Source organism: Oreochromis niloticus, linkage group LG16 (assembly GCF_001858045.2).
Source record: "Oreochromis niloticus isolate F11D_XX linkage group LG16, O_niloticus_UMD_NMBU, whole genome shotgun sequence".
NCBI classification, from domain to species: domain Eukaryota; kingdom Metazoa; phylum Chordata; class Actinopteri; order Cichliformes; family Cichlidae; genus Oreochromis; species Oreochromis niloticus.
Window position 1 is genome coordinate 27,776,915 of NC_031987.2, and position 144,179 is coordinate 27,921,093.

The 144,179-nt window shown below is 40.0% G+C and overlaps 3 protein-coding genes across 3 annotated transcripts; 2 read left to right on the forward strand and 1 right to left on the reverse strand.

Annotated features, from left to right (window-relative positions):
* Positions 1-776: 776 nt before the first annotated feature.
* wars2 (tryptophanyl tRNA synthetase 2, mitochondrial) lies at positions 777-28,489 on the forward strand. Its single transcript, XM_005475337.3, has 6 exons — positions 777-913; positions 16,485-16,745; positions 19,272-19,352; positions 21,932-22,014; positions 24,413-24,531; positions 27,683-28,489. The coding sequence occupies exons 1-6, from the start codon at positions 809-811 to the stop codon at positions 28,129-28,131; spliced, it is 1,098 nt and encodes a 365-aa protein (XP_005475394.1). The 5' UTR covers positions 777-808; the 3' UTR covers positions 28,132-28,489.
* Positions 28,490-34,814: 6,325 nt separating this feature from the next.
* On the forward strand, positions 34,815-67,435 carry tbx15 (T-box transcription factor 15). Its single transcript, XM_003456577.4, has 8 exons — positions 34,815-35,316; positions 41,363-41,570; positions 44,342-44,443; positions 52,200-52,371; positions 57,890-58,057; positions 58,290-58,354; positions 63,070-63,167; positions 65,546-67,435. Exons 1-8 carry the CDS (start codon positions 35,130-35,132, stop codon positions 66,376-66,378), a joined length of 1,833 nt encoding a protein of 610 aa, XP_003456625.1. The 5' UTR covers positions 34,815-35,129; the 3' UTR covers positions 66,379-67,435.
* A 67,010-nt stretch (positions 67,436-134,445) lies between these two features.
* Positions 134,446-135,330, reverse strand: LOC102078606 (zona pellucida-like domain-containing protein 1). Its single transcript, XM_005475355.2, has one exon. The coding sequence runs from the start codon at positions 135,328-135,330 to the stop codon at positions 134,446-134,448; it is 885 nt and encodes a 294-aa protein (XP_005475412.2).
* Positions 135,331-144,179: the final 8,849 nt, after the last annotated feature.

Here is a 144,179-nt window from a genome sequence, read left to right on the forward strand (position 1 = left end):
TAAGAGTCTTATTTACCTTAAAATGCCCAATGTCACAGGATCAGACTATGGATGCTGCAGTGACTAAACTCAGTTGGGTACATTTGCTCAAGTAATTGGTAAAGTGTAGTTTTAATTTAGTATACTTTATTTAAGCATTTCTATGTTATGCTGGTTTCTTCTGCTATGCCCCTATGTATTCTTTTTGTTGTTGTTTTTTACTTAATAAGGTATTATAAATATATTTTGATGATAAAACCTCTGCAAGCTTACTATTACTGAAGTAGTATGATTATGGCTTTTACCACAAATGCTTGCAGCCGATGGCTGCCCTCACTGAACCTGGTTCTGTAAAAGCTCCCTTTTTGTTAAAAGGGAGCTTTTCCTTCCCACTGTTGACAATTGCTTGCTCACAGGGGGTTGTGGGATTGTTGGGGTTTCTTTCTAATATTGTAGGGTCCTTACCTTACCAATAGAAAGTGTCTTAAGGCAACTGTTGTGATTTGGCAACGTATAAATTAAAGCAACACATCTTAAAGCGTTGCTCAGTGGAAAATGAAGTTTAAACTCTTGCTGGTGCCACTTTTCGTATAATACAGTGAGGACACAGGGCTGCATATGAGCCTTAGGTTGTGCTGAGTGTTTTCCAAACCAGTTCTGATCTCTGTTTACTTCTGATCAAATATTAGGCTCTCATATGGGCTCCACCTTCCTCCCTGGGCCGCCCGTCCTGCCACCCAATTTCAAAACTCTTATAAACGCCCTGACTGAATCGCCACTGTCCCTTTTGTCCTTTCACAGCCGCCGTAGTTGGAAGCTGCACTCAAAGATGGCGCTCCCCATGCGGAATAACTTGAAACATTTCCCCAGATTCATTCAGAAGTTAAACTCGCCGAAAAGGTTGCTTTGCGTAGGACTTCGTCCGGAAAACAAGGTATGCTTTGCAAGAAAGCTGTTGTAGTTATTCACGAGCTTCGTGGGTGAAAAATTCATATGCAATAAACGCTGTTCTGAGAAGAGTTTCGTTGAAAGCGATGCTTTCGGTATTTATTTCGTGTTGAGAACTCAAAGAAGGTCAGCTAATAAATGAGTAATGCACATTAACAGGTGCATTACGCTTTGAAGCAGTTTAGATGTGCCCTAGGTGTTATGTCTGTTTCTAATAAACTCATGCACACAGTAAACATGCTCTGGTTGCTGCAGCAACACACTTGACGTGTAGTTCTTTACAAGGAAGGTGGAAAAATTCAATAGAGGTGTATTATGGCAGAGACTAGAATTTGCAGATTAGTCAGCCTTGCATATGTCCTATTTCGATCCAGTCCGTCTCATGCATGTGCACCATGAAGTGCTGTTTTGCAGACTAAAGGATGTATTCACAAATCTAACTGACATAATGCATCGAACTATGTTGGGTCACATTATCACCATTGTTTCCGTCATCAGAGATATGTCTGTGACGTTAGTCAGGTGCTTCTTATTTCTTCTTTTATTCCCGTTAAAAACACTTTCTTATTAGGTAAACTACCATAAGCTCATTAGAACCTAAACATCACTCTGATACATTGTTTTTATTATTTTTTCCTGTAGCCATGTCACTGATTTCTAAAAACTAAAAGAGAAGTATCAAAATCTGGCAATAAAACGCCAGATTCTTTATTGTGTTTACTTTATGATTAGGTGTTTGCCTATATTAAGAATTTTCTTTAGACAGGGTTCTTTTCAGGGCCTGGCAAATTTATCTTTCTAAGAGTGGAGTTCTCAGAGACTGCTGATTATCCTGTGGTCAAAGCTTATTTCATAAGGAGCTCATGCCTTTGCTGTTGTTGCACCAAAACTCTGTAATAACCTCATAAGGGACCTGAGATAAGCTTCAACTGTGGCTGTTTTTAAATTTGAAATTAATTTGGGTTATTTCATGTAAACACTGTGAGTGAATGTAGTGTCAGATTTTTGGAACCTGTTTATTCTGTTTTATATTAATGTAAAGCTCTTTGGCTTTAAATCTGGTTTAGGAATAACATTTTCTTACTTATTTAAACAATTGAAAACAACGTGTTCAGCTACTGACAGAAGGTACAAATAATGACCTGTAAATGAGTGGCTGGACACCCACCTTTACCTGATGTATTACCGAACAAAAGCAGGTGCAGCAGACTTGTGTAACAAAGCTAATGTCAGTAACTACATCATCTTCTAGCATGTTTATAACCCATTTCTCTTTTTCACTCGTCTCCATAATCTTCCTGTAGCCACTTTGATCTTTTGCTTATACCGAGACTGCTGGCTTGCAGCTGGCCCTGAGCTCTGGTTAGCTTTAGCCACCTTTCCTTTGTTAGCTTCTTTAAAATACCCACGTTCAGCTGGGTCGGGCTGATTTTAGTATATGATTAGGTTTGTTGTTAGCAATATTTTTGTGGTGGATTACTTTGCCAAGCTGTGTGTCTTTACTTACAGCGGAGAGCTTTCATGCTAATGACATACTACTGTGTCACTGTACACAGTATGAAGTATGAAAAGTACTGACACTCGTTTTGGCACAATGATTATATGACACTCTTTAGTCGGCGCTATCAGATTTCTTCTTGTTCAAAAGAAGAAAAATACTCGTACTTTTTGTTGCACTCAGGATGAAAATAAAGACAGATGATATTAAATTCAGGTTCCACACCCTGGAAATGCATATTCTCACTGAAGCCTCATGAATACATGTAAAAAAACCCAACTATTCTTTAAACTGCTGAAATGTAAAGTTTGTAGCAATTTTCCATGGCACTGACCAATAGATTCAACTTAATAAGTTTATCATTATTATTATTGTTGTTGTGTTTTGTTTTTTAAGTTGATTAATTCAACTAGTTTTAGAATTTCCAAATTCAGAATTAGACCCATTCTGGAAAAATTACGGGAATTCTGGAAATCAATCTAAAGTGATTAAAATGATGTGCAGTGTGACTATAACTGGCTGGGATGAAGCTAATGTGTATCTGGAAAACTGCTGACGATGTGGGAAAATGTTCTGATCTCTTCTGAACCTGGAACGCCTCATTACACCTTATGTTTATTTTTATTCTGTGCAAGAATTCAATCATCCAATATTCTTCCTTTGGCTGGAGGAATATTGGAGGCTGGGGCCGTAGTTTGGAACTTATGGGTGTAGCCAGCTGACATTTGATCCTAGACTTTCTTTTTCTTTGAGTCAGTTTACAGTCAGGCTGTTAATGCATGCAAATGAAGATAATTTAAATGATCATGTGACAATTGCTGATGGTTTTTACACTGCATTTTAATTTTTTTGCTGTCCACATGCACTGTTTATCTGAATTGGTGGTATATAAATAGAATAAAAGTGAATTGTATTGAATGTAACTATGATTGATTCAGTCCAAGACTTCAGCCATAAATCAGACAGTTTATGTAAAGATTTAAAATATAGATCAAACTAGAACAAAACATAGTTTCACCCAGTCCCTGTTGGAAAGGCATTCTGGGAAATGGAGGAAGTAAACTGAGATCGAATTAAGCAAGCAAAACATGGTGTCACAGTTTTTTTTTCTTTTTTCTTATGAAGAGTCATTTAGTGTGATTTTGGTTTCTGCATGAGTTTGAAGATTTATTCTGTGATGTAACACGTCGTATTTGTTCACTATTTTAGTAGTTTTCATTTGCTCGTCTGGCTTGAGTTTGTTTTGCGGAGTTTATTTTCCTAGTCTGGCATGTGACATCACATCCTCAGTAGCACTCCTTAAGTGTACCTTTTTGACTTCAGTGGATTCGAGAAACACGCCTAATATAAGTCAGCTTAGGGTTTCTATCATTGTGCAGCTGCCCTTGCGAAGCAAATGATGTGTTAAGGCAAACGATGAGTCCCTTGGCACACGTAAAAACAACCAGTTTGTTTCAGAGTAACAACAATGCTAAATATTGAGTTGTTCTGGCATGTCTGTGCACCTCCAAACTTCACCCATCTGCTCAAAACTCCACTGCTGGTTGATGTACGAGCTGTAACACAGAATCTGCGTTCACTGCCATCTCGTCTGTATTTTGTTAAGCCAAAGTCTCTGGAGGGGCCGGAGAAGGTGTGCGACGAGAGGGGAGGAAGGGGTGGAAAGCTGGGGGGGAACTCTGAAAGCATCACAGCAGTGCTTCATTACCAGCAATAACATCAGAAATGAAGTGTTGGTTTTCATTTGTTTTAATTTTCTCCAAATGTGGACGGCCGAGTGCAAACACGAGCGTGCTCACAATGCTCCGAGGTGTGATGTGCGTCAAACAAGATGCTCTTTTAGAGGTTTTTCTGCACTGTAAAAAGTCAGTGAGCCTCAACGGACTGACACAAAGATGAAGTGTGACCGTTTGTCAGATGCTTTTGATTTGGAGAGAAATGTTTGTCGGCTGTGGTTTGCTTTTAAATATTGGTCTCCTAGTTAGAATTCACTCTTGATGCCTGTTTGGGAAAGCAAATATCAGCGAGGAAACATCAACTTGCCAAACACCAAATGTTTAAATGTTCATCTAGGGTTTGAGAGTAACGAAATTTCTATTCACTGTATGTCCTGTACATATGGCAGAATTGACAAATAAAGTTGACTTTGACTTTGACTTTGACCAAGGCCTAAAGTTAAAATGTGTTTTTGTTTTGCTTTGTTTTTTGCAGTCCTGGCTGGCTGGATGAACGAGTTAGAAATGCATGTTTTTCCCAGCTTTTTTTGGTGGTGAGAGACATTGCAGCTGAAAGGTATAAAATGTCTTAGAATGCAGTTGTGATGTCTGATTAGTGCATCAATTCCAAAATAATTTCACGAATTTTGCAGATGAACTTCTTTTTTTGTTTTAAGTCTTGAGATCAAAACTCTAGTTGTTGTCACTGCGTTGGACTGGAGCCTAACACCAGTCTTCAGAGGGAAGAGGAAACTACACAGCCTGTGTCTGGGACAGCGTGGTGATGAATTGGATGCCCATCACAGAGGCTGCGTACAAAAGGGGAAGAGCAGGGCTGTAGTTTCTAAAGAAGCTGAGATCCTTCAGTGTGTGCAACAGTCAGTACTAGGCTGTGCTGGCAGAGCAGCATTGGAGCTGTGCGATGACTGAACTGAATAAACTCATCGGGATGACTGGCTCTGCGATTGGCTGCAAACTGGACACTTTAGCAAGGTCACTTAACAAACTGTAATCCATCATGGATAATCCCGACCAACCTCTCACCGCTTGCTGGACATGCAGCAGAGAAGCTTTCTAAAGGGCTCAAGCTACATCTGTACAGTGTAACACATCTAACAGGGAATCATCTGTTTTCTCATTATAATCACTTATTTCAACTTTGCACTGTTACAACTCTTAAAACATTGTTACACTAAACCACTTTAATGCCATCGTTGTTTTTTTTTCCATTACTACTTCTTCTTCTTCTTCTTCTTCTTCTTCTTTTTCTTCTTCTTCTTTTTTTTCTTTTTTTTTTACAAGAACTTTTGCAGTAAGTAAGGTATATCTAAATTTTTTTTTGTTTTTTAAATTTCATCTTGTGAGTTCCTTAACCAGGAGTCTTTCTCATTACAAGCACATGAGACGAGGTATTAGTCTTAAAAGATTTTTAAGACCGATACAGGTATTTGATGATTTAAAAATCCAAGATATTGGCCGATATTTTTTTCTTTTCTTTTCAGACATAGGAAACAAACAAATTTCCCAAATATTTGTAATGCATAATTATTTATGAGACCTTAATAAAAAAATATTTTAAAATGCAGTTTAAAAATAACTAACTCGTTTACGCTTCAGGCTCTTGGATTAGCTCGTTGTCGTGTTTGTGGCGTTCGGAACACAGGGAAGCTTCAGAGCGCCCTCTGTTGGAGTAACTATGCAACATCAACAGTCATAACATGAATAAATAGTTTTCGTCCTGCATCTTTACTTTTTAATTACATTTTTTCTGTTATATCGTTAATATCGGATAGCTGGTACATCAGTGGAGCTCTGTCAAACTCGATATATTTACTGTTTAGTTTTTATGTGTCTAAATTAAATAAAAAAGAAGCATTAGGTCATTTTTAATATAGTATTTATTGTCTTACACTAGCTTTTAGAGGTACTGTGATAGCTTTTTTTGTCCTCAAGAAAATAAAAACAAAAATAAAAAACAGTTCTCAGTTAAAAATAAGCAAATCTTTATATAGAAATCTTTGTATCTTTGCACTTGAGAAACTGCAGATTTGTTTGGATAGCACTGAAATATTTCTACTCTAACTCTACAGCATTATAATTACCTCACATCCTCACATCACTTGTAAATATATTTCTCCCCCATCCAGGCATCCCCAGCCTGTGCTCCCGTTATTGGTTGATATCAGTCATGTCAGCCTCCAGCTCCAGGAAAGAGGAAGTGACTTCTAATTTTTCTCTCCGTTCTCCTCGACTCCACGTTCACTTACTCGAGTGTCAGCTAAAACCATTAGAGCTGTTCCCACACCACACGGGAGGGGCCTGCGAGAGCGCGGAAACACAGTCTCTCCTTTGAGGATGTTCATTAACTGCCCTATTTATTTTCAACTGTCAGAAAAGCCCGCTAATTCTCAGCAGTCCCTCCTGTGTAATTAGGTCTGTCGTAATCATTCTGCAGCCGGGGCCCTCACTCAGATGCCGCGCACATTACCCGTTTCTTAAAGCAATCCCATATGTCAGCGTATTCGTTTGGATAATTTCATATAGCCAAGTCGAATTACAGAGTCGCTCCACAGGCGTGCCCACAGTGGTACCTGACAAATCTTACTAGTTCTTCCATGCTTCAGCTTGTGCTGAATGCAGCACTTTTTCCCAAGCTTCTGACATTTTTAATTAAAACCAAACGAGTATCTGATATTGTGCCTTCTGAGTTGCACTCAAATCGAGAGACACTGCCTTTGGAGACGGAAATGACTGCACTCTTCAGAGGTGGAGGTTCACCCTGAGTGTTACTTTAATTACATATTGTCAAATTTATGACGTGTGCGCTGGCTAGGTTTTTGCTGTCTTGTGACGCTTGCGTGTTTTTCTTTTTGAGTTCCTGTCAGTCATTTGTTTCCAGCAAGTGAAATGAAATGAAATTAAACATATCCATTGTCAACATTGAAAGGGAAGGAAATGGTTTAATGAAGCTATTTCAAATGGCTTGAACAGAGCCAAAGCATGGCAGTAAGTAGCTCTGGTATAAATGTGTTTATCTAAGAGTGAAAAAATTGCATTATAAACGAAGTTTTCCAGCTGTGCACAGCTGCTGTTCTTTGGATCGTTTTTGTAGGCAAACTGGTTTGGCTCTAGCAGAGCTGAACTTGAGCTGGGTTGTAGTCAGTGATCCTGCTTTTGGATTGATTCAACTTTTGTGAGAAGGATAAACCTTTATGATATTAAAATTAGGATGCTAAATGGTTTGCTGTGAATGGTTAGTTGGTTAAAGTGAAAGGTGAGCTGAACTTCCCCCTCCAAAAAACTGCATTGGTGTGTTTGTCTGATGCTGCCTAATTATTTGATAAATACTAATACAGCTGCTTTGCATTTCTAGTATTTGATTGGTCCATGAAGTTCATGGGCCCACTGTTTAGTCTGAAAGATTTGTGAACACTGTTGCATGAAAAACAGTGCTTTATGATGTCTTTACAACAGCTTCAATGTCATCTTACTCTGATTGTAGATTATTTAGTATATACGTCTGTATGTGTGTATGTGTGCTCTCTTTAATTATGGGGTGACCAGTCTGAATGAAACTTTTTCAAACACCATCACACATAAAATGATTATTAACATCTATATATTTTTAGAAAAGATGTATTATAAAAGATCATTTTTTTATTTTTGTAAATATTATGCTAATTTCCTCATCCACAGGATGGCTAGTTGAAATTACTATCTGCAGTGGAGATTTGGTTTCTACCTCTTGGTCATATAGCTGTAGATGTTACATACATCCAAGAGATGGAAGGGTTGGCGATGCAGTGGTTAGCACCATCATGTCAGAGAAAAAAGTTCTTGGGTTCAAATTTACTAGCGAGCCAGTAAATTTGGAGTTTGCGTATTCTCCCAGCTTTTTCCCACGGTCCAAAGACATACACTTAAGGTTAATTGGTGTTAGTAAATTGGCTGTAGGTGTGAAGGTGAACGTGAATTGCCTCTGTGTGTGAGGCTTGTGATAGACTAATGCCCTGTCAAGGGTGTACCCTGCCTCTCATCTCATAATAGCTAGAATGGGCTCCAACACCCCCTCCGCTATCCTGAATTGTATAAACAGAAGGAATAGATGCCTGATGACTAATTTTCATCACAAATTATCATCCCTTCAATCTTAATTTCAATTACTGCTAATCAGCTATCCCCAACCCTTCCCATTCTTTTGAGTTTCAGTGAAGTAGACGTTGTTCTGCTCTGCAGATGTGCTGTGAACTGGAGGGGAATCTAAACAGAACCTGCAGCAGCTGCAGAACTGGTTTATGTGCCATTGGCCCAAGTTCAACAAGGCTACAGAGCTATTCAGATGTCCTAGCTAACTGCTATCCAAAGCTGTGAATTGGGCATCTCATTAGAGAGGCAGCTGATCATTTCTGTGTTGTTTATTTGTCACAAAATATCTGTACTTACATTTGCGAAAGAAAACTGTTTAATTTTTTATTCATTATTTTAAGGAAGTGTGATTGTGCCCAAAAGATGCGTCCACCTGTGCATGCATCCTTCCCTCCCCTGCTGCCAACAAATCAAATGGAAGTCTGTGGGAAACACTGAGATGTGGTTAAAAATACTAAAGTATTCAAAAGTAGTCTTTTAAATTTTCGTTAGGAAGATGTTTTATTATGAGCCTTAATGTTAAATGGTGTGAAGTTTCTGCTTCTTTGGATTAACCATCTTTCACACGTGTTATGTATAATAACATCAGCACCTAATAGGACACTGTCATTGATACACTATCGGTTGTCAGTGTTTGTCACATCCCATAAACTAGAAAAGTCATTAAATGTTTAGTTTCTAATGAGCCAGATCCAAGTTTCCTGTCTTAAGTAGGCACCGGTCCTCTTGATGATCTCCCCCCAGGCTGTACAGAAGTCTGGTTTCTTCAGAAGCTGCAGACATTTAGGACTGGAGGCCGGAGCTGCCTCTGCTGCCTGGTTATTTTTGGAGCACTGTTGAGCCCTGTCTGCGGGGAGTGCTGTTTTTGAAGGGCCTCCAGTCCCATTAATCAGCCAAGGGACCCCACGGCGCGAGCGGGCCCCGAGCCCTGGCCTGCCACACTGCAGCGTTCTGTTCCTGTACCCCCGCTCTCTGCACAGTGTGAAGCTCAGAGGAACCTCATCAATCTCACCTGTCCCACACGTCAACCGCAGATTTAATCAATTGCTCCTTTTGGGCCTTCTCTTCTGCTGCCCCTCCAATCCACTCTATGGGGGGAAAAAAGGAAAAAAATGCCTTTGACTGGACTATAGTCACAGCCTGATTTTTTTTTTTTTTTTTTTTTTTTTTTATCATATTCCTTCCTCTAATATTTTATCCTGTTCTTCTGTCCCCTGCTTTATCCAGCGCTCCATTTACTTTTCTTCAGTTAATTTCATCAATACACGTTCATGGTGTGTGCACATTTTCTCTGTGGTCATATGGACTTTGTTTCACGTTTGAGTGTATCCTCACATTGGCTAAACACACACATGCTTTTAAGAATAAAGGGGTGAGGATGGTGGGGAGTACAGTAAGCCCTATTTCCTGTTTGATACCTGACTGAAGTGCAGCTCTGTCGGTTGCCTGCTTTAACAGGTCCCTAAGTGAGCGAAAGACAGAGATGAAGAAAGATATGTGGGTAAAGAGGGGGGCTCTGTGTCAAAGTGTATTTCAGCATGTTGGCGTTAATGGGGTGCCTGCAGTGCCCAGGACAGAATAAGAACACTGGATCCAATGTGCAAGACACTCAGCGGGAGCGCAGCGAAAATCCTCCATCCGTGGGCCCATCTCTGTGCTCCGCAGACAGGGTTAGATCTGGGGTGCTTTGCTTGCCCACAAAGAGCTGATGGTAATTCACAGCAGGGAAAGCAGCGATGCTCCCAGAGGTGTTTTTTCTTTTTTTCAGACGTGCTGAAATTGGCGTAGTAAAAAGGTGGTGACTGTCGTACCTCCTCCTGAGCTCCACGGTGAGAGAGATATCAGTGGACCACGCCAGGACACTGAGGCTCTGATATGATGTATGAGCTCTGAAAAGCGGTCTAGAGGAGATCTGAGAAGAGAAATGAGGTGTTATGCAAGTTTTAGCTCAACCAAAACCATGGCTGTGATTAATAACATAACTAGTTCGAGACTGTCGGGTCACACTAGCTGGAAGCTACAACTGCTTGATAGCAGCAGTACTAGTAATAATAATAATAATAATAATAATAATGATGATGATGAAGCTGTGGTCTGTTTTGGCTTTTTTTTTCAGATTGCATAGCAGCTTTAGTGAACAAAAGTAACAAAAGCATAAATTCTGCACAGTTGGCCATTCTCACATGTAGCACAAAAGGAAATGGTCTGCGTGAAGTTCTCGCAACTGGAAATTGGTTTAGAAATTGAAGTTTGCACTCTTATGTGCGTCTGCAATGATTAATGTCTAGATAAAATAAAGGAGTGCTGGGGATGTGTAAAACCACGACTAACGTAAGACCTCAGAGAATTAGGAAATCCCAGCTTGACATGATGTGTAAAAGAGTGGGTGCTTTTCTCAGAGACTTCAGATGAGGTGTACATTTATTCTACGTTTCGAAGGTAAACAAAGTGTGATAGTATCAGCTGGAAATGTAAAAAAACAAAACAAAAAACAACATTGCTCTCTAAGTAGGCAACCATGAAGGAGGTTTTCCACAGAGAAAACTTTTCGATCGCACTTTGTCCAGTTCAGCCTAAATGTGAGTTGGAAGCATCCAAATGTTTGGCCTTTAATCTAGCAGAGGGAAATCATATATATGATTTTTTTATTTAGTGTAGATTCAAGCCCAGAGTCTGTGTATCCACTTTTATGCATCTGCTCCCACTGCTATCTGTCATTTTACACATTCCTCGTTAAGGACGTAATTTCATTGTAGCTTGCACTCAGTCAAATGATGAATCCAATATTTGTCATTTCCCAATATGCAGTTGTTCCAGTGCTGCGGAATACTTTGGAGAGAAGACGGAAATTTTCCTGGAATGAGACTTTCTATTAAACTGTGGGAAAGCAATCACTGATTTCTCCTCGTCTTCAAATGATTGGAATGAAGTGGCGCCAGTGACAGTTGTTTTCCATTTAATAATGCAGCTTGCGCGTGGGATCTAAGTCATGTTACTGTTTTTGATAGGCTGGCTGATAGTGTTCTTTCCACTTGATGCGAGCTGTCAAATTCACATGGACAGACACCTTCACAGCTTCACTGATGTTGATGTAGGCATAGACTACACGTGCGGACATATGTCTGTTTGCACATGATCGCTATCCCTACGGATAATACCACACACGCGGACAAATGAACACATATTCCCGGAAAGGTAGTGCAAGTGTGAAAGCATGGCCTTTTTAGTGTATGTAACCTTCTAGCTGTTGGCGTTAATGTCACACACACATGGTGCGTAATGCATTTAGCATATGGCAGACGTGGATGAAGAAAGCTTTCGTCGCCTTTGCGACGGTGCGGTCTGAAAGCACCACGCTCCTGTCGGTGTAAAAATATGAGGCGAGAATGGCCAGCCTTTTCCGTGTCTGCTCCGTGTCTGCTCTGTGTCATCAGCAGGTATTCAGCAACTATGAGAATGAGGCAGAAAGAGACAGAAGTGGAAAGACAATAGAAGAAGACAGATAACACTGCTCAACAGAGGTTTGCTTGTATAAAACGGAAACTGGACAAGAAGGAAGTGTTTTATTTGTTAACTAAGAATTAACGTCTGCTGTTACTCAGACTTTTGTCTCAGTTATTTTTCTTTTTGTTTTTTGTTTTTTTCTTGAATTGAGAATATGTGAGCCAGACACCATCTGTCATACTCCAGGGAGGGCGGTGTTGTAAGGCCAGCTGGCCAGAGTTCCTTCACTTTGGTGGCTGAAAGTGTTTTTTTGTTTTGTTTTTGGAATATTTCAACCCACAGAGAGTGTCTGTTCTGTTCTCAAATAAAGGAATAAACACAACACATTTGGTCCAAAATATTATTTACCTCAGAAAAAAATGATCAAAGAACACAACAAGAAGCACCCCAAGAGTGCAAAACCTCTGCCAAGGCAGCTCACTCTCTGGGCAGTATTTAGTTTGAAGGGAATGGTATTGTACATACCATAGCATACCATACCATACCATACCATACCACCTTTATTTATAAAGCAATTGAAGTGGACCCTTCATTTTATTTTCTTTGGTCTTCTTAAATGTACTTTGAAAAGTTTGTAGTGCAGTAAAAACAATTGCAAATTGCAGCTTTTATTATTTCCCCTGTTGAAACATATTTTAACATACAAAATGTTGAATATAAATATTTTTTAACATTTTTTCTTTGTAGATGTAATACATGTATCTATTTTCAGTGTTTAGTGCAATTGCTTTAATTATTTAATAATAAATATGTGAATAAGTAAAAAAAGGTTTTGATCCCAAGTTTAATTTAATTAAAAAATTATTCAGCGAAGGCACATTGCACATGTATTTAAATGATTAAAACCTGTTACTGTAATGTACATAACAAAATTTATATTATTATTACAATCATAAGAATCATATTCTTATAAGCTGGGTCTGGATCATTGTAGGGTCTACCTTACACTATAAAGCACCTTGAGGTGACTGTTGTTGTGATTTGGTGCTGTATAAATAGAACTGAATTGCTTCAGTTCTATCTATTGACTTTGTTGGAGGGGTAAAATGTGACATCATATTGTAAGAATCATAGTTTCTGAGTTTTAAGGCTTTTTCCAGTTTAGACCAATAAAATATTAAACTGACCTTGAAGGCCATTGGTGGATGTAAGATTGTAAACACGATCCCACTCTACACCCCTACAAAGTTTTATCATAATTCATTCAAAACTTTTCGAGCTACTGTGATTACAGACAGAAATACACGCTGGTGAACTCTATGAAACACATAAGCTCCGTGGCAGAGGTGATATTGTAAAATAGAATAACTTGTGATTTCTAGCATTTTGTAAATGGCCAAACTTTAGCACTATTTTATGATGGTTTCAGGTCTTTATTAATATGTTTAAATCTGGTTTAGAGTAAGAAATATATTTGATTTATCTTACTGGAAATTGTCTAACATACCACTGGGAGTCATTTAAAGATGTAAGGTCAAGCACTATACAAGTATTTCACAAGTTATTGAATTAGCTCAGGTTTAATATAGTGCGTGGCAAAAGTGTGCTTGTTGATAATATTTTATTACTGTTGGCTTTGCAGCGCCGTATTCATTACAAACATTAATTGCTTTACAGCATTTGCTGTCGCCTCTGTCATCGTGCTCCAGTTGATTTACTTACTTGCGTAGGTTACTTTCTCCTCCAAGAGCTATAGTGGCATGTGTTTAAAGACACTTTCCTCAGACCAAAAGTAACACAGAGGTGTCTGGCGAAGTGGCTTAAAGCGCGATAGCCCATGATTGCCCAGTGGCTAGTTAGCTGTGGCGTTGACTCTCTTTTGACACTCGATTGGCTCAAATGACACCATTACCATGTCTGCATGGCTAATGGCCTCCCCTGGGGGCCGGAGCAGAAGGGGGGGAACATGCGTTTGGCATGTCAGCTCGAGGTGAGAACACACATGAGCCAGACTCCGGGTCCCGTCCGCACCCAAATCAATCCTGACACCTCTTAAGAGGCTCTCAGCATCAATGGCACTCCAGCGCAATTACCCTGTCGGTAATGACATAAGCACCCAGTTCCTTCCTGCCTCTCTCTCGCTGGGTGGAAAGCTGCTCCCTCAGGCCAGTAGATGGAGACTTTGTGGACCAACGCTGGCCTCCCAGCAGTTGTTATTCGATCCCTCAGGGTTTAAAGATGTAGAACCTCTGGGCTACGCCGGTGAGAGAGCAACTGTTATCTGATCTCAGATGCTGTGGTGAGCCTGTCCCTCAGTCAGATTGAATGTGATTTAGTTCAGCAAGCTGTCAAGATAACTGATTTCTGAGCGGTGACTGAAGAGGATATCCTCTGAAAACTTCAGGTTTTAATGATTAGTTATAATAACCTTGAAAAGTGCAGCTGGGGAACATATGATCGCCAGTCAGATTTTGAGGCGATAACACAGAGATCCTGTGGGCTTTGTGGGGTTGGGGGGAGTTTTTAAAATGGGCTCTTCAGTCAAAACGTCCAGGTGTTGCTGTTTACAACCCATCAGTGCTATCTCATATAAAGCTTAACATATTTTCTTTGAAAATGACTGTGAGGTTATTACATAAAATCTGACAGTTTAGCACAAGTTTCGTTTTCAGAGGTTTTGGATAGACATAACTTGGAGCATACAGAGGTAGTAATAAGTGGGGAAAATCCAGTCCGTGGTACAGAACTGAAAACTATTGAGCACCTTCTAAATGGATGTTGTGGTAAGATTGATTTGTCAGCTGCTGACTCTCTTCCTTTGCTTCTTGCCAGCATATTCAAAGCATATTCGTAGGATAATTTTTTATCTTGAACGCTGCATTAAAAGTACAGCCTCCACTTTCCATCCAATAAGACCCCTACATGTTGGTATAGTGGTGGGATCCTACAACTAAAACAATGCAGGTTCTTAAACTGTTCTGAAACTTACACAATTTGAGATCATCTAGCAACTTTAATGCACAGACTGTTCATTAAACACACATTCTTAATATATTGCAGTGATACTGGTACTGGCTCACAGTTATCTACTATTTGTGGATTGAGGTGCTTGAGCCATACACAACACCTTGTGTAAAGTCCTGTAAATTGCCATACTATCTTTAAATTCATGGATCCATGTAGTTATTTAAAACTACACTTCCAGATTTGTATTCCATTGTATTTTGGTACACCGGTAATAACACACCTGTAACAATGCAGCCCATGAACCTTCCTTTTTTTTTCTAAAGCAGGCAATTGGCAGGTATTTCTGGCCACGCAGTCATCCTGCAGACCTCAAAGGTCTAGTCCTCAGGCATGCGGTGGTTCTTTTTATCTACCTTGAGCATTCATCCAAGCCACTTCTGCCGGGAACTGAATCCTTGTCTCCACTGTGGGCTGTTATGTGTATTACCCAAGCGCCAAAGATTTTGTCTTTCTGCCAGACCAACAAAAACAGTTCCAGTCTGCGTTCATGTGTCTTTCTGCTCTGTTGAAGCCCTAATCTACTGTGTAACGGCTTTGGTTGAAAAGCCCTAGTTTGGGATGCCAGCGTGGTTTCATGTGTCATAACAGGTGCCGCTCTGCTTGCCCTCTAATTGTATCGTGTGGTGCCACAAGCAGAGGTTAAGACTCTTGCCTAGCAAGGCTAATTGAAAGCCAAGGTTCAGTGAAGCCGACTGATGCCAGGAGAAATGGGGTGTTTGGCCCCAGTCAGACTCTGCAGGAAGAGAAATATAGTTTTAGTCCAGTGGTACAACCACCAATACTGATCTCCCTTTTTCAATTGGTGAATGTTGAGAGCCTGCTGCTGTCTCTAAAATAAGGTCCTTGTTTTAATTATAGAAAAAACCCCTAACTCTATGGTGGGCTGCTGTTGTTATATGTGATGTATTTATGCTGTTTTTTTATCCCCGTTTTTTGTGCTGCTTTCTGTTGCGGTAATGAAAGGCTCTGAAGCTGGTTGGATGGTTGTAAGTGATATTGTTGGCCAATGAGGTGATGCATTCTTTGTGCTGGATGTGTTTGGGAGAGAACAGAGGTGCTAGCCATGGAGTTAGCATCTTAGTAATACAAGCATGACTGCTAATGGCCCCCAACCTGCCAATAGTTTAACACTGACACTTCGGCCTCTACAGGCTTCTTTCTAGTTGTAACTTTCTCCCTTTTGAAGGATCTTTTGTCTTGGCCTTAGCTTTGACTTTTAGAGTCAACCAAGCATTGCTGCGCTAATTTGGAGACATTGATGTTATAGGCACTGTTTTAAGAACATAAGTTAATGTGCTTAAAAAGGGATGATATTAAACTTTGGCTCTATTTCTTTCCCCTCACTGGTCTCAGCCTCCCCCTGAGCCTGGTTCTGCCAGAGATTACTTCCTGCGATTAGGGAGTTTTTCCTTCCCATTGTCACCAAGTGCTTGCTCTAGGGGGTCGTCTGATTGTTGAGTTTTTTTGCACCTTGCGGCCACTGTTGTTGTGATTTCGTGAAACTAAAATAAAATTGAATTGAATAAGATGTGCTTCATAGGTATATGTTCTTTATTTTAAGAGAGACTAGTGTTCAGAGGTGTGATGAAGACAGTGGAACATCTTTGATTGCTCGTGGTGATTATACATGACACTATTTGTAATTACATTTCCATGATGTTATTTCATTATCAAATCCAAAGTGCTATAGAGCCAACTCGAGCATATTCCTTCTTCTTTTTCCCCAGGAGGCTCCAAGAAGTGGCCGTGTATTCTCAGGGATTCAGCCTACTGGAGTGCCCCACCTGGGAAATTACCTGGGTGCTCTGGAGAACTGGGTGTCCCTGCAGCACCAGTACCCCTCAGTCCTCTACAGCATTGTGGATCTGCACTCCATCACCCAGCCCCAGGATCCGACGCAGCTAAAGAGTAACATACTGGACATGGCTGCCAGCTTGTTGGCCTGCGGTATCAACCCAGAGAAAGCGATACTCTTCCAGCAGTCTCAGGTGAGTTGGGCATGTTTGATTGATGCCATTTATAAATATATATGATGTGTTATCCTTGCTGTGTAGTTCCCTGCATAGTGTGTTGGATGCATATACACTTCTATCTATAAATGAATACTCACAGGTGCAGAAAGTACTATTTATATGTGATAAACACTGCAAGCTTACATGTGCTTTGCATGTATATATAATTCAGATTTCACACTCATGTCTGCAGAATATTTTTCACATTTCATGTGGTTATCACATAGAGAGCACATCAGTGTTTGTTTATGAATAGAAGTGCCCTTTTTTGTCTTTTTGTTTTGTTTTTTTAAAGCCGGGCAGCTTCTGCTCTCATTTCTGGTTTTTCAAAGAAGAAAATCGGTTTATTTTCGTGATGTCGACTCTCATATTTACCTTCCTACATGCTGACAGACCCCAAAATGTTTATTTCCTTGCTCCTGATTCTTATCTCCAGTGTGTGCTCAGCCAATTCACAGAGCCTGTAAAAACACAAACTGACACAAACCACCGTTAAGTCCTTCTTTAGGCCACGTGAAGAAACTGAGAAGGATAACGACAAGTCTTAACATTTGCAGCACTTCAGCACATCAACTCCGAATTTAGGCTTGAGCTCACACTGACGATGGAGAGAGAAATCAGAACAGCTGTTTGCTTCTCCCCTGACACCACATGTGTATTTTTCTTTTCTTACTTACAAGTTAAGTTGGGTGGGTGCGTGTGTATGTGTGGATAGTTCAGTCCATCTGTGTTTCTTTGCCACCCACTCCTCACACACACACACAAACACAGAGTCCTATTTTTATTCTTGTTTAGCTTCATGCCACATAACTTGGCAGCAAGGCGACCCCTGTGTTGAACACGCCCGCTCCACATGTAAAAATACGATGGCCGCCCAAAGAAAATACTGGACTTAATTGAAAAAATGCAAAGAGTTGGTGACGAGCTGAACTCGGAGGATTTGCGGATCTGCTGATTCATTGACTTCATTTTTTAATACCACTGAGTTTTATAGAAGTATTGAGCAGAAAAGTGGATTTACTGTGTTGGGACAACTGTTAGCTGTTCTCTAAAATCCCTTCTTTGCAGTCCTAAGGAGCTGCTGCCATGGCTGTTACTGTCAGTCTAATGCCGATATGATCCGCAACATTAGCATATCTCTCGTTGCGGGGCTTTCTTACGATACAGCATGAATGGAGGCTGTGTTTTTACTAAGCCTTTTAAATATCAGCGTTTTATTGCACTGTTCAAACCATATCCTTGCCCTCTCTTTGTTGTCATCGACATCTGTCCCATCTCTTGTCTGTCTGCAGTGTGTAATGCATACCGGCCCCCTACATGCTAGCCTGAAATCCTGCTTTATGTTCCTGCTGTCTGCTGTTGACATCATGCTCCCCAGAATGCTTTTCAAGCTGCAAGAGACGGAGAGGATGGCAATATAGTCAGCGTCCATAAACTTTAATTTGCTGAAGCACAAGGATATTTCCTGCATCCACACACACTGGCTGTTAGACACAGAAGCATTTTTTTTCACATCGGGTTAATTTACTGCTACCAGATGCATCAGCTACACTGCATTAACATTCACCTCTTTGTGTTGTGGGTTATTTGTCCACATGTAAAAACTATTTCCTTAATCCTCTAATTGAATAACCAACCTACCTCCGCTGAGAGTGAATGGTTATCTGTGTGTATGTGTTAGCCTGGCGAGCTGTGCAGGGTGTACGCTGCCTCTGGCCCTACGGCAGCTTTGATAGATTTTGAATTAAAAGATTTCAGTTATGAGCTTCTGAGAAAGCGCTGCTGTCCATATATACAAAGTTCTTTTCACAGTAGCTGTAATTTGCTCCCAGGATTATTAAAAAAAAACATGGATAAAGGTATAGAAATCCAGTGTATGAAGTTTAGGCTGGGTCAGTTTTTAGTCTGCCAGTATTTATTTGTTAATATCCCGCTTATTAAAGACATTAAAAAAGACTGATAAAATGAGTATAAGCCTACAGGTGAGAGTGGGTGCACCTGTGTGACAGATGGAGGTGTAGAAAGGCAGTATTCTTCTCTTCCACTTAGAGGCGCCAGGGAGTTACCCTCCTTTTCCTCCACCCCAGCTGTCCCGTGGATGACTTTTAATCCATCCGTCTGTGTTTGTTTAATCTGCCTGCGTAATTTATTTCTTCTGTTTATCTCTTTGGTGCCTCCCTGAGGTTATAGGCTCTCTTCTTTAATTAACTGGACTAAGCGGTGCAGTGAGTTCAACGTGCTTGGGAGTTTGCATGTATACAGCAGCAGGAGGCTGGCTCTTGTACACATGTAACAAACAGTGTTGGTTTCTGTTAGATTTCATGTAAAGAAATCTCGTCATGACTTCAGCTTATAAGGTACCGACTGGTGAGCCAACAAGTTCGTAGATATTTGTGATTCAGCCATATTAATATGTAGTGGTAATATTATTAATATTGCAGCCTGATGAGCGATTGAAAGGTGTATGCTGACGTTTGGATGTGTCCCCACTCGTCACTGCAGGTGTCCGAGCACGCTGAGCTCTCCTGGATCCTCGGCTGCCTCACCAGTATGCCTCGGCTCCGCCACCTACCACAATGGAAGGTGAGACTCTCAGATCTTCTCCAGCAGACACTCGTGCATAAAATGATCACGCACAAGTCTTCATTTGTGTTGTTTGTATCGGTGCTCATTTTAAAATAACAATTATAATTAAAAAAAATTACTGTGTACTGTGGTACAGATTTCACTCATACAGCACCAGCATGTGGACATGAGTAAAGAAAACTATGTCCTTCTGTACCCATCTGTACTCCTCTGAGCCTGGACCTTCTTGAGAGGTCTTCCTGTTAAAAGGGAGTTCTTCCTCCCCATTGTTGTTGCTTAGTATGTATATGTCTATAAGTGTTATCTTTATCATGTTAAAGATGTCTTGCATGTATCCACAATCAACAAAATGTCATAAAACATTCAGAATTATTAAAAAATAATAAAATACAATGCAAATGCAAACAACCAGTTAGCCTATTGGAACCTTTAGAGATGTAGAAAAGTTGTTACTATGAGACATTCATGTCATTGTTGTTTAAGGACTGAGTAATATTTGTGATGCATTATATTTTTATATGTTTTCATAATCTTGTCTCTTTTGTCTTTTACTGTGCAAACTGAATTGATTTACTGACACATAAATGTGATGATAAATAAGAAAATGCTATATTGTCTTTGCTAAACGAGCTTGATTTATTTAAATGTGGCCTGTTAAAAATGCAGTAATGCTTTACTACGAGCATCTGTCAAAATTTAAAGCAATTCATTCAAACATTTAAACGTTGAACGGCTGAGAAGGAGCAAGTGCCGCGGTGGTCGGGCGAGCTAGTGAATAATGACAGAAGGGCGTCGGTGAGAAGAAAATCGTTAATCAGAGCAATAAAATTATTTTTATTTTCTGATCGTTTCACGCTACGCTTCTGAACTCTATTAAACGCAACCACACCCCCGCACAATGCAGGAAAAGGGCTTCTCGGTTGGATTTCGCATGGTCTCTCTGCTCTCCGTGTGTGGGTGTGTATGCTAGCACTGCTATCGGTCAAACAGACACACATCTGCAGCTCTTTACACATCAGTGACAGACGGAGAGCCAGAGTTGTAACCTGGTCAGTGTGATTTTAGAGACTTGGGATCTATGCACAGCCTGCATGTAGAGGCTTCAGCCCAGAAACTTTCCAAACAAATGGAAAAATGAGGACATACACTAATATAAGCTGGATGTTTCTGGCAAAGCGATGACTCGGAGGTATAACTTCTGTATATATTTATACAATATCTACAATATCTTTTAAAGCAAAAATGGTGTACCTGCAAAGGAGTATTTATTTTTGATATCAGTTAATTAATAATGATACATAAAAACACAAAAACACAGTCATATTTAGCTTTTAAGCTGCAAAGGGAGTTTGTAATGTTATATCTATTTGCCCTCATGGCTACATTTGTTAGTGTTATAACTATGTTATTACACATAACATTATGCAGGGATGCTTAAATTATTACCATGTAAAAATTGATCCAGTATGTTTTCTTCAGTTCATGTGAAACTGGAATAAAAAAATGTTTATTCACCAATAAAAATAACATTTTATGTTTTAAATGAACCTTTTCTTGGTGTTGTAATTTCCTTTGCTGCTCGGTGCAAGCAGTTCAATGCAAAAGTTAAAAAGCTTTATGTAGCACACCTTGAAAGTTTTTCATTATGTCCCCAGTTTGCCCTTACTGTTTCTGGATGATATAGATTGTGAGCGTTTTATAAATGAATAACGGTTCACTTTTATATATATCTTCGTGCAATTTGTATGCATATTTCTGTACATTGTTACCTGTATATACGAAATTCAGTTGCTTATGTATATATAGGACCACTTTGTGTCTTCCTTCTATATTTTATATTCCCTTTGCGATAAGAGCTGTGCACTACCCAAAAACATAATAAAGGTTAAATCACTTCCTGGCATTTGGAGGAAATACTGGTAAACATTTAGTGGCTAAATCCTTCAAATTGTTGTACTCTTATAGACTGCAAGTAGATGCAGTGGAAAAACTATAATTTCATTGTGCAATAAATTTAAAATTGTGACACAACTTCAGCACAAAAAAATAAATCTGGATTTTTGTAACTGAAGTGATATTTCGAACCATAAATCCCACCGTATCAGTTCTTACCTTCAGTGGATCACTTACAAATTATATTAATTCCTCTGTTTTCTCTTAAGTTTCATCATGCCTGTGCATTTTTATTTTGTTTTTCTGCAGCATTTCCCACATTTTTAATTCATATAATTTTTCCCCCCACCTGCATGCAGTTTTAATACAGGACGAGCGAGGATCAACAGAGCTCACGTCTCTCTGCTCTTGTTCTCTGTTGCTCTTTAGAAAACACCTTCGTTTACCCAACAGATGAGTTGATTTCAAAAATGGTGGAAAACGCCGTGCAAATTCATCCGTACCCCGTTTGTCTCAGTCGATGAGTCGTGAAAGTGAAAATGGCTCTTTATGGGGAAAAGGAAAAAAGTCAGCTTGAGTCCATCTTTCTCCTGTCTGCTTCTATGTCTGGTTGCTTTTAGTGTTTCTGTCTCATCGTTGTTCTTTTTCTGCTTCAACTTGCTTCCCTCCGTCTTTTCCTCCAGATGAAGAGCAAAGTGAAGAACGAAGGCAGCGTTGGTCTCTACACATATCCCGTCCTCCAGGCTGCCGATATTCTTCTCTACAAGTGAGATTTTCATTCAAGTAGCGTACAGTTATATTATGTGTGTGTGTGTGTGTGTGTGTGTGTGTGACAGTCAGATAAATGTTGCTATGCTTGCATAAGCACCAAACTTTCAACTCGTATTTCTTAGGCTGTGTACCCTACGCATTCACGGCTTTTCAAAAGACACTCATTAGCCATTCCTTCTGTGAATAACTGATTTTTATATTCCAAACTCTGTTAAAGAATTTTAAAAACTAATTTTTCCTCTATCATTTACAACTTCTTCATGTAAAGATTGACTGTTACAGTGTTTTCTGTCAGGCTTCCTTATTTTACTTGATGGAGATGAAGGTACGAAACCATGAAGGGGGATACATCCCTGCTGAAAGCATGGCTTGCAGCCTTTTGCAGACATGTGCGACCATCCTGTGCTCATAAGCGCATTAATCTTAGCAGCTGGAGCACAAAACAAACAAACAAAGGAACTGCAAAAGAGGTCTTGCTTAAGTATCGGCCCATAAATGACAGTATACAGTATCTCTCACTGAGGTATTACTTTAACAGCAGTTTCCTCTTAATGTTGTAGTTTCTTGTGACTGTTAAGTTTTATATTTTTACTTATGGTGCTGATAATTTATTGGGGTGGAGGTGGATCAGCAGGTAGAGCAGGTCATCTACAGATCGGAACGTTGGTGGTTTGATGCCTGGCTGCTCCAATCTGCTCCAGACTGTAAGATACTGAACGCTGAGTTGCTCCCGTTGCATTCATCTGAGTGTGAATGTGTGTGAATGTTTGCTAGAAAGCACTTGTATGTAGTAAAACGTTCTTGCATAAATGCAATGTGTGAGTGAGACATGGAGAAAGTAGAATTGAAAAGCGCTATTTAAGAACCACTGCAGTTTACAAACCCCAAACAAAGTCCCAACTTTTAAACGGACCCTTTGTGTTTTGCCTCAGAGAGATTTGTGTTTTTAGCATCAAACCCTGATGTAGTTTGTGTAAATGTCTGGGTCATAATGTATCTTCATCACTGGTTGTCCAGCAGCGTGGAGCAAAGTAGCAAAAAGCTAAGCTAATCTTTTTTCACTGTGTTTTTAGTGCATCTTTAAAGTAACCAGTTAAACTTCTGCTTCATCTTTGCATTCTTCTGCAGTGTTGGGGCAACGCTGATGTTTTTACATTTATTCAAAGATAGTGCCTTTTCCTTGTTTTGCGTTCCAGTCCATAATGTGTGCTAAATATGAACCTGGAAGCTAAAATCACCTCCACTAACATAAGAAAGAATGAAGTGCGTGAATTAAAACAGTAACTGCAATGAAAAAGGAGCAGAGCCAGTAATCCACATAACAAATACCAAACACTGAGCCTACTAACTTATACTGATCGTGAGCAGTGCGCTAATCTAAATATTTTTATCATTTGATTTATTTTTGCAAGCTCAAATTTGACGTCTTCTGACAAATATTCACTGCACAGAGCCTACAAAATACTGTTTAGCAGAGAAGTTTGCCCATAATACAAAAGAACAGCAACATTTTTGGATACTTTTGGTTTTATTTTTGAGATCTCCGCCTCTAAGTTTAGTACTTTTTTTCTCCTTATTATTCACAACACAGAAAATCAATTCCACAGCATCTTTTTTTTCATTTTTATTTCTTTTTTTTATTACAGAGGCAATGTTCCTTTTAATCCACAGCACATGCCAGCTGCTCTCAGAGGCCATTTCTCCAGCAGAAAATAATTCCAGTGCAAAGTGTTCACAGTGCGATCTGTAATTTATCACGAGTAACAGGGACGGCGTGTCTGGCAACGAAGACTGCTGGTGAAAATTTGTTGTTTTTAATATCTCACCTCTGCTGCGTGGGGGTGGAAAGAGAAATATAACGTGCAGATATCTCCAGATAAAACCTCAAAGTAGAGATTATAAAGAGGAAAAAAATGCATTCTGTAATTTCTTTGCCTCTGACGTGTTCGTATAAATATCAGTGTCACGATTTCTGGTGGAAATTTGTCTGAGACAAAGAGTTTTGTGTGATCTGTGAGGTGCAGCCTGCTGATGAGGCGTCAGTGGGCTTTCACGTGAGATGAGTTGGTTGGGTTATTGTCTCGTAGCGTTTCCAAATTCGCATTTAGAAGGCATCTCTTCAGCTGTTTCTGGTTCAGCAGCCATATATCCAAAAGCTCATTTCCTGTGGAGAAACTGTGATGTAGCAAAGTCTCATCTCTAAAGAGAAAATTAATGAACTGCTTCCTCCTCCAGTTACAGAGTTGCCAAACACATGCTGAAAAAGTCTCCTGCAGTGACTCCAAGTGTCTCCAATTTGTCCTTGCGTCTCGCTGTGTATTTTAAACTCTGTGCTGTCACAGTGCTGCACGGATCGCGTCTCTAATGTGCTGCTGTGGAATCGTCTCTCTCAGGTCCACTCACGTCCCCGTCGGAGAAGATCAGGTCCAACATTTGGAGCTGGTTCAGGATCTTGCTCGCATCTTCAACAACCGCTACGGAGAGCTGTTCCCTGAACCCTGCGCCCTGCTCAGTAAGAATACATGGCATGATGGCGTGTGTACACACTCATGATTTTAGCTTTTTAAGGTCAGCTTCTTAAAATCACGTAGCTCTCTGGTAGCAGCAGCTTTACGTTCTTATGTAGAGAATGTCATCATGTGACATTAAAGTCGCCTGTTTTAGTCTCTTTAGTCTTTAGCTCTGTACGTGAGGCCTCACTTGTTCGATGGCCTTACACTGCATATACCAAGTGTTTATATTTTCAAATGTGCTTGTTGCATTTTTTGAAAGCGTTTTTTTATTTGCTAAGGGTTGCACATAACTGCCTTTAACTGAAACAAGCTGAGTGCTATAACTGAAGTGAGTGTTTTTGGAAACTAGAAAGTTTTTCTGTATTAGAAGTGAAGCTTTCTTTCTGCCTTTCCGTCCTTTTTTTTTCTTGAATTATTGTCTCCTCTGTCGGGAAAGTTTGTGATTGATTGGTTCAGTTTCTCTTTATTTATTTATTTATTTTTTATTGTTGTTCCTGATCTAGAGCCAGGAATCTTTGAAAGTGTATTTTGCATCACATAAAGAGCAAAACTGGCAAATGAAACTTAACTTAAATAGCTGAAGAAAAGGCGCTAGTAAGATGCTTGTGGGCCTAAAGCCTTCCCTAAAAGACAGTCATGGCTGGTTTAATCTTCCTGGAGGATTAACATGAACAGACAGGGTTTCCTCATTGCGACCTTATTTCTTTTTTTGTTTATCTGCATAAATAGATATCACATTCAAATGAGAAAACTGGGTGAAACTGTCTCGGTTTTATAAAAAAAAATATATCAGGAACTAATCCAGATCCACGTGTCCGTCTGTATCCAGGGAATTTTCAGCCTCGGAGGATATGTGCCGTCTCTGGCCGCTCGTGTTAAACAAAGTCCCAACGTTTGAATGGACCCTTTGTGTTTTGCTCAAAGAGATTTCTATCACTGAAGTCATTTTTAGCATCAAACCCTGATGTAGTTTGTGTAAATATCTGGGTCATAATGTATCTTCATCACTGGCTGTCCAGCAGCGCCGAGCAAAGTAGCAAAAAGCTAACTAAGCTAAACTTTTTTCCAGTGTTTTTAGTGCATTTTTAAGTAACCGGTTAAACTTCTGCTTCATCAGCAACGCTGATGTTTTTAAATCCATTCAAAGATATATTGCCTTTTCCATGTTTTGTAAACTAAGTCGGAGTGGGACATGCTGTTTAGCTAAAGCTAAAAACCACCAACTGCAGAGCAGCCAATCAGAAATTAGAGCGAGGTTCAGGGGAATAAAACTGACAAGATTTGAAATACAATGTGACGCCGTTATTATTAATATTTTCTTTTGAAACGTTTCCCAAAATGTACCAACCAAATGTTTTTATACATGAGGCCAACGTTTTGAAAGATCCCACCCTCCTCCTACTTTCATTCCTCATGATTAGCCGTATGGTGGAAGCACGGATGGAGTCAGTCATGTGTGCATTAGAGCTTTGATTAAAGAAATATTGTCTTCCTCTTGTATAATAATTAGGGAGGTAGATTTGGGGTGGATGTCATCAGGATGAGTTTAGAGATGTGTGTATACGTATATGTGTGTGTCCGAGTGTGTATGCACTCTTGCGTGTAATCAGTCGGCAGTATATAGCCGGTGGACCCCACCCTCGTTTCTTGTCTTCGCCATAGCAGAGTTGGCAGTCAGTGTCTTCCCTTTGAAACGAACCAGAGTCTTTTAATTTGCTTGAAATAAAGACATCTTGGCGTTGATGAACAGCGCACATGTGGCCTGCTTGTACAGGACCAAACAAAGAACTGGAGCTTGGAAGATGGTGGAAGTATGGGGATGATTTTAAGAGTGAAAGAAAGAATGAAAGGAAATACCGGCTCCCGTCGTCTGCTGATCACTTCACACTCGCATACGTCTGTTTCACACCGGGATATTTTTACAAGCACACACAAACGTGCCAGGCAATCATAATTCAGCCATCTGAACTTAGAGGAATAAATGAAAAATTACACCTAGCACCTGAAATCTCCCCAAAATGCAGATATTTTAATAATTAGACGTTTAAGTCATATTTAAAGGGGCCTGATTGAAACCTACGCCTTTTGACCATTTAACAAAATAAAGAAGAAACAAAGTCAGATTCTCTCAAAAAGCTGGGGCTCGCTTACATTGCTTTTAGCTGTCAGCTTGGACTTGAAGACAGGAGCAGAAATCTGCACTCTGGACTTTTTTTGACTTTGTTTTTCATCGTTTGGCTGACCTACAGTTTGATTAGCAGAGGCTGTTAAAGTTAAACAGCCTGAGACGAGAATGTGTCGACACTGCTCAGGCTTCTGCGTCCACCTTCTGTCTCGATGTAGATTTGGTGCAGGGTGTATTAAAACAAATCTCAAAAGGCGTTATTTTTAAAGCAATAGATTTCTCACGTGTTTGGATCTTTACTGGTGAACAGCTGTGGAATTAAAGCACTTTGAAGTCAAAATATTCTTTTTGGTACTCCCCTGTATTTCCAAACAAAGATGCTGGAATTGAGGAAAAAAATGAAAGTCAGGCTTTAGTAAATATGTATTTGTGTTTTTTTTTGTTGTTTTGACGGCAGACCTTTACCCGTGTTGCTTGGAGGTTATGGTTTTTGGTAGTGTTTGCATGCATATTATTGTGTCTGTAAACATGATTGGTTGAAAAGTTTTGAATGAATTCTTGTGAAACTTTGTAGGAGTGTAGAGAGGGGTCATACCAACGATCCGTTTAAATTTGGCTCTCGTCCACCAAGGTCCACTTAATGAGAAAAATCCTCATAACTTTGAAATTCTGATTCTTACAAATGTGATGTGTATTGTCAGCATATAGAAAATGCATTAAAAGTGTGTTTAAAAGATGAAAAAAAGATTCTATATACGAGTACATAGATAATAAATTCCCTTAAAAGTAAATACTGCCCAACGATTGAGCTGCTTTGGTAGACGTTTGCACTCTCGTGCTTCTTGTCTTCCTCTGGGACCAGTGATGCTCAGCCTCGCCTCAAACATCATAGAAAGCAAATGCTTTCTGATTTAATCAGAACCTAACCTTTTGAATTTTTCCACTCTTACGCGTCTCCTTTAGAAATGAATGTGTTGTTTATTACACTGACAGGTTTTCCTGATCCTTCTCCTTTCTATCTGCAGGCTCAACACAAAAAGTCAAATCCCTCCGCGACCCCTCGGCCAAAATGTCCAAGTCAGACCCCCAAACGATGGCAACCGTTTCCGTCACAGACACTCCTGACGACATCACCCTCAAGATCCGACGAGCCGTCACCGACTTCACCTCTGAAGTTACCTTTGACCCAGAGACGCGTCCTGGTGTTTCCAACCTGGTAAACATTCACGCTGCCGTGGCAATGATAAGCGTGCAGGAGGCTGTGTCTCAGGCAAGAGGATTGGACACTGGAGCCTACAAGAAGCTTGTAAGCGATGCTGTGATCCAAAGGTTGACCCCCATCAGAGAGGAAATCGAGAGGCTGAGGTCGGACCGGGCTCACTTGGAGCGAGTGCTGGCTCAGGGGACGTGCAGGGCGCGGGAACTTGCAGCACCTGTGCTCGCAGAGGTCCGACAGAGAGTGGGCTTCTGCTGAGAGACAAGAAAATGACTCTACACTGTGAGCCTCTCAGTAAATTACTGCAGCTGGTGGAAAAAGACTCAACTACAGAGTGATACTGGTCAGACTTTACAAGGGTGACTTCTTATTTTGCTCCGTGTATGTCCGCAGTGAAATCAAATTGGAAGCTCGTCTTTCGATGCAGTTGTTACATCCTATTTGCTTTTGCTCATGTTTTACATAATCATTCGCAGCCTGTTTATTTGCCTTCTGATTCTGGCTGTATGCATTTCCTCACAAACCATCGTTTTGATTTTATTATTATTATTTTTACAACATTTTATCTTCTTGTTGCTAACGTGTCCAAATAAAGATTTAAAAGTTGTGAAAAATGCTTCTCATTTAAAGCGTCTTCACTTACAAAAGTGAGCCAAGTGTGCTTTCACAACTAAAGCTGCAGGATTAAATACTTAAAAAATAAACAATGACATAATAAAAGGATCCATTCTAGATTAAACATGTGGAAGAGTAGCTGCAGACAAACAAATGCAACTCTTTAAAAGTTCCAGTGGAATCTGCGAGTGCAGCTTAGTGTTTTGTAGATCGTTTATGGGCAGTGAACTATTTAAATCCAGCTTTTTCCAAGTTCAGCGGGAACAAGAGGAAGAGGTCCTGCTGCCTGACATTGAAAAGTTCTGTGTTTAGTTGGGAGAAAAAAGCTGAGTGAGAAAGATTTTGAAATGTAAATATATTCGTCAGTATCATTTAAACATTTGCAGCTCAGCCGCTGTTTGTTCTTTTACCCTGGGTGTCTTATTGACACACACACGCACAATGTGATTGCACAAATTGAATGAATCTATTGTAACATTCCTTTTTGATTAGCAGCCACATGTAACGTGCACGTAATTACACATTCCCCACGCACACACACTTGTTTGAAGTCCCTTTATTTATTTATTTGTTTCATTTCTGCACTTTGCCATAAAGTGTCTGCTTACACAAACAAACACTGAGTTAGTCACTCAGGTTTTACACGCGGTCCATTAAACGCATTTATCTAGTTTACTGTTAACGAGGCTGTCCGATAGGAGGAACCGTTATAGTCCTGTAATACTTCAGCAGAGATGTGAGATGTAACTTTAATATTTCAGCAGGAGCAGTGACTTTAAACATGCTCATTTTCGCCCCACGTCCCTCCCTTCTTTTCTTTCTTCTCTGTTTTCTTTCCCGTGTTCCCTCTGCTTTTATTTCTCCTCTTTCCTGTTTTCTATTCTTTCTACAAGTGGTTATTTCACCAATTCTGTTCTCTCCCGCTGTTATTATTCCTTCTTCATTATACCCACTATTTTATTTTATTTTCTACTCTCTGTAATCAGCTTTCTGTTCTTCTGCAGGGGCATCCTTCGGGGCCTGCACACACACGCACATTATGAAGCTGGACTGCGCTGTCGTTTTTCCATCCCGGTGTTTACCTGGGAACAGACCACATCCCTGCATGGTTCACTTCCCTTTTGCTGTTCCCCTCCTTTCCCCCCCCTCATGTTGGCATAAGGAGCTGATGGAATATAAATAAAAATATATAGGCTGCATTTATACAGAGGAGCAGGCTATAAATCCCCAGCGACCTGCAATGGGACCGCAGCACTGTGGCAAATACCTGTTTCTGTTTCAGATATAGTGATATAGTTGCGCTGTAATAAGTAGTGCGTTTTAATGTTAAGGCGACACTGCAGCTCACCCGTTTTACGCACGGGGGTAAAAACTTTAACAGAGTCGTAATAAATGCGCATTTTTTTTAAAAGAAATCCCCCGTAAATCGAAATCGTGTCGCGTGGAAACAGCCACGGACCTGAAAAATATTAAAAAAACGAGACATTTTTACTGATGTTGATCTAACAGGGTGTCCACGCAGTGAGCTAAAGAGGAAGCTGGTAAACCTTAAACCTCGGACAATATGGCCTTTTTTCCTCCTTAAATTAATGAACATGTTGCTCAGTGTTGTGTGCTGACACGTGATTAATTACCAACAAAACACGTGACACTGTTTCTCTTGCGCCTTTACCCAACGCGACGGCAATTAATTTACCACGCAGGCTTAATGTTACACGTTTTGATTCTAATTTGATGAAATTTTGGATATACGCATGCGCTGTTCATCAGCGTTATTCGAGCTTTGGGCTAATTGCTGGAAGAGACGACGAGCTGTGAGAGTCCAAATGTGCGTGTACGCGTGTGCGTGCGCGCGCTGGCGACTACAATTGTCTTTTCCGACTTTCTGCTGATCGTGGCTACACCGCCTCTTCTGTAAAGACTTCAAATTATTTTAAAAACTTTTTTAAAATTTAAAAACAGAACAGAGAATTTGTCCCGATTTTATGATTTTTATTTAGCTGCTGATTAAAGTATTTTATCTATGAAGGTATGACTACAGTTGACTACATGACTACAGGTATAACACGCAGCCCCATTCACTACATATACATTCCCTATTCGCCTTGTTCACTCAGGCTATTTTTTCGCCATTCATAAGTGCTTTATATCTAACATCCACACTCTGTGGGATGCATCGAAGAGGAGCTTGGGGTTAATATTTGACATGCAGACTGTATGCCAAATATCCACCAAGCCTCTGATTAGGAGATGACCTTCTTTACTACCCCCCTTCCCCAACTTATACAATCGGCATAGCATTACATTAAAATAGGTTCTACTGGGGAAGTATTCGCTTCACCAGATACATTCACATTATGGACTTTTTAAATTGACCATTACTGCAAATGAGCCCCCGAACTTTTTTAAATTTTCAACCAGTGTCCAGTTTTAATTATGACCTATATATCTTTATCAAAATACCCTAAAGGCCAAGGCCGTGGGACCTAGGAGTGCTGGGGGTTGAAAAAGGCAGACATGACAAATAAATAAAGGTTTAAACACTTACTGCGAAATGTGTCATTTTTAGAATTGTGTTAAATAAGTTACACCCCCCCCTCCGCCCCTGACAAAATGACGTTACATACTAGTGAGCAGTAGAAGTGGTGGATTAAAATGTCTGTGAGTTAAATGTCCTCACAGATATCACAGATACACGTCGGAACAGCAAGTCACATTTGGACCATTATGACCTGCACCCAAATGAAGGTAACGCTTTGGTTTATTATGATACGCAGTTTGACATTATAATTATTCAGTAATTTCACAGTCCTGCCTTTGTTGCAGAAGGGTAGACTACCTCACAATCCGTATAAATTTTGCATTAGGGCCCAGTATGAAAATATCCATATTTGGAAAGGTTCTGGTCAGCTATGCACAAATATTTTATTTTATGTGTATTTATATCATGACTTGTAGTTGACCGACTGGTACACTGGTGTTTGTGCCTGACTTGTGTGTACGCGCGCACACGCGCGCGCGCACTTGAGCATCTTCAGCTTCAAGTCTTTAGCTCTGCTAAGGACAATCAACAAAATTAATCACTGCAGGGTGATTTCGTCTTGTAGTCTACCCAAGCGTCACTGGATCCAGAGTGTAATGGTTTGCATATATTCGCCTTAAAAACGGAAGGTTTCCGGGACATAATTCCCTCTGGGGTTGTGCAGGGCATCCGGATTGTGCCTAAAACTGATTTCCGGTTTTCATTATTAAAAACAAAAACTTGTCAGACCTATGTAATTAATGACATCAATTAATTTTAAGCCAGAAACGACATTTAAGTCAGAGGGCAGAAACTGAAATCGGCTTTTGGTAAAATGCCTTTTTATAGATCCTCCGTGATCCAGGCAAAGGAGCTGACATTAAAAAAGGATTTCTTTAGAGTGATCTGGCCAAGAGTGCAGCAGAAATTGCGACACATATAACATAATAGTTCTATAAAGATATTTTATTAAGTATCCAAAAATGACTGGATTGTTTCTAATATAGGTACAGTAACACAGAGTCATAAATATACTAGTATTTCTTTATTTTAAATATAACAATATAATAATATTGACTATGTACCAACATAAGCAAATACATTACACATAAAGAAAAAACAATAAAATTCGCAGTCATTTTCTGGCAGATGGTCACTTTTTGGACAAAAAAGGGAAAAAATTAAATTAAAAAAAATCTGCCAAAAAAAAGTCCTTCGTGTGTGTGTGTGTGTGTGTGTGTGTGTGTGTGTGTGTGAGAGAGAGAGAGAGAGAGAGAGAGAGAGAGTCGGGGGGATTTTACAGCTCAGGCGGAAGGTGCTTAAAAAATCCGAGAGTTGCTGTCAGATTGCACGCTCCATTGCTCGCTTCGTCTCTCGAGGTCAGGCGGGGTCGAAGCCTTCTTTTACTAATTGAATATTAACAGCACGTTTGACCGTTTCCGCCCACCACCCTCCGCGTGTCGATCCCGCGGGGTCACGCCGGATTTCATCTCTAGAGTTCACGAAAACCTCACTGGGGTCGACGTGGTATACCTAAATCCGATTACTAAAGAAATCTAAAAGGGGAAAGAATTTTTAAGGAAACGGATTTATTCATACTGCCCACTCCTGTCAAACGGAGAAATGTTTGACAAGCTCGCTTGCTTCACTTTTTGGGTGAATGAAATGCCATCAGGGCTATAATTGGGATCTAAATGGCAAACAGTTGGTTTTAGTTTTTATTGCTTGTGTTTAACGAGTTTCCTCCCACGGGGATTCAACGTCCCCCACCCCACACCAGTGCGCACACAATATTTACTTGTTTACTTTTGGAAGAAGTTTACGCACAAACATTTTTCTTCTTTCTTTCACAAAACATCAAGAATGAATAAAAAGAACCCGTGATTTAGAGTCACATCGACTGCCACAGTTTGTTATAATATTTACATCTAACACAGAAGTCCGTATTCCTCTTTTATCTAAGTAATTAGTTCAAATATGTGCGCAAACGTTTTGCGCGCACATTACCATAAAGACCGTAGCGCAAGTAATTTCCTTTTAAGCCGCCACAAGTTCACATATTAGTATACCTGCTGCGTTGATCTCTGTACAGGATAATGAAACTACCCACCTCTATTTCTTTTTTGCGATGTACTCACCGTTTTTCTTCGGTTTCCTGCGAGCCATCCTCGTGCGCGCGCAGTTTTTATTTTAAGATGACAGATGCACAGCAATAACCTCTGGAAAGCTCCTTTTTCAAGAGCGGCACTCTGACTTCGGGCCTGCCCGGTACAGACAGACGCGTTTGTGTTGACTGATCACACAGGCAGCGATCATCTGCGGCTCTTCCCCACCCCTGACACTTTTCGACCCGCAGCTGATGAAAAATGTGTAAATTATTTCCCCCCGCAGGAACTGATCATCCCCGAACAGAGCATCAGGCCTGCAGACCGATCACGTGCAGCTCTGCCGCTCAAAACAGTCTCAGCAAAGGGCCGCCGATTTTTTTTAAAAGAGGGATTTGATTCCAAGAAACCGATCATCTTTCGGCTGTATAATATTATAACGCTGAACGTGGGATTTCTTTTTTCATGCTTGTATCAATATTCAATTGTTAATATTTGGTTGCAAAGGGGGGGCAGTGTTCTATAAAAGCTTTTCTACCTGCCGGTAAAACATGTTTGGAAATACGCTTCTGCATCAGCCAAAATATTACAAATAGTACATTTTTACTTTTGCAACTCAAAATCAGACAAAGTTTCTATTTTCCAATCGTTTAATTAGCTGGAATAAATAATCGTTTAGTCAGATTTATTTCAGCCTGATATTATTCCATTATTGGTTTTATATGTGTCGGAAATTTAAATGCGGATTGTTTGAGGATAATTCATCCCCAAATTAGACAGTAATTAACATAAATATGAAACAAAACAATAAAATAATCAGACGAAAATTTGTTGGCAGTGTTTTTTTTCTCTCCTTTTCAAGCAAAACGATCTCATCTGAAAAAAGATGTCTCTAATCCCTGTACGCCTATGTTTCCTGCGACTCTGTTTTTCTTTTACTGACCTGCAGATCTGTTAAAAACAAGCCCTCAACGAGCTGATCAGAGCACAAGAATTTCATTTGCTAATCTTCTCGTTCCTTTTGTTGTGTCCTGAGCGCACAGCTCTGAGATCAGCCCACCTGTCCTGCTGCAGCTATGTTCCGGTTCCTCAGCTGTCGGGTTGACACAATGGAGCTGTAATGGAGCTTTTTCTGCAACGACTTTTAATGATGGAATCAGGTTCAAGCACTTTGTGAAAGTGTAAAATATTAGAATAAAATTTTGCGGTGGTCTCCATGAGACCGAAGGCCTCGGCTTCGGCCTCGGCTCGCGGTTTAAAGCTGATGATCAACAGTCAGATTAGGACTTAAAGTGAAGTTGCAGGATCTGGGTATCAAAGACTAAAATAGGCGTGAGGTCTTTTTTATTTATATATATCATTAAGCACATTAAGTTTGAACTGATAATGATCTGATTATCTGATTTGTGTATTTACACGAAGCCCTGCCTTTAATGTCGATAAAAGCACAGTAAAAACATATATGTGTCTCCATATGATTCATTACGGAGTAAGTTCGTTAGGCTGTTGAAGTCGGAGTGATGGCTCCTTTTCCAGGACGCGCTCCTTCCTGCCGCTGCCATTGGACAAAACACTTTGTCTAGCTCTGTGTTCTTACTTCTCATTGGACACGCGGCTTTGCCAGAGCGCAGGAGAGCCGCCCTCTGCGCCTGAGAGAGAGAGAAAAAAAAGACTCCTCCAGAAGTGATTATCAATCAGAGAGAAGTGAGGGGGACAGAGAGAGAAAAAGACACGGAGTGGAAGCACGGAGAAACGCGTGAAGCAGCACACCGCATCAAAAACACCGAGTCCTGCCGAGCTGCCAGGATGACACAGTCCTTCAAAAGTTTGTCGCAGCGTTTCTAGTCACAGTTGGGATTACTTTGGACACTTGGTGAGTTTGCGATCCGCTGTAAACACTGACGTGTGCATTTTTCCTTCTTTTTTTTTTTTTTTGATTGTTTTGCTTCGCTGCGTTGGACGGACGGAGTGGGTTTTTCGCCGCTTCCCCCCACTTAGGGTGGATTTTGTGAGAAATGAGTGAAAGGAGGCGATCTGCCGCAGCTCTGAGCTCTAGAGCCCACGCTTTTTCCGTGGAAGCCCTGATCGGCTCCAACAAGAAGAGGAAGCTCCGGGGCTGGGAGGAGAAGGAGCTGGAGTTGTCCATGGAGAGCCTCGCCACGGACGGAGAGGATCCGGCGCACTGTCTGGATATGGATCCCGGTCAGTGCGCAGACACGCACAACACCGCTCAAATGTCCGGATCTCCATTATATCACTGCAGAGCACTGACAATCCACAAGTCCCGAGTCAAAACGTGGCTCTGTGTTCAATGACCCAGCCCACGGCAGAGCATACAGAATCCACGCTCCACATTGTTCAAATCTTTACATTAAACAGACTGAGATGCATGCCTGTGGAGTTATGCGTTTGGTTTACAGGGATATGTCAGCAGTCTATCTCGTTTATTCAGCGAATGAGTTGATTTTCATCAGTAACAACAAAAATAATAATAATGAAAAAGCACAAAAACAGTTAGGACTTAGTTGATATTTGGTAGTTTTCTGGTGGGTTGGCCAAGTTTTGACTCTGGACTGGTGGATTGCGATGTGAAGCTGGACCAGAAACACATAAAAACACATTTGAATCAGCTGTTTGCTGCTCGAGCGATTTTAGCCCAGCAATAATCTGCTTGAACTGCAGGGAGGCCTCAGTTTACTGCAGGAAGGTGCACTGGTTGAAACTAACCACTCAGTCTAACGCGTTTTATCCTTGAAGAGGAGCAGCCTTTAAAAATTCACAAATACACTGTCCTCTGATGAGATTTTAAAAAAAAAAAGTTTCTATGGAGAATTGCATTTTGCGCTTAAGGCGCACAAAGGCGCAAAGCAGCCGCTGTTCTCCATTCGCGAGTGCGCACAGAGAACGCTTAAAGTAAATGAAAAAGAAAGAAATCAGATGTTGTCACGTCATCTACTTAAAACGGGTAAGCGCTTTAAATGTGTGTTGTATGAAACTAACAGCCACACAAGATGATTATGAAATATTTGAGTACATAACTGCACTCAAATAGTGGAAAGGCGGGTTGTGTAAAAGCAAAGGAAAACTGAATAATAACAATAACAATAACAACTGAATGAAATAAATATCACATTTTAGAAAGCGTGACAAAAAATAGTTATATTTTATGGTAAATAGTTTTATACGTATCCTTAAAACAAGCATGCGCGATGAAGCAATTAACAATTTTTTTTTGGTAATAAGTTAATTATATAGTTTGTTGTTCTTTTTTAATTTTAATTTTTAAATCACAGCGTTTTTGCAGCTAAAAAAAACCTTCATTGTAATTTTTTTACGCCAAGTCAGCATTTCTATATTTTTATTGCGCAATATAATTATTTTAAATAAAACATAACCTGTTTTGTCTCAGCAGTCCTAACGTGTAGGTTTAAGTGCGTAGGGAGATTAAGTGACACTGCAAAATAACCCTGACTGTTTTTTTTTTTTTAAAGATACCTTGAAGCTTCCCTTTGAGTTCACAGTCTTCGTTTTTCGCTTCACGGTTTCAGCTGCAGATTCAGTTTAATTTTATCTGTAAAATTATTCACGAAACAAGACTTTTGTTAAGTCGCTCACTTGAAAAGTAAAATTAATATACAGGACTGAATGAGCCGTGTAGATAATGTAGGTAGGCTAGTAGGCTATACACACGCGTGGGCCTGTGTGAATCAAGTTATATCATAACCGCATCACTGTTCATTAAATGTTTGTATCAATGCGCAGAAAGGTAGCAGCTGAGCTTTGAGCCTTGAGCTTGCTCTGACGGTCTCAGGCCAACACTGCCTCGCCGCCTGCAGCAGTCTGACCTTTGGGGTCGCACGGCTCCTCTCCCGTCTTCAAACGGATCCAAACGCAAACCTTAAAGAGTAAAAGCAATAATAATAAAAATAATAAAAGCCAATAAACAAAACAAAACTACAGTTTTCTCGAGGGTTTGCGTCCCAGGAGCTCTCTTGGGAACTTTGCTGTTATTGAAGTGTAGGGCCGTCTGTGGTTAAATGAGGGAGGTGGAACTAAACGCTGATTACAAGCAGCTCGTTTCTGTATGTGTTTGAAAGGGTAAACACCATCAAGAAAAAATAAAGCTTGGTCGTCACTGAAAAAAAACTCTTCAAGTCATTTACTAAAATGTTGTTTTTGGCTCAGCGGGGAGAAGAAAGGTCTCCAAGTTCATTTCCTCATAGTTTTTGTATAGTTTCAGAATTTGTGGCTGAGTGGACCAGTTCCTGGTCCCTCTGTCCCGCTCATTAGCAGGCGGATTCCTGGCAGGTTCCGCGGGCCCTGCTTGAGTCCGAAAGCCTCCACTTTGGCGCGTCGGGCGGAGGTGACCGAGAACAGCGAGTCTCTGTGGTCAGATTATGTGGTTTAGAGGAATCCTTAACGGAGTGATTTTATTTTTACTCAACTCCAGGCGATGCTGGAAGCCGGCTGGTCGTATAACACGTTTATTAGCCTCAAAGACAAGGGCAGGACTGAGACATGCACAGAACTGAACCAGGCTCGGATTTAACAGCCTGCCTGGAAGAGCTCAGCAGCTCAGTTAGCTCTGAAAAAAAGTTGTTTTGTTAGACCTCACAGAACTACTTCCACCACACACTCATAATATTTATCCATTAAAACATCGATTAACAAGTTAAACTACATCTACTGTGAATTCAGAATTTGTATGGCTGTAATTTATAATAATTACTTTTTAATGCGCATAACTGATTCCATGCAACAAACTGACGTTTTGCTAAAAATCGGGTATTTATAACCTATTAAAATCAACGTAAAATCATATATTAATGTCACTATACCGCTCCTTCTATTTGCCATTTCTCCAAAAACTCTGTAAGCATGCAAGCTGATAGAGAGAGATGGGCTTGAAGTTTTTACTGCTTACCTCCAGTCTGCATCAGTGTAGGAAACAGGTGCTCTCACGGTGTGGATCACTGATTTCATGCTTGGCAAACCGCTGCTGTCCGCTTCAGATGGAGTTTTTCCAGTGTTGCAAACTAAGACATGACATCTTTTATCAGTGCACCCCAACATCAAACGGATATTTGCAGATCATTTCAAAGGGATATATTTGGCACGTATTTTCAATTTTTTAAAAAGTTGCATGATTTTTAATATTACCTACTTGTGGAATTGTTTCGAAGTATTGCAGCCCGAATCAGGTTAAAATGGTTAGTACTGTTCATTAGAGTCACCTCAGAAGGAAATGACTAAGACATCTATACTCAATAAGTTAAACCAGTATTTCACACTGATGATATAGATCCAATCTTGAAGTGGTAATTTGTGATAAAATAAATTCTAACAATAATCTACTTCCTCATTACTTTCAGCATTTTCCTTATTAACGTATTAATAACTATCTATTTACAGTTCAGCCCCGCTTGAGTTCTCCTGACAGTGTAGTGACAAAATGTGAACTGCAACACAAGAGAGCAATGTAATGTACAGCACAGTTGATTCAGTTCTGGCCAATTAGTGGCCTAGCATCAGTGTTAGTCTCAATTTAATAAGGCCTGGCATGAGCTTAAAGAACCACAAGATGCTGGCCCCAAGTGATATTCTGTATGTGTATGTGTGTGTGCGTGTGTGTAGCTAACCACAGCAGATGTCATGACAGAATTCTGCTGAGTGGGCAAATTTTTGTCTATCAATAAATGTCAGTTTTTATTCGTTCAGCATAAAGTGGGAACTTAAGCTCTGAAACAAAAACCCGGGTCTTATAATCTCGGCGCTGTGCGACTCTGGACTAAAGGTTTTATGCCGTGTTTCCTGTTTTGCTCGATTTTGACACATTTACACTTAAACTGTGACTTGACCTCAGACGTGCCATTTAAGTCTACACATGGACATAACGCACATATTGAGCTCTACCTGCTGCTAGCTTTGTTTGCCTGTTTGTCATTTAGGTTTAGAGCTCTGCGTTCATGTGTGTGTGTGTGTGTAGCCAATGAGTGGCGGAGGACAGGTCCTTCAGCCTAGTGTCAGGGCGGCCCGGCTCCTGCTCGGTCCTTTGGTTCGCCCCCTCTGCATCTTGAAGACATTCGTACCAAAATTATCTCATTTAATCGGGCTGCTTTTGCTGTCTGGTATGCATCTGTTTCCTCTGAGCGCCTCTGCTTCACACACCATCATCTAGTTTGAGATGCCAATAGTGGATTGCACAGCGTAGCTTTTCAGCCCATGTTTACTGCAAATATTCACATCGAGCTTAATTTTCATGGCACAGATGTTCGCATTCTTTATTTGTTTGGAACCTCGTTACTGTTAGAGTGAGCTAGCAAATGCGTTTAGATTATTAGAAGACCCCAATTCAACACTGAAACCTGACAAATGATATTCTTGTAGATTTATGCCCTTATTTGAGCTTCTTATTTTAATTTGGTGAAAGACTTACACTGTTGAGTCATAAGTTGAGCCACACAGCTTGAAACAGAGTTAATCAAACTTCACTGCAGACATTATTGACACTGATGGTGGTGCAGGGCCTAAAACACTCAACCTAGGCCAAAAATTATATGCCAATACAAAAAAAGGATTAAAAGCAAATGTCTAAAGCAGGTTAAAAACAGAAGTCTGTTTATCTTAATAAAATAAGGTGTTTATTTCTCATTTAAAGGCCTGAGTTTGCTCGATCTAACGGTACAGGCCCCTTTAAAAAAAAATTTCTTCATTTTACTGAAGCCCTCCATCCTGTCCTCTTCCTTTGGCGCCAGGAGCATGTGTTTATAAAGTGTGAGGGGGCAGCTGACTGTGTGCATGAGTGTGAACAGTTAAAAGGGGAATCATGTGTGACAGTCCTCACTGGCTGCAGTGACACTGGAAGGATCTCCCAAGAAGATGATGGAAAGACTTTCTCCGTCTCTCTGTGGTCACTGCACCCCTCGCCCCCTGCTCTTCCTATCTCTCCCCTTCACTCTCTTGTTTCCAACAGGGTTGGCTCGGCCTGCGCCGCGGTGGTTTTTTCGCCTGGGACTCTGTCCAGTCTCTCAGCAGCTCTGCATTTGCATAACCATATTTGTGTGCCCTTAGTCTGCCAAGTCAACCTCCTTGTGTCAGGGCCCTCAATAAATAATACATTATTAGATTCTTTTTATTTTTTACTTTCTGGGTGGTGGTGGTGGTGGTAGTGGTGGTGTTGGAAAGGGTGTAGGATATTCGGCTATAAACTATTTCTGAGAAAAGTGAAATGAGAGAAAGCATGTGGTGATCTTGTGAAGGTTTCTATCTGGATAAAGTGCAGGTTCAAAGATTTGAGCATTGAAGTTTTTGGCAACCCAGCTGGAAAAAAAAGATGATCCTTTTTTTTTTTTTTTTATATTTAAGCCCTTAAGGTTGAAATTTAAAATCTAAAAGACATCACATGTGTTAAATCACATTACAGATTCAAGCAGAGAAAAGGGGGCAGAGCAACTGCTGGTTGTGTAAGTCTACATTCCTCTTTCAGTGGAAGGGATTTGGGGGTTTTACAGCGTTTTTTAAATTAATACTATTATTATTACAAGAAAGTAGCTTTTAATGTAGAATGCAAACTTAAGTAATACGTGTTTCTGATGTAAATAATGCAGCTACAGCTTGGGTGACGTATTTCAACTGAGTAAATTGAACTAGAAAGCCACTCGAATTTCTCAGGTGTGCTTTTTATTTTGTCCGCTGTATTGTAGCTTGCTAGTTTAAAGCACACTGAAATAGGGCGACGTGAAATAAAGTGAGGTCATTCTGGTTGTTTTTTGGGGGAATTAGAAGCTCAGAAAGATGGAAAAGCTCTCATGTAGGTCTGGATTTGCTTCAAGATCGGAGGAACGTTTTATCTGGTCTAACGCTGTGACTGCGCTGATGACTCTGAACGGTCAGTCTGTAAAACTTGGTCCAGGAGGAGCACTTGAGGGGAAATTTCATTTGCTAAATGTTTCCCAGTAGAATTCTTCATTGTGTGGCCCGACTTAAAATTTAATATTTTCTAAGTCGCATTTCAAAGGCCTTTACGCAGCATTTATTCTGCTTTTGACACCGACCCAGAACTCCATGACGAGCCTGAGCCAGTAAGCCAAACGCTTCTCTCCGGCTGTAGCCGGCAGGTGATTTGGAGTCAGCCGAGAGAACCGCGCTGTACTTTCTGGCCGTGCCAAGTTTCCTGCATAAAGCCTAAAGCGCTTAATTCCACTGTTTCAGAGCTGCCTTCTCATCTTCTTCCTCATTTCCCCCTCAGACTCAGAGGCGAGTCCCGGCTCGGACGGAGAAGGTCTAGCCGAGAGGACGTCGTGTTCTTTCGGCTCATCTGCCGATCTGGCCCCGGGCCCCTGCGACCCGTCTCCCCCTGCCTCCATGGATGAGATTCAGGTGGAGCTGCAGTGCGCAGACCTGTGGAAGCGCTTCCACGACATCGGCACGGAGATGATCATCACCAAAGCGGGCAGGTAGGGTTCATATACACCCCCTGCTCCATCCAAACTTAACACACACATCCACCCATCTTTTTTTTTTTTTTTTTTAAATTTAATTAGAGGTAAGCGTATGAAAACAAGTCTCTCCCGCTTGTGTCAAAAGCACAGGCCTCTCCCTCTCTCGCTCTCGTTCTCTCTCTCTCTCTCTCTCTCTCTCCCTCTCTCTCTCTCTCTCTCACACACACACACACACACACCTCTGCGCTCTGTCTGGAGGGTGTTAATGTGTTGCACATGCAGGCCGCAGTGCTGCGTTCAGGCCCTCGTGACGCGGCAGGTTATTCCTGATGTCGGAAAAGAAGGAGAGCTGCTTCTAATTAATCTCTGTAACATGTTCCGGCTTTTTTGTGCTCTCTCGGGCCAACAGTCCAAACACGGAGGGAGAACAGAAGTTGACCTACGGATCCTGAAGGAAGTACCTTTATCCCTGCGCCCGCAGCGCCGTGCGTTTCCGACATTTCCCCGCTCGCTCCACAACAGTCGGCATGACTAACATCACCTCTGATAATGTTTCCACTTAAAGGCAAATAGCCCCCTTTAACACTGTATCTGTTATTCCATCTAATTACGCTCCGATACTCTTTACACTTCTGTAGAACAGTTTGCCTCTTTAAAATGTTTTAGGTCTATTGAATCAAAAGGTTTTGGAAACACTGCGAAAATTTCATGTAAAAATCTCATTCATGTTTGTATTATTATTATTATTATTATTATTATTATTATTATTATTACTACTAGTAGTAGTAGTATTAATAATTAAAAACACTTCCATTCAATATTTTTTACTAACTATAGTAGAAATGCATGTAGGCCTGTGGGAGGACTACTTTTTCCCTTCTGCAACACAGCTAAAAAAATAAATTCTAAAAATATCGCACACTACATTATTATCATTATTATTTCAGTTTAACAGGTGAGTTGTATTTGTTTTACATTTAGAAGCATTATTAGATCTTTGGTCTATCTCATTGAGCTCTTTTCTTCTCCTGTTGCAACACTTTGGAAACCTGAGTTCAAATATACCCAAAGCTGTTTCTCAGCTCTTCCTCTCTTCAGATTGAAATACGGTCTCATGTCGCCCTCCTCCCGCCGTCACACACTACACTTGGCCGTTTTTATGAATTGGGTTTAAATTGGTAATCGGCTCATAAATAGAGCAGCAATCAGTTTGCGCCGAAGCAGAGTGAAGGCGGACGCGACCGTCGCCGAACGTATTTCACGGCCTGCTCATAATAAGCTCATAAATCCAGAAGAGAAGGGAAGCAAGAAAACAGCCCTCTTTTCTCATTAGGCAGGCCCCGATTTACGACCGTTAAATGAACAGGGGAACAACGCGGCGTTTGAAGTGCAAAATGAGGAATTAAGCTGAAATGTCTCCCTCTCCATATACAAACTTTTATTTAATATGGGTGCAGTTTTCCCTTTAAATTGGACATTTTTCATGCGGTTTGCATCACTTCAAGTCTCAGGCTTTGCAGGCTATAGTTTCCAAATATGAAGAGCTGGTTGATTTAATATATATTTAGGCATAAAACCCAAATAAATCATTGATACAGGATAAAAGGCAGTTTCAGCTGTTTATAATAAGGCAATACACCTGCACAATATTGTTAAAAGCCAAAGGTCAGAGGTCACTGGCTTGGCAGAATGGATAATACAATGTGGAATCCTCTCCACTTCAATAATGGAAATGGTACACATAAAAAATCAGCTAAAAAGAGAGAATTTATAATTTTTTTTATATATATATGTGAAAATATAAAATCAATCATAGCATTTTACTTATAAATGCCAAGAGAATAATTAAAAAATATGTTCAAGAAATGTAAAAAAAATACATGTGATTTAAAAGAAATTAAAATATTAAATAAATCTGGAGATAATATGTAAAGCTCAGAAGACTGTCAGCTGTATGAGGTAGAAATTGTCCAGACTGGATGTATGGCTATTAAAGGAATAATCAGGACTAATTGAAACTGTACACAGAAATTTGTGATCTTTGGAAAATCAAAAGAAGTGAGATTTAAATGTTTTGAATAATTAGTCTGTTTATCGCCTGTTTTAATGAACATAAACAGCCTAAAATGTGCCTGCGTGCTGTCTCACATCCCTGCGTCAACAATAGCCGGACTGTTCAAATGAATGAAGACACACTAATGTCTCCTCATTACAGAGAGGGAGGGCTGACAGAGCAAAAGCCGAAGTTTAATTAAATATTTAATTAAATATTTTTAAATCAATGTGTTGTTATCATTATTAATATAATTGTTATTGTTGTTGTTAGTGTAATTCACCATTTAATGTGGTGGTTATGATCATTAGTATACTTTTTTCATGCTCCTAGTATGAGTGTCTGCACAGTCTGCAGTATTGCATCATGACAAACATCAGGAGCGCTTAGGGTGACAGATGTGCACACAGCAGCATTTCTTTGTTGTGTTCTTGTTTTTGTGTTCCCAATTTTTCTTCTGGTTTTTTTCCTTTTTAATTTTTTTGTAAATATTTAAAGTCATAAATATATTTTATACTCTACAATATGAGTAAAAAAGAGACCCCTTTTCTTAAAAAAAAAACAAGTAGCACAGTCACTTCATCTGAAGAATGAGCTGAAGAAAAGCACAAAACAATTGCATTTTATATACATTTTATATATTTATACGTGTGTGTGTATATAAGTAGTATGTTGTTATTCTGAAATAAATCTCTCTCACATCTATTATCATATGTTGCTTTTTTCCCTGTAGGAGGATGTTTCCAGCCATGCGTGTAAAGATAGCAGGTCTGGACCCTCATCAGCAGTACTACATTGCCATGGACATAGTGCCTGTGGACAACAAGAGATACAGGTACCTTCTGTTTGCACAAACATATTAATGGGTGTGAAGGTCGAGCTAGCCTAGCCTAGTGAGTAGCATCTAAATTAGAGGTCCTTTGCTAAAGAAAGTAACAGGAAACAGTCTTTATTATGTCTTTATTTATGTTCCCTTTCTGTTGTACTCCCTTCCAAATGCAGAAATGGACTTCTCCCTACCCGACTGCCATTAAATCAAAAATGATTTTGCTCTTTTGGGTTTTGGTGGGAAAGTTTAATGTCCCGTGATGGTCTAAATGCTCTTTCAGATGCTTTTCACCCACAACAAGAATTAAACTGTGGCGAAAATGCTGAGCAATTGTATTTTATCACAACCATCCAACATGGCCAACCGTACAGATGTTGTCTATCAGCAACAGAAGGGCACCTTCTGTTCACTTCATTCTGAAAGTAGCAGCCTCTTTGCCCAATAACCCTGCACGGCTAAACATGCACAGTCACATCTCTGTGTGCGAACGCACGAGCGAGCCTGCACCCTGCTGCTGCTATAGCTGGACGCAAAACTCTACTTTCCTGGATGATTCTCAAAACGCTGGATGGAGCGTAAACATTTTGACCTAGTTGGATTGTTCTCATCTTCCTACCATTTCTCATGTTGGTGTCGTACATAACAGGATTTGGATTAAACAAAGATATTGCAGCTTTTTTCCTGCTTCACATTTTTCAAAACTGCTACTTGAGGTGTTCTTGTCGTCTTCTTGGCCGTGCAGGAAAAAGTAGTTGCTCCCATCGTTTGATTAAAGAGAGCATGTGTAGGAAGAAGGCTCGCATGTGATGGATCTCTCTGGATATGCAATAAGACTGATATCCAGGCAGACAGTATTGGCCCCTGAAGTCAGAGCCAGAGCGAGGAGATTGAAATGTATTCATCATCCCACTGGCCGAGCAGCAGAGCCAGAGTCTGCCTGCAAATAGGATAACACTCAGCATTCGAGTCTAATCAGGGAAATGGGTGGAAAAAATGAGGTCAAAATGGGAAAAAATGCAACGCTGCACATCTACCTGCTGCTGCCGTGGCTGACCGTCTAAGTTTTCTAGGCTGGGGTTCACCTGCACATATTCTACACTGACCACGTCTGGTTTTATTCTTATTATTGCTAATACAGGCTGGAACTTTGTCCTGAAGCAATAATAAGGCAAATAACCCATGACCTGCACACTTATCTCAATCACAATCTGACCAATGAAGGCTTTTTTCACAGATGCTGCTATTTGTGTTTCAAGTGATTTGGCAATAGGTCCCCCTAAGCATTAAAAGCAATCCCAGCAAAGCAGACAGAAAAACCTCATTTAGCAAAGGAGAGGTGTAATAACCTGAAAGGATAAAAATGGCAAAAAATCTATGTTTTATTACTGTGACATGTCTAATCTTAAAGATAACGCAAAATCCAACAATGACTTACTTTGTAGACGTTGCATCTTCTCCCAGCACATTTGTTTCACTCGGTCTAACCATTATTACAGAAAACTCAAAACTCGAGATTGATAGAAACAAATGCAACCCTGTTCCAAAAAGGTGGTTGTTCTGTCGCGGAAGGTGAATAAAAACAGAATGCAAATCTTTGAACCCTATATTTAAGTGAAACTAGTACCACAACACCTATCAAATCTTTAAGATCTGAAGGTTTATACATTTTTTTGGTAAGTGGGGAAAAACATGGATTAAATGGGTTATAGGTCCTGATTGCAGGCAGGGCAATTTAGAACCTGCACCCTTTTTCCCTGTGCTGTTGTCAGACGTGCAGATTGTGGTTTGCCACTGTCTTGCTGAAATAATCAAGACCTTCCTTGTCAAAGACTTAATCTGGATGTCCCCATACAAAAAGCCTATATATCCTTCAGCATTACCGCGGTGTATTCACTGACAGTGGTTTTCAGAAGCTTCTCTGAGTTCATGAAGTGATTTCTGCTACATAAGTGTCTGTTTTTTGGCTTTTAACTTCACCACAGACACTTCTTTAGATTCCGTGAAATTGTTTAAAACTTAACTTCAGTTGCTGAACAATTCATCCAAACACTCTGTCACAGAGTGGTGAAGCTCTTAGCCTTTTTCTTAAATTTTAACCTCTCTGCGATGCTCTTTTCAAACTCAGTGATGTTTATAATGCAACTATTTAGCTGTGAGATATACGATGAAGTGTTTTAAGCATTAAACACATTTTCCTTTTTTTTTTTATTGCTCCTTTGCTGCAGTTTTTTTTAAAAATTGGGCTTGTTGCATCATCGTAATCAATATTCAAAATTCAGAAGAAAAAAATGGAACCCGTCTTATGTTTGATAATAAACGATTTAAAAATCATAAAACAGCAAAAAACAGTTTGGATGCTTGTTTACAACTTAACTTTACTGTATTATTGTTTATATTATGAAAGTAACTATGAAAATATTCATGTTAGTTCTTATAATCCAAAAGTTAAGGTTGGCATCTTCAGCTTAAATTGGAAGCGTGTTTTTAACTTGCAGCGTGGGTTTAATTTCAGATATTAGGGTTTTTAAACTATGTTTTTCAATGATGAGAAAACATAAACAGCTCTTTAATGTTTTTCTATCGCTTGGATACATAAAGTGATATAGCACTCAAGCACTTTAAAAACATATATGTATTAATAATGATCAAAATGACTGACTTAGTGGCAACATAATTGCGTGTGTGTTTTCAGTGGTAGATCTGAGTGTATCGGCACCATTTTAAAGGGCATATTTTTAAAGCAGATAGTTCTGTCGCACAAAAGATGATTGCAGCGAGCTTGTTTGTTTTCATGTGAGAGTGACTATTTGATCAAAAGCTGAGTGCACCACAAATAGATCCCCTCTCTTTCTGCAAAACAAAACCATGTCATTCCCTGTAGAGAAGGTCCACCCCCCCACGACCACTCAGACTCAATTAAAATTCATTCATCAGGAAGAAATAAAAGTCTGCATAAAAGACAAATTAGCAAATTAAAATAAAGTGACTTCTGCAATCAGTGCATTTTATTTGACCTCCCTGCACCCTTCATTTCATTTCATTGTTTAATAATGTAAAGTTTTCCACCAGAGCGTATAGCAGACGTTCTGCCCTGCCGCCTCTCCTTGCTCTCCCACCAGCGAACCAAGACATGGAGGATTTTTAGAGGCCAGAAGATCTTGTAAAATTAAATAGGATTTTCTTCCTGGCTGGGGAATTTACCACAGGGCTTTGCAAACTGAGCTGGGAGCTGTCACTGGTGTGTCTCAGAGTCCCAGGGAGTTTGGGGTCTGGAAATAAGGTCTTTATTGGAATCGACTTGCTTTACTTGGGCTCCCTGCCCCTCCTTAGGAACGTCTCATTGGTACCACGCTCATTAAATCTCCATATATTACACTTCTTTTATGTGGACAGTCATTTGGTTCGTTCTGAGTTAAGGCCACTGAGCGTGGGGTCTGTCTGGCTCCTCAAACATACCTCATTGCTTCGAGTGTGTGGCAGTGCACGTTGCAGTTTTGCTTTAACATGCGCAGGTTCCTGCATAGATATGTGAAAATGGATCAAACAGCCACAAACATATTCACAGACATCTACAGGGATAAAAGACAGATGTATGCAAAAATAATTACGTTACTTTAGTCATGAGGTCAATCATAGTTTCCCAACCCTATAAACGAATCCCATCTTAATTTTAAAAACGTCGTAAACGTATCTTGACTGGAAAATTGACTTCAATTTGAAAGAAGAAGAAAACCTATTCTAAGTTTAAAGATTATATAGATGTATAACTTTTATATAGCTTTTAATTGTGCCCATTGGATTCAAAAATTAGGGGATATCTTATTACACCAACTATATCCTACATATCCCCTCTGAACAAATTGACTGTCCTTAACTATCTTCAAACAAATGTTTATTTGCTTCTATTAGCAAAAATTCTGTTAGGGTTGTATTTGGTTCTTTTGTGTCGAAACAGAAAAACATACACACGTAGAAAAGGCACAGAAACAGCCAAAGATAGACAGTAATTCCTCCAACCAGGGTTCACCAACTATACCTTAAGCATAGTCTCTATCAAAAACTGAACTGAAGTTGTAACAGTAGATCAACCTTTTTGGCTGTTGTTTGAGCTTCATAAGTATAGAAATAAAAGAACCCACATGACTGGATACTGAGAAACAATTACAAGAGCAATAACACACACACACACACACACACACACACACACACACACACACACACACACACACACACACAAAGAGCCTTGTCACATTTGCATGCACAGCCGTTCATTCGTCAAAACTCATCTGATCGTTCACAGCCAGATTCATGTAATCACATCAATTCCACACATTCCTAGTCTTTATGGCAGTTTGTGAGGACCTTAGATCTTTGTATATAAATAGAAACACACATACAAAAATGAGTGAAGCCTAACTTTAAGGAATGCGTACTCAAAGGGGAAACACGCCTCGTGGGCCGTCAGTTTGACATACTTATGAGGACCACTTTGACATCAACCTTAACCGCTACCTTATCTGAACCCTAAACCCACCTTCAGCTTTGAATAATCCCAGTATTTTTCTTATTAACAGTAACCCTGCTTCACGGGTCCTGTGAGAACTTGCAAAATAACTTTGCAGGGCAGTTTGGGCCTCCCAAGCATAGAAAATCAAGAGCACACGTGTATGCGTACGGAGAGCTGATGGTCTTCTCTTACAAACTCAGAAGTCAACCCTGAATGGTAACTCAATAGCGATATTTACTCTGTCAGTACAGTAACTCAATATACAGTCCGAGCTTGGCAAGTGTGTAAATGTGTGTTTTTATGTGCATGCCAGCCTCTGTAAGAGTATACGTGTGATGAGCTGGACAAACACACACACACACGTGTTTGCATACAGACGCATGGACTGACAAACATTTTTTCTTGGGTGTTTTTCTATTTGTGTGTTTCAGTGTCCCAGTCTATATGACTGTGTGTTTGTGTGTCTGTGTGTGTGAGAGACAGAGAAAATTGAGAATTGGGCCATGCGTTGCAGTTGAGTTTTGTATGGTTTGGTGCTGGCTGAGGGACGGAGTTCCCCTCCTCCCCTCACCCCCATCCGTCCAGTAAGAGTGTCACATAAAGTCCGGCCTTTATTGATCGTGCCGGTGCCAGATGGCAGATTTATGGAAGATGAAAGCGAGGGACTAATCAGATTTCCAGTCCTGTTTGGGGCTAAAGTTTCCTCGTTTCTTAACACTTTCTCTACTACGCTGAGCATAACCCTAAACATCAGTCCAAACAGGAAATTACAGAAACGTCTGGCATCCTTTGTGGGTCTGTATATGCATGTGTGTTTGTGTTAAGGTCAAAAGTCAGGGCCATGTGTGGAGGTGATATTAGATAACACGACAGTCAAATAGTGATTTCTGTTAACTGTACCAAATCTCAGCATTTAATAGCAAGCAAAGACTTTTTAATAACGACCCTTTATACATGTTATATTTTAACCGATATTTACAATCAGTGTGCCAGTATGTACGTTATCATTTATGATAACAAACAACCAGAGAATTATTACCAAACCGATATTTTATTCAATTTTGGTGGAGACCAAAAATGGAGCAAAAAAAAAGAAAAAAAAATCGAGATACATATTATATTATTATTACACCTGTTCAGGTCAAAATGCCAGTTAAAAAACATGTCATAACAGTGATCTGGAGTGGGGAGAAATCTAATGTAAACTCCTGTTTTGATGCGTGGGAAATCCACAAAGAACTAATCCATCATAGATTAATGAATGATGAAATGGATTGGAATAATGAGTGTAAAAAAAACCCCAGAATCAAATTGGCCTAATATGGCATCTCATCATGTGGTTTCTGCAAACTGTGCAGAAACATTCAGCTTCGTCATGGTTTGCTGAAAACTGGATTCCTGTGATGATTACGCTGTTTATGGTGTAACAAACAGGGGAGAGAGAGGAAGAAATACCAATGAAAACTTTGGGTTGTGTGGTTGTGGAGTGCATTAGACACGAGGCTGTTAACAAAGACCATTTGCAGATGCAGCCTGCAGTTCAATCGGTGTCTGTGTGTGTGTATATGCTTCTTCACTTCTCAAGTCCAAGCCACTTAAGAAAACATATGATTAAATAAGCTGACTGACTTTTTACTAGTCCAGCATTGAAAACCTTCTTGTGAGGATTTTTAAGAGTTTGTTTGCTAAAAACGCACACATCAGTGTACCCAGCACACGGGGCTTCCCAGGCTTTTCAATGCTGTGATGTGTGCAACCTGTTGGAGTGTCATAGGGGTCAATGGCTAAACGCTCCAGGCTTGTAGCAACGGTAAAATGGGACTCTCAATCCTAACTTTCCTTAGACTTAATCTTACTGGCTAAGCTTCATTCTTTTTAAACATGCAAGGCTCCTAAAAGCAAAAGTTAAAAAACAACAATGCAGCGCAAAGTGAAAAACACAAACAGAACATGAACCACTCCTCCTGTCTGACAAACATTTACTTACAAATGTAATATAGCATGCTGACTTTAGCTCCGATATGGTGGCCAGAGGGTGTGTTTGCCAGCGTTCCCAAAAACAACCCCTATATGCTTTTTTCAAATGCTCACAAAGAGGCCGAGTTGGTATATTCTTTTTATTATTTTTGTCTTGGACATAAATGTGTGGTAAAACGGGGTGGTGCAGCCCTTCAAGGCAATAACAAAAGGACCAAATGAGAGTTTTGTCCATGTTTCAGGGGTGAGTGATGACTTTGGCAGAGACGCTGCAGATAAAACACTTTCAAGTGAGCGCAGGGCCAGAACTAAAAGCAAACAGCTGTGCTTCCCACTCTCTCTCCCGCGCTCACTCTCAGCCTCGCTCGGCCCTTCACTCCTATCTCTCCTTTACCTTTCCGTCTGCTGATTTCATCTCCCTCATTTTGTCTGTCTCTCCCGAAGGCCGCCCGTCTCGTCTCGTCTCCACGCATTTGATTTCCCCCTCATAGTTTCTTGCATTATTCCCTTGTTTTCCATCGCACTCATTCCTTTCTTTGTCCTTTCCTTTTTTTTCATCAGCACACACAGAGTTAACTCGTGGCTTGTCATTTCTTTTTAAAATGAGGGTAAAAGTCAGTTACTTTTGTCATATTTTTTTTCTTTCTCTCTTGCTTTCTTCTCCCTCTCTCCCTGCTGTTTAATGGGTGGGTCGCCCCATTGTACCCAAACTCACACACAACATCGTCAAATATTACGGCTTTGCTTAATTGAAACTATGCAGCAGAGCGTGCGACTGCATATGGAATATTTTATGTCGCGCTTGTTAGAAATTTCAAGCGCAATGAAGAAACAGCAGATGAGTTTTTTAACAGCCGGTGTTGTGGCAACGTGGCCGAGTGTTTGGAGTTTGTTTTCCAGCGAAGCGAAAAAAGAAAGTCTCTCCAGCTTATTTGAAATTCAAACGGGCTTTATAATAACCCCTCTAACCCTCAAATAACCTCAAATGAGTTTTCAAAACAGTGAAGTGGGGAGGGAATACTAGTCATGGACTAACTTTCTGGGGAACATGAACATGATTAAGAAATCAAAGCAGAAGAAATCTCAGTGAAGCGCACAGAAAAAAAGAAGTTTACAATAACATTTAGAGTTACTCGATTTAAACATGCACAGGTCTTCTAGAACATACAATAGCAAATGAAACGAAACCTTTGTATTTCTAGCATAAACTCAGACTCATCCTCGTGTTTGTGTGTGCGCCAGCGTGGCTTAAACCAGGTTTCCCACCGTGTTTTCTAGGTATGTGTACCACAGCTCCAAGTGGATGGTGGCGGGAAACGCAGACTCTCCGGTTCCTCCGCGGGTCTACATCCACCCAGATTCTTTGGCCTCAGGGGACACGTGGATGAGGCAGGTGGTCAGCTTTGACAAGCTCAAACTCACCAACAACGAGCTGGATGACCAGGGGCATGTAAGCACAAGACTTTTCTCTGCTACTAAGTTAACAACAACAAAACATCTGTTATGGCACTTTTGAGTCTGGATGTTTCATCACTTCCACTTTGATGTCTGGTCAAATCTACCCCCTCCCCCATTTTAGTGCGAAATAAGCAAATTCTTCCTGTGACTGGAATTTATAACAAAGCTGATCAACTGCACATTTCTTCATGGCTGCCTGATTTGTAACTTAAAAAAATACAAGTTCTACAAGTTCCTTTAATAAGATGGTTTTTTTGTGTTGACTTAACAGTGAAGACACATGAAGAGTAGAACTTACCTACAAAACACTAGATCAGTCTTTGAGATTACATTTAAAACTTAAATGCTCACCTCCTTTCTTGGTAGTCCATGTGCAATCATTTCGATGTTTCCCAAATAATGTAAAGTAGTACAAGTATATTTACAACAACGACATGAAATGATAACTTCAAATCACGTAGTGTAAAATTTTAATGTTTTAATTTTAAGCTCCCTTTTTTAAACCATGTGCAACTTTAAGGCCACTGGACCCAAAGACCAATCAAATGTGAGTAAATGGTGCTTAACTTTAAAGTGGTTTATACTTTGCAGTTTATTACGCAGCTAAATAATCTGAATACAAAACAGATTATTTGCCAACACTACATGCTTTTAAAATTTGCAAATAAAAGATTTGAAATCCTCGTGAATTTTCGTCGTTACATCATAGAAAAAAAATCTAGAAATATTGTAAATAAAAAAGCAGCAGTGTGGATAAAAAACTAATTTTGTGCCACTGCCAAAACTTTGGACCACAACGACATACACAAACACAGTGACCTATCTGAGCTGCATTTGGTTTAAATGTTCAAGCTGTGATTTATACACATGCACTCGGTGCACTCCTGGAGCTGTGTGGCAGCTTGTGGATGGAAATGTTTTGAAGTGTTTTCTTGAAATGAAAGTTGACACGTTTCTTCGTAGATTTTACGCTTTCGTGACTCACAGAGCCGTGAGACTTGTTCAGAATCGAACCAGATATTTGAGCATTCACGCTCGGGCCGCCCCCTTTTTCGAAGGATGGGCCGCTCTGAGTGAAGCTCATTTTGAGGATTAAAGTGGAAAGATATTAAAAGTTTCCTTGTTGGAATATATCATTTTCCTTTCCTTGGGGGATTTTGTTAAGGTCACTCAAATGATTGAATTTGATTTGTAGTACGCTCCAGCAGCCACATCACTGTGCTAAATTTTAAGTCTGACCACAATCTCCCTGATTTACTGCCCTGCTTGTATCCAGTCAGTAACAGAGGTAGTTAGCTATAGTGAGCCTCTTATTGCTTCTTGGCTGCTTAAAATGTGTTATCCGGGCTTCATAGGTGAAATATTTAACTGTAAAGCAAAAACTTCAACCATAATTTGTCTGATTTACTGCCCTCCTTACATATAATCAGCAAGTGGCCAGCAAGCTAAAATCAGTCCTGTATTTCCACTTGATTCCTCCTCTTAAGGTAGAAATGAGTTTCATGTGAACGGGACAATATTAGGTGCAAGCTGTTAGTTTAATTGGCCTCTCATGCTTAACCCTAGCTAACAGAAATATTGGCCAAATATAATACAGGTAATATGAAAACTACCTCGAGTTGTTTGTGTAGCAGCACTGCAACCTATGATGTCAGCAATCGCCAGCAGCAGAAGTTGCATAAACACTGATTGGTTTGTTGGAGTAGAGTTCGAAAGTTGCTTTTCTTCTTATCAACATTGGTGGAGGAGACAAGTCAATCAAAAGTTACGTTTATGCTAAATTCAGCAAGACGTCTGATGTATAAATATCAACCTGTTTGCTAACATGCTAGCCACAGCAGCCATAAAAGTCTGTCATCTCGAGTCTGCATGAGCTCCATGTGCTTTTAGAAACTAAAGGAGAGCTGGCGCTAAGAGAGGAAGGATGACACAGTGCCTGTCAGGACTGTCAAACCGTTTCAAAGGAGGCTGCATTCGTTGTCTGAGAGATCAGAGTTTCTGTTGCTACAAATCAACTTTGTTACTGAGAAAAAAGATCATACAGTTATTATAAAAGCCTTGTAGTGACACCGCCATGACAGAGATGTCTCCTGCTCTCTGACAAAATGGCGGGTTCCACGTTTGTGCAGCGCACTGCGTGGGCACGGCAGGTTACTGCTCTGCAGATGATCACATCAGCTCAGTGGTGACAAATGTAACAACATCTGGGCGTCAGTGGGCGACAATTCACTTGCAGGGCTTCTTCAGAGTGACGGGAGGTTGTCTTTCCTTTCCTGCTGCTCGGCTTTAGGGTCTTTGTTTCCCTGGAGGGTCTTTACAGGCCAAAGAAAATTAATTTTGGAGCTTCCTGTGTGGGAAACCTCACCACGTCTCACTCATCCTCCTGACTTGTGGTGTCGTGAAATGTCTGCCTCATCACAAACAGAAACCATACGTGTCATGAATCATCAGACGTCACAACAGAAGCAGTCTGTGAGCAAAATCAGTATTTTTGCATGTCTCTCCGAGCACATTATCACAGCAGTGTTGCCATTTTACTATAAAAACTTGATCCATTCACAGCACTTATCAGTAGATAAGATATGAGGTGATCTCACCTGTGTTTAGCTAAACAATCAAAAATCAGAATTAAAAGCGCAGACAGTGCTGGAAGTCCACCTCAAGATATTTAGAGACAGGGGTTAAATATAGAGCACATATACAAAACAATGTCAGCTTAAACAACATGATCTATTGTTTACTGTATGACTTTAGATACTTTTTTAACCTGCAGTGCTCTGTCATTCATTAAGGATTAAATACATCCCATCATTCTGTTTTGGTCGAGTATGAAAGAAATGCCCAGATTGCTCAATTCAAAATAACACAGCAATAATATAAAAACACATTAACTTAATTATGTTATTAACTTTAACAAGTCATATCATATTGTTTTTCATAATATATTGTTTATTTTTTGTAAATTATTATTTTATAGTGAATTTCTTTATGTTAACATAACCGTAAAATAAATGACATGGAATAAAATGCACAAGAATTTCTTGTGGAATTTAAAATAATCTAAAGTGACATCAAATCCAGCAGGAACTTATACTCCACCAGTAACTGTGCTCCACTATGTATACTTTAAATAACTTAAGCTTATAAAAGTAGAAAAAGTGCATTCATACAGTTTCGTGCTATCTTGATGATGATTATGATGAAAAATAAAGAGCAAAATAAATTCACAATATAATATTCTTATAATATAAATCATTATACATAATAATGCTTTTCTAATATCTATAAAAAAATCTGAACATAAAAATATTAGCAGTAATGATATCAGCCAAATTACTTCAACTTTTTGCTTTACCTTTTTTTTGGCAAACTAATTACATTTTTTAAAAAAGTGTGTGTTGTTTGAGTTGATAAGAGATTACAAAAAAAGTACACTTTTTAAAAACTATGTTATTGTACGTGCATTACTGGCACTGAATTCATATTTTATTTGTATTTTTAAACTCTGCACTTATTATCAACATGCAATTAATTTTACATTCCTAGTATTTTTGCAAAACTGTTGAATGTTAGTCAAGCAACAATGTAACTGTGTCATATGAAGACTGCACTTTGCTTTCATTACACCAAAGTTTTGCAATTTTTCAGATGCGGTGAAAACTCTCCGTCCAGCAGTTTTGTGTCATTTGCACACGGAGGAAACCGTGCCGCAAGCTAAAAGCTTCTCTTACCTCAGTGCCTGCATGGACTCATTACCCTCAGTCTGCATTCTTATAGCTTCAAATCTGCCTCATGCTGTCCCTCTCTCACTGTTCTATGGGAAAACCTAATAAAATGCTAAAGCAGACTCGACTAGCCAAAACATTTTTTGTTACTTCTTTTTTGTTCTTTGTTAATGATCCATTGCATGGTAACGTATCAATGCTGCTGTGTGAAACCGTTCAAAATGCCACAGAAGATGTTTCTACAGTCTGCTTTGAGGCCTTTTCCTCTTTTTCTTTTATACTGAGTAAAAGACCTTCCAGAGACACAGCTGACTCAGTCAGTGCTATCATTGTGAGAACACGGATTGAATCCTCGTCCGTTTTCACAGCTGAAATCACAGGCTTGCTTTGATTACTAATTGTTTATGGTCATTAAAGTGTTTTAACTATGTTTTTAAAAAAATCAATTAAAGCCAAATGTGCCTTAGACACTGAACGGGATCTAACTTGGTGGACATGCACGCGACATCTGTTATGTGTATGTGTTGGTGTCCCTGGTGTGAATGTCCAGATGATTTTCAAAGGGGGTCCAAAGAACGTCATTACCTACCACGGAAATGAAAACACCACTTATTAAATAATTGTATTTGAGCGTGAACAACTGTCAGCCGATGTCCTCTGGCTGCTCCTTGAGTCGTTTGTTCTGAGTTCAGCGAGTCAAAGTGTGACTTTGAACCACAAGATAGTTGTTTCATTATTTTAACTTTTTTTTTCCCTTTTTGATTATTTACATTTTATTTAAAGTCTGTAAATAAACTGAAAATCCGACTGGATTTTGCTTGAGCGCTTATAGCTGGAGTGACAGACAATAAGAATCGAAACTTTAAAATTTCATATTCTGTCAAATTTGATTTGATATCACTATATTTAAACATTAAAATCTCCAAGATCCATTTTTTCACAGCTCTGTTTTATCAATTGAAACAAACGCAGTCTGAAAACAACCCACAAAATGTGAAAGTATTTCTTCCATGGTGCAAAACTTATGCCGAGACGTGCTGCCTGGAGACCGTTCCTCTGACCACCCGGGTAAAGATACACCACAGCACCCGCCCACGCAGTTTGATTGGCAGGTCATCACTGGGCAGAGCATGCCAAAACACCACAAAAATGAATACCGAGCAACACAGATGGAGACATGTCTTTAAAATGAGGATTGCAGAGCAGCACATGCGTCTCCACGCAGATGCCCAGTCATGATTCGTGCGCGTGTGTGTAGTGTGTGTGATTTGAGGTCTGGAACACTGAATGTAATGTTTTTGATATTCAGAGGTGTTTTCCCCCTGCGGCTCTAGTTTGAAATGACCCCCTCTGTTGTAACGGAGTGCTGAGGTGGTGGGGGGGTTGTGGGTGTTTGGCTCTGGGGAGGTTTTCTCACTCTCAGATTAATCAGGAGCAGACTGAAACCCTGAGGCGAGGTTGGGGCCGACACTGTCTGACGCCTCCGCTCTGCTGTGAAATAATCCTCAAGCCAGCGTCACTGCAGTGAGAACTTTGTTTCCGCTCAATGTCACGTAGCCCTGGTCGGGAATCAGTGCAGCTAACTGATGTTTACAAGAAAGTGTTTTTCTTTTTTTTTTTAGGAAAGTTTTATGTTGTATTTTGAGTGTTTTGTACATTTCAAGGCACCTATAACGCATTCACACACAGATTTGTAACTACTGAGATCATCCTTCACAGATCCCTGCGTACATTCACACTAAATGACTGACTGCACTTCGCTCTCTGCTCTTCTCATATTTACAGATCATCCTCCACTCCATGCACAAGTATCAGCCTCGCGTTCATGTCATCAGGAAGGACTTCAGCAGTGAACTGTCTCCAAACAAACCAGTGCCCAGTGGGGAAGGAGTTAAGACCTTCAGCTTCCCTGAGACAGTCTTTACCACCGTCACTGCTTATCAGAACCAGCAGGTATTCAGCTCTGATTTTATCACCATAGTAAAAACTGATTACAGGATATTACTTTAAAAAAAAAAAGAAATCAGACAAAATCAATAGAAGTGCTCTGAAATTACTCATCCCTTTATGTAATCTTCTTTCTTTAAAAAAAACCTCACGGTCTAAAGCGATGGCATTTTTTACTCAAGCATTTTTATAAAGTTTATTAATAAAATGTCTCTTTCTATGTTGTCCTTTTCTGCAGATTACCAGACTAAAGATTGACCGCAACCCATTTGCCAAAGGTTTCAGAGACTCTGGAAGAAACAGGTACATTATCACAACATCATCCACGCAATACACCCTCCTTAGGTGTCTTCAGTGCTTTGTCTCTGCTATCAGCCAAAGCAGTTATACTGAGTCTTAGCTGACACATGCAAAGAGATAAATAACAACCACGTGATTCAGATTCTCCAATCAATCAACCTCTATGTTGTTAGACTCTATGGGGGGTAAACAAAGAACCCCAGCTAACTGTTGCACTGTGTGACCTTTATTGTGGAAATAATCCTCTGAAGATAGCACACATGCAGCTGTTGCCCAGATCTGCCGTACAGACAGACACCCTGATGCAGAAGCGAGAGAAAACAACACGTTTGCTCTCTTTTGCTTTCATTGTCTCATTCCTCTGATTTTCAGGTCTTAAAATAAAAACCTGTACATGCATAAACAGGTTGAAACCAGAAATCAGTGTCAAACGCTGTCAAAACACTGAACATGGTCTGCTACAAAAATGTATATATTTATTTTTTGATAATTTTCACTTTTTGATTTTATTAAGACTTAAAGCTAGGAGTTGTTTCTGCTTTGAAAGTTGTTGCGACAAAGGGTTGCAGCTAATGCTAGGTTATATCAATACTGATTCCAGTAAAGACCCAACTGTGTTTGTGCTGTTGGTGCCTTTCCAACAAATAATATTACTTGCCTGGATGTATAGACTGTCCAAGAAGTTTGTAATTTTTGAGTATTTTACTAGTCTGTTGCTTAGAACTGATACATGGTGCCTGTGCAGCTTATAGATGCAGCTCGTTAACTGAGCTTAGCGGTAAACCTGGCTTTCCATCTCTCCATCCAAATATTGTTACTTCTGGCTCAAACACTAGTGGGTGCATGTCGCTGGTCCTAGAATATGGCTTGCTGCACTGTGACTAGCTAATGAACAAGTATCCATACATCTTTAATCTTAACTGTAAATATTTGCTTGTCTCTGACATCTGCTGTGAGCTGATTAGTAGTTTTTCCACATTTTGTCAAAGGTACCAAGTTTTCATCTCTCTTACACTCTCCTTCAAAGTGGGCTGATTGTTTTTTATTTTAGACATTTAGCTCCATAAAACCCCTAAAATTTCATCACCTACTTAAGACCTGCTTCAGACTGAAATAAAGCCATAAAATGTGATTGGAACAACGGCTACATGTAACTAAATTTAGCCCAGTTTAACCTAGACGTCTAGACATGCTTTGACCTGAAAATCACCATATCCGTGCTTACGGGAATATTAACACTGTCTGTACTCATGTTTTCTTTCTTTTTTAATCATGCCCACATTCCCACACGATCTATAATGCAGTGAAGCCGGCCAGCCATTTAGTCGCTATAAATTACAACCAGAATTCTGTGAGATATGTTCGCTCTCCTCTTCCTGACACAAATCCAAACAAAAGGCAAATGAAACACAATACAAAGCTGGTTCGACTCTTATTGTCGCACGGTAAAAGGTTGCACTGGGACATGTTGTCATTACTGTCTTGTTACTGTGTGATGTTAGCCAGAGACAGCAGTCTGACTCTGCACTGTGGAATACTTACTTCCAGTTACTTTTCAAGCTTACTAATAACATTATTGGTTATGTTGGATTTCATCCTGATGCTTTCCTAGATGTTCCACATCACTGTTTACCTTTCCTTCTACCTCTATCCCCCTCCTCTCGTCTCCTCCCCTCTTTTCTCTTGATTCGCCTTGTTGCACCCAGTCTCTGAATCATCCTATATCTATAACATTAGTGGAGGAGAGGAGGAAAGAGAAGGGGTGTATCGAACCATCAGGCCCCTCCACACATGAAAGCAGCCCCCTCATCTGGTCCGCATTATTGGCGCACAGATATTTGAGACATCTTTTTTCGTTTTTCAGACAATAGACCGTTTGATTTATGAACTGGCATTAGAATTTCATTGCAGAAAAGCTACAGATGAAAAGATAACGGAGTGCAAGAGATTTGTCTTTAGAGAGAGAAAATGAATTGATCCTCACGTACTGCTCAGGATTCCTTCCCTTCAAGCCCGTCTGGGATTTGTTTTGGTTCAGATTTGGGCAGGACACACTGAGATTTCAGACTGCTTCTGTTACCTTAAAAGCCCTCTCTCAGTCGTTCTGAATTTCATGCTTTGTGTCGGAGCTGATTTCTTTTTTTCTTCCGTCATTCATGAATATTGTTAGCGAGCTGCAGCTCTGACCTTTGACCTTCATGCTGCTGTTTCAGCATAATTATGGTGATTTGGGAGTTTGATTGGTCACACAGGATGAAGTTATTAGCTCAATATGAAATGTAACTGTAGATACGGCGTGTTTCCAGCTCACAGTCAGGTCTGATATTTAATCAAGAAAAAAACTGCAAATATTCAGTTCAATCAAACATAAACCTCTGATTATAATTACACTTTGGCAAATCTTGAATTATGAAGGTCAACCCAGTATTAGGGCATAAATGCAATAAATGATCATATATCATCATCATGATTATTATTATTATTATTATCAACTGCAACGTTGCTAATACAAGAGGTAGGGCCAAGGGCAGATGCTTCTGCATCCCCTGAATTATTTACACATGATTTCTCAACATTTTTGTGATCAAATGATGTTTGAGTAAACAAAACAACAATTAGCAAAAACTGGTTAAAAATAATTAACCTCTTGCTAATTTCATTAGCATGATAATCATGATTTTTCTCTTGGTCAAAAGTTTGTCTATAAAGGAAAAATCCTGCAACACGATCACCTCTGACTAACATTATCATCGTTTTGGATGCAGTTTTGGATGTGGCAGTGATTGGGTGCTGGCATCAGCATCAGGTGCAGCTTGTTAGGTTAGTGGCTCCTGTGAGCGGTCAGTGGATGTTGTCCGAACTAAATGCCGATGTGTGTTGGCAAAGACAAGAAATTCCAGCTGCACGGACAGATCAGGCGGAGTCGTTCATAATTTTATTATGTGCACGTGTATCCTTGGTGGCTAATGTGTCAGATTAGGGTTAGAAAGGTCAACAGTTGAGACAGAAGAGATAAAAGCACTTAACATTTCCTGTGCTTAGCCTGAACAATCACAGTTATCTGTAATGAGTACCGACAGTCGTTCAGTCCACATCTTTCTTGTCACCTCGTGGTAAACACTAGATAGGAAGGAAAATCAAGGTAATTTCCAGTGAAACCAAACCTTGCTTGCCCCCTAATAAAATACTAACCCTCTCTTGATTTGTCATCTCTGCAGCCAGGTTGAGCAAAATGTAAAAGTGCTGCAGCTGCAACTGAAAGCAGTGGAAACAGGCAGCTGCGCACATAAAAGCAGGTGTGACATATTTTGTTATTATTGCCACGCGCGTCTTTTAAACGTTACTCAGCTTCTATTAGTATCGGATATGGGTGACATAAACAGTTATAAAAAATACCTAAGGTACTTTCTTTGGGTTTTTTAAGCTGTAAAATGAATGTGCGGCTCGTTTGCTGTGAAGCATTACCAACCGATTCCATATTCAGGGGAAATTCCAAATTAATAGAAAGGCCAAACTCGCACTGCTAATTCTCAAATTAAGCACCATCTTGTTTTCCTTTTTCTGAGTTTCTTGCTGAATCTTAATGCGGTCCTCTCTCAGCCTTACGGTTATGGGGGTGTCGTCAGTTGTCTGGTGACCAGGCTTTATGGCCCGGTGGAGGGATACAGCTCATTTGTTGGGTTTTGGTCCCGCGGCAGCAGTGCGACTGTATGAATGAGTGCAGTGATGATGAGGGCTGGGCTGATTAGCATGGCGCACTAACGAGCTGCCACGGCCAGGGAGCTGGTGGCCCTAAAATAACACAGGGAGCAGAGCGGGCGCTGCTTTGCCTGGGCCGGGGGCGAGCGCCATGTGGGGAAGTAAATCAAGCAGGAACCATGTACAGATTCAGGATGAAATGTCACCTCAGATTTATATGCACACTAAAATTCTGCTCCTTTTTAATGGCCCCAGTTTCCTCCTAGCTGGACTCTGGTTTATCCCACCTCTCTCTCCATCTACATTATATATCCCAAACCCACCCCAGCTCCCGATGTTTCTAGCTGTCTCACTGACATGTAGAATATCACTGCCCATTTTTCTTCCATTGATGTGTTCAGTATATTTAGATTCTCCCTCTGTGTAATCGTCAAGTCACAGTTTATTAATTCTATTAACAGAAACGAGTAAATTCCTTATTTAACTCTATTAAAAGTGCTCTTGTAACATAAAGTTAAGGATTAAAAAGGCTGATTTTGTTGCAAGAGTGAAGAAAGAAATATGAATACTTTCCCCAAACTTTGGTTATTGTTCTCATTAAGCGTTTCAGTGTTCATTTCAAACATTTAAATGTCTATAGTAACAATCAAAGCTCATAATTATCTAAAATCTAATTTCACCCAATTCATCATCATCGTTTATTAACACCTCAAAAAGTTTGGTCAAGCTGGTAGAAAGCAAGTTTGTCTCTCTGTCAGTCAGACGAGCTCAAGCAGTGATCAGGCTTCTAGGACAGTAAATACAACAGTGAGCCTGATCAAGGCTTCAAGCTTTAGACTTAAAACAGAGATACATGCTTGAAATCAGTGATTAATCTATGACTGATAATATTAATTTCTCTGTCCTAGCAGCAGCTTCTATTGTAAACTTCATTTAAAAAAAAAACTTGCCTCTTGTTTTCGTTTCTTTTTTTGTGTGTGTGTGTGTGTCCTAAAATTGGTTCTGCATGTCTCTGTCAGGACTGGCCTTGAGGCGATCATGGAAACATATGCTTTCTGGAGACCTCCAGTGAGGACACTCACATTTGAAGACTTTACAAATATGCAGAAACAGCAAGGTATGTAAATAAATATATTCGTGCAGTCCTTCTCATCTGTCTTAAAGGAATAAATTTACCTTAACTTTGTGATGTTAAAAAAAGTATTAGAGTAGAATAATGTAAGGCAAAAAACCCCAACCTACTAATAAACTACTGACTGTGAAACTGTATCATATCGCTTTCTTTTACAATATGCTATATTCAATCGATATTTTTAACCTTTAGATGTTTTTTTCTATATGTTGACAATACACACCACACAATTATACGTTTCCGTGTTATAAAGCTTTTTCTCAGTTTTTGACCAATAAATCAGCAAGTAAACTTTGAAGACCTTGATGGATGTTAACTAGATTTTAATGGATTGTTAAAATGACCCCACTTTACACCCCTACAAAGTTTTGGCGTAACTTTTTGAGCTATTGTGTTTACAGACAGAATGACACGCGGGCAAACGCTAACAAACACGTAACCTACTTGGCAGGGGTAATGAAACAAACTGTAAAATGATGTTAAAGTCACATTTGTGGTTAAGACACACACACACACACACACACACACACACACACCATAATAAATTTATAAATGACTGTCAGTACATCAAGGATCGCAGAATCACTGTATCGTGATACCATCATTGTCACTGGTGACTTATTGTGCGAGTATTGTAATTATGAATTAGTTTGTGATTTAAGATAAAACCTGTAAACTGAAACCAAACACGAAACGATCACTGACTGGGACATTTTTACTTTTTTTTGTGATTTTAAATGTATTTTGTTTAAAATTGGATTTTCATAACTGAAACGTCACATCATCTTTTTTTTAGGGCTCATTACAATGTAGTGTAATACATTACTGCACAGTTACCCAGAGTTGTGTGCAGTGGTACTTACCATGACCTTGGCGCATTGGTGTCCCAGTGTGAACTCTCCATGTGCATATTTTCCCTCCATATATCAGCTATGGTTATCCTTCATTTGAGCTTGGCCATACACTGCTCCTCTGGCAGGTCTGCCTGCGTCTGCTGAACTTTTCACATCACGCGTAGCCGTTGCAAATAAAATCGTTAAACAAACCCTGTGGCTTTTGGACGGCTCCACGACAAGAGTCAGCGTCACTTGGGCCACCTCCCTTTGTCTCAGCTCCAGTGTCGACAACCAGGAACGAGTCATGGCTCATATCAAGGGCCTCGCCGCTTTCAAGCAACTCTAAAGCAACGCTGACCTGATCCATGTTACCCCCGGAGGTCAGCATGACGTGATGCTCCATGTTTTGTCAGAGCGGGCTGACACGTGTTTGTTATCTTTAAACTTCTCCGCAGTGATTAAGATTTAATTAAAGTCCTTGCTCTGTCAGTGAACCCTGTATCATCTTATAAAGACTCTGTGTTGTGTGCACGTGCGCTCTGTGGTAACTGTAAGGAACTGTGTAGCTTTGCTCTTATGGCACCAGACACCCTTTTCCCCTTCAAAGCAATCAACTATTCTCCCTCGGCACTGAAGCCCCCTGAGCCCGTCTATCCAGAGGAAAACATGACATCACTTAACTATCGTTCTCTCTTTCCGAAATATATCTACCTTGCCCCCCTTTTCTTTTCTCTCCCTCCTCATAAGCTCCCCCCTTCATCTCCTTGAGCTGAGCAGAGCGCTGCGGCGATATTATCGAAGGCATATGGTGCAAAAGAAGAGCCCGAGCCAAGCGAGTCCTGGATTATTTAGTTATGCTTCCTCCTCATTCCGGTTTCAAACTGAATTTTAGGACAGCAGCATGAACGTGAGCCAAGTTCTTATTAACACAGAAGTATGTGATTAATACCTCACAGCTTTCACATCTCTCCGAAAGGCTTGGCCTGAGGATCTTACTTGTACCACCAAACTTATATGCATGTATTATATGTGGGGTGACACAAATCTCCTCAGAACAGAACATTTAATGCGGCGTATTTTACAAAACAGTTCGTGATCTTGTATACAGAGTACGGCTGCAGTTGGTCTGAGAACAGGGGTTTGACAAAGCCCATTTGGATCAACAAGGTTATATATTAAAATGAAGACAGATGCGTTATTGCAGTTTTCTGCTTTTCGCTTTTTGATGTTACTGACTGAGTTTGCATAACAACACACAATCACATGGGAACTTCAGTTTGAAGCCACTAGTTCTTCAATCTAGTGCTTAATCAAAGACACATAAGCAAAAGTTGAACGCAACAGAAACCGAGGCATGTCAGTCACAGTGGTGCCATTCCTTAAGGGATACCCTGCTTTATCGCTTTATCGCTTTTTAATGCAGGTTTAAGGCAATTTGGAGAAGCCTTTTGAGGCATTACAGTTTCTGGTACTCCCACACTGGCTTTTGTGTATTTCACTCATTCTCTCTGTATTTCTGTTTTGCAGGTGGCAGCACAGGCACTTCACCTACCACCTCCAGCACAGGAACTCCATCTCCCTCTAGTGCAGCACACCTCCTTTCTCCCTCCTGCTCCCCTCCAACCTTTCACTTGGCCCCTAACACCTTCAATGTGGGCTGTAGGGAAAGTCAGCTTTGCAACCTGGGCCTGTCGGAGTACCCTGCCTGTGCTCGCAGCAACATGGCGGCCCTACAGGGGTATGGCGGCCTGGCTGAAAGTTCATATGGACGCCTCCAGGCTGCAGGGAGTGCTGTGGCCTCTGGTCAGCCCTCTGAATCCTTTTTGCCACAGAGGACTTCCTCTTTGATTGCTGCCGGCATGCAGGGTGGCACTCACGCTTCCCTGACTGGCAGCGGCAGCGGCGGCGGCGGCGGGGGCAAAATGGATGGCTATAGCGGCCAGCTCGGCTCATTCCCAGCCTCTCAGCTTCAGTATGTGATGCAGACTGGGGGAAGCTCCAGCTCAGCCTCGTCCTCTTCATCCGGATCCACCCCTTCCTCTGCCCACATGTTTGGTGGAAGCCACCACCACGTGCAGCAGGGCTCCTACAACGCTTTCTCCCTCCACAACCCTTACAATTTGTACGGATATAACTTCCCCACTTCTCCTCGCCTGGCCGCCAGCCCCGAGAAACCCCAGGGCGGTTTGCTCTGCTCGTCCACTCCTGCAGGGGCATTCGCTGAACGCCAGTACTTGTCCAACGGAAGCATGGACACCATGCACATGATCGGCAACACCACCGGTGGCCAGCAAAGCAGCAGCTCTTGTGACGGACGTCAGTATGGCTCCTCGTCTCAGATGTCCATGCACATGGTGTAGGAACTCAGACCCAACCTTGCAGGGCGCCATGTTTTTAATGTCTTCAATATGAAAAGTAAATCTACGAACCGGGTTTGGTGTTAAGTTTGAACCAGTGTTTTCACATGAAGGATAGATATACTGAGGTACAAAGGAAGCTTTCAGCAAAGGATGTCCTCTCAACATTTTGTTTTTAAAGATACTTACAGTGGAAGACAAAAATATTATTTAATTATCTTTGTATTAATGAAGAACGGCAACTTGACAACAATGAAACAACAACCTCATTCAGATCAGTGTTATAAGAAGTGGCAGTGTACAGAAGGGATTATCAGTTGTGAGTGTCATTGTGCAATAGTAGCATCAGGTTCTTCAAAATGACTTGATTTTTTGGGGACTCAAATGTCATCTGCTCTTCCTGCCATTCTGTAACCAAAGAACCTTCTATGTGATGCAGAGGGTTTTTACTTCACTCAGCACTTGTGCCATATTAGCTTGGGAATGCCAAAGTGTCAGTGGTTGCTGACAAAATTCACAGTTTTTGGCTGGAATGAAAGGGACAACTGGACCGGATCACCGAATAACTCGCTGCTCCACGTACACGCAGGAGAGAAACTGGTGGATGTTGTGGCAGATGGTGAAAACACACAAATCTGGTAATTGTTGCAAGAGTTCACTGAGGAACTTTTGCTTCATCCTGAAAATGCCAGCATACATGCACATTTGAAATCAGGACTTCACCACACAACTCAACCTTTTCTCCTCTAAGACTGGATTGGCTATTTTTTGAGTGGATTCTGTTTTAAATATATATATAAATATATGTATAAGATGGCGAATGCAATCAATAACATAAGCTTAAAAAGTTGTTGTGTGACATAAAGTAAGCAATAGCAGCACAGAGTAAAGTATGTTGTGATGTGTATTACAGATGTGTATTTAAGTGCTGAACAGTATAGCAATTTTACAGGCCAATCTGTTATTAAAATGTGTGAAAAAGGGGAAATAGCAAAGTAATTCTTTTTTTTTTGTGAAACATTTTAAAAAAATGTAAATACAAGTGCCAAGCACCTAAAAAACAAACAAACAAACAAAAAAAGAAAACCTCAATAAACGTTTTAATTCATTTACATGGGTTGGATTTCTTCCCTCTCTGTGAACAGTACAGGCAATTATTCTGGAAAATTAAGAACTTGCTACAGTTTCTAATTCAGATGAAAAAAATACATCTTTGTGAGTAACATATAGACTGTATATAAAAGAAGGACTTGACAAGGTTCCTAGTTTGAATCCCAGCTGAAGCCTTTCTGTGTGGAGTTTGCATGCTCTTTCTTTTCTCTGTGGATACTCCAGTGCAAAGACGTGACCACAGTTTTTAGGTAGATACAGTCCTTTAAATATATATAATAAAGCACCGTACAGATAAAATGTAACTTAAATTTTAAGCGATCACTAAAACTAGAAATGTGCTTTATAAATGCCAGCACGTTGCATTACATTAATTCACTTATTAGTTTGCGCTTTAAAGTCTTAATTTTAGCATCTTGGCTGTTGACAACTTGTGTTTTCAGTGCAGGATGTGACGATATTTAAAGGAGAAGCAGAGTGTTAAATGATCATATTACACTAACGTGCTTGATTGTGAAGTGCGTCCAGAGACTGGACTGGATTTGACCGACACTGATACCTTTGCAGCAAATTTAATCAGAAAAAATGTGAAAGATCAAAAACAGCTCATGAAAAAGGACACTTGTCTGTAGGACCACCGTGGAACCACATTCAACCGTTTAAGTTAGTGCAGTAAGTAACATCCTTATAAAGTACAACAATCTATCTCACTTCTTAGATAGCACAAATGTCTAAGACTGTGACTCGTGAGTACAATGCACTGCATAACAGGCCATACTATTTGTTAGATCACATAAAAAAGGCTCTAAAAGTCACCAACAGCACAAAGGCAAATGAGAGGTCCAGTTTAGTGACCTGAATTAGCAGATGGTTGTAGTTATATGGACAAAAAGATGCATAATTTTAAGCCTTAATACAACTTCCCCCTTTCCACCCCGCACACCCACCTTGCTGTTGTTATGAAGCAGGGAAGCTGGCTACAGACCAAGCGCCTGTTTTGTGCCAGGCTGTAAACATATTTATTCTGTAGGGCGTTTTAAAATGGGAATCTATCTGGATCGGCCTGTTTTACAGCCTCAAGTGGCCATTTGAACAACTGGAACTTTTGGCTCTTCCACAGCGTTTTGGCTTAATTTGGAAGTTCCCGCTTGGTCATACGCCTCGGAGAAATTATCCCCCAAACTCAGAGGAAACAGGAGTTGCGCATAAGCAAAACAAATTAGAGTGTTTAAAGTAGGTAATCAACAGAATAATGATGCTTTTACTCACCACATGTTCTGTATTTCACAGCTATATTCTGATTAACTTTTGGAAATGACTGATAAATATCATCTAAGAAGCATGCCATTTTGAATGGAGCTGGACATTCTATCTACGAGAGCTGATTTGCCAGTCGCAGCCTCTTGGCCACGATAGCAACAAATGGCGTGATTATTAATCACACAAGAGAGTGTTCTCTGCTTATAAAACACACACATCTGCTCCGCTCCACATCACAGGCATGGGCTTCAAACGCTGACGCAATGCATCGATCATAAACCAAAACTGGAAGAAAAAGACCCCAAGAAAAAGACGATTTTTCTCCCTGCTGGTTCTGTTTATTATGAGAATGAAGAATAAAGCTCTTGTGCCAACTGCACTCAGCTGCACTACTCCTGTTGTGCTTGATGCACAAAAATATGGCACCTGTTTAAAGAGACAGAAAAATCCCCTTGTAATCATTTGAACCTCCAAGCGAAGGAAAATATTCAGCTTTTAGGATCATTCCTACTCCAGCTTTGTGGTTCCCCTCTTGTTATACAGACGCAGATTCCAGCGATTTAGCCGGGGCCAATCAGCATCTATTACACGGATGTCTTCTGAACGGCTCTCCCCAATCACTTCCTATCACGAGTACAGCTCCAGCCATGAAATATCATATCTGAACCATCATCGGAAAATGAAGGGGGTAAAGGACCGTGGAGACGGCGACCCACTATTGGAAACACCTGTTTTTCCAAGCATGACTTCAAATAATGAGCAGGGTGATGTACCGGAGAGAAGCGTATGATTTCATAATTTGGCATCGCTCCATCTATCTGGACATTATTTCCAATAATTATTCACATTATTTGTCTGATATGCGCCCCATCTCCTGTTCCAGCAACATTCAAAATCACCCTGTTGCCCACCCCCCACCCGTCTTCACCGCAAATCTACCTCAGGGCCTGTTAAATGGGAGATGTATTGGTAAAGAGGAGCAGTGCACATGGGTCTACAGAGAGGCGGCATGACATAATGCACAGCAGGTCTGTTTTTATACCGTAAACTATCCATCAGGTCCTTAAGTGGAAAAGAATGGCAAGAGGCTTGAGTAACAGCCACTCGCTGCCTTTCATCGTGGCGTCTTTCATTAGAAACAAAATATGCAAAAGGAACCCACTGATTGATTAATGGCGGAGCGTGGCCGACTCGCCGTAAAACATGAAACTGTAAGACTTGGAGATACGGAACTGGAGCTTTTTTAACGAGGTCCTCTGACAGGGATGCTGCTTTGAGCCTGCTTTGACTGACAGCACGCTGACTGAAAGATATTCCATAATCCCCACATCTCAGCCATTGATCTTTCCCTCCCGACACATTTCAGACATTTTAAAAGACTCAGAAATCGCTCTCTGGGGATTTCTACTGGACGCAAGTCCAGTTGAGGGGGGAGCTGTGACCATGTGCCAAAGTGAGGAAAAACATTGCTTTAATTTCTGAGAACCGTGAGCCTGGTTTTGATATGACAGAGTGTGATTTTATATCGGACACTTCAATCAGTAAATCCTGGTAAACTATTGCCCTCTTGTGTTTATTCCTCTCTTATGCTTGAGATTCCTTGGCCTGACTCATCTTCACAGTAAATTATTGCTGACAGGAGACGCAGACCCACTTTTCTGAGGTGTTACAGTGGGCCTGACATGTGTATTGGAACACTAAATCATTGTTCTTCTGCAAAGGGCTCTCACATACCTTGGGCCGTCTTACACCAGCATTCTTTTCTCCTTCAAGGAACATCTTGAAGCTATTTTAGGATTGATAAAGTCATGATGCAGATGTCAAGCGTTAAAAAAAGAAACATAACAGGTTCTGGCAATGCGGCTAAAGTCTGTACAGCCACAGGAGTACAGATCTCTGAAGCAACCCTGTGCTGGTTTGTCTGTCTGTCTATAGAATACAAAAAGGGAACATGTAGAGGAGCAAGTAGATATAAAGTCTTCACATTCATTTCAGCACTGCTGGATGTCTCTGTAGGTTACAAAGATTAAATAACAGCTAAGTGCACTTTCCATCTGTGAAAACTGCTATAAAAATAAATTTTACTTACTTACAAATTAGGAAAAGAGAGGTTTTTCATAGTGAAAGCTATCCTTGTAATGTATTTCTTCAGATCTCGTGTTTTCATGTTGTGAGCAGTTTGGAGCAGGAATCTGTGGCAATGATTTCTGCTGACAATAGCAGAATCATGTTTTTATTAAGAGCTGATAAAGTAAGTCTGTGTTGAGATCAGTGACATAGTTTTTTTTCTTTTGTTTTGAAAGACGTGAAATAATTAAAGGTCTGACAGTCCAGAAACACGATACTTCATTTCCTGTATTCTGGTGAGTTTTAAGAGTCCACTGGTCCTTCTTTATGAATCAGTTTATAGTAGATTTGCTTTTATTTAGGCCTAAAACCCCACAAAATTTAGGAAGGAGGTGACAAAAAAAGAATAAACTGATTATCAGTCTACCTTCTATATGGCCTGGCACCAGAGGAGATACGGTAACTCCCCCGTGTCCTCCTCAAACCTACAGTGATGGCGAAAAGACTTTTCAGAGAACTCTTTGTAGTTCTTTGAAAATTAAACATATCAATGTAATAGAGTAACTTGAGTAACTTGAAGTAATCTTTATCAGTCTGTCACATTGTTGTGAAGAGGTTGCAAAACAAGCTCAAATGATCACCCACCACCACCATGCTTGACAGCTTGGATGAGGTGTTTGTGATGTGTTTGGATTTTGCCAAATGTCACACTTATGGTTTCTGGTTGCAGCTATCTGAAGGACATTGTTCCTGAAGTCTTGTTTGTCCTAATGCAACTTTGTTAAGCCGTGTTGTTATTTTCTTTTTAAAGAGAAAAGGATTTGTCCTTTAAAACAAGCCGTATGTGTTGAGTCTTTTTCTTGTTGTACTGTCATGATTTTAACACATTTACACTGAGATGTAGCTCTTGGGTTTGTTGCAGTATCTCTGAGCATTGGTCTGTCTGACCTTGGGTTGAGTTTTCTGGGATGTCCACTTCTGGGAAGTTGAAAATTGTCTTGATTGATGTCTTATAACCCTTCCCAGAAAATGTTCTTTAAGAACCTTGCTGCTGTCTTTCCTCGTTGGCATCGTGTTAAGAAACACCTGAATGTTTCAGATCAGGAAACTGCCAAAAACTCTGCTTTTACTAAGAGTCTTTACAATTGCCGATGATCACTTTATCAAGTGCATTTGATTATCAGCACCTGGCTGGGACTTATCTTCATGATTCCTATGTAAGTAGTAAGGGCGTACTTAGTTTTGTCATAGGACCTTATACATGTCAGATAAATGTCCAAAGCCAACACTGCAAAAATAAATGAATAAATACAAATTTAAAAGTAAAAGACAAACAAACAACAACTTAAAATCAATGTCTACTATGTTTTTTCACAATTTCTTACTTTGTCTTTGTTTTTATATGTAATTTTCTAATGTTAATAATGGCGATCCTTGAGCTGTTTCAGTGATCTTTTGTTTGTGTCTCACAGAACTGATGATTTAAAATAGGAATTTATCTACACAGGTAATGAAAAGAGGATAACCTGATAACTGGCAGCAGGGTAAAATGTAATAACCCTGCAAATAAGCAGAAGTAATATTCTTTAGCAGCACTATACTACAGTACTATACTAAACTATAGTTCTAAAGTTGCTAAGTGAGATTTGGCGTTTAGAATTAAATCCCAAGCAGAATCAAATTTCTCTTGGGCCAAATCCTTCAACTGCTGTTACGCTGTTAATGCTGTCAAATAAATATGACCACAAAATTCTCTAACATGGCATGAATTCACAAGAGAGAATAAGAAAAAGTCTGATATTCTCATTGCAGGAAATACAGTGGAAACCAAGAATGCAAGTCAAATGACTGCCAACTCTAACAGTACTTTTCTTTTCTGGATGAAAGAAAGTGGGATAAAAAAAAAAAGTAAATGTAAAATGGATAGATCAGCAGAATATCAGAGTAATGAGCCACTGAGTTGGAAACTTTAAGTATCCCTCAGTCTCAAAACTGCATAACAGACGGTGGCTATCACATCAGATGTTATACTGATTGAGACAATTTACCACAAATTATGATTAAAATAATTTCGCACAGTTAGAAACTTTGATGATATTAAGTAAAATATTCAGTCAACAACAGTCAAAGTTTGTGTAATGTTCTTTATAGCTGCAACATTTTGTTACTGTCATAAATATGCATTATTTCCTGGGCAGAGGAAGTTTAAACATGCCTAGCAGAACATGTTTGTAACACAGCTGCAGATATTTGGTAGACAATAAATGGAGATTTTTCAAGCCTTTGAGTTCATGTTCAATGTTCTTATGCTCAGTTTTATACACAGAGAGTAACTAAAACACAAGTAAATATTCACACACACTCAGAAAAGAGCCTCAGCCATGGCATGTGGGTCAACAGGAAAACAGTTGAAATGATTTTCCTTCTTCCTCTGGAGAGAAAAAAAAGATGTTTGAGATATGGTTGACCCTCTCGGGCAGGTGGTTCTGATAAAGACCCCAGGCCCAGATGGAGACAGACCCGTCCTAGGCAGTCCCATGGTGCCATGCCTGCTGAGAACAAAGACGCCCCAGTGGAAAGCCCCCGTGTCTTAATGAGAGAGGTCCGGTGCTTTGCGGTGGCTTGCAGTCAGGTCCTCAAAGATTCAGAGGATCAGGTGACTGACCGGGCAGGTGACCCGGATATTGAAACCCCGTGGAGGGTTGATTTTTAGACTGTGAGAACCGGAGAGTTGGTGTGAGATGAGTGTGAAGACGTAACAGCTGAAAGGCAAAAAAAAAGAAGACGAAAAGGAAAAGTTGTTAAGAATGCTGGTAATACATTAAAAATCTAGTCTTTCTCGTGGTTATACCTGAAGCTGCATTTTTAAAAACATTGACCTTTTAAATACTACAGCTCGAACTATGAGAAGATTTTTTCATTCATAAATAAAAAACAGCACTGGCTTGATTTATTTTAAAGTACAACTTTAAAGAAATGCTCATTTAAAGTAATGCACTAAGATGGATGTATGGATAAAACATTTTTAATAAATGAAATAAATAAATAAATGAATGAAATTTAGAATAAAAAGAATATTGCCTTAAAGTGGTTCAAAATATGTTTGTGACAAGTGTGCACACAGTCACAGTGCTCAGGGACAGAACCTGACAAAGAAAAGGTGTGTGTATAATGAAGGAAGTGAAGGATGTCCATTTCAGCATCAGAATGTGAATGCATTGAGATTATCTTGAAAATTTCTGTTTTATTGTCTCCATGTAAGTTGTAGTTAGTCTTACATTCTTCAATAATGGATTTAATCCTTTATTTTGTCTTTAATATCCCCCAAAACAGCAGAAGCAATCACAGCCAGTGAAAACAGGGATATCAAAACTTATTCAAGTAATGAATGAGATGAATTTTCTCTTCTCTGAATTTTATTTTAGAGTCTGGAGACTGAATCTTCAGGAAATTAGAGAGCATGAACAGAATCTCATTTAATGAGTGGAGTGGGAACATCTATTGTTTTACTGCATATACAGTCTATACCTAAATTTCAGGCGGAGCAGTATGTTTGGCACCAGATGCAATCACATGTATTAAAGCTACATACGCTTATCTATTAGTTAAAACAGGTTCACACTTTACAAAAGGCACAAAAGTTGCACTGTATTCACAGGATGACACAGCACTTAATAGTTAATGAAGCAAACCACAGTTTGATTGTTAACTTAAACTGACCCCACCACCAACCGCACTCACCGAGATCTGTGGACTTTTTAAAGAAAAGCAATGGACTTGAGTGCACTATTGGCCCAGTTATGCTATAAACGAAAGCGTACAAAAGAGAAGAAGCCAGAGGTCGGTGCCATACAAAAAAGGCCGTCTCATAAAAGAGTCCTAATAAGTGTTTGCTTGAAACAGCATGCTTCCCTTTGAGAGGTTATTCAGAGTTTCCCATTTGCTATGCTCGTTACTTTCACAGGACGTTTGTTTAATGGTCAGTGTAGGGATGATGTGAACAAGCAGACAGATTTGAAAATGCAGACCTAATACACGCAGCTAAATATTCTGGAAAATATTAAACCCAACACATATGTGTTCTATAAATCACCTTTATAATGCTTGTCACATAAAATGTTACTATGACTGTGGGCTCGAGAGCGTGTCCGCTGCGTTAAAGCTGGCCTGATTTCAGGACTGCCAAGCAGCCCTTGGTTCCCCTCGCCACCATCAATCTATCTATGGGGGCCATACATGCCCGCCTGTGCGTGTCTGAATGCAAGTTTGAGAATGGCAGCTGTGCTCTCTCATGGATCTCACCTGCACTGTCTGGGCAGAGGCCAGGGACAGATTCTCAGAAATTTCACGGTGACATTTCTGAAGCCGTCAGTGAGCAAAGTGTCTGACTTAGTACTCTGATGAAACAACATTCTGTTGTGGTCTGGATAACACTGTTAAACAACGCTGGGGTAATCCCTGGTAACAGGCCTGTTGAAAGCTGAATCACACCCGCGCTCATTGTGCTGCTGAGCAACTTGGCTGGGGTCGCATTGCGACGTGCGCTGAGCGAGCAAAACATGAAGCCAGAGCGCTCTGTATTTTCTTTGGTGGAATTTGGAGTGGCTGCACATGTTTTCTCTAAACCTGCGTCAAAGACACTGAACAACTGTTTGGACCGTGCCAGACTTTCTTTTAAGTTCCTGCACAACTTGACGACAAAGGCAAGCTGTGGGTTTTGTGTGGGTGGCTTCACAATTTGGTTACACTAGTCAAACATGCATGTGCCCATGGACACACAGAAGCAAAAACATTAGTGAGTGTATACAGGTGGGCCTCTTTGGTTCCTCCATAATGATGATGTTCACATGTGTGTGCTCTGGACTCTAGATATTCATGGACATTTGTCTCAAAACCACTGCTGATGTCTTCAACCTCCTTTATGAGCTACTTCTTTTGGTTTTAAGTATCTGCTGAATCACATTATTGTAGTTGTTGTTTCTGAAAGAGCTTACAGAGAAATAAAGCACAGCAGACACATAACCAATACTACTACACTGACCAGCATCTTTATTTTTGCAGTCTTGACACTGTAAAAGTTTTTGTTGCATTAAAGGTGATTATTTTACTTTTTATCCACTCTTTTTGTGTGATTTGAATTAAACAACAAATCTTAAAAATCTATTAGAATTTACTGTCTCAGTGTTGTCAAACAAAGGTTAAACTGACTAACAAGGTCAATGTGTTTCCTAAGTAACACAGGCCTAGAAACGACCATCTACCGACCACTAGTCATGAGGAAAAAAATTTGTATTCCCCAAGAGACTGTAATGGGTTTCTGAAGGTGGCCGGCAGCTGCTACAGTGAAACTGGTCACAAACAGTTGTACGATGCTGCAGCAAAAACCTTTGAGATTGCCATGGTCACCAGTAGTTTGCATGGAAAAGGCAGACTGGTCTCCACACACTTGCTAACTACTCACCGAGCATTAGTAAAACTGTGAAAAGTGCAATGGAAAACATCAAAGAAGAACATTTCCTGTCAAAGTAAAAGTTGTCCTTTTTGTAATGTGTTGGCTGCAGTGGTTAGGCATACTTTTACTTTAAAGGTGAACAATTTACCTTTCTGGGTTATGTTGCACATTTTTAAGTTTTACTAAACCTCAGAGTACATCATCTTTTATGGCAATCACAAGAGGATTTTTGTTGTAGAGCTCTCTTTACACAGCCAACAGCCAGGAACCTCCAGCTCTGAATCAGCGAACCAGCTTATATTAGTCACTAACCAATGATATTTGACATATGAATTTTAGGACATAACTTCTATATCTATCTGAGACAGATTTGTTTGTAAAATAACAAAATAGATTCTTAACATAAGATAATTTGATATTCTACACTTTGAAATGCAATGCATCAAAGAATCACGCTTTGAACTATATAATAATGTGTAGAGCGACCTGTGCCTGACCCAGTGGGGTATGGGCAGAGGTTTCTCTCCATTCCTTTTCACCGTTTTTTATATTGTGATGCGAAGCTTGATCTAGGAAATGCTTGGAAGTTCGAACCATTACTGAGTACTGCACCCACTAATTATTTAACTTATCTAAATACCACCTCAGCATGCAAGTGCATCCGTTCCTCCTTTGGATGGTTATTGGTTGATGTTAATTAACTTCTCATGGAAGCTCAGACAGGTGGATACGTGGCACATATCTGCAGCTTTACTTCACAGTTCAACTGCAAAGGTTTCAGCAGACAAGATGATCTGTTTCTCTGTGAATGTAATTTATAGCCTCTGGTCTCCATGCAGTCAATTCATGTGTGAAACAGTTTAGATATCTTACAGCAGGGGTGTCCAACTCCAGTCCTCAGGAGCTCCTGTCCTGTAGCTTTTAGACGCATCTTTGTTCTGACACGCCTGAATCAAATGAATGGCTCGTTATCAGGCCTTTGCCAAACTTGATGGCATGCTGAAGAGGTAATCAAACCATTTGATTCAGCTGTGTTGGAATAGGGATGCATCTAAAACCTGCAGGACTAGAGTTGGACACCCCTGTCTTACAGCAAGTGTAGTTTGTGAATACCTCTGTCAGCCGAATCTCTCACACCTGCTACATAAACCGACAGCAAGTAGAAGTCATAATTGCAAGTAACAACCCAAGATCTTTATTGCAAATATGCTGCATGGACTGTATGAAGAAGTTATGCAAGTTTGTTACTTTATTTAGTTCATTAATTTCTTTCACAATAGTGTGATCAAACTGGTTTCAAAATGATTGTGAAGTCTCAAGTAAAGGCACTGTGACTCCCAGTGTTTTCTAGGAAAACATTTCTTAGAGCATCATGCTGTCTTCACAGGCTTTCCTTCCCAGCACACATTCATCCAGCCACCTACATCAAAAAGAAATTGTTGTTTATCAGGCCATGTTCTTCCGTAGTTCTCCTCTGATGGAGAGGGTGGAGCAGGGGCCACTGCCTGGGCTTCCTCAAACAAATTTGAACAACTGCAAATATCTCATCTAAAACTTGTCTCTTGTCAAAGTCATTTAGGTCCTTATGTATGTATTTCTTTGCTGCATCTTCTTTGTGTAGTTCTTAGTAGGTAAACAGTGTTTTTTAAGTGAGGTCTAAGCGGTGGGTTGGGTTAAGTGAGTTTTGTGGTCAGGTTTCTTGTTAACATTATTCAGCAAAGTCGGATGTGTCCTGTTCTTTCAGAAGGATAGATTGGAGCAATGTGTTTTATAATGAGCAGTATTGGGGACACGCAGAGCAAGCAGTTGTTGTTCAGATTGAGACCTCATGCTCAGTCATGGCCTGGGCAACAGGTTGTCTTTGGACTGCGCACTACTAGCCAGAACTGCTTTGCGCTGCCTGGCACTTAATCCACTTAAAGCCAATTACAAGTCTATTACTGTGATCGCCTTCCTGAAAATGACAATGCAGCATGTGGTGGAGGGAACCAGAGAGGAGGCAGATCTGGTCCTCTCTCTGTTTGTTTCTAGCAGCTCTGGAGTTAATTCTTTCCGCCCATGTGAGTGTTATCACCATTAGTTGGAGCAGCAGTGATTGATATAATGACTGTTTTGGCTACAAAGGGGCAGAAGGTGCTGAAGGATAAGTTCCTACTTTAGCAAAGACAGTTTTACTTTTTTTTTCAGGTGAAAGGAGCAGTTTACTAAATAAAACGATACATGTTTTCCTTGCTGTTCAGTCTATAGCACAGCTTAGTAAAGCTTAACATCTGTCAAAACATATCTCAGAAGCAGTGAAACATGAAAACTTATGGCTTTCATGAGCTACAATATAAGCACATAAAGAACTTAGTTTGATCATATTTAATATATATTTAATATTTTAACATTTAACAAAAACACAGCAAAGCTACAAATACAGCATCAAAAAAATAAACTTTCAACATGACAGTACATTAACAGACATGTATACAAATGAGACTGTCATTCAACAGTATGAGCATGTCAGGGGCACAAGAATGTGTAACACAATACTGAATCCAGTTCATTTAACACCTGTGGGAGTCTTTAATTTATATCCCATTAAAATATATATTTTTATAAGGGGAGATGAAACGCTACACATATAAAGGCTAATTTACATAACTGAGCCCTGCTCTCAAAAACTGACACAGATGTAACACTGTAAGTTTTAAAAACAGGACATTCTGTCAGTACAGAAGTTGACATCATGTGGTTGGTTGCAGCTAATAGACTTACATTAGCTTGTGTTAGCTAACTCAGGACAAAATCGATAACTCAGAGGAAAATAACAACACTAAAGCTAAAAATCAACTTAAGGGAATCACATTTGTGCTTCTCGTGGCTGTAACAATGAGTTTTATGTTAAGAAACTGAGGACATACTGTCCACTTCCACTCTCTGTCAGCTTCATGCAATAAAATAATCTTTCTTTTCCCAAGCAAATCCAGACAGTTTACAACATAACGGCCCATTACATGCAAATCACACCACAAATATAACTAAGTTTTTTACTGAAGCACGATCGGGAATCCCATAAGGAGATCTGCAGGGAAAGTAGGTCCCTGGCCCTGAGGAAGAGATGCCACAATATTTGGAGACCTTTTGTTTTTTCCTCTCATCATCTCACTGACTGGATTACTTCATATTAAAAGTGAGGAAAAGTGAAGCCCAAATCTAAGTGAAGGAGACTGTAATATTGGAAACTGGAGATCCCCCCCCGCGGACAAGCTGATGGATGTAAGGATTTCTGATTGTTTTTAGTGAGAAACAGTTATGTTTTTGGTGTGATAGGCATGTAGCAAACAGTTATGTAGTTAACTTTTTGGTTGTGTTGGGAAAAGAGGGATTATTTTATTCTATAAAATAGCGCTGATTGCATCATCACATCTGCTTAGCTTTGCCAGCTGATTGCATGGCTAGGTACTCCCGGCCTGATGAGGAAAAACTGCAGCGTGGACTTCACACTTTTCTTGATTATGAAGTGCTTTATAACATTATGGCTAACAGATGTGTTTTGCCATTTGGGTGCAGCTAGCCAAACAACGAACAGCCACTTACTGCTAAAGACACAGACAGTGAAAATGGAGAGTATATCATCAGTTTCTTAATATAAACTCATCGTTGCAGGCAGGGAAACACAAATGTGATCCACTTAAATCTTTAGTGTTGTTATTTTCCTCTGAATTATAGATTCTGTCACTAGTTAGCTAACATAAACAGCTATTAGCCACAACAATCAATCACAGAACGTCACGTTCCCTACTGACAGAAGATGGTGCTAAACCTGTTTTTAAAACTTTAACTTTGAACACTTATTTCTTAAATCCAGCTTCACAGATAGTGTTACATCTGTGTCAGTTTGTGAGAGCAGGGCTCAGTGGTGTAAATTAGCCTTTATACGTGAAGCATTTCATGTTGCCTTTAATCGATTGTATTTTATTAAAATACAAAAACTGTCTGTCTGCTTGTTTGTGTGTCCACAAATTCCTTCTATATGATCAGAAGTTGAGCAACCAAAATTGCTACACAGATACATCTTAGGCCACTTAAGGTTCTTATCCATATCACATAATATGATGTCATCATGTTGCCATTGCACCAGTTTAATTTCATGACCGTAACATCTAATTTAGCAAATATTAAATATAGTTTCATATCTCCAATTATATTATTTATATCATCAGTGTTACATTTTATCATTAACTACTGAATTCAAATTTACGATATTCAATTCAGTTCAATTCAATTCAATTCAATTTTATTTATATAGCGCCAATTCACAACAGCAGTCGCCTCAAGGCGCTTTATATTGTACAGTAGATCGTACAATAATAGATAAAGAGAAAAACCCAACAATCATATGACCCCCTATGAGCAAGCACTTTGGCGACAGTGGGAAGGAAAAACTCCCTTTTAACAGGAAGAAACCTCCGGCAGAACCAGGCTCAGGGAGGGGCGGGGCCATCTGCTGCGACTGGTTGGGGTTTGATAATGAAGACAGGATAAGACATGCTGTGGAAGAGAGACAGAGATTAATAGCAGGTACGAGTCAATGCAGAGAGGTCTCTTAACACATAGTGAGTGAGAAATGTGACTGGAAAGGAAAAACTCAATGCATCATGGGAATCCCCGGCAGCCTACGTCTATTGCAGCATAACTAAGGGAGGATTCAGGGTCACCTGGTCCAGCCCTAACTATATGCTTTAGCAAAAAGGAAAGTTTTAAGCCTAATCTTGAAAGTAGAGATAGTGTCTGTCTCCTGAATCCAAACTGGAAGCTGGTTCCACAGAAGAGGGGCCTGAAAACTGAAGGCTCTCCCTCCCATTCTACTTTTAAATACTCTAGGAACAACAAGTAAGCCTGCAGAGCGAGAGCGAAGTGCTCTAATAGGGTGATATGGTACTACAAGATCATTAAGATAAGATGGGGCCTGATTATTTAAGACCTTGTATGTGAGGAGCAGGATTTTGAATTCAATTCTGGATTTAACAGGAAGCCAATGAAGGGAAGCCAAAACAGGAGAAATATGCTCTCTCTTTCTAGTCCCTGTCAGGACTCTTGCGGCAGCATTTTGGATTAACTGAAGGCTTTGCAGCGAGTTTTTAGGACATCCTGATAATAATGAATTACAGTAGTCCAGCCTGGAAGTAATAAATGCATGAACTAGTTTTTCAGCGTCACTAAGAGACAGGATATTTCTAATTTTAGAGATGTTGCACAAATGGAAGAAAGCAGTCCTACATATTTGTTTAATATGACTCCAAAAATGACTCCAAGGTTCCTCACAGTGTTACTGGAGGCCAAGGTAATGCCATCCAGAGTAAGAATCTGGTTAGATACCATATTTCTAAGATTTTCAGGGCCGAGTACAATAACCTCAGTTTTATCTGAATTAAGAAGCAGAAAGTTAGCGGCCATCCAGGTCTTTATGTCTTTAAGACATTCCTGCAGTTTAACTAATTGGTGTGTGTTACCTGGCTTCATGGATAGATAGAGCTGCGTGTCATCTGCATAGCAGTGAAAATGTATACTATGTCTTCTAATGATGCTGGCTAAGGGAAGCATGTATAATGTAAACAGAATAGGCCCTAGCACTGAACCCTGTGGAACTCCATAGTTGACCTTAGTGTGTGAAGAGGACTCTCCATTTGGATGAACAAATTGGAGTCTATTAGATAGATATGATACAAACCACTGCAGTGCAGTACCTGTAATACCTACAGCATGTTCTAATCGCTCTAATAGGATATTATGATCAACAGTATCGAACGCAGCACTGAGGTCTAGCAGGACAAGCACAGAGATGAGTCCACTGTCAGAGGCCATAAGAAGATCATTTGTAACCTTCACTAAAACTGTTTCTGTGCTGTGATGAGCTCTGAAACCTGACTGAAACTCTTCAAATAAGCCATTCCTCTGCAGATGATCAGTTAGCTGTTTGACAACTACTCTTTCAAGGATGTTTGATATGAAAGGAAGGTTGGAGATTGGCCTATAATTAGCTAAGACAGCTGGGTCTAGAGATGGCTTTTTGAGTAAAGGTTTAACTACAGCCACCTTGAAGGCCTGTGGTACATAGCCGATTATTAGAGATAGGTTGATCATATTTAAGATCGAAGAATTAATTAATGGCAGGACTTCTTTGAGGAGTCTTGTAGGAATGGGTCTAAAAGACACGTTGATGGTTTGGAGGAAGAAATTATTGAAATTAACTCAGAAAGGGACTATACTAAAAGTTTAGTATTGGATAAATCACTGCACACAATGCAATTTAGCTCTGACATTGGTTTAGGCTACAAAATCCCTTTTGTTTTCCAAACAAAATGACACCTTAAACCACCTAGGACCTAATCTAGGCCACTGTACAATTAAGTTGTAACTTTTTTCCAACCAAAATTGTCACACAGTTTCATCTTAGGCCACTGAAGGTTCTTTTCCATATCAGATAACACAATGTTATCATGTTGCCTAGCATTGTATCATTTCAAATTCATGACAGCAATACCTAATTTAGCAAAAATTAATATGTATTCAGTTTTATATCTCCAGTTGTGCTGTTTATCGTATAAATATTACATTTCATCATTAACTTCTGAAATCAACTAACAGTGTAGTATGTACATAAAGTAATGAGATTTGAAATAATGTGAATTGGTCCAGCCTACAAAATCACTTTTTTCTAGCTTGTCAGTGCATGTTAATGCATTTTTGCTGGCTGCTACAAGTCACCCTTGACTTGTATCTGTGCATTTTTGTTGGGTGCATGTTGTTGATGTCAATAACATGCACCCAACATAAATGGACTGATACATATCAAGGCAACCTCAATCACCCAGATTTTTTTAAAAGCACTTCTAAAAATGGAATTAAGTATATCAGTTTTCCAAGGTTAAACAATATTGTAGTATGTACAATGACATGTACAAGTGCAGTTTAAAAAAATCTAGTATTCAAAGGTAGCACAGCTTTAATTTCCTTAAAGTTAACATCAATTTTAGACCTGAAGCTCACTGTTTAGAGAAAAGTGCATTGTCAAGTCAAAAGTTATATGGGATGCAAAAACATTGTAAAAGGTTTATAGTATATAGGTCAATAGTGAATAGTACTAAACCCATTGTAGCACCAAACCTTTAGAATTTACAACAGTGCAGAGTATCACATCAGTGAATCAATGACAAGAAAAGGGATGATACATAGTGAGCTGGAATCTCTGACCATGATTTAAACCACTAGCTGTAATTTCCAGAAATACTTAATACATGTGGAAAAAAAAAAAAAAACAACAAAAAAACAGCACTTCTTGTAAGACGCAATAAATGCCTGGTCAGCTGGTGTTCAGCTTTGTCAGTCTTGACGAATGCCTTAGCCTCTTTTAAAACTAAAACCAAAAACAAACAGCCACAGAGGGTCTTCCCAAAATTGCTCCTGGGGGTTCAATAAACCCAGCAGCTGGATGCAAACCTTCAGAGGTCTTCATTAAGAGATACAGAAAAAGTTCAATGTGCAGTCATACAACACATTCACGTGTGTGCGTGAGTGTGTGTGAGAAAGCAAGTAGACAGATAAAGACAGAATGTGTGGGTATCATCTCACATATGGTGAACACACATGAAGGCATTCTCTAGCATCACATATAGTACAACACGTTGATTTAATTACACAGGAAGTAGGGCCTGCGACAGTCTTCTTATTTATGATGTGTTGTGGCCATTTACATCTAAGCCATGTGAGAGGGAAAAATCCAGGACAGCAGTTAGTCAGGAATTTCGACCACTTGTGTCGGGAAAACACGCTGTTAGAGCAATGGCTATCATAAAACATGCTTTGAAAATCAGCACATTTTGGGTTTTTGACACACTGCGAATGGATTATTTGTTTTTATCTAAGGATCAGTGATGCAATTTTCCTGCTCTGTAGCACATCAGAATTGGTTCATGACCAATGTTCCCTCTAAGCTGCGCACGTGCGCAATTGCGCACTGCTGGCACGGTCTCTGCGCACAGAAAATCTGCGTTGCGCACAAAAAAAATCTAACCTGAATTGAAATTAAAATTAAAACTTTAACAATTCTGTTTTGCAGTGTTAGTCAGTAAGTGACTGGCTGCTCCTGTATGGGATTAGAACGATGCCACCTTATCCTATAGTCCAGCCAATAAAGCGATTCACATTCGTATATACGGAGCTAATCAACGTCGTTGACAGCCTGTGACAGCGTCCTTATGTGCCGACACCGGTGTTTTAGCTAGCAAAGCGGCGTGGCTGATGTGGAGTGAAGCCACGTTAATGACAACGTGTACAACCATTGGAGATGTGAGCAGGACAGACGGAACAATTGACGGAAAACGTGTGGACTTTATACCAGTGTTTAAATTGTGTTGATAGGCCACGTAAAACCAGAGTTATGATGAAAATATATGCAATGTTTGGTTTTCTTCCTGAATACTGTCGTTGTTTATATTTACTGCGGGAAGAAACGGTAAAAACGACGTTTTGTAAGGAAAACGCTCGAAAGCACTCTCCGCCTGTGAGCAAAAACAAAACCAAAACCCCCCCACCCTTTCCTATTGGTCGAAAAAAGTACCGTGTCGACCAATCAAAAAAATGATATGGCAACGTGGCATCTAGTTGTTAAGAAACGGGGGGAAGTTTTAGGAGTGACGGCGGCGCTTTGAGATGTGAGAGATTTGAGACGTTTAGCGCAAATCTTGTGTAGTTAGTGTGTAGTGTAGTCAATAGTTTTGTTGATGTGTCAGAACAATGAGGCGGCTGCTGAATGTTACAGGTGTTACAGGAGTGATACATCTCCTGTTGTCACGCCTGCAGGTATCAGGCTGTTGTTCTCCTTTATCTCATAGTGGACAAATTATTTTTTGGAGTGGCACAAATAATTTGTGTGGCATCAGATTTGATGCAGAACAGCTGATTGTTCTGTAAATAGTTTGAAATGTTTATTTAAAAAACGCCTTGGCTGCATTAAAAAAAATAAATAGCTGCAAAAAACTTTGTTGTTTGCCAAACTGAGTTACTTTTTTGAAGAAGTAACTATATAATTAATTGCCCAACATTGGTCATTATATACTGTATTTTGCAGACAGAGAGTTACAGGACTCTCTCGCAGACCACAGACTCATAATACAAGTCAGAGCTTTATGAAAAAAAAAAAGAAAAGAAAAGAAAGTTGTGTTTTCAAAATTCGAGTTCAAGTTATTTTTACTTCCAATAGTTAACATACGACACAGGTCATGAACAGGATTTTTTTAAATTTTCATTGTAAGTGGGCTAAAGCAGTTAATTAAAAGTAGTCTAACATAAATGTAAATGCTGTAATTTGATTATTTTAATAAACCATGTAACTTGGATGGATTCGACGCTGGCGTGACCACAGTGCACACGTCCAATGTTGCTCACAGTGGTCCAAGGGATCGCTCAGGGAGTTTGTGTGTTCGCTCAGACACATGAAAAATTAGAGGGAACATTGTTCATGACCTAAAAGTAATTTTTAATTAATGAGATGTTACAGTTTTAAAAGTCACAGACAAATGACACCATCACTGGGACATCAGATCCGTCATGCTTGAGGACAAAAATGAGAATTTGTTCTCTAATCTGCTTTATGTGAAATGACTGTGAAGCAACAAAATATTAGCCACAGTATGGAAATGGAGTGTTACTTGAACAATGAAAAATGAATTACATGCCTTTCTGTTTGTGTCCAGAACGAATAGAATTGTTTGCCAGTCAAACCATTGCCTGTACACATTGGTTTTGTCTTGCTTTAGGTTAAAGGTAATGAAGCTGTTTTGGAACAGTGAGATGTGCTCCCCAGATTCCTGGATGTCTGAGTGCAATTTTATATGTCTTTTTTTTAGTCTTTAGTGAGTGAGTTACCAGCTTTGGTTGTATAGGTTACAGAGCGGGCTCACTGGGAGCTATCTAGTTACCGCTGCCTGTGGCGTGTACGTGGTGGGGAGAAAGGAGGGCAACGGGAGGCAGGCAGAGCGTCTGTTGAGTGGAAACTGGCCTCTAAAGCTCGCCTACTCACCTTTCGCAGTGACAACATTTAGCACCGCGTGCCCACCCCGTTCCCCTTTCTCACCCACTCACCACCCTCTCTCTCTCCTCTGCCCGCCTTTAGCCCTCACCCATACGCTATTATGGTTTTTAAGGTTTCTGTTTTCGGAGTGATAGATAGACAAATTGATTTTGGGGGAGCCAATGCCCTTCAACAGATGGTCAGACGGGGAATAGTGGGTGGTGGTGGCAACATTGGTGGGGTTTCCAGCTGAAGTTCTGGTCTAGCCCCCACTGTGGCCGAATGTGACAAAATGCAAAGTGGAATTCGACGGCCCCTCCAGTCCAGAATTGGCCCACGGAAAGAGCATGTGAGAGGAACGATGGCATGTCCTTCGCAGTCCAGGCGCGTTTGGGTGACAGCTGCGATGTTTATAGGCCAGCTTCGATGACAGTCGAAGGGGGGAGCAGCTTGGCCCTTTTCAGACAGGAATTAGGTTTGTCATCAGATTCTAAAATCCTTCTGATTTATGATGTTTCCACTCCTGTTTTCTCCTCTACCCTCTTGACCCCCGCCGACAAACACCCAGCGGGGAGATGATGACATTCGGCAAAATTGTTTGTTTATCTATTACTTTCACCACAAAGGATCGTTTTCCCCAGACCATCATGCACCTAGCTACTACATTCACACCAAGTCCTCCTGCTGTGCATTTCTTTACTGGGAAAGTGTGGTACAAATAATAACTACTGTTTGATTTATTACATTGTAATTAAAGCATATTTGTGTGTACTTTTGTCTGATTGGTAAAGTTTCCTGCTTTTGCTCAGTCAGTGAAAAGGTTCCACTTACACCTATTTTTTAGATGCACACCTCAAGTTAGAGGTTGTGCATAGGCTGGCCTGAGTAGCTGTTGCACCTTCCTTCTGATTATGTGATGAAATCTGTGTATTAAACAACTATATAGTAATCACTTTTTGTTGCAGGTTTATGGCACTTAGAACTCTCCCATTGCTAAAACTATCATCACAAAAACAGCATAGGCTTATACATCCGCTCAAGCAGACAACCTCAGTATCCCTTTTCCTCCCTTTAGATGGCAAATGCACTGCATTTACACTCACAGCCTCTGTTAACACAAATGTCTGATCAGCCAATTACATTGTAGACATAGTCAGTATGACCTGCTGAAGTTCACAGCGACCATCAGAATGGGGAGGAATGGTGATTTAAATAAATTTGAATGTGGCATGGTTGTAGGTGCCAGACGGTCTGCTGTGAGTATTTCAGAAACCACTGTACTACTGGGAGTTTTCCACACAACTATTTCTAGGGTTTAAAAGGCATGGGATCAGGGAGGGAAAGTATCCTGTGAGCAGCAAGCCTCTGGGCGATAATGTCTTTTTGATGTCAGAGGTTAGAGGTGAACGGTCAGACTGCTTCGAGCTGAGAGGAAGGTAACAATAACTCAAATGACCACTCGTAACAACACTGAACACACAAGTCATGCAACTTTGAAACACATGAGTTATACCGACAGAGACCACACCGGTTGCCACTCCTGTCATCTAAGAACAGGAAACTGAAGCTACAGTTCCCACAGGCTTAGTAAAATAGTTTATTAGAAGTTTGGAGAATTGTTGCTTGCTCTAATGAGTCTTGAATTGTCCTGTGTCATGGTTTGAGGGATATTTTCTTGACTTACTTTGAGTGTACCCATCATCTGATGGAAACTTGAAGTAGGTTAACTAAGATCAGGTATAATTACTTCTTACCATCAGAGCCTGTCATTGTAACTAGCTATGATTAAAAAAAGTTCTTGTAATCTCTCAGATCCACACACTACCCCTAGCTGTTGAATTAATAGTGATATGTAAATTTTACATTAAAATATGAAAACCTCTGTTGATAAATTGCCTGATTTAACAAATATAAATGGAGCAGTATCTCAACTGACCATAGAATAAAATTTAATAATAGCTTGTCTGACCACCAATTAATGAGGAGATTATGTGTGGAGCATCCCTTTTAATAGGAGAGTCATCACAGGGGTTGTGTGCCAGGAGGCTTTCAGACAGGTCACTGTCGGACTGAGGGGATGCGCTATTTTAGGAAGCACATATTGGGAAACAACTGAAAGTTTTAATTTAATAATACAAAGTCCAGGCTGGTAGAGGCGATGCAATTTACCATGCTTTTCATTGTGTTAACTCAACAGTGCAAGTTATTACAATGCATCTGCATCGAAAGTTCAACTTTTTGTGATCAATTACAATATTTGTGACTGATCCAGAGTTTATATAATTCTAATATTTTCATGTGTTTGTTGTTAAAGGGTATGTTCGTGCTGAACCCACAGATAGCAACTCGTTTCACTTTAGTGTAAAAGAGAACTGCAGCCTTTTCACATTTGTTTTATTTTGTGGATCGTAAAAGCAAAGCTTATAAAGCCAGATCCACTGCCACCTGAATCACAGACTGTAAATAAAAGATAGATGTAGCTACTTGTTAAATAGGTTGTGAAACCTCAAGCTAAGCATTTTACATGCATGTTACAGGCCAGGGGTGCTCAGCTTCAGAATCTGAAGGACAGTATGTTCTCATATGGTAGCAGGTTATCAAACATAAGGTAGGCCTGCTCCTGCATGCTCGAGTTTACTGTTTTTTATTCTAATGGGAAATAATATTTACAAAATGGTATAATTTGACTTTCTGTCAGTTGATAACCCCTGGTGGCCATTTAATAGAATACAAAAAAGGCACATTAGCGCTGGCAACAAGTGGGAGAGCTGTGACTGTCACTCGGTGCTGGGTTTTTTCTGTGACTTTTACAATAGGCAAACATAGACGATGGAATTGAATAAAGTGGCTTAGGCACTGTGTGATATTCTTATCGGTTAACACCTACATGGGATTAAAATAGTCTGCCTCTCCGTGTTAGCCCTGCGTCAGATTGGCAACCTGGCCAGGATGCACCCTGCCTTTCGCCCTATGGTAGCTGGGATGGGCTCCAGCCCCCCACGACCCAGATAAAGACAACCGGAAAAGAATGGATGGATTAAAATATCAATGAAAAATAAGAGTGGTGTATTAGCAAAACAGCTGGTTAAACTTGTATCATATTTGATACATGGGTTTTTGAGATCTCTGCATCATTAGTGTGATAGTATGATTTTGTTTCTGAAAATCTTGATGCGTACAATCACACAATCAGGCTATTTTTGTCCGATAATTGCACAACAATGCTAAATGTAGAAAAAATTATACAAATCATAACTCCTACATGCAAATTAATAGTTATCTTCTTTTCTATTCACTCCGATTACAAAAAAATCTGGAAATGATTTCATGGTTCAGGCTCTACAGGATTCATTGATCTCCGTTTCGTATTTTCAGTGGACAAGCATTACTTGCCTTGCTTGGACTGTGGGAAACTTTTATATAGATTCAATGATCTTAACCCATTGCTTAGCGGGCTTAATAGAAACAGTTTTCTAAATGGGTTTTCTTTCCTTCTTAAAACCTCACAGCAGGTTGAGATGAGCTAGAGTAACACTACTGTGAATTTGGAACATATATTTATCTGGTCCACACAAACACTACTTCTAATACACTGTGTCTGCTGGCTATCAGCAACCTTTGAGACAAATGCAAAAGAACCGTTAGTCATGAAGACTGCATGTAACGATTAGATGTCTTAATGAGACTGATAGTTGCTAAATATTTCACTGTTTTCAGCTTTTCAGCTAGACTGTCAAGATTATAGACCATAGGAAACCTATCACTATTTTCAGAGTTGCTGTATTTCAAAAGGAAATCAAGCTGGGTGGCGTTTCCTCACATCTTAAAAAAATGACACCCTGCTATGTGACACTTCCCCTCTCCTTATCATTGGAATTTATAAGCTCTCATTCACGCCAGGTGCTTCGACCAGGGAATGCACATATAACCCCCCCGGCTGCCCCTCACACACATCTATGGATCTATAGATCTGTACCTAGAGATACATTTTCAGATTATTATATTATTGTATTATTACTGTGTATATATTAATAGATTTTGTATAAGTCACCTTAACATTCCAGCATCTCACTAAGCAGTTAATTCACAGACAGCGACATCCCCAACCAAGAAATCATGTTTTGGAGGGACCCCTTGGAGAGGAGAATCAAGGTGTTAAAATGGGGAACAGATTTATTAAGCTCTAATTGTTGGTGTGGATGTCTCCTCATCATACAGGGGTGAGTTACTGACAGACTGCAGAGTGCTAACTTTTGTCAGGTGGCAGATTCATGATGTTCATTGATGAAACCTCTTGCTGGGAAAGAATATTTCCTAAAAGTTGCAAAGTTGCTGGCACCATGTGGAAATGATCCCTTATGTCCTCGAAGGTATATTGTCTTGTTTTTTTTCACCAGGCAAATGATTAATAGCATGATGGGACGATAGAATAGGGAAAGAGGCAGGACTGGAGAAATAGTAGAAGGAGAGAGGAGGACAGAAAGAGAGAGCAGGGGGTTATGGGCCTAAAATATCTTGGCGTGGGGGTTCGGCGAGGACAGCCACAGGGTTTGTCATGCTTGCAGATTCAGTGTGTTCACAGACCAACACACATAACGCATGACTAACTGTAGATAGCAGGAGATTGCAGTGGCTCAAAAAAGTGAGGCTTGTCTGGCTGGGCTATTTGTAGAGCAGAAATTCAGCTATGGACACTACTGTCATCTGATGATGGATCAGTGGGAGAAGAGCAGATCAGATGGAAGGTGAGGAGGACAGGGCATCTTGTTGCAACACAGAGGTTTTGGGAAAAACAAATCTCAGCCACCAAGCCATGTGCCCGGGCATCAAGCGTTAAACAATCTCAGTCTCTGCATGGTCACAGCTAGAATTTCTTTCCTTTGGTCTGAACTGCTGATGGAGAGTTTAATCTCCACATCCATGTGTTCACAAAGCTCTGCAGAGCTGTAGTTAAATGTGAAACTTTATCTACATGTGAATTCTCTTTCTGCTCCTGTTTCCAAAGTTAATGTTCAAACCATACTAACACAACTTTTACACTGATGCCGACAACTGCCTATTTGTCTTAGCAGGTATTTACTTGCATCTAGATCTAGATTGATTATTTTTAAGCGTCTTTAATACTTTTTTGGTAATGCAACATCTTTCCTAGCATCACACAGACAAATCCAGCAAATCCAGCAATTAAAAGCTGTTAAAATGTTACTTGGTGGAAACCAAAAGACAAATAATAGTGAGTTGATGTGTTAGACCATTATTCAGCCTTTATAGCTACATATACTGTACTATAATATGCATAAATGACTTGCTTCCTATGTAATATAGAATACCCAAAACACATATATTTGATTCATGATTATAACATTTCCACTCAGCAAATACAGACTTGTTTTTCTGGTCCTAAGTTTTCAGTTGCAGGAAGTATTACTATAAAAGGTGTAGTTTTCCATTTTCCAGCCCTGATACCTGTTTATTGCATAGAAACAGTCACTCATTATGTGGTAAAGAACCAAGCAGTTTTGCAGCACTGACTCCTTGTTATTACACAGAAACTACCACATTTTTTTCCAGGTGATAAGCCACAGCATTAAACATCATATTTATATTGTTACCTCCAAATAAAGGAGAATGCTAAGGAAATAAGGTAGGATTTCAGCATCAAAGAGTCAACCAATATTACCTCATCTATGAAGTAATACAATCGCTATTGTTTTATCCACTGTGGTGGCTCTGTCTTGCTCCATCAGGGATAGCTTCTTCCCCAAAGCCATCACCATACTCAACTCAAACTTATATAAAAAGTAATCTGCACTGAAATATCATCAATTCTCTGCCTGTCTGTCTCTGTCAGTACTGTACTGTGTATTTATATTTATAGTAAGTGTATAGTGAAATTATTGTATAGTTTTTATAATGTGCTATAAGCACGTGTGCACTTTTATAGAGCTGTTTCTAATCTCGTTATACTATGTATAATGACAATAAAGGCTTTCAATTCAATTCAATTCAACAGTGCCGTGACACCTTGCTGCCCCTCCTATTCCATACTCTTCTCCTCTTTCCACTGGTGGTTGAGCTTTACTGGGTTTGGATAGCACTGGTGACCCAAGGGGCAAAAGTCTGCAGATCCCTTCATAGCTCCCAGCCCACTGTGCCATCTTTGATTTATGTATCTATTCTGTTTATAAATGACTGTCCTTTAACAGCAGGAAACGAGAGAATAGAGAATCAAACTCATAGAATAAAGGTCTTGGATTGGTGTGTGCATGTGAGCGCGTTTATGTGTATGTGTATGTGCGTGCGTATGTGTGTGAGTGTGTGGCTGAAAGCAGGGAGGGGGTAAGTTCGAAGAGCACCTGTGCAACAGGCAATCTGTCTTTGTCTAAAGAATGTAACAGTGACCTCTACATGAAGGTGAGTGTGTGTGCGTGTGTGTGTCAATCATCTGTGTGTAAGAGCAGGTGCTGAAATCTGTTCACAACAATGACAGAAAGTGCCTTTATGTTCATGCAACAAAGTAACAAATGATACTGCATATTAAGTGAGAGTTGCAAAATTAGTTACTGTTAACTGCAAGCAAGTTGTAATTTGTTGCATTAACCTCTCAGCTCTCACTAAAGAATTTTAATCTAAGCCACTGACATCAAACACAGGGCGACACTTTACATCATAAAAACAAATAAAGCAACATTAAGTATGTTCATGCTTTCAGGCCTGTTGGGTTCCATTAATATTAAAACAACATTTTTTACATCAGTTGGCTATCTTGGCCGACGTCACTACCCATCTAATTTTTTATTAGCTTAAATGTTTTGTTGACTGCTATGACATTAGAAGGTCTAGTGAAACTTAAGCCCCCTCCCAAACATTACCTCTCGTTCTCACTTGGTATGCTCTGGATGGTCAAGTGGAACATTCCTGCAGACTGCATTTCACTCTGTTGGCTCAGATCTACTTTAATCACCTCAGCAATGGCTGAGCTGCAGATATAGAGTGTCAGTACCAGGGAAAGACAGAGAGAAAAAGAGAGCAAGAGAGTGGACCACAGAATTACTTTACCATCAGTGGGCCAAGCCAAGTTTTATAGGGTCAAGCATATTCATATCAACTGGCACAGGTTGCACGTTTTTAAAGTGAGGTCCTTCACATGTCTATGGTCCTGTTTGGTAAATTTAGCTCCCAGTCAGACTTTTAACACAAAGATAGTAAGTGCCATAAAACAAATGCACTAAACAACAAAGGCTGTTTGTCATTGTCTTAAAATGCAACTGATATGGGTCTTATTTTAAGTCCATTCTCCACTGTTGTCCGTGTCTGTCTCCGCCACACACTCCAAAGGGAAACATCTGGCTCTTCACCTACCATATTTAACGGCCAGTTACTAGTTAGAAAAATAAAGAACTTAGGATAATCGTCATGGTAAGGGTAGTAAGGATGATCATAAAATAAGCTAACATTATCAGCTGGCTTTAATTCCAGCCAGCTGGTAATACTGGCCACAGTTTGTCTTAATTGAGACACAAACTACAGTCTACATGTGTCAAAAGCACATGATATATTGGCCCAAACCCAAAGGATTATGTTGTGTTTTTCAGAAACTTACTGACAGCCACTGTATAAACATAAACATGCGGAGTATTCGAGTAAATGATTAAGATCATCATATTTCTGGTACTGACAATTGTGACAAATTCACTCTGCCAGTTGGCTCACCATTGAAACTGATTATCAAAAAACTTGTATTAGAATGTGTAGTAGACATGAACATAGTGCGTTTTCTGTGTTCTGTTTAACCTTAAGCCAAGCTATGGCAGTTGCCCCATCAGATCTGAGGACAGATCTCATCCATCTATAGTAGATCGTGTGCTGCTTGTCCTGGAAACCAGTCATCCGTGCATAAAATGTAATATTATACACTGTGCCTCTCTCTCTCTCTCTTTCTCTCTCCACTGCGCCTCCTCCTTCACCCTCCTGTCATGGTGCCATAGGCCAGATCATTTACACTGCTCATACTGTGTGTCAGCAGGTCGTTACATTTATTTCAGACGACCACCAATTAGCTGGCTTCTAATTAATCAGCACTTTGCCTGATTGTCACACAAGTTGAGCCCGTCACCAGGGTGGACATGGACCAATAGTTTTATGATTGTCAACTAAGAAGAGTGTGATCCATCTTTGCTCATTTGGACAGTGCACCAATGGGATTGGCTGCACAGTACCGTTCTTTATGTTTCTCTGCTGAAAAGGTTCTACTTTTAATCTAATTATCATTTTATTTTGATTTAACTGTTGAATAGTTGACAATCTTGGCATTACAAACACTTTGTAATGTCACATTTAATTTTACTGTATGCCATCACAAAAGCTGGTCTTTAGCATTGCTTCAGTTCACTGAGATTTGTCAGCATTCATTTGTCCACAACTCTTTTAAGGTCTCGCTGCAGCATTTCAATCAGGTTGAGGTCTGGACTTGACTCTTTTCATTTTCACCCATTCTATTTCTAGATTTTCGGGGTATGCTTGGGATCATTGTCCTGTTGCCTGACCCAATACTGACTAAGCTTTAACTGATAGACAGATGGCTTCACATTTGACTCTAGAATACTTTGACATACAAAGAAGTTCATGGTCAACTCAACGACCATGAGGTGCTCAAGTCTTGTGCTCAAGTCATCACACCTCCACCACCAGGCTTGATATAAGGTATCTGTGCTTTGTGATTGGTGCTGTGCATTGTGGCTAAACATCACTAAGTTGGTCTCATCTGTGCAAAGGACATTGTTCCAGAAGTCCTGTGGGGTCAATCAAATCTAAGCTCAATTGTACATGTACATTTTTTTTATTTATTTTTTTTTAAAGAAATGGAATTCTCCCCCAAACAAGCCATACTCGTTTCTAATTGTAGCATCATGAACATTAACATTTAACATGCTAACTTGTTTTTGAGCATTTGATGGTCTGACTTTGGGGTGAACTTGTAGCTACAATCCACTCCCAGGGAGATTGCGGCACTGTGTTCACAATCACCAGACCATCAAATTCCCAAAACATCTGCTTTCATACAGGTGCTCACACCTAACGACCTGCATTCAGTTACTATTCCCCATGTTTGTACCTGGCAACAAATTATTAAAATGAAATGATGGGCGTTTTACCCAATGTCGCTTAGGTGTACTACCATGTTACTGTTTAGGATAAATTCAAAATTATGCAAATCATTGAGGATTCGAACATTAAGCAAAAGATAAGCCAACTGTTCATAAACTGAGCCAACTGATTAGTTTTATCTTAAAAAATCTTGCACCAAACTAAAGCATTTATTTGGGCATTAGAACATTTCATTTCTAATCCAGCTTGTATGAGTGTCATCCAAATGTCAGTGCTCGGCTATACACAATGCATTATATGCATTGACACATAGGAGCCTACATAATAATACATTCTATATGCAATTGCATGGCTTCTCATTCCAAGGTACAAATGTCTGAAGGTACATTAGATGAAAGAGAAGACCAACGTAGTTCACGTTTTGATCACTCCATCAGTGAAAATAGCTTGCTATGATAATCATTTCAGACGACATGATATGAGCCCATGCTGACTGATGAATAGTGTTGTCTGTAATTATATCTAAATTGATTTATGGGGATACATTTCCAGAACGCTTTGACTGCATATAAGGTTGCACCTGTTCAGCCAGATGGAGATATAGATAGACCACAAGGTACAGAGCATATATACAATATACACAGAATATAAATAGAAAGCCAGCATAGTAATACATCTTGAAGGTTTTTTGAATGTTTATTCACTATATAGTAAGCCCTTCTTTATGGTGCTGCTGCTGTTTATGGTGTAATCACTGAAGTTAGCATTTTTTAAAATGCTGTTTTCAGAATGGGGCAGCCCATCTGAGTTCAGTAATCTGAGGCACTGTTTTTTTTTTTTCTGTTGTCAACAATACATCAAATATATTACATTTACATATGTGTATTATATCTCAATATACGCTGATGAAAGATTAAGTGTACCGAGCTGTCACATTGCTGGATGGGAACGCTTGCGGTTGCAATAAAGTTTATATTACTCCATTCTCCATCAGTTGCATTTTAATGTTGTGCTGCTGGGACAGCACAGCATTCACAGGGTCAGTGTAACCTTTCCAGTCATTGAGTCACTTCTCAGTTTTAGAGGAGCGCAAATTACAGCAGGGTAGGCTTTACACATTAAAGGCCAATGGAAAGCTAAAAGGAGGCTAGTGAGCGCCCCCCCGGGCATGCGGGTGGGCAGCCGTCGCATGTTCCAGATATCGTCACATCACATGAAGATTCCTCACCACACACATTAATCTCTCACCATGATGGTTTACTGTGACTCAGACTACCGGTATGGGCTCCTGCATATTGTACAGCGTATCTCAGCAGGAGTGTGCGTGTGTGTGGTTGTTTCTGATATGTAGCCATGCTTCGCGATACACAGCTTAATTGTATCCTGATGACACCACAAAAGAATAACAACTGTCCTTTGTCCCCTACTCTTGAAGTTGGACTAGATAAACATTACAGCACTGAGATGACGTGGAGCTATCCAGATGATGTTAAACCGAATTTAACCAACTAACTTCATCCAGTTTTGCCACAGATTCTGTTTTGTACATGTTTAATGCACTGCTCACTTTTTTGTGTTGAGAACTGCTCCTGCCCTCCTCACAAATACACACATTACTGCTTAAGACGAGCACAGCATGGCTGCAGAATTTGTTTTCTGCATGTTCATTCATTTTTCCCATCCTGCTGTTATCCTCCCAAAATGTGATCACAAGCCAGCTTTTTTAACCTTTAGGCTACCAGCGTTGCCCCCCCCCCCCCAAACTTTTCAATCCAAGCGAGCCACAGAGTAGGAATGTGAAAATTAAATAAAAGCGTTGAGGATTGAGAGCACTGGGCTGCGGGAGTCGGGGGTGCGTAAAAATGTACACCCTGTTTTGGCCAAAGTTACACTAAAAGATATCCAGGGCCAGAGATTACATCTTTTTTCAAAGTAAATAAATGGAATTATGATGTTTTTCTTGGCTGCCCACATTGTTTATAAAAAAGCAGAGAGAGCAGTCAGTTCACACTTTAGGTGATAACTACAGTGGGTCTTTGTGAAGCCCAAGAGCTGGACCCGGGGCGATGGTTTACCTTGGAGGCTAAAATTGAGCTCAACTTTGTGTGCAAAGTTGTCAGGATTTGTACCTTGTTTGCAGAGCATAACCCGTTTGTGAACCGGTCTCTGTGTATGTGTGTGTGCATACAGTAGTATATAGAGGCCATGTTTGTGTGTTTGCACTTGAACCTGTGAGTAGAAATTTTGTTTTAATACTTTTTTTTTTAACATTTCCATAAAAATAAATCTGAGATGAACTGACACAATTATTAAATGATTGCTGTGAATAATTTGGTAGTGATTCCCACAGCTGTGTATATTTACCCTCAATGATTGTGACAGCAGCTTGTGTTTTCAAATCCAGAATCAAAATGGTGCCCTCTGCGCCTACGATCACACGCTGTCACCTTGCAGGCCCGCTCATCTTTCCAGGGTCTCAACGTGCCGACATGGCTGTTCACGGTGAAAGTCTCTGATAAGAAGTGACAGGTCTATAAAAGCAAAAAATATCAGCTTCATTATTAACCATGGCTCTAGGCAGCTGTCAAAATATCCTCCGACCATCATGCTGGCAGGCTCCTCTCCAAACATCACCCTCCGTCTTTTTAGAAAGGTGCTAATTTTATGACACCAGAATGCTTGAACCCACAGATACGCCAGCGAGTTCAGTGCCAGTGCACCCAATTTGAAAACCGGGTTGCTTGTCCTTCCCCTGCTTGTGGCGATTCTGGTGCCAGTGATGCTGACATTGGGTGCCTGAGAAGCTGCCCACATATCACCATGTTACTGACTGGTAACTGAGTGTCCAGACCACCTCGGTACTATCTCTCAACACCCTGATACGTTGAGGTGTTTACTGACAGTCTTCACACGTGTATTACAGTAGGCAAAACTGCTGTCGCAGCTCACTATGGCAGCAGTCTTACTATAAGCACACACTAACTTTTACTACTGCTAATCTTCAGACGTGTAGGCACCCAACTTTATTTACCTGTAGTACCAGACATTCGAAGCAACAAGCTTCATGCGAGCGAAGAATTTTCATTCTATCATGGACCACAACCACGTCTCTTCTAACACCTTGGTCATTATATTATAACTTCTAAAAATCCTGATGTTAAAAACAAACAAACAATGGACACATTTGCTTTCACCACATTTATAAAGTGAATTGTCAAAGAAAGACCACAAGACTCTTTATTAACTTGCATATGTTACTATTGTTGTGACGTGCAAAAGCTGTTTTTAAACCAATACCAACCAATGTTGAGGCGAAAGACTGGACAGTACCTTGGGCTTCTGCACCTTTAAGTTAAAACTAAATATTCATCCACAAAAGCACTATAACTAAATTTAGCTGCATGATAAATAAAATGACAGCATCCCAATCGTGATTATAATCAGACAGGCCGGCAGGCATCATTCAGACTATTAGTATCTATTATTCAAAGGGACAGTACTGGTAAGAACATTTCTTGGGTGTAATCAAAAGAAGTTGTGCGACTCCTTGTGTCCTCCAGTGTGACAGGACACTGGGCAAATTCTCCTGTTATATCAGGGACGCCAGCGTTTGCTGTTGTCCAAACCGTTTGATGTTCTATTTCGGTGCACACTTGAAAGACCTCTCTGTCACATTAATCAGAGCTGTAGTGAATGCCGGACAATGTTTTCTGTCAATCCAAAGGCCTCTGCATGCACCAGCAACGATTTATTGGGAAAAAAAAAGCTTCTATATTTGTAGCAGCAACCTTTCGCTGGACCTCACCAGCTGATGTCAGTTAATTATTTGTCCCCTGAATCTAATACTTTTTCCCTGTGCCAAAACTCTGGGCACGGAGAACCAAGGTCCCTACACTTACATATGGTCATATGGGCAGGCACTCGCAGACACATAAGCTCAGATGTAAGCACACACACACAAATAAACACACTAGCAGATGCTCGCTTACTGTGGGTCAGTGCGGAAAATCAGACCGTCCATCCATCTGCTTATGTTATTCCTAGCAACCAAAGTTACGTTGCTATGGTAAAGATTTCCCCACATGAACTTGTCAATCAAGCTGCAGCACCTTTTATGTTTTTGCTGTTTTGCCCCACTGCACACACACACACACACACACTTGTTTTTCAAACTTCCTTTGAGTTCTTCTTCATTTCCAGTATCGTAATTATAAATCGTATATTCTCTTATAAAACTGTCTTTTCATTTACAGCTTTCTTCTGCTAAATTTAGGTGCCTCTACATTCATTACACTGTGGCTGTGAGACAGTTCTGAGTAAACCAAAGCAAAAGGAAAAGAGTTTGATGTTTTTCAGCCCCAAAGGCCAAACACATTTCTGGGTTTTTGAACGAATTACAGCTTTTTTAAAAAAAGACAGATTATGGATGTGCACTTCCCGTGGATGCCGGGAAAAAGCGCCCCAGTGCTGAATCAATCACACGTTTGCGTGTAACAAAACGTGAAAAGGTGCTCAGTACAATTCGTACGTCACGGTGGGTAAAACCCACATCTGTTTAGACAAATGTGTGATTTAGTGTCGTGGCTTTAAGGGAGAAAAGCCAGGAAAACTTGATAAACCACACAAATCCTCCATAACCACAGAAAGCCTCCGTAAACTAGAGTAATGCCCAAATGAAGTGTGAGAAAAAGGGGGAAAAGAATGACTTTGTAATACCTTTAACGACACGGTTTACACTAGGATGAGTGTCGTGTTTCCTCGGAAATATTGCTGCGTCCGAAATATGGGCTGGCATTTGTCTCATTTTGCACGCTGACTTATGCTTTGGTATTACACTGGAAATAGTTATGCTTGGATTTCAGGCTGGTGTGATATTGCACCGACCTTCTTCCACTTCCATTAAAAATATACTGTTCTCCCATGGTATGAGTTTATTGGTGCGGGAGGGTTTTTGAGTAGGAGTAGTATTTTCATGAAAGACATTTTCCCCCAAAAAATTACAATTTTGTTTTCTCAATAACAATTTTTGATTAGTCAATAAATACAAACCATACAAAAAAGTAATATATGAATAATTCCCTTCAACCCCAACCACTTGCAGCAGATGGCCACCGCTCCCTGAGCCTGGTTCTGCAGGAGGTTCTTCCTGTTAACAGGGAATTTTTCCTTCCCACTGTCACCAAGTGCTTGCTCATAGGGCGTCATCTGATTGTTGGGGTTTCTCTGTATTACTGTAAGACCTTTATCTTACAATAGAAAGTGCCTTTAGTCTACTCTTGCTGTGATTTGGTGCTATATAAATAAAACTGAATTAAATTAATAACTAAGTAGTTACTCAGTAAAGACTACCTTATATTTCACCCCCTTATAATATATAATATGTATAGGTTGTGCTCACTGAACCTAAAAAAAAGAAAAAGATTTGCTCACTAAACGTATTAAATACTATGAACTGTCATTATTTAAACTACAGTGCAACATAGTTAAAGATGATTTTGCAATACTGGAATATACTGGAAAGCATTTTGCATTTTATTTAAGCACATTTATTTTACAGCTATAGTTACCAATTACAGGTGTTATATTAAAACAGATATTATGATATGTATCTGTTTTAATGTTTTAAAGTTTTATTAACAGGATGAACTATTTATAGTCTCTGCCATCCAGCCTGGCCAGTAATTATTGTGAAAACCTTTGCTGAGACGAACATGGGGTCAGGAGTAACAGGAAACGCTATGAAGTAATTTTTTAAAAGGAACTTCATTTCTTAGATGTTATAACTGATATAATGAGATAATGAGATAAGTACTTAAATACGTTGAGTATTTGACACATGTGATATGCAGTATCGTTATGTTCCCTGGCTTACGAGGCACAACTGTAACAGGTGGCAAAATTAGAATGACTCTTCTTATTGATTTCTTGGAAAGCCCAGTGACTGAACTACACATCCCAGTCACAGCAGCAGGACACATATCTCAATTCATCACTGACTGACCGTCGACCTATAACAACACGACCTTGCTCTTTGATTACACAACTGCAGCTTGACACGGATGGGCTCAGATGGGATGTAATGGAAAAGGTCTTATATTTTCCTGCCACCCTTTTCCCAGTGAAAGCATAGGCAGTGAACACTTGGTGGGCTCTGCTTTCCCTTTGTAACTTCACAGGCCCCGAATCTTAGCCGGTTCTATAAAACCGGTCTTTAAATGCGATGCGGGCAGCAGGTGGGGGCTTCATGCCACGACAGGAATGCCGAGCAGTGGGAAGGAGCTTAAAGATGCCCCTTGGCACTGTCGAGGAGACCTCAGCGGGGTTGCCCTTTAAGGCTGCACAGTCAGTGAGTCCGAAGTTCAGCTTTAAGTCTCTACATGTGAACCTGTCACTCTTGCAATCTGGAGGCTTGACGGGGAGGAGGGTGTGTGTGTATAGTGGGTGGATTTAGACCATTAGTTCTGGGCTGCCTGGGCACACACTCACATATGTGTGGAGAGTCACTGGGGTCTTTCTGCTAATTATAAGCTAAATTCTGACAGAAAAATTAGAGGGAAAAGGGACAGCTGCAAGGTCCTGGGGATGACAGAGGGAAGAAGAGGAGGGGGTTTGATTTCTTGCTAAATCCTCAAACCCCCTCCTTGAACCAAAAAAAACAAAATTCAATCATCGTGGTGTCGTTCCTACTCTCTTATCCCCCTTCTCAGTCCAGCCCCACTGCCTCCATGGTTCTCTCAGACATGTCAGAGGTCAGCCCCAGATAGGATAACCACGGGTTTTAAGGAACGTTGCATCTTTTCCCTGAACTAATGCCATTTTCTTAAGGAAGCTTAGCCAGCAGCTAGGAAAGAACTGAGGCCTCCCCAGAGTGAATCTACCACTATCACGTCACACACATACTGACACCTGTGTGCACAAACCAACAGAGAATAGAATAGAGCGTTTATCATAAGTCTAGATAAAATTATAGATTTTTAAAGAAGAATTGAAAGAAGAAGACCACAAGTCTCAGGTTGTTCTGTCACACATGAAGAGTTTATAAAGTCTTATATAAAGGCAGAGTAACTGGTACAGATACATGATTAATTTAATACCAGAACGGAAAGAATTACTCACTAACAAACGCTGCACTTATGGTTTAACTACCAAAGAAGACAACTGCTCAGGGTCTCTAAATTCCCAGGGGTCCCAAAGGTCCCACATTAATTCTGCTTTCACACATAAACACTGGACAGCATTGGCAAAATCCAATGCCAGTGAGATCAGCGTTGGATATAGTCACGACCTCTAATCTGCTGACTTGTGTTGCTGGACACGAATTTAAATTTCCATGTTCCTCTTCATGAATTTGCCAACATTGTTTTGTCTCCTAGAAGATGACATATTATCAGTCAACTCTCTCGCGTAAAGGGGATAAAAACTCCATATTTGCAGGTTGCCATTGTTTTTGCTACATGAAATATATCTCCTATTGAAATGCACTGCTTACAAATTTGTGTTCTCTGACATGGAAAAAAAGTAACATTTTGTCTCCATGAACATGAATAATTCATTTTCTGAGACTAGTTTATGAATTGCGGTGAGACTGTGCTGCAAAATCAGTAATGACGCTGTTGTGCAAGATGTGGCAGACACACAAATTTCAACTACAGCAACTGCCCATGCTGCCAAAAGCAGAAAGTAGGTCTCCAGTCAGGAGCAAACAGAGGATACAATGGAGAAAAAAGTTCATATCAAGTGTCTGATTTTAGCTAATTATTCAACATACATTTGAGATTGCATCTGCACCACAGGAGACAAAATGTTTCTAGGGAGCACATTTCTATCACGTAGGTGTGCCAGGTGTGTTTTTAAACCGGCCTGTAGCTCACCTTGGATCATTAAGCTTTGTTAGGAATTCCACGCAGTAGCTCTGCAGAGCTACCAAAATGAAGAATGAGGAAAAGAGGTATGGATCTTAAGGCTTTGTCTACTTTGCTCTGTCCTTTGTGGCTCCCTCAAAATGGTGCAATGAACCCAGCAGCTAGCCATTGTGTAGAACTCTCAATTTAGGACAACATGCAGGATGGTTCACGTGACAACCACTATTGATCATATGTTGGAAATACACACATTTGCACACCCAGATCTGATTCGATTTACCTACAATGTTTCTAGGATTCAAATAAAATCACAAAATTATGGGTGTTGCTGTGCTTTGTTAAAGCTCAGAATCTTTACAGATAATCAAAAGCCCCTTTACTGCTCAGGAGTCTGTTACATATTATGCCCTTCATAATGTGCTAGTGTCCAAAATGATGTGTGATATTGGTGTGATATTGTAAGCTCATTATCTTGTTACAGGGTTTTCCGTGAGAATGCCGTGAGCCCGCCTTGGATCAGCTTAACTGTCTTACAGCAGAGACACAGTAGCCTTGTCCAGATTGTTTCCCTCACCGTCCTGATTGACAGGTGTCCAACAATCTCACTGGCTTTGCACCGGAAATCCAAAGAGTCTGAGAGGCCCTGATGTCTTTCGAGCTGACCTTCATTGATAGCAGTTATCGCTTACAGGCTGTGTGTGACAGGTGCTCACACCCAAACCTCTGCCCTGGCTCCCGACCCTAAATCCTGCTCATTTTCATTGGTCCTTTTCCCTCTACCCACATCCCTATGTTTTCTCCAGGGACCCTTTTAGGGCAAGGCTCTGGCCTCGACTGGGTCAAATTAATTGCATGTGGTTAATTAGCTGTGGTTGCTATTACCAGGAGAAATGGAAGCTCTTCTTAGTGTGTTCATGCCTGCAAAACACTGGGCTTTGTGTGGCCTCCTCTTCCAAAACAAGACAGCATTTGTGTTTTCTGAGTCTAGCTCAAACTTTAAACAGTCCTGACTCAAGCACATCAGCAGCTCCTGCAAGGAATTCAAACTGAAAACTCACATCTCCCCCCCTGGTGGCTGCCACTGTGCATGCAGCTCCAGAGACAGTACAAATATCTGTCATGTTTACAATTTCAAAGTTGATGTTTTCATCTCAGTATGCGTACAGTGCTATTTAACCACCACTGAAAAAAAAATGAACAACCAAACAAATGAAGCTCATAAAACATAAGTGCTTTGATGATTATGTATTTACAATTTAATACATATATTTTACAGCTTATCACCGCAACATTGATATAAAATATATATTCACTGATTGCCAACAAATGTTCATTTAAAAGAGTTTTCCAAATTTTTGTGTCTTTGATTCTTCAAGATTCTTGCTCAGGCCAAGAGCTCCTTTGCAGCTCAGAGGTAAGTCCCTGGAGATGCCCTCAGCTTCTTTCATTGCCTCATTATTATCTGGTTGCTGTCAGGCTCTCAAATTCTTCTGCCTTTTGTCTATTTCTTTTTATTTACATTTCTGGATCTATGTTGAAAGTATGTTTTTCAGTTTAGCCTGGAAACACCATTATATCCACCACCGGAGAGGAGAGTCTGCAATTAGATGAAAAGATTCGATGAAAAGATTTGTAAATGTCTGCGTGTATGCACAGAGTGAAGACAACTGCTGCATAACCTAAAATAGAGAGTCTGAATTTAAAAATCAAATTTCTTTTACCTCAGCCAAACAGATGTATTTTTAGCCTGGCCTATCAAGGGGAAAATGAAAATTGTTGGAAAATTGGCCACGGGCAAAGAAACAAACTGGAGTGGATAGAGGGGGTCCAGAGGAAGGAACAAAGGCAAGCAACCAGGAGCTGAAGACAAGAGATTTTCTGAGATTTTCAAGATGAAGGAAGTTAATGTCTACTTGAGCATTTTTTCAGTTTGTGCTGTAATATGCTGAAAAAACATTGATGTGTGGACATACAGCCAGAGGATTATGGCTAACAGATTATCACAATCATTGTTGATCAACACTGAGACCACAAGTGTTTGTCACAATTAGTCATTGACTTTAGAGACATGCAAACATAATGCTGCATTCACATCCGTATAGTGCGACATTCCTGTTACTGTACAAATCTTTGCAAAAGTGATAAAAAGTGAAACTGGCCCATCTTAAACAACTTGTTTGGAAACCCACGCTAACTGTGATATAAGACTGTGCAAGACTGTGATATAAACTGCAATGAGAGAAAAGTAAAAATTGCACCTTTTGAAAGATATTGGGTGCAACGGTGAAGCACAACTTTTTCCTGTTTTCAGTTTGTTAGACTTTTTTGAGTTTTACCACTGTTCGGCTAGTAGTTAGTGAGGGTTTGCAAACAAGTTAGCATCTGATAGCAACCAAAGCAACTGCAAGAAGCTTCTTGGTGCAGCACACTATTTGTGTGTTTCACTTAGTGACAACAACCTCCATGAACTGCTCACCAGGCCTCTAGGCCTGACGGGTCTCTAGGTCAATACACACCCAGCAGAATCCAAAAAACCCCCAATAAATTCCCAGTTTTTCAGAATTTGTTGTGCAACATATATTTACACCGCTTGATGTTAACTTCATTTTTTCAGTGTGTTTTTTGTGAATAATTTGTCCTCAAAAAATGCACAGTAAAAAACATGAAGTTGACATCAAGTGATGATGACCGGGTCCTGATGTTCCTGAACAAGAAAAGGAAGAAACAGAGATTCTGGGTTCATTAAACACTCAAGAGAAGACGGCAGCAGGGAGAATTTTGTGAATTCGGGACCACTTTTGTACATATTTCAGGATGTCAGTGGGGCAGTTTAAGCTCTTGTCGGCAGAGTTGAGTCAACAGACAGACAGATTAATAATTTCCGAGAGCTCATTGTCCTGGAACAGTGTCTGGGGTAAAACTGTATTATTTGACTATTTCCATATTATTTTGTACTTAATACTGGTGCATGTTTGGAGCTGTGAGCGCACTTCTTGCCAAATGCAATGGTCTGATAAGTCATATATGTTTGTTAACATACAAAAAATAGGAAAAAAAGAACAAAACATTGTACAAATTTTACACACCTGGTGTGCAAAGGCCTTTAGACCTAAATTGATCAATAAAAACACAAAGAACGTGATAAAAAAAAAAACCACAACTTAAATTTAAAAACATAGCAAACAATGCTTCTTTTGAGGCTAGATGTTCCAATGCGAAATGTTGTTGATGGATTTTAATATTTCACATTCATTCTGAGCATTAAATAGCATGATGGCTGCAGTTTTCATGGAGCTGTTTTGCAGTTATTCCTGCATTTGTAAAATACAATATTTCAAAAAATGCAGGTCGAGGTCCCTCTAAGTGGAGCCCTGGGAAACTGTACAATATGGGTAAACTCGCCCTTTCATGTGTCACACTGTATGCTTCAGGTTTGTTTTCCTTCCGCTTCTCCGTCTCCCTTGTTGTGTGCAGCTAATGCTGCTGTATGGCTGTGCTGTGTGAGAAGTTGTTAACACTGTTATTCCTAACCCAGATGAAGGCCGCGCGGCTGGTTGCTCATAGCCCTGAAGCTTCTGCGGCATCCTGAGGGACCAAAGCCAAGCAACCATCACATGACCGGCAGCATTAACTCCTAACACCTGTGGGAAGGAACAAAATAGCCTCGCAGCGGTTAAATATGAGGGGCGATAAGCCTTGTGACTTTGTGCTGATCAGTGACATTCCCCTCTTCTTACATGTGTTTTGTGTTGTGTAATGTTAGACCTTAAACCATGATGAAAATCACCCGTACTGAGTAATACTGTCAAGCTGAGCCTAATGCAGGTAAAGGAAATAACGTAGATAAGGAATAGCACTTGCAAGTCCAGTGTGCCTTCCCCTCTCTCGTGCAGGCTGTGAAAAGCCACAAACTGATGCAGACCTGGCCAAGTCACAGCAGAAATTTAAAGCACACCAGTAAACAATCTCAATGTGCAGTTTGTTCCTAGCATCGGTATTAAGTTGTTTGTTTATTATGTGTTAATTCCAAAGAGACGCAGTCTAGTGGATTTGTCTAGAGCTGCAGAAAAATGTGCGAGAGCAATAATGCATTCGGTCTCTAATGTGTTAAAGATGTTTAAAGGGTTAGTTCACTCAAACACTCTAAATTCTATTTTCTCAGTTAAATCCTGTGATATCTCATCATGTTGTTTTTTACAACACTTACTCCACCTCATACCAAAGGACTTGAATGGAATTTGGCTTATGCTGCACTGAAACACATCTTTAAAGGCTATATTGATTGATACTGATGAAGTACCTCAGTAGAAAGTAGTCATGTGTTTATAATATGGGAAGCTGATAAGTATCATCAAATCCTGGTAGAGATAAATAAAATGAGGTATATTCATTGTATTTGCTGCAACAACATCTTGTACTAAGAATTACAGAATCGCCATAGAGGTGAAGATGAAACTGCTGCATAAGTGCTTTTATTATGTGTGATGCCAGGGTTATTCCAGTTTGGTTTGTGAAACTACAAATGTACATACAAATGTACAAAATGAGGACAGATTTTTAAAACTGTAAGTCCAATTAAAGCAGCATTGTGGAAAACATAGTGTTTTTGTAGCTTGAATTTAAATTTTAAAAATCACAACAATGTATCTTCTGCTGAGAACCTTTAAAAAATATATCTCTTTAAAATCAAATTGGCTGGGTTCACCCTCAGAGATGGGGCGTGGAGCTCGGTCAGTTACATGAGCTCACAGTAGAGCTGCTGCTCCTGATAAGAAGGAGCCTGTTGAGCTGATTCAGATTTTGGACTAGAATGTCTTTGGAGCTAGACTAACCAATCTGAATCTCATATACAGAAAACACAGGATTACAGAAATGAAATGAAAACCACAGAGTGTATATAAAGTGCAGTTGCAGTATAGCAGTGTGAACCAGTGTGACAGTTCAACTGTTTAGGAGGGAGATGGTGAGGAGAAAGAAACTGTTCCTGTGTCGGGTGGTCCTGGTCTGCTGGCTTCTATACTGTTTGTCAGAGGCAGATAAAAAGGTGTACACTTTGTCTGGCACTTCACATTGCTTTGATATAGCCTTTTATTTTTTACTTCACTGCCATTATTGGAGCCTATACTGTACCCCTTGCTGTTGATTAGATTACGAACTACCTCAGTATATTTTATCAAAAGAAAGTGAAATCTGTTTCCCTTCACCTAACATGTTTTCACTTTCCGCCTTGCAAAATCCCACACCAGTTAGGTTATGTGTGTTAGGCATTGCTAATGTGTGTGCATTGTGTGTTGCACTTGTAAATGTGGTACTGTGAACTGTATATGAGTAGTGAAGGTCATTAGGGACTCTCAGGGGAGTTGGGGACTCATTGAACTATATTGTGCATGCAAGAAGGCCTTCATCCAAAAACCACTTGGTCTCACCCAGGCTGCTTCAAGTAGAAGCACATGTCAGTTGGCTGTATGTGTTTTAGTGCGTGCACATTTGTGTACGGACTAATTCACATAGCAGTGCTGCTCTGAATAAACAGAGAAAAAAAATGCTAGGTGAGATTTGATTTAACTCTGACATATGGCCCCCTTTCCCAACAGAAAAGTCCAACTCTGATAACAGTAAGGAATTCATTAGTCATATTATTGCTCACTTTTCTTAAAATTAATGCTGTACATTATGTAATTACTCGTTGAAGAAATTAATTAATCTTTACCTTACTTTCTTGTTACGCCGTAAATAAACCTGAAATGCATTTTAAGATAAATACCAGTAGAACAAGATAAACCTGACGCTACAGTCCCACACACCAAAACAAATCCCTGTCCTAATGAGGACACACAGGATCTTTCTTTTAGTTTTTACATATGAACACAGATGAAACATGGAAAACCAGCCCAAAGAGACTGAGGCTGCAAGCCTGACTGCTCATCAATGCCTTTGTTACCTGTTGAAATTCAGGTTTATGGGCCAGGGTCACCGCTCACTCAGCCCTCACAACACTCTGGGTTTTTGGCTAGCATGGTGTTAGCATGGTGTTAGCATGCTCTCGGTGCAGATGCATGCAAAAAAGCGCAGCTGTTTCTGTCCTTAATTCATTTTGCACTTTGCCATGATGATGTCCACTCTTTGCACAATAAAAATCAAATAAATTTCCATATCTCCAGGCGGCTCCACCATTTTTCTCCTCCCACACACAAACTGAAATGAGCTGATTGTAGCAGGAAGAAAAAAGCTCTTCTGATGTTTTTTCTTTTTCTATCCACCTGCCGCGCAGATAACCGACCACTGATCATGACTTGTAATGCCATATGGGTAGCAGTCACATTTCTGCAAAACCTCAATAGCAAGCATTCAAGAAATGCATCTTATTTCACTTATTTGGATATCAATACTTATACTTGCTATTATTGCTCATCTCTCTTCTTTAAACGGTCTTGAACATCAACAGTTTGTCCTCAACATATGCATGTGTTTCCTGTAGTTTTATGGAAGTTTTATCTGAATGCATGGATCTATATGTTTGTTGAGCATTTGTATGCGTGTGTATGCATGTGTGTGTGCACTCAGCAGCAGTGAAGGATGAAATGTGACGGGTCCATCCACAGGAGCCTAAATGCAAACTCCATCTGCCTTTGTGGCCTCTGTGCACTCACACTTCTCTCACCAGCCCCCCTTTAAGATACTCATTTCTCACATTTCCACACTGTGTACAGTCTGATAGTCTGCTTTACTTGCTCAGGTTTCTCTGGTATTTTGTTTTTTCACCAGCACAGCTAATAAACTGTGTGCACAACCTGTCTCTCTGCATGTCTTGCTCCAACCTTTCTTAAACTGTTGCCATTTGCATATATATCACAAATTGCAGGGATAAGCAGGATAATCTTGCTGTACGTAAATGTGTTTTCATTTAAAAAAATAAAGTGGAAAATTGGTGAACTGGTAAGAAAGGCCTCTTCCCATTAGCTGCCATTGCCAAGAGAGAAAGAGCAGAGGATTTCTTTTTTCAGCTTGCAGGGATTAGTAGGTACTAGTTACGCCAATAATCACACACTCACTCACTCTAACACGTTCTCTCACATACCCGCATTTGCTGCTAAGCATCCCGTGCACTTGCACATTCTCTTAAACACAAGGGCAAACATATGCTGTCACACAAACACATACAAACTTGAGAACTTTGAGAGGCAGCCAGGCTGTGAGTGCTGTGAGGCCACATGATGGTTGGAGGGAGATTTGAGAAGGCTTATCTGAGGATAGATAGAGCGACAGACTGCAGCTGTGCTGAAATGATTTATATCAGCAGAAACACACACTTGCTTTTTTGAAGCCTCGGACATTTGCGAGTGTGTGTGAAACACAAGTGCATGTTATTGCAGCGGAATTGCACACGATACAAATTCTTACCTGTAAAATCAATTTGCACTCTAGTGTGTGACGAAAAGCTTAATGTAAGTACATTACTAGCTGGCTTTAGTCACACTATACAACAGCAGCATTTACAATATTCTCTTTATCTGCAGATGTTTATACTGCTCAGTATTTCAAAGACCAGTCTGAGCCGAGTGAGAACTAAACATTAAAGTTCTGTGTTACTGAGTGTTACTGAATGCATTACGTGCTTAAAATATGTTGTCTGGATGTCTGCATGTATTCAGCATAAGCAACTGAAAAAAATGCTCCAACAACGTGCAGTGTACTTGTTTAGTGTACTTACTAATTTTATAGCAAAGCTTGCGTGTTCCTGTTCTGCTTGGACATGATAGTCCTCCCATCCCCATAGCTTGGTAGTAAAATAATTCATTTTCTCACTTTAGTGTGGAAGAACTTGAATGGCCTGACTAAAATCATTGTGTTTGGGGTGAACTGGATTGACATCTGGAAGCCTCAACTACAAACACCGGTGGTAGTTGTATGAGAAAAATCACTAAAGCCAACTTTTACATTCTGGTAAAAAGCCAAGGGGATGCCGTGCATACTTGTGACACTGCCCAGGGGCTGAAATACAAATTATAAAGACGTGGTCCAAAAACATCGATCATCGAGGTACCACAGCGGCAATCCCAGTGCTTGTGGGAACGCTGTGTTGATGCTAAAAAAGCCCTCCTAAAACAGACTAGCATACTTACCTATCCTGTGTACAGGACCTAATAATCCACAGTATGAGAGAAAGCAATCAGAAGTGTTATAGTATCTTTTCCCTATAGAAAGTGTTTTTGTATGTTTTTGCCATATTATAATGTAATAATATATTACGCTCCTTTACTTAAAAGACTATACCCATAAATTCTAAAAATCAAACACGAGAGGAAATGAAACCTGATTACAAGTTGTCACTTCAGAAGGTTTGTTTTCTGTAGCCTTCGCATGACAGGTGTGAAATGTAAGTTATCGTCCTGTGTACACAATCTGGACACACAGTATCCAGATACAAGTCTGAACAGCAGTCTGTCAGTCAGTCTGATGTCCTCCTGGCAAAAGGAGACTGAGTGAAGCCACAGGTGGATCTCTGGTGATGCTGTCAGCACACTGAGATCCGTCGCATTCACAACACTTTCACACTGCATCCACACTTTCTCAGATACCCAAACGAGCCGTCGCAGCAGCCTGCACACTCTTTCAGCAGTCCAATTTCACCATGTAACATACTGTAAGTAAAAAAAAAATTCTCAGAGAAGGTTGGTAACAGGCTGGAAGACAGGAGAGGAGAGGATTTATTTCTTTAATAAAGCTCTGATCTGTTATAGTAACACTGAGCCACTTCAAACACCGACTCCAAAGCAACCCAGCAAAAAGAAAAACTTGATATTGCACAAATAGGAATATTGTAATAGCAATGAACCATGTTTACAAGTCAATTTAAGAATATTACAGCAGGTTCATTTTTCTTTTGTTTTTGGACATTCTGTGATATCCCTGACCGAGCACTGGTGGGCAGAGTTAGAGTCAATCTGATCATACCAGACAGCCTGAGAAACGCCTAAACATTCACTGTGCTGATTTGCTAACGATGTGGTTGCTGACAAGTATTCAAACTAAAACGCAGCGCTGGTTGTTTGTTCCTAAAAGTCCTGAAATGACAGGTAGAAGTGTTTTCACTTTAAATGAACACATGAAATGAAATTACATTTTGGGGCCTGTATCAGATAATCAACCTGCTGCTATTAAACAAAGTTCTGAGAAGACCTTAAAAGTATAATAATTCATAGTAACAATAGTGGCTGAAAACTATAAACAATAGAAATATTTTTGGCATTTGTCATCATTTGTGACTACATGCCACTGATATATTTACTATATGGTTATTTTTGCTCTGTTTATTGTCAAATTGGTGACAACCTGACTGTGTTGCATTTATTAGCAAGAACACAGCATCCCTGCTATCTGCTGTAAAGACATTATCTTCGTGGCTTTGTTCTGAGCCAGTGTTTTATCCATTTAAGGTGTGCTAATCTAAGTGTGTACTCACACTAAGCCATCTATACAATGCCAAAGCACGTTTGACCCTCAAAGTCCAGTTTGTTTGAGTCGTATGATCACTGTGTACCGTGCCTGGCCATGGGTATGTGCTCTGTGCTCTGGTCCGCTTGACAATGTCGACCTAGGGCAATATGCATGTAGTGTGACAGCTGCCTCCATGGAAATCACTATATTAAGTAATTAACAGATCTATAAAGCCTGTGAGAGGAACGTGTGTCACATGCCTAATAGCTCCAACTGAGCAAAATTTTATGCTGAAAATGCATAAAATTACAAACCTCGTTGACCCTCCTAAAGCATTTTGGAAAAGCTTGTGTGCATGAAAGACAGAGAGAGGAGTTGTGGTGCCAAGACAACTCGACAATACTTGTGAAATGCATCATTAACTGCAGGGTGACTGCAGACCAGTCAGGGAGTGGTGATAATCAAGCTCAGGCATGGTATTAGGCAAGCATACCTAGTGTGAGTACACCCTAAGGTATCATCTATTGTCTCTGTGCACTGCCAAACAAGATATGATGTAAAGTATCATATTTTATTCCTTTAAAATGCATGCCTTCATTTCAGTGTAATGATGCTTCATTTGGAGTTGGACCCTTAAGAAAGATTAACTTCACATGCTCTTCAGAGTTTTATGTGGTATGTATATATGCTTTCTTCTTTTTTTTTTTTAACTGAGGAGTTTACATGCTGCTTATAGCAGCTGTTTTGCTGTTGATCTCTGTCAGGAAAGCTCCTGTATAGTGTGATGGAGTTACAGCTTGCTGTGTGGTGTGCTCTCTCAGCAGTTGTAAAGGTGAGTGTTAGATATAGGGAGAGAGAGCGCTCTTAGTCTTGAAGTCCTTCTGGGCCTGCATGGCTTGCAGTTGGCTGGGGTTTGTGTTACGAGGGGCTTAAAGAGTAAGTTAATAGAAAGTGCACAGTGGCCCACAGACGAGCTGACACGATGCACTTTTCTATTTTCACTTCCCAAAGCCCCCCTCATCCCTCTCAGATGGAGCAAGGGTTTTTGCTCTGATGCTGTTAGCAGATGCAAGTGTGTTATTGCGGAGAGGGGAATTGGACATTCTCCATATACTGTGCTATAAATATCCCTGTGACGTTTATTGTACTCACCAGGGTTCAGGTGCTAAAACTGCTTGGATCTCATTCGATCCTTTTGTCTTCATTCATTGTTGATGTTGAAGTCCAGTCACGTCTGAGGTGGAGTTTTGATCAAATGTTAACCAATGTTGGGGACAGCTTAAAGATGGAAAGGATTCACAAGTTAAAGTTAAAATAAACTATGCCTCTTGTTTCTCACCCTATGGCAGCTGGGATAGGCTCCAGCACTGAAGTGAGAGAGTAACCCCAAAGCCAGTATTTGACATCAAGCACATGCTACACTCACTGAAATTCATCTTGCTGCACTAAGGGTTTAAATCATATCATCTATAAAGAAAAACTTTTGTGCTAAATTTATTGTGTGATTGACACTAATCCTGAAAAACAGAAGAAGATGACAACAGAGGTCTCACAGACACACACATGCACACACACACTCACATAAGACCCCCTCCAAAAGCAAGGTTAAAGTATCTCCTAGCATTTCACTAAGCATGCACATATTCGCTATAAGTCCTTTTCCAAGAATATCCACTGGCCGATCATTAGGAAATTGAATGTGACTCTGGGCTTTGGTGAGGGATATTCTATATGAGGTTCACTGATAGACCCTGAGATCAAGTGAACATGAGTACGTGTGTCTCTTTCCTCTGTGTGTGTGTGTGTGTGTGTGTGTGTGTGTGTGTGAGAGAGAGAGAGTAGGTACTGAGATATGTTTTCTCAAAACTTTTAGGACTTCACAAGTCATAAAATTTTGTAACTATTTTATAACTTTTGTTGTGATTTGGCGCTATATAAATAAAATTGAATTGAATTGAATTGAATTAAAATCATAGAGCATTTACATTACAAAGCTTTAGCAGGGTGACTTGCTGACATTTTGATTAAATGAATTTGAAATCTAAAAATTTGAGGAAATTGGAGAAGTGGGGGACAAAAAAGAAAGCGGCAGGCGTAAAAAAAGAAACAAAAAAAAAATGTATCCACAGCAGACACAACAGCAAATACCTGACACAGGACCTAAGATATGCATCTGGCTCTCAGCTGATCCATTAGAAACGATCTCAGAGGAAGAGTGGCTGTCAAGAAGCCATTCTTAAGGAAGGGGAACATGGCGAAAAAAGCCCATGTACGGCACATTACAAAAGAACTGGACTGAAAATCAGTGGCAACAGATTTGATTGTGTGATGAGTTGGAGTTGGATTGGTTTAAATCTGTGTCACAGTGGAGGCTCAGTCATGGTTTGGGGCTGCAGTTCAGCCGGTGGTGTTGGGAATCACCGTGTAATACTATCTGTAAAGTGTCTGATTGACTTTTATTTCATTTTCCAGCATGACAATCATCCCAAACACACTGCCACTGCTCAACAGAAAAACACACAATGAAACACTATGAGTCTTGAGGATTGGCCTCCTCAATCCAATCAACTTTAATGAAGTAGTGTGGGATCATCTTGACACCATCCAGAAGAGCTTTGTCCTTCAGTTCAACAAACTTGTTAGAACTGTACAGAATTGGTTATATATGGTATTTCCATGTATGTTTGCAAGTTTCAATAAATCATGGCAGCTATTTCCCATTGTTCTTGTAAAACATAAAGAACTAAGGGGTGGCTCAAGACTTTTGCACATTACTCTATTCCTGCAAACACTCTGTCAGCTTCCCATACCCTGGTGTCCTCTGTACCGACTATCTCACTGACTTATTCACTGTATTGATAGCGCAGCAGAGCACTTACAGGTAATGACAAAGAAAAGTAATAATTTCATTTAAAAAAAAAACATAATTACGATTAAAAGGACCCGACACACACAGGCTTGAAGTGCATGTGTAAGTTTATTTCCAGCTGCCTTTTCACTTTGTAGTTTGTACGGAAGAGGATTAGGGCCACTGGGGGGAAAAAAGTGGGCACATCTTTTTTTTTCTTCTTTTCCAGAATTCTGAGAAAAAAGTCAGAATTCTGACTTTAATCTCAGAATCCTGAGAAAAAAGTCAGAATTCTGACCACATGAGCCACACCCCATCATAGTTGTCAACATTTGTTTTCATTGGAAAACAAGACACTGACAAGAAAATTGGTTCATATAGAGAGAATACTGAAATCAATACCACATTCATTTTGAATTCTTGTTATGAGTTTTTCACTATTTTGTCTTTAGTTGTTTGTGTGTACAGTAAGAAAGACAAGAAATGCAAATACAGTTATATTTAACAATAAACTACTAATGGGGCTTAACGTTAAATTATGCAGAGAGATACTGGATATGGTGGTCAAAATGTGTTGAAGATGGAGCTTCCAGGCAGGTCGAAAAGAGGAAAACCACAGAGAAGGTACATGGATGTAAAGGTGACATGTAGAGACATGAAGACAGAAGAGGATGCATGGGATAGGGTGCGATGGAGATGATCCATTGTGGGGACTCCAGTCCAGTAAACCAGTATTATGCTGTTTTTAAATACTGGTATTTCCATTGCTGCCCCATTGGTGATGAGATTCTCTCTGGATGTTTCAGTTTCTTCTTTCTGCTGATGAAATAATCTCTGGTGCTATATTAGAAAGACGTCCCTCCAGTCCTGGTTTACAGTGCTCTACTAAAATGCAGGGCCCCCATTTCAGCCTGATCTCCCTGCAGATGGTCTGAATTACATCCCTGTAAGTCTTAGGGTTCCCCTGAGATTCAGAGTAAGCACGTGTTGTACACAGATTTTGTGTGGTCCTAGCCTTTTCCCATTGTTTCTTTCAATCTCTTCACTCAGATATCATGTATTAGAAAACGAGTAGTGTAAGGATTTGCTCATCTTCCTTTTTTCTGTCGCCCACATTTTCTTTCTTTCCCTGCCATCTTCCTCATTTCTTGATTTTGTCCAACCTTCATTTTATTTCCTTTCTATCTTAGCTCTTGTTTGATATAACCTAGACAAAGACATGTTTACAATATTCAACTTGACAGATTGTACTTTTAAAGAGGATAAGGGGTATAAATGTCCATTAAGCAGAACTTCCTTTGTCCTCTTCACCACCCAGATTTTTCCTGTTACAAAAGGCGCTGCAAGTCTTTTGATGAAAGAGTTATACTGTATAAGAAGGAAGAAGGCTATATGAAGCAGGTGTCCACCACCTGTTCTCTGTAACTAACCCAACCTGAAATCTCAAAGACTTTTTCAAAAGGTCCCTGTCAGACATGACAGATAGAGCAGACGTAGTGTAACCCAGTCTCATCCTAAGCTGTTGAACACATGAAATCTCAATTCAGCCTACAATTAATAACATGTTTAACTGGTGTAGAGTGTCCGCTATTAATGCCAATGTACCAGCGAGCAGTAAGAGGGAATGACTAGATAGGGAAAGAGCTAAAGACATTCGGGTTTAAATATCAATGCAAGCCAAAGGTTCTGCATTGATTTGATCACATATGATGCATGCATACGCCCATGCTTTTGAAAGGGAGGGGACAGATGCATGAAGTTAATTAACATTCTTATTTTTGGATGTTAATTAACTTCATGCTCTAAGTGCGTAAAATGTTTGGGTTTTTTTAAACTTTGAAGTAACATGCTTTGCTTCAAATGAAAATCCCTCAATTTGTCATCTAATATTGTCTGATATTCTCACACTGTCATTGCAATAAATGTCTTTGCTATAAAAAGCTATTGACACATGTTTAATGAAATTTTAGACCCTAAAAAGAAGGTTTAGTGGTGGTGCAGAGTGGACAAATAGGGACAATATGGAGACATGAAAAAAAAGTCTTATCTGTGACATTATCACAAAATCACCACCAGTATCATGAGCAGACATAATGAGTAGGATATACAGCACAGCATATACTGTATATATACAGTAATTGATCAAGTAGTTGAAGTGCAGCTGCCAGAAAGTTCAGATTCAATGGCTATAAGTAGAAAGCTGCGTATTGTTTTTATTTAACTTTTGCAAACAGCGACAGGAAGTGTGAAATAGTCTTAACATATGTTAACTGTTAAGAAAATCTTGAATGAAATCTACAATCAGTCAACCCTTTCTTTCACAGGAGAATTCAGCGGGCACTCCACCATTCTGACTCATCTCACAGCTGCAGCCATTCTGTGAACTTGGGCTAACAGCATGTGGCGGAGGTATTGTCTGCAGCTCTGCTGCAGAGGAGGTGGTGGTGCAGCGGGCTCAAAGGGGCAGTGCCAGGAGGCTGGCAGAGCAGCTGAAAGCAATTCAACAATTACGCTCTCCCTTTTTCAGTGACTCTGGGACATGGAGGAGGGAGGAACAGGTGGAGACAGCTGGAAAGCTGACAGGATGAAGAAAAAAAAACTTGCACGTAACTGTGAATAAAAACCATCACAAGCGCACTGAGTGTCTTGGGTCCTTACTGAGGTAACAAGTGGTGCCAAAACCCCATTGACAACGTTGGATCCGCAGCCTGGACAGCCGGTCCAGCTGCTGGGCCAGATGCTGGCTGAGATTGTGGCGATACATAAAAGGCAGGTGGTGACGCAGGAAGCATAACTTGACAAACTACAGGACCAGGCCAAGCACCAGACCCAGGTACTAGATCTCCCCGCCCCACCGTTATCAGTGACACTGCATTGCACGGGGCAGATAACAATCCCCCTGAGACATTCTAGGCCACAGCAGAGGTGTTTCAGAGGCCTGCAGCAGAGTGGTTGCCGCGCATGCTGCTACTGCTCTCAGGTAAGGTTCAGATGACGGCCCTGAGCCTGCTGCCTGTCTGAACCTTAGCTTCCAGGACCCCCGCTGTGCTTTGGGGGCAGCTGGATAACGGCAGAGGATCGGCTCTTCATGTAGGCTTGGACTCTCCACAATGCAGTGGCAAGGTGACTGCAGCCCAGGCCATCACAAGGGAAAGTGCAGATGCTGGAACAGGTGGTCCTGAAACAATTCGTGGAACAGGGCCGGTCCCAGCTAAAAGGAAGAGGCTGCCTGGTGGGGTCGAGGGGCCGTGCCAGGGAGGCTGGCAGGGCAGCAATTCAACAAATTTGCTCTCCCTTTTTCAGTGATGCCGGGACTTGGAAGAGGGAGGGACAGGTAGAGACAGCTGTGAAGCTGTTGGGACGAGGGACACGTAATTGCACATAATTGTAAATAAAAGTTATCACAAGAAGGCTGAGTGTCTTACTGGGGTCACGCAGCATTAGCATCAAGGTCCTCCTCAAGAGGCAGGACTGTAGCACTGGAATGGGTGCTAACAGTTTATGCTGTGAGTACTTGCTGTGTGTACCTTTTTTCAACAGACTGGCTTTGCCTTCTCCATGTTGACCTCCACATTTAATGTTTACATTTATCATATAGCCTTTGTCATTTTGGCAGGTGATTTAATTAGCTAAATTACAAAACAGTCAAACAAGTTTATAATGATTCTACATTTTCAAAATCACAGAATAATATTGAGCGTTAATTTGTTCATGATCTGAAATAAGGAGAACTAAATGTAAAGTTGAAGTAATTTGACTGTTTTCCTGAGTTCGTATTAAGGATTGATGGAAAATTGAGTTAATAAGCTCCCCAAAGCTTTTGTTGATAGAGAAACCAGTTTGTGTGTGGGTTTGGGCATATTTAGCAGTATGGGTTTACCGGGTGTAAGCAGTACTCATATTCCTCCATGAGTCTTTCAACTCATCACTGTCTGTCATCAGTCTTCCATCTTTAGTTGTGAGGTTTGGTGACTGTAACAGAAACCCACTATAAAAACGTAAAGCAGAGTACAATAAGCATATGAGGCCCCATCGAAGTCCAAGCCTTTGTTTTCTCAGAAGTGTGGGGAAAGTGACTGACATATCTATATCATCTATATCTATATCTATATGTATACATTTACAGTTTTGACTGTGGTTCAGTGCATATTTGCAACAAATCAATAAAGTTTTGCATTTATCTAAACTTGGACATCTAGCAAATGGTTGAGAATAAACTGTATTCTTTTTTAGATAATATTGGACACTTTTGTGGGCACTTTAATTAGCACTTTAATTAGCACTCACATTATGCACGCTAAATTTTAGACTTGAATTCCCTAAAAATCACACTTTGCCTTTGATCAAACTCTCAGATTGTATGAGAGTTTATTTGCTAAGTATTTGAGTCCAACAATGTTACACCCACTTTAAATTGTAGTAGTTTAACTTATTAGTTTAGTTTGTTTCTGGTCTTACTGTGACTGTGACCACACAATTGCCTTTGGGATTAATAAAGTATTCTGATTCTGATTAACAGCAGCTAACACCAACAAAACAGCAGCGCTTACGGACAGAAAAGTTCAGGATCTTCTCAATAACTCACCTCAGTATGGCTGTCATTGGACAGAAATGAGCTTCACTGACTCATCGTATTGGACTCAACCACAGAGTTTTACAGTTTCCTCTAGAGTCGATAGATGTCAACACAAACTGACAGCTGAGATAAGCAGCGGACTGACAGCTTACACTCACTAAAGATGAATAGCAGCTTGAGTTGTTTTTCCTGCAGAAGTCACCATGGAGAGGATTATGCACTTGAATTGGGAGGGGTAAAAAAAGTTGACTGCAATCTGCAATCTACTGACATCTAGTGGTGAAATTTTACACTCTGTACCTTTAAATGACACGCTTTTGTTTACTTTTATCCCAGACTGTTTTTACACAAGTCATTTTACATTTAGGCAGGTGATTTTACTATAAAATTAAAGTACTTTTACTTCAATAAATTTACCCAGCTAGATTTAACAAACATCCCAAAATATCCTGAAGATAAAATTGACAGTTTACACATGTTTTATGAAGGTATCTCAAGTTATCTCCTGGTCTTAAAACAAGTAAAGAGCAGGAGTCACAGAAAAACTTGTTGCTTTATTAAAATGTTGGGAAATACATATGGTACAGCCATTTCCACGTAAAACAGCCAAAATGTAACAGAGCCCATCTTTAGAGCCTTGCAGTGGGATTCACTGTGTGTGTGAGCTCTCTCACATTGGCTGGATACAAACCTGGAAGATTACTTTGTTACATAAAAAAAACACCTTACAAATAGAAGGACTATGAGTTTTTATTCACCAAAAAGAGTGGTTGTTTACAACACTGTTGATTTCACATTTCTGGTGTCTATGTGAAGACTGGCCTTAACTTGTATTATGCATGGTTTTATATTTTGTGGGATTAATGAAAGCAGTGTGGGACCTTTTATAGTTTGTGGAAATGCCTCTTCTTAAACAGGCATGAATAAGTATTACCAGGTGTACAGTTACCTGTGTGTGGCTGTGTTTTTATGGATGTGTGTGGACTTGCTTTCACTAACCTAAATGAGTCATTGTTCTCTTCTGAGAAAATACCTCTGTATGTGTGTTTATCTACATATGTACACGTGTACTGTAAACTGTGGAGGTCACGGGGTGTCAACTGGTTGTCTCCTCTAGAATATATTTGAATCTGAAACGCCAAGGTCAGGACTAATGTTTTTCTCTTTGTCCGTGTCCCTGAGGGGGACAGAGAGATTAGGTTGTCATATTTCACCTGTCAAGCACTTAAAAAGAACCAGTGTGAGCCGGTGGGTCTCCTGAGGTCGCAGCTGCCCATCTACAACAATCATGACAGAGGCCCCAGAAAAGGCATGTTGAGCTAAGTTGAACACCAAGGACACCACCTGATATTAACCAATTAATAAGAAATGTCAGAGTGTCATAATGGACTCAGGTTTTTACTTGTGATGCTTCAGTTTTTATTTACTCCTTTATTTAGTGCATTTTAATCTTTTTTTTTTTTAATACGCTACCATCCACTATTAGTTAAAAGGTTCTAAATCAGTACCTCCCAAATACAGTAAGACTCCTGAGACGTGAGCAGTTCACTGACATCAGATTGTTTGATATCAACGTCTGATTTTGCCACATTTTATGAAATATGAGAAAATAACAGCTATGTTTCTTGTTCTGAAGGCTCTCTGTGAGTCATCTTCACTTCCCGGAAGTGTACAAAAGTAAACTTCCGGGAAGTGAACGTTGTTAAGTGCAATCAAACTTTTATTAATATTATTTTTGCAATCACATGTATGTTTTGTATATGGTCCAAACTTTAAAACATAACTACAAAAAGCTCCAAATTGCAATGACTAGATTTTAGTTGGGTTGTTGTCACTTTGATGGGAATTAACAAGTGTTGCTATTACACTGAAATGTTGTGCAGTGGGATACATGCCCTCTGGACAATACAACCAAGATGCAAGGAACTGTAATGGAGGGTTGAGTTTTGTACTCAAAGGTATATACAGGTTTTAGAGCAGCATATAGTCCCACCTAGATGACAGCTTTTTCTGTGAAGGTCTTGCGTATTTGAGCAAGACAATGCTCAACTGCATACTGGAGCTATTGCAGTAGCATGGCTTCATAGCAGAAGAGTCTGAGTGTACAGATCCATATGTCAAAAACAGGAAAAAAGTAGAAGGATGTGAAGCAGATTGTTAAGAACACAGAAAAAGAAAGTGGAAGAAAGCAACGATAAAAAGGCTAAAAGAAACCAAGAAAGTGTCTATACAGAAAACTTGACGTAATGACTTCCACAGACACATTCCCCACAGCTTCATCACTCCCCCCATCTTTCTGTATTCTATATAAGCACCCACCCTACTACAACCTCTCACCCCTCTGTGCCCTTGATGATGTCAGATCCAGTATTTCACAGCCAGAAGCGGGCGATGACATGGACAATTTGTCCTGTGAGTTCTCTCCAGCCTTGGACATGGTGTTACGATTACACGCTCCACTGCAGGTCCGACATGCCAGGGATGTAGGGTGATAGTGTGTATGTGTGAGTATGGGAACTAAGGGTGTAGACCTTTTAAATGCCTTTCATGGAGTACAACTCTATCTTCCTCTATCCTTGTAAAATACAGCAACACTGATAGCTGTTGTGCCATAGGTATAATATGGCAAAAGCAGTGTTCTGGAAAAATGCTCATTTCACTTTCATGGCAGTGGAGTCCAGTACGCTGTCTTCATTTCCGGTACAATGGCCTCCCACTCATGAATACTGGAGAGAGTTGAGTGTTTTTTAAAGCAAACAGTGCATCGGTCTAAAGCAGCCACTAACTCGCTCTCCAAGCAGGAAGAGACTAAGGACAAAGTCATTTTTTCTCATGTTCTTTTTTTGTTTGTTTTTGGCTTTTACAGCCAGTTTGGGTTTCATGGCCACAGTAGGTGAAAACCTGAGACAGTTTACAATTGCTTAGAAAAACTGTCAGTAAGAGAACAGGACTGCTGAAGCCTCGGGGCTGGCCTTCAGGTGTGGGGGCTGCACAGGAATTCTGTCTTTGCTCAGCCTCAGAGCCAAAGAACCCCAGGACACCCAGCAGCGACAGCTAAGTTGGATATCATGTTTGATGAGAGAAAGCATCTTTCTGGATGTGACACAAACTGAAACAGGGAGGAAACTCTAGCAAGTCTCATGTGGTTTTTAGGTTGTCAGACATTAAGACACCTCTCCAGCACCACAGAATGTGTCTTTTTTTTAAAAAGATAATTGCTTAACCAGTTTTCTATCACATGCATGAATTAAAATCACTTATCACATTATTCTAAGTTAAAAATAAATAAATGTGCATTTCTAGTTTTACCAGTTTACCTCATGTAATTTAGACATTTTACAAGAGCACTAATATCAATATTAGTAACTTACCATAATCACTATTAAGCCTGTTAGAAGTACCTTATTGTAATTATGTATTTATGTATTTCTTTAATACAAAATTTCTTGAATACAGAAAGTTACAGAAACGGGTCATTCTGGCCCAGCATTTTGAGTTTCTGGTGTTTTGATGACATTTTATATTTTATATATTTTTATATTATGGTTTTTTATTTAAGGTTCATTTATTCTATCTTGAGTTTATTCTATGTTAGTTTCTTATACATTTAGGCTCTATGTTTATGTATGTTTGTGTGAGTCCTTGTGTCTTGTTTTCCTCTTCTGTTCCCATGTTTTCCTTCCAGTGTGCCATGCCATTGAAGAAAATGTTTACATACAGTACATTTCCATTAGTTAATTACAGAAAAGTTACTAATCTGAACTGCTGAGCAAGTCACAACAAATTTTTGACAAATGTAAAAATGGCACATTGATATAAAACTAGCTGCTACAGCTACTAATACCTAAACCTAAAGGACTTGTTTATCTTGAGCTTGTCCATTTGTTTTATGGGATTTACACACTTATTATATCTCAGGAACACGTTCATATTTATCCTGCTTAATTTGTTACTGAAAGCTCCCCAGTGGCACATTCTTCCTTCGCCTCCTCTGGTATTGTTACAGCTTGGATTGGGCATCTAAATAACTCAACACCTTTGCGGGCTGCTCGTCATATCTGCTGGTGATTGCCCCTCTTAAACTGCCGGCATTAGTGGCTCCGTGGGAGTCTGCGCGGCTAGGCCTCGTGTGAATTCTCAGCACTATTGTGGAAGTGTCGTGTCCACGTTGGCTAAATCAGACATATAACGTAGGTGAATTATCCAGCTCACAGGAATTGGACTCCATACTTCATTCACAGGAATTCAGCAATGACAGCTGTCTCCCCATGGAGGAATAAACATGGAGTCCTCACTCACCACGTCTCTCTCCGCTCACACTTTAACATAAAGAAACGTGAGGTTCAAGGTGTGTGTCTATAGAAGTACAGGCATTTGGTCTAAATGGGGTCCAGGAAGTTAAATTGGCTATTTTGGAAGTAAACATTATTGTATAATTCTATTTTTGGACTTTTTGATTTTGTTACAAAAAAAAATAGGTCATCATAATTTAGTTTTTAAAAACAAATGAATTACAATCTTTGCAAAGATCCAGATGATCCACAGCAGTTTATTATATCGTTTTTTATTTACACTAGAACAGGGTTTATTCACCTTAACAGAGGGATGAAATGTCCACTGTGAGAAATGGTGGTCAGAATCATCAAGAAGCAATGAGGAAGTATTTAATGCTTGGGGCTTTTAAAAATAAAATTAGATAAGGACTGCTACTCTCAGCCTCTCAAGTCTTTGGTTACACACTTTATTAGGTACATCTGCCATTACTCAGAGATTTTGGTCCATGTTGACATGATAGCATCATACAGTTGCTGCATTTTTGTTGCCTGCACATCCATCCATACAAATCCACCCATTCGACACCCTCTTGCTTGGAAAGCTGTGGCTAGATCCTCAGGTCTGATGCAAATGATTAAAAAAAGAGAAAAAAGCCTGTTTTAAAGTAAACTGATTACAGATATTTTTATCATTGCTAAAGTGTATTTTTATATAAAGTTTATACAAACTAATTCCAAGCAGTAATTTTTATTTGTCAGGCTCTGCTCCAGGATCTCCCTAACCATCCACACGCATATGTAGAGCGCTTAAGGTTGTGAGAGAAGGAACAAAAGCCTGTCACAGAAGAGGGCAAGCGTCAATGACAATGGGTACAGCGCTGATTAAATTAGAAGTTGTCATGGTTCTGGGTCATTCTGACCCAGCATTTTGAGTTTCTGGTGTTTTGATGATATTTTATATTATGGTTTATTATTTAAGGTTCATTTATTCTATCTTGAGTTTATTCTATGTTAGTTCCTTATACATTTAGGCTCTATGTTTATGTATGTTTGTGTGAGTCCTTGTGTCCTGTTTCCCTCTTCTGTTCCCATGTTTCCCTTCCAGTGTGTCATGCCATGTTCCCCCTAAGTGTCATGTTTTCCGTGTCGCGTTGTTGTTGTGTTGTGCTTTCATGTGTGCTCTCTCGTGTCCCCTGGGCTCCTGTGTCAGTCTACGTCTCAGTGTTTCCTGTTTTATTGTGACAGTCTCGTGTTCCATGTTCGGTGTGTCTAGTTTTGCCTGCCCTGTGGCGACCTGTTCATTTGTGTCAGCTGTGTTTGCCGTGTGTTTTCACTTCCCTCGTTACCCTTCTGTGTATTTAAGTCCTCTGTCTCCCTCTGTTCATTGTTGGATCACCTGCTAAACTCCCCTGTGTTTCAATTCTTCAGGTATTCAAGTCTATTCAGGTTTAATTGATTTTAGTTTTTCAGTTTAGATTTAATGTTAGTCTCTCCTGTAGTTGCTTCCCTCATTTGGTTTGCGTTTGTGTAGCTACCGCAATAAAGGGTCACCTTTTGTTATAGTCCAGTTATATTGAATTGCAAGTTAAGCATAGTTTAGGCTGAAAGTGCAGTCAGAATTTTCTAGGATATTTACTGTGTGCTGTTGCTTTAATCCAACAGACTTCTGTGAAATCCTGTGAAACAACTATGACTTTTTACTCACAGTTGGTCTTAGAGCATTACTAACATGTGATGAAAGTCCTGACAAAACCAGTCCTGACACATCCATCGCAGCCATGACTGTGTGGTTATTGGTTTTGTAATATAATCAAAGGAATGTAGAGAAGATGAGAAAACAATTGAAGTAAACTGTACTGTATAAATAATTCCACAAAACTGTTGTGGCGAGAGCCATGTGGGTGGGGCCACAGAGTAGTATATTTAATAAAAATCTACAGATTTAGAATTGTTCTAAGATATGGCCCAGACCCATTGTGTCTGGATTTAAAGTGGGGAACACCCACTGATTTGGACATGTGGTTTGGATTACTTGTGTAGTTATACACTTTGTACTGTAAACAGAGGTTGGACCTTGAAGTGGGTTACACAGTGAAAGAAATTCAGAGACTCTGCTGATAACCTATGCGACAATGCAGTCCAGAATTGCTCAGAATCTTGTCTTCTTTTTCTTCTATCATTATTATTATTATTAATATTATTATTATTTGTTACCTAAATAACCTACTTTAATGCCCACTTATAGATAAGTTACCTTTAATACATTTAATCTCTAATTTATTATGCCTTTAGAATCACATAAGAGAGTTGTTTCTTCATCATACGCTTTACATCTGATGACACCTGTGGAAACACTAATTTACCACAGCCAAGTTCAAACACTTGTCTAGTGGCACTTACGTTTCAGTTATTTATGAGGGATCAGTAGCAGAGTAGCATTACTCCGATGGACATCTAATTTGTTTGATAGAACAAACTAGATGTCCTTTTTAGTTAGTTTGTCATATACTAAAAGCCACACACCCCACTGGAAAACACAAGTGGGTGAAATTTCAGACTCCAGGCTGGATTGCTTTAAAAAAACACAACTCTGTTTGGTCGAGGTTAGGAGAATTTAATGCTGAAATGTTTCCCGCTTTGTTTTAATGATCAAAATAATGAAAACCTTTTTCAGACCAAAATCCAAAACACATGATCCCAGATCATGACGCTGTTAACCAAACCATAAATCTCCCTCCAGTTTGTAGGGTCACGTTTGTGGAGTCTAACTGAGACACTTGATGACTTGGCATCTCAACAAGCAGCGAGACCAACGGACAGCTTGGCTCAATCAGGAGTTTGATGCCCTTATAAATGCTATATTTTCTTGTGTGTGGTACTTATTACATGCTGCACTCAAACGACGTGTGTGAAATTCCACTTCAACCGGTTTAGCGGGCTTTATCCAAGTCCACGTAAGTACATTTTTAATGAAGCCATGACCCAGAATATTGTCATGGTTCTGGGGTTTTGAACTCTAAGCTTGAGTTGTTGTTTTTTTATTTTGAATTCTGGATTAATATTAAATATTCTGTTTATGGTTTTATAATCTCATTGTTTAGAATGCTTATAGTCCAGTTTTTCTTTACTTCTGTAACCGTCAGTCTGGTTTTTAGGTTTGATGCATTGAGTATTTCTTTTTCAGTCACATTTCTCACTCACTATGTGTTAATAGACCTCTCTGCATTGAAATAGCTTGTTATTAATCTCTGTCTCTTCCACAGCGCGTCTTTTATCCTGTCCTTCTTCTCTCACCCCAACCAATCGCAGATGGCCCCGCCCCTCCCTGAGCCTGGTTCTGCCGGAGGTTTCTTCCTCTTAAAAGGGAGTTTTTCCTTCCCGCTGTCGCCAAAGTGCTTGCTCACAGGGGGTCATATGATTGCTGGGTTTTTCTCTGTATGTGTTATTGTAGGGTCTACCTTACAATATAAAGCACCTTGATGCGGCTGTTGTTGTGATTTGGCAGTATATAAATAAAATTGAATTGAATAGGTTTGCGTTCTTCTTTGTCTTGGCCTCTGTTTACCAGTTCTAGTGTTTATTCTTGTTATTTCTTCATATTCCCGGGGTTTTTCATTCCATTGTATTCTGTATCTTCATTTTGTATTAGGCTCATTGTTGCTGTGTTATGTCTTTAGCTATTATTACTTGATGTTTGTTCTGGTGTCTGCTAATTTAGTTACTCATACTAGCTTCATCACTTTGGTCTAGCTTCCCTAGTGTCTCCTCATGTCTTGCTGTCAAGTCTTCACCTCTGTGTCTTGTTACTTTGTTTTATGTCGATATTAATTTGTTTCTTGTGCCATGCTTTAGTTTTACTTCCCCATATCTTATTATCTGATTCTGTCCACCTGTATCTAGTAGTGGTGGGTGGATCGATCCAAATATCGATAGTATCGATCCCAAGTCGGGATCAGTATCGGATCGATAACAAAACGTATGATGCCTTTTCTATGGCCTGCTTTAACAACGTGCTAACCTTATTTACAATCAATATTGTATGGATGTAATAATGATACTCTATCAGTAAAAGTCCATAAAACAGAAAAACATGTTCATACTGGAAGCGATCAATAATAAACATGACGGGAACACGAGGAAAAACTAAAAGAACATAGGAAACAAGGTTATGCAAACAAAATTTGTCAGCTGGGGAGTGCTATACAGGAGGTTTAGTCTCAGCAGCCACTTTGTTAGGTACACCTGTTTAACTGCCCGTTAACACAAATATCTATTATCCAATCACATGGCAGCAACTCGCACATGGCAGTGCATTTAATCATGCAAACATGGACAAGAGAACGTGCAGATGTTAAAATCAAGTGTTAGAATAGAGAAGAAAGGTGATTTACGTGACTTTGAAAGCTTCATGGTTGTTGGTGCCAGATGGGCTGGTCTGAGTGTTTCCAGGTCCACTGGGATTTTCCCACACAGCCATGTTTATGATCCGAAAAAGAGAAAATATCCAGTGAGCACCAGTTGTATTAGTGAAAATGCCTTGTTGATCCCAGAGGTCAGAGGAGAATGGCCAAACTGCTTTAAGCTAATAGGAAGGCAACAGTAACTCAAATAACCACAACCAAGGTGTGCAGAAGAGCATCTCTGAATGCACAACCTTGAAGCAGATTGGCTGCAGCAGCAGAAGACCACACCTGGTGCCACACCTGTCAGCTAAGAACAGAAAACTGAGGCTGCAGTTTTTGCAAGCTGCTGTTGTAGGTGTTTTGGAACAAGAAATTTGCATCATGGATTTAGCGCTCACAAATCTGTTGTCATGTCACTATAGACCAAAATCTCTGAAGAATGTTTCCAGCTCTTTGTTGAATCTATGCCACTAAAAATTAAGGCGGTTCAGAAGATAAAAGGTGATCCAGCCCAGGACACTTAATAAAGTGCCCAGTGAATATACTACAGAGACTGAATGGATAAATGAGAACAGGTGATGTAGACAGTTGGAGGAGGTTAAACTGACTACAGTGTAAACAGGCCTGAATGACCAGGATATAAAGATGCTTTTATTTGTATCAAATTGGACATTTTAACATGGGTGTCTAAGGGCCCTCCGCTTAAACATAGTCTAAGTGGACAGTCATTCCAGCATCTGTAGCTTTCAGCACTAGCCAGGAGGTTGCTGTTTGATTATTTGACCATATGACAGGCTGTTCTGATGGGATACTGGACTCTTCAGATATCACAAGTGGTAACAAAACTGTTAATGGTATTGTGCTACAGCAGCCAATGTGTTTACATTGCTAATATCCTGATGTTTGGCCCACACAATGTCATAATTCAGCCTCATTTAGGGTCTCAAGATTTACAATATTCATAACATTATTATTTCCATTGAATCACGTATGACCAAGGACCTTTAGCATGATGAAGCTGTCTAGTGTTTAGCAATCAGACCTTGCAAAAATAGACTTTATTTTTGATATTTTTTAACAGATGCTAAGAAATTTTAATTCAATGTAATCAACTTTTTAAAAAATCACAGGAGACTAGCCTTTTTATTTCCAGTGATGTTAAGTTTTTAATTGACTTAAAAGGGTACCTTTGCCTAGCAGCTTCATATTCAACATACTTTGCCCAATATATCCATTATCTCCCTTCTGCACATGTCCAAACCATCTCAGCCATGCTTGTATAGTTTTACCTCCAAACTGCTCAACGTGAGCTTTCCCTCTGATGTACTCATTTCTAATCCTATCTCCCCTGACCATTTTCAATGTTTGTTTGTATTGTAATTCCCATAAATAGTTTAACATTGTAAAATATGGCTTGTAGTCATGAATTTAGATTGAATAAGAGTTCCAGATGATCTGAGCATAAAGACTGAAAAGGAGTTTTTCCAAGCTCAGTCCTGAATTTAAGGAGCTACAGTGCCCATTGGACCGGGTTTGATATGACCCGGAGCAAGATAAACCAGTTTTACAAACAAAATATGTTTATAAAATCATTTGTCATTCGTATGGCATTTTATTGGTCTAAAGGCCAGAGAAAAAGGGAGTAAATTTGGAGACTGGAAGTTAAACATAAACATAGAGAGCGACTAAGAGAGCGGTAAGGTTGTCCATCTCTAACTCAAACTGCAGGATGTCCATGTGCTGCTGATATGAGATATGAGGCTCCCACTGTCTGCCCATGCCAGCTCCTTAGGAGGCAGTTTCATCTCTCTCTGCAGGGAAGTCCAGATTTATGGATCTGAAACTGCATGCCTTTATTTTCCCCTTCCATCTTCACAATCTGCACACAGTGAGGAAGGGTAACAAAAAGATAAAGAGACAGACTTCAGTCAACATGGATTACAAAATTTTCTTAGTATATGATAGAAAAACTAGATTTATTTGATCTTGTTTCTCTTATTATTATTAGTATGAGAATAAGGCCTTAATTCGTAAACCTACCAAAAAAAGAATCAATCATTAAGATTATGGGGTTCAAAATTTTTACTTTTTTCTCTTTTTCTCTCAGGAACATTCTTATACATTCACAAACTTTCCCACACATGCATACACTTCAATGTTTATGGACAGCAGGCCTTCCTCCTCCTGTTTCCTGATTCCCGCCTGCCTGCCTCCTGCTGTTCAGTCATAAACTCACATAATATGTTTAGCATATTGTAGCTCAACCGTCATCTCACTACCGCTGCTGAAGGCCACTGGGTGTAACCATATCAGCACAGCTGGGTCGTAATAGGCCGTCAGAAGGATATGGAACACTAATATTAGGTATCTGTAATGAAATATCAAAGAAGTCAGACGGTTTCTGATTTCTTTTCAGGCTTATATTGCAGCTGTTTTGTTTTATGTATGTTGCTTATTTCTTCTCAGATTTTCTGCGACTCAAACTACCTACCATTTATTCATTAATTTATACATAAATATTTAGCTACTGAGTGTGAACTAGAATGTATCATACTGATTTCAATAAAAATACAATATGATTAATGTTTTCAGACCTTAGCCCCCTTTTTAGACCTTTCAGCCCTGCATCTGAACAAAAGCCTTTAAATAGCCTTTTGGCTAGCCAGCTAGCTAAGAAGAACTGTAGTTCTTCTTCAGATACAGTGTCATTCATGCTTAAAAGGACACTATGAGCTATTGCTAATAGCATGAGCAAAACTAACAGTAGGTTAGTTTCAATATTTCCATTTTTATTTGATATCCTTTCACATAGTAAAGACGTAGCTTACATAAATCCATATGTAGCATTTGAATTTTAACAGAGTGGTATCTCACAGAAAAGAACAGGTTGTGCACTTGCCTGAAATGACAATTTGCAAATACTGAACAGCACAATGATGCATGAACTAATGCGATAAAGCATCTAAGGTGTCGCTTTATATACCTAAAAATCAATCTGTTGTTAGCTAGCTAGCAAGATTTCCACCATCATTGGTGCTGCTGACAAGAAGTGCTCATCTACTAGATGAAAATTGTTCTGTGGTCTCTCCATTTGTGTTATGCAGCCAAGATGGTAACCACTTAGAGATAAGTCTATAGTATTCTAGAGGAGCTTACTGAGTATATATCATCTGGAAATTCATAGAGTACTTCATGGCTGTTAGTGACTACTCTGGCAAGCTAACATGTCAGCACAATTCATATTTGTCCTTCTACCCAACTCATTGCATGTTTTGGGACAATGTTTTAATACTTTTACACTATTTACCTAATCTAAATCTAAGGACTTGTTGTTCTTAACCCTAAAAAGATGACTCTTAGTTAGCAGACCTGTTCACCTTATTTTTTTATCTATTTTTTATGTTCAGAATGAGCGAACAACTTTGTTTTTGTCCCTTTCTCTTCTTTTGTAGTATACTGCAAGCCAACAAGAAAATCTCTTTGAAATTTAACTCAGCCAGTGAGCTTTTCTGCCTCCAGAGGATCTCTGTCTCTGAGATTGAACTTAAGTTCCATTCTGTCCATAAATGAAATTCAATCTGCTACGTACAAACATGCACATGCCAGCTGGAGTCAGGGATAGTCGAGCAGATAAATTGACTTCCCAGTAAACTAAACTCCCTTGAATAAAGCCTTAGAGAATATATCTCAAAATATATAATACCTATACACAGGAGACCAATCAAAAAATGGGCCTCCTTCCTCTTGGTCTTTGGCTCTTATCATTTCCCTGCCAAACCTTGTTGGTGCTAAACTGCCATAGATCAAAAACTGCATGACTCTGGGAAGTGGTTCAATTCCAGATTTGCCCGTTGCTACAGCAAAAATAATGATCTGATCAGGTTTGGGGTTTAGTATGAAGCCCGTGAATAACTTGCTCCATGTGCTGTATGTGAAAGTGACCCGCATATGTGGGTAGGCTTACAGTAAAGGCTGTATAACAATGCCAAATGTTTCTGTTGAAACTCTGAATTTTCCACCTCACTTTTATCCAGTCTATCTTTCACTGACAGATAATGCTGACTAGCCCATCATTTACAACTGGTATGGCGTGGCGTGACGTCGCTATGGACCCAAATGCTGAAGTGAGATTTTTTGAAGTAAACTTAACTTACCTGAGAACTGGATGGATCCAAAACCTGACAAATGGATATTAAATTTTAGATTTACCTATTCTCATTCTTATTCTCACTTCTGGCTTTGTTTTGTAGTTGTGATTTATGTATTTAATTTGTATTGTGAACTTTCACACTTCATGGCCACCTCAGTCAGTGTAGCTGAACAGCAGCTGAAACAGTAACAGTTTCCAGTCAAAGAAGATTTAATGTTCTGTGTTTGCCTGTCTTATATTTCCAGGATGTGATGTGGTAGTTTTATTTACGATTAACCAGGATTTTAGTAAGTGACCAAAACTACCTATAGCCAACTTTAGTAAGTTGTACCATAATTAGATAACTGAGGTACTTTGAAGTTCATTTAAATTTTTAACCTTCTTCAAGTTATGTAATTACTCCTAACAATAGGTTCTCCATCTAATTTAAAGCATTTTGCTTTTAATTCTTAGGTGATCATTTGATGGTGATGACTTTTGGTATATTTTTCTTTGCTTTTATTTGAAGCAGGAAACAATCCGTCTAGCATCGCAAAAGCACTAAAAGAGAAACAGGGAGTTGTTACTAAAGATGTCACATGTCAAGAATCTCTCACGAGGGAGCTCCGGCTCTTCTTTCCATTTATCAGCCTGTCTCCAGACGACATCACACAGCAATGGGGCAGCTGTAGCCCAGTGGGGTCAGAGATATACTGCACATAGGTAGGCAGCTTCCTCCTCTGACATATACACTGGCCTTATGGGGCATGACGTCAGTTTGAAAAACCATTGAGTACTTTCACAAAGGAAAAGGATATGGAGAGAAACCTTAGAGTTTGACATACTAAGATTCTAGTTTGATGAATACATTTCTTTGTTGTAATCTTGTGTTTAGTGTAATTTGTTCTCAAGCCTCTCTTACATCAGTAGATCTTCATCTCAGTTAGCTTTATTAACAATATAGTTAATTTGGTATTCTTGCCTTTAATTTTATAATTATGTTTTACATATATTATCTCTTCCATCCTTTAGATATTGTGAAAACTACATCTCTTTCAAGCTAATATACAAGTTCATGGATTTTACAGGATATATTGCCATGTTACCTTTTTTTGTATTTATGCATCTTGGACTGATAACCCTTTCCTACAGGCACACTGATAACTTTATCTACAGACATGCACGAGGAACAATAAGTCCTTAAAAGCATGAGCCTTTGACCTATGCTTTGAAACATCAATGTAAATACAAATAAATAGATTATAAAGATTACAAAGTCAATGCTGGATTTTACAGACATTGTCAAAAAACAGTATCATCAATGTTGTAATGGTTAGTCTTTACAGAAGGTTGACAAGTTGCTTTGTGAAAGACAAAAAGCTTTTTTGGGATACTCTGACTGGTTTATAAGACCTCACACACATTCATAAATCTTACAAATGTTGGAATTTCTGTGACATTTGATTACTATTTTCCCTACAATTTTTTAATGTTTCCTGAACCTTTTATAAAACACAACTGCAATAATGAGAGCAATTAAGAAAGCAAAGGCAAGGACACCAACACCCACACCAAGCCCGACAACAGAATTAGATTTTTCTGCAACAAGTGGCTTCTCTTTGGACTTAACATTGTCAGCTTTGGTAATGATCTTTGGAGAGATGATAGTGTAAGCCTTGGTTATGCCCACTTCAGAAGTATCAAGGGTGCTCCTCTTCGTTCTTTGTGTGCAGTCCTTGAAGGTGCCGCAGGTGCTCCTTTCACATAGACGAATGATGCAGTGGATGTAGTAGGTGGACACAGGCTCCTTCTCGTGTTCGATGAAGCGGAAGGCTGGGAACTTAAAGCGAGCTCTTTGGCTGTCTCCATTCTCAATCATGTTTGTGAACTGATCCTTAGAGCAGGAGACAAACAAGTTGAAGATGCTGGAGTTGGATGGCAGAGGGGAAATGGTGGCATAGCACCGGTCCAGCAGGACATTATACTGGCGTGTGAGGTTGGTGGCCTTGATCTCAACACACACATCTGTCCTCAGTTCAATTCCCCACTGTGGGATTACCAGTGGTTGGGTGTAGTCGGCATCACTAAACAGCTTCATGCTCAAGGTGCTGATGAAACTGCCATCGTTGTCCTTGACTAGGATAGAGGTGGCTGACACATTAAGCTGGGCGTGGTTGATCATATATTCTAAGGGGTAGGAACAGGAATAGAAGTACATCAACTCATTTTTGTAGGAAATTTTTCCTGTTGTGGGCTCGAAAGACTGGACCACACCACTGATGTTGATTGTCTCAATGCTGGAAAAGTCCGAGAATATACCTGTCCCAGGAGCGCTGGTGGGCCTAAATATGCTTCCACAGCCGTGGGTCATATTTAGTGGAAAGTGAAAATGAGCAACTGGTGGAGTCACAGATTGATCTAGGGTGGCTCGACAGACTGGGTCCAACATGTGGTTAAGGATCAGGAGGGTCTCATTGTAGCCAGCGTAGATAACCGGGCAGATTTCAATTGCAAGCTCAATGGCTGAAGTACCGCACTGCACCGCGATGCCATTGATCCGTGGCCATCGTGCCTCTTTTCCACACTCATCCAGTGTAAGCTGACTACTTGTAACTATCAGAGAAAGAAAAGGTAAAATAATCTTCATCATTCTTTTGCAGCCTTGTCTTTAACGTGCTAAAACTCTCGACTTGTACATGAGCTGGAAAGTCTTCATAGTTTGCATGAAGTCAAAGTTATGTGTTCAAAGCTCTTTATACACAAGTATGTGCTTCGGGATTGGCCCAAAACAAGGTCAAGCTTTCATTTTCTTTGTAACAACTGCATTGTATGTAGTAGAAGAACTCCTCCAATCTGGACTGTATCCTAAGGGCAGTAACTGAAGCACCTTACCTTCTTCAATGCAGAGGCAATGGGCTTGTTCTTTTGTTGATTATGTTTTTAAATATAAAATTCCATGTCTCCTTTTGCAAAACAACATTTCAGTAGGTAAACATGAGCTGAGTCACTGACCAGCAATTACAATGCTGTGACAGTTCTCCTACCTCATTTGAGTGCCACAAACAACAGTAATGACCTGGTTGAAATCCTGTGTGGATTTCTTGACAACGTACTGACGCAAAAACACACTTTAGAAGCCATTTTAAATGTAAATTAGAAGGCAATATCAATTACCATCACATGTTGGAAGGGAATCAGCCTGTTATGTTGTTATATTAATAGTCGGTAAAAAGGCAAGAAGAACAATAGAACAACTGCGATCTAAAAAGTAGTCAGATAAATTCAATTTACATATACAAAGCATACTAGCCCAGAATATGCAAATACAGTGGTCCCTCGTTTATCGCGGGAGTTACTAAAAATAACCCGCGATAAGTGAGATCCGCGAAATAGCCAGCTTTATTTTTTACAATTATTATAGATGCTTTAAGGCTGTAAAACCCCTCACTACACATTTTATGCGCTTTTCTCAGACAGGCACAAACATTTTCACACTTTTCTCTCCTGTTTAAACACTCTCAACGATCAAACCTTCGTAAAAAAAATAAGTCCAGTATTATAAAATAAAACCAAAGATCAAACCCTGTTTTCAGGTCCAGAACATGGGAATAGAGCAGCTGTCAGAGAATTCAACATTAATGAATCAATGGTATGGAAGTAGAGGAAGCAAGAAGAATGAGTTGAGTAAAGTCTGAGTTATCTGACTGTTTTGTTTTGCTTAGTGTGCCTTATAATCCGGTGTGCCTTATGGTCCAAAAAACATGGTAACTTCTACCTTCCTTTAGCATGTCCAGAAGTCCAACTTTTTGTGCGATGGTTAGCATCTTCCTCTGCCTTTTCGGTGCTGCTGCAGGTGCCTTTGACGGTGCAAAATGTTTCGTCGACATTGTTGTGTTTGTTGGGGAGAAAACTTACAAACATACAGTACAGCGCTTCAGAGTCACACTAAGACACTAGTCTTCGTCAAGCTAGCGATCAAAGATTTATGTAAATTTGATCTGAATGCATTCTGTACGAGATTGATTGACAATGGTCTACAGCCAATCAGGACGCAGAACACAATGCACTATAGAAAGAAAAAAAAAAGCATGCAAAATTGCACAAAAAAAATCCTGAAGCAGCAAGGCCACGGAAGGTGAACCGCATTATAGCGAGGGACCACTGTATATAAAACCAAGGTAATTTACATTGCACTGTATTTCTGCCCAAATCCTTACATTCTTCTCTCCTCCTGGCAGACACAAGTTAAACCAATAAAAATAAAATGCAGTAGCTTATTCAGAAAATCATTTAAACTTCATATTACACTGAAAATAAAACAAAGAAAATACTAAAAATGTCCAATTTGAGAAGTTTATTTATTCTTTTTTATTTATTTATTTTTTTACAAATATTTCAAAAACGTTTAAAAAATGATTTAATAAAGAGATTTAACCATGTATGCGCTGCAAGAAGGTTCGCCATGAAAGCTCCTAATTCAAACCCCACCCGGGGTTTTCCTGTGTGGAGTTTGCAATTTCTCTCTGTAAATGTGTGGATTTCCAGGTGATTCTAAATCAGCCATGAATGTCAAATAGAAAAGAACTATTTAAATGTGAGTGCTCTACATTATTAGTTATTTTTGTTTTACATACTCACACACACAAACACACACACAAACACACCTTCTGTCAGTCTCATTAGATCTCCTTGTTGTCCATTATTAAGTATTCCTCTTCTTTGTGGTGATGACATCAGGCAGGAAGTGAGAGGAAGGATGAAAAACAGACTCAGTCAAAGTCCTGCTGTGAATTTATCGGGGCACAGACATGGTGTTTGGGGGTTGATGGGGGTCGGGAGCACGGTTAGGGAGGGTCACCTGCTCTGCTGCTCGCTCACCTCTGCCTTAGCAGCACCGTTAAAACCATGTGATTAATGGCCTGAGCCGCCAAATCAACCAGAGGGTCTGTGGCATTGAAGAGTCGCAGAGGCGGAAACATGGAGAAAGACGGAGAAACGAGGTGGGAATTCTGTTTGGAGGAAAAATACAACCCCTGTCTCTCTTTTACTACGCAGGTCGTGACCAAACGACCCTGTGTTTTGATTGGACCTTACGGATTATTTTGTCTAGCGGCTAGCAGAAGCAAGGTGACGATAGTTTTTGAAACAGAGGAAGTGAAGTGAGATCAGCAAGAGCGTGCAAGTTCTTTAACTGTAGTTTACATTTGTTTTCATATGTTCTTTTGCCCATTATTTATTACTCCTGCTAAATATGAAAGAATTTTTGTGATTTTTCTGTTAGCTTTTTATTTTTAATTTTATATTTTGAATAGATTGAAAAGATATTTTAAACTTTTAAAATAAAATAAAAAAGTATAATCTGGGAAATGAAAAAGGCAAGCTGTAGTCAAGGGTCAGGTCTTAACTGAAAATGTAAGACCGAAGTATTTAGTTTGATTTGACTTCGTATCTGAAACTCACACAGGTAAGTCCTTAAAGAAAGTCAATTTAACTTCCAAGTTTGTATCTCTGTGGCTTCAGTCTAACAAGAGCTTTATATTTTTTCCACATTAGGAAAAAGAAAAATACAAGACGTGGAAACTTGGAGAAAGTCAAAAATAAACAGTTTGATATTTCAGGGTACATGAGCTACCTAATGAAAGTTTACATTTACTGAAAAGGGGAATTTCTAGGAGAGGTTTGGTGAGCAGCACTAACTTACTCACAGGAAGCTTTACTTTATTCACTCACACACACACATGCTGTGGCTCTTCTCCAAACGTAAAGCTGTGTACTAATTGAAAGCTCATCTGTTTCATACTTTCCTTGGCCATTTTCCTCCTCTGTTGGCTGACTGCTGCTCAGCCATTGTAGGCACTGACCTGGTTCACACCAGATGATATATCACCCTGTAAAGCGAGCCGCCGTAGAAGCTGACCCAACACCCAATTGTTATGTTAAGGAAATTAAATGTCACATATGAAATGCTGTCAGTGCTCAGAGGGACAACAAACTGTATGTTAAAGAGTACAACGCTGGAAAATTGTAAGAATTATATAAAAGGCTAAAGGAGACGTGGTCACGATGGGCTCATTAAGAAATCCCCAGAGGATGAAAAGGTGGCATGAACACAAATGTGAGCAAATAAACCTTTTGTGCTAAAAATCAAGGTTATTTTTTCCCCCTAAACTTGGGTGTGTCAGTGTCGGAGATGCTGTCCAGTAATGGAGACCACAACCTCTTAAGCACTACAACTGAGCTTTGTATAACTTGAAGGGGGAAGAAAAAGATAACAGTGACAATACACACCTTAGTGCTAATTTGAGACTTGACCCGTGAATCCAGAACTCTTTTTACTCGAATGCTCTGCAGTGCTAGTAGTGTTAGTGCATGAAAACGGGGACATCACAGAAGAGCAAATCTAAAAACTCTGAGGGACAATCATATGGTCTGTGTGTTTAATGTTTACCATTTACCATTTGGTATCCTGGTCTGGTGTTGGTGGTCCAGGTCTGTTTAAATAGGTTAAGTGACAAATGTCTACTGGGATTTGTCACTGATTTGATGCAAAAGTCTTCTTTGTATGGTACCAATGCTGTCTTCTAGGAAAACTAAATATACTTGTTGAGTAGTTTGCATTTTCTGAATGACTAAAGTGCCATTTAAGAACTACATGCTTGGCAAGATATGGTTCGGGTAAATGAAGGACATACAGAGCACTTTGCCAGTATTTATATACAGACTCTCATCTGTGGTTTAAGCAAGAGAAGCATGTAAGGTTTCCTCAACTTTTCTAACACCGTAAAGCAAAAAATAAACTAGAGGCAGAAACGCAGAGGTTACCATAGATCAATAGATCGATAGATAGATCATGTTTGAGCCAGTGTTATAAATCTAATCAGTAACAGCAGGTAACAAACCTACATGTATAAATCACACTTTCCCACACACGCAAAGTGTTTTGGTCAAGGCACACATCGTATAGCGCTGATTTACAAGACACTGAATATTTCCTTGATGCCTGCTGCTGCCTCTCTCTTTCATGTCTTACACACTGTACACACACATGTACACACAGTGTGACTGTTGCTCTTTCATGTGTGGAAAAGGGCAACTGCAGGGGGCAGCTGTTAAGAACTGAAGCAGATATGTCCTTTTAGCCTGAGCAGTTGCTTTTCTGATACTTGGTCACACACACAGACGCATAAAAATATGCATACCCATACATACATGCATGGTTACATTCCCGTACAGTTATAAAGTGTCATTGAATTTGACATAGTGTTGACTGCCAGTTACACTGGGGAGCTTCTGGCTTGGTGGGAAGCAGGTTGAGCGTGTTCACAGGTTTCATGAAGACCAAGCTGTTCGTGGGCTTCAGTTATATTTCCTCTTCCTCTCCCCTCTCCCATTTTTTCTGCTCCTCATCCTCCTCACTGTCACTTTATCCCCGCTTTTATTTCTCATCTTTTCTTTCCTCTTCTCTTCTTTCCTTTCTCCGCTCATATCCCTTCCTTTTCAGCCATGCCCTTTTTCTTTCCTTTCACTCATCTTCATTTTTCTTTTCTTTTCCTTTGCTCCTTCTTTGCAGCCTTTCTTCTCATCTCACTTTCATTCTTTGGTGAAGTTTGCTGCCATCACCTGCTGAATCACCTCACCTCCCCCTCTAGTTTTGAGTTACACCAGATGTGGAACCTCGCTGTTTGGACGGCTGATTGATTTTCAGCCTCACCGCAGTCCAGCTGTTGTATTTGTGAGCTGCTGGCAATTTAGGTTTTCTTACTTAGCTCTGTTGTATTTAACCGTGCAGATCAGGTCTCTGAGATTTTTACCACCAACTAACACAGTGAAGATGAATAACTTACAGTGTCAGTGTTTTGACCAAAGGGCTAATCTCTATATACACCACTAATGAGATATATAGTGGTGTTGATACTGGGTGATTCTTTTAAACATACTGAGTAACATGCATGGGCAGCAGCAGCAGCAGCAGGGATAAACAGATCTATGAATCGCCTTCCGCTCCTTGATTGGTTATAAAATGGGTTTTGTAATGTAACTATAATGGGGGTGAACATGTGTGTGCAGGGTGCCCATTCCATACCCACTCCGATGCACTTGTGTTGATATGTATGCATACAGTATATGTGTGTTACTGGTGTGCTTATCCTTGCATGTGTGTGTGCACATACACTGTTTGTTGGTTGGTGTGTGTCTGTGTTCTTTATCCCTGACAGTACCATTCAACCTTTAAAATGACTGCTTGGGGGGTTAAGATTGGTTTATCAGGTGAGGCAGTCTGGGAACCAATCAGCTGGTGATTTTATGACTAATGCTGTCAGGCTTCCAGCTTCACTGGTAGTTTATGGATAGCAAATAAGGGACATCTGATTCAAGACTTCCTGTTTGATTCACTAGCCTTGGTTTAATAATTTAAAAACTCCTTTAAAAGCTTTAAAATTGTTGTCATTAGTTTCAATATTACGTTTTATATCATATCCTTCCCTTTTTTTGCTCCCCATGTGAACTATTTATTGGAATGCACCCAAAGCCTACTCAAACTCGATTGGGCAATAGGTCTAATCCCACTACAAATGGAAACCAGAAATCTCTCTGTACCAAAAATTCTCAGTCCTTACCTACAGATTCGGCACATTTATATGCAGATATCTATTTATAGAGATTACAGGTTAAGGTTACATCAGTTTAAGGCCGGGGTAAGTGTAGAGCGTTGAGTGTTGAGTGTCGAGCATGTAATTCTGGTGGTTAAGGTATGAGTTAGGAACAAGAAGGTTTAACAAGGGTTCTCACAAGTATTGAAACACCAACACGTGCGTGCAAATAATATGTGCAGGAATTCGTGTCACTGTGTGTTTCCACAACTGTGGACGAGGAAGTGCGTGTGCTTTGTGTTCCAGACTTGTGCACACACACACACACACACACTCGCAGTCCCTGAGTGCGTGCATGTGTGCGTGAGCGTCAGTCTCCAGGGCTGGGCCATAACAGTGATGGATGGGCCGTGTGTGGAGGCTGTTATTATTTGTTATGTGAGCGGGTGTGTGTGACTGGGCTGAGTGGGCCATACACCTGCTGCGCGGCTCAGAGAGCCCCAGCTAGCTTGGAGAACAGCTGGACGCATTGATTTAGCAGTTCACTCTCCAGGCTGCAGGAACAAATCAAGCAACAGCTAATAAAACCGCTCTTTATGATGGCGGCTCCATTTGCCCTCCAAAACAACTGGCTACATCATGTGTTTTTCTAACGCCCGCCGCCACACAAAATTAAATCCCGGGCTAAGGTGTCGCTTCTGGATGCTGTGGAGCTTAAGGCTTAATGTCTGGCTTTAATGCAGCGAGAGTAATCAATGTTGCATGGTGTATGTGAGTTTGCATGTGCGGGCACTTGCATAAATGAAAACAGTGCTTGTGTGGGGTGAAAATATAGTTCTCTGCGTTTTTCTGTGTGAGCTGTTTGATGTTTGCTCAGACTTGTGTGTATGTGTGCATTTGTTTCGGGCATGTTTGTCTTTACACCTAAACGTTAATGCGATCAATACTTTTCATGTCTCTGTCCAGGTGAAATAAGTGTTTGCTCAGTGCTAAACGCTGCAGCTGGCCGAATGAGGTTTGGACATGAGAGAGAGAGACCGTGTGTGTGTGTGCGTATGTGTGTGTGTGACAGAGAGAGAGTGTTTGCAAGAGAAAAGTTGGGAGTAGGGGGTTGGTTGGAGTATTTTGTATGAGTCAGCCCCCGTTAAGACTGTTCCATATAATGCAGCGACTGCAGCTGTGCTGTGAGTCTCTGTGCTTGCAGATGATAGACTAACACTATTGTCAGTCTGTTGTAACGCTTTTATCATGCCTGCTGAGCCAGTGGATACAGAGGAACAGATTTGCTAAGCCTTTGCACTTTGTTTAAGACACATACCACAACCAGATATGCTTTTTCTTTTTTTTTTGGGATGCAGCAGATGCACCGACCCTGAAGTGTCATCTGGAATTAGGGTTCTCTGCGTATTTCTATGCAGAGAAGGAAGTTATTTGTAACTGTAGGTCACAGGCAAAAAGAAGCCGATGTAGAAACTTCCCAAATTCCAACCACACGTATTATGGCCTTGAGCCTCAAGTCAGCTGCTAGGTCAATCCAAGTGCTGGACAATGGAGTTCAAATGGAAAATACATATAAACTACATACTGTATGTAAAAGATAAGGAGAAAACTACTGTGAAAAAGCAAATGCCAAAAACTGGCCACTTGAGGCAACTTGTCTCCAAAAATTGATGTAGACTGCACTGGTTAACACTTTATAATGCCTATTATTAACCAGTGTTAATAAAATAATATATATATTATAATAGCAATGCTCTGTAATGAGTTATTGTAATCACATTACATTTTTCAGTAACGTAATGTACTAAATTTAGTAATTACATTACACTTACAATTATTTTGCTACTTGCATTTAAAAGTGTCTTCAGTTATCTGCATTCCAGGTAGACAGAAACACAGAAAAAATGTTTTTCTTCTTGTGCAACTAGCCTACAGGGAGCTTATTTCAGTTAATGTGCATGAAGAGGAAAATGGTGGAGCGGTACAGTTTTTAAGGGGTGGTGATATCGACAATTACCTTTATTTTTACGACACAAAAGGATAGGAGCATAAAGGTAAAGTAGAAACTGCATCCAGTACAAAAACAACCAGATTATAGTGCTAATACAACTTTAGCTCTTTGAGCAAGGAGCCTGCTAACGAAAAGCTAGCCACGAACGTAGAGTGATGATAGCCAACTAAAAGAAAGATCTTATCTAAGTCCTCCTTTGGACAGAGATTTGTGTTAGTTTCTGGGACCTAATGCTGTTATTAACAAATAGTAATTAGATTTTAGTAGATGTCAAAAAATTGATTAGGAGTTAATATTATTTACCATATAAGTTGGCAATTAGGGGGGGAGTTTTGAATGCAGTGGCTGAAATGGACATCACTGTTCCATGTAATTGTGTTATATCTGTGGAGAATGTATTTTGTTGACTGCAATCTGCAGTCTAGTGACATGTACGTAGTGGTATTTTACATACTGTGACAGGGGATTTATACGTCTATATATGCTGTCTGAGCATCATAACGGAAGCTCAAACCTACAGTATAAAACATATTCTGATGTGCACGTTTCTGGAAATAGAACTACAAGTATGCCTGCAACACTGGCCTAGCCATTTGTGTAGGCTAGTTGTAGGCTCCA

Coding starts and splice junctions, on each gene's coding strand:
- wars2 (XM_005475337.3), top strand. CDS start 809: ATGGCGCTCCCCATGCGGAATAACTTGAAACATTTCCCCAGATTCATT. Junction 22,015..24,412: donor GCCGATATTCTTCTCTACAA/GTGAGATTTTCA, acceptor CGTCTCTCTCAG/GTCCACTCACGTCCCCGTCG. Junction 24,532..27,682: donor TGAACCCTGCGCCCTGCTCA/GTAAGAATACAT, acceptor TTCTATCTGCAG/GCTCAACACAAAAAGTCAAA.
- tbx15 (XM_003456577.4), top strand. CDS start 35,130: ATGAGTGAAAGGAGGCGATCTGCCGCAGCTCTGAGCTCTAGAGCCCAC. Junction 44,444..52,199: donor GTGGACAACAAGAGATACAG/GTACCTTCTGTT, acceptor CGTGTTTTCTAG/GTATGTGTACCACAGCTCCA. Junction 58,355..63,069: donor AGAGACTCTGGAAGAAACAG/GTACATTATCAC, acceptor TGTCTCTGTCAG/GACTGGCCTTGAGGCGATCA.
- LOC102078606 (XM_005475355.2), bottom strand. CDS start 135,330: ATGACCCACGGCTGTGGAAGCATATTTAGGCCCACCAGCGCTCCTGGG.